Source organism: Phocoena sinus, chromosome 1 (genome assembly GCF_008692025.1).
Source record: "Phocoena sinus isolate mPhoSin1 chromosome 1, mPhoSin1.pri, whole genome shotgun sequence".
Lineage (NCBI taxonomy): Eukaryota > Metazoa > Chordata > Mammalia > Artiodactyla > Phocoenidae > Phocoena > Phocoena sinus.
The window spans coordinates 32,433,275-32,557,859 of NC_045763.1; the positions used below are offsets into that span (position 1 = coordinate 32,433,275).

The 124,585-nt window shown below is 45.4% G+C and overlaps 2 protein-coding genes across 3 annotated transcripts; both read right to left on the reverse strand.

Moving 5' to 3' along the window:
• Positions 1–34,389: 34,389 nt before the first annotated feature.
• On the reverse strand, positions 34,390–78,039 carry TRIT1 (tRNA isopentenyltransferase 1). Of its 2 annotated transcripts, none has more exons than XM_032641596.1 (11): positions 77,866–78,039; positions 51,876–52,016; positions 47,512–47,610; positions 46,670–46,815; positions 43,860–44,002; positions 41,721–41,832; positions 41,250–41,362; positions 40,919–40,996; positions 38,210–38,319; positions 37,772–37,889; positions 34,390–35,210 (listed from the first exon to the last, which is right to left on the reverse strand). In XM_032641596.1, exons 1-11 carry the CDS (start codon positions 78,037–78,039, stop codon positions 35,041–35,043), a joined length of 1,404 nt encoding a protein of 467 aa, XP_032497487.1. In that variant the 3' UTR covers positions 34,390–35,040. The 2 variants fall into 2 exon arrangements, with proteins under 2 accessions (XP_032497487.1, XP_032497498.1); XM_032641607.1 differs by having other exon boundaries at positions 47,512–47,603; positions 51,782–52,016; positions 77,866–78,008.
• A 10,600-nt stretch (positions 78,040–88,639) lies between these two features.
• MYCL (MYCL proto-oncogene, bHLH transcription factor) lies at positions 88,640–95,505 on the reverse strand. The gene is made up of 3 exons (XM_032622971.1): positions 95,298–95,505; positions 94,435–94,939; positions 88,640–91,465 (listed from the first exon to the last, which is right to left on the reverse strand). The coding sequence occupies exons 1-3, from the start codon at positions 95,376–95,378 to the stop codon at positions 90,867–90,869; spliced, it is 1,185 nt and encodes a 394-aa protein (XP_032478862.1). The 5' UTR covers positions 95,379–95,505; the 3' UTR covers positions 88,640–90,866.
• Positions 95,506–124,585: the final 29,080 nt, after the last annotated feature.

A 124,585-nucleotide genomic window follows, 5' to 3' on the forward strand; every position in this document is an offset into this window, starting at 1 on the left:
CCTCCATATTGGAGGTTAGAATGGTTAGAAATGCAGTTAAAAGTTATCAAGACGATGGGAATTCCCTGGCGGTCCAGTGGATAGGACTCGGAGCTTTCACTGCAGTGGCCCGGGTTCCATCCCTGCTTGGGGAACTAAGATCCCGCAAGCTGTGCAGCAAGTTATCAAGATGACAACAAACCCACAGACAACAAAAGAAAAAATAGATCAATTGGACTTTTGGACATTAACAAAATTTAAAACTCTTGTGCATCAAAGGACACTATCAATAGAGTAAAGGGATAAAAGGCAACCCACAGAATGTAAGAAAATATTTGCAAATCATATATCTGACAAGGAATTAATATCCAGAATACATAAAGAACTCCTAAAACTCAGCAACAATAAAACAAACAACCAATTTAGAAATGGGCAAGGAACTTAAATAGACATTTTTCCAAAGGAGATGTATAGATGGCCAATAAGCACATGAGAAGATGTTCAACATTACTAATCATTCGGGAAATGAAAATCAAAACCACAATGAGATACCACCTTACATCCATTAGAATGGCTATTATCAAAAAAACAGAAAGTAACAACTGTTGGTGAGGATGTGGAGAAACTGGAACCCTTGTGTATTGCCAGCAAGAATGTTAAATGGTGCAGCCAATGCAGAAGACAGTAAGGAAGTTTCTCAAAAAACTAAACATAGAAATACCATATGATCCAGCAGTTTCACTACTGGATATATATCCCCAAAATCGAAAGTCGTGAGCTGAATAAATATTTGTACACCAATGTTCACGTTATTCACAGTAACCAAAATGTGGAAACAATTCAAATGCCCATCAACAGATGAATAGACAAACTGTGGAGTATACATACAATAGACTATTATTCAGCCTTTAAAGGGAAGGAAATTCTTTTTTTTTTTAAGTGTAACAAAAATAAGTTAATGGTCAGTTTATAGCATTTCTATAGTTTAGTCTCAAAATTATAAAAGGAAAAGGTGAAAATATAGTAAGATAAATACATTAACTGACAGTATATTATATAGATGGTGTGGTCTGGCAATGAGATACACATGTTTAAGTTGTATGATGTTTGAAAACTTTGAATCATGTCAGGGTGTCTCTGTTGAGACAGAGACAGTATTATTATAGTGTAATGTATTATATTACATTATAATAACGATAATGTAAACATTATTATTTTTAATAGTAATGTTTACATTTTTTTATATCTTTATTGGATTATAATTGCTTTACGATGGTGTGTTAGTTTCTACTTTATAACAAAGTGAATCAGTTATACATATACATATGTTTCCATATCTCTTCCCTCTTGTGTGGGAAGGAAATCCTGACACATGCTACAACATGGACAAACCTTGAAGACCTTATGCTTAATTAAAGCTAGACACAAAAGGACAGATATTATGATTCCACTTATATGAGATATCTAGAGTAGTCAAACTCATAGAGACAGAAAGTAAAATAGTGGTTTCCAGGAGGTGGGGGAGAGGGGAGTTTTTCTGTTTTTTTTAAGTTAATTAACTAATTTATTTATTTATTTATATATTTTTGGCTGCGTTGGGTCTTCATTGCTGCACACAGGCTTTCTCTAGTTGCAGCGAGCAGGAGCTACTCTTTGTTGCAGTGTGTGGGCTTCTCATCACGGTGGCTTCTCTTGTTGCTGAGCACGGGCTCTAGGTGCGTGGGCTTCAGTAGTTGTGGCTCGCAGGCTCAGTAGTTGTGGCTCGTGGGCTCTAGAGCACAGGTTCAGTCGTTGTGGTACACGGGTTTAGTTGCTCCGCGGCATGAGGGGTCTTCCTGGGCCAGGGCTCGAACCCATGTCCCCTACATTGGCAGGCGGATTCTTAACCACTGTGCCACCAGGGAAGTCCCAGGAGTTATTTATTTTAATGGGTATGGAGTTTCACTGTGGGATGCTGAAAAAGTTCTGGAGATGGTTGGCAGTGATGGTTGGAAAACATTATGAATACCCTTAATGCCACTGAACCGTACACCTAAAAATGGTTTAAATGGTATCTTTTGGGACTTCCTTGGTGGCGCAGTGGTTGGGAATCCGTCTGCCAATGCAGGGGACACGGGTTCGAGCCCTGGCCCAGGAAGACCCCACATGCCGCGGAGCAACTAAACCCGTGTACCACAACGACTGAACCTGTGCTCTAGAGCCCACAAGCCACAACTACTGAGCCTGCGAGCCACAACTACTGAAGCCCATGCACCACAACTACTGAAGCCTGTGCACCTAGGGCCCGTGCTTCGCAACAAGAGAAGCCACAGAGATGAGAAGCCTGCGCACCGCAACGAAGAGTAACTCCCACTCGCCGCAACTAGGGAAAGCCTGTGTGCAGCAACGAAGACCCAACGCAGCCAAAAATAAATAAATGAACAAACTTTAAACAAAAAAGCAACCCCCAGGGGCTTCCCTGGTGGCGCAGTGGTTGGGAGTCCGCCTGCCGATGCAGGGGATGAGGGTTCGCGCCCCGGTGTGGGAAGATCCCACATGCCGTGGAGCGGCTGGGCCCGTGAGCCATGGCTGCTGAGCCTGCGCGTCCGGAGCCTGTGCTCCGCAACGGGAGAGGCCACAACAGTGAGAGGCCCGCGTACCCAAAAAAAAAAAAAAAAAAAAAAAAAAAGCAACCCCCAAAAAAATTAAAAAAAAAAAGATATCCAGTCCACTGAACCTTCCAATTTCTCCCTATCCATCAACTCTTATCTGCCTTTTATTTTGCTCTTTACCCAACTTAAGTTTCACATTCCACTGTTTTTTTCGGACTCACGTTCTATTGTTTTAATCACTTCCTGCAAACATCCTGAACACAATTGCCCTCAGTACTTACCTAACAAAACTCCAAACTCTAGATGAACATAACTGCCCATCTCCTTTGTGCCTGCATCCAGGCTGCTCAGTACTGCTGAAGAACACAAACAACTGGCCATATAAGTGACACTGTAAATTCATAGTCACCAGCCTCAAGGCTGCTAAACACTTCTATTATGTTTTGTTGCTTAGATACACTGTTCTCAGACTTCTGTCTTCCCTTCTACCCTGCTCATGCTCAGCAGATGACCTAATGTTCTACTTGACAGAGAAAATAGAAGCTATCATACAGCTGCCTTCTCCTCCCTTCCTTCCCTCCTATCCAAGGACTCCTTTTGTGCACAGAATTCCATCCTCCAGATTGCTGGGAACTTTGCACTATTCTTTGGAGGGAAGTGATATAGTGTGAAGGGAGAAGAATTAGGAGAGAGCTGCAGAGGTGCTTGTTTTAAGATGCAAATCTGGGGCTTCCCTGGTGGCTCAGCGGTTGAGAATCTGCCTGCCAATGCAGGGGACATGGGCTCGAGCCCTGATCTGGGAAGATCCCACGTGCCATGGAGCAACTGGGCCCGTGAGCCACAACTACTGAGCCTGCACGTCTGGAGCCTGTGCTCCGCAACGAGAGAGGCCGCGATAGTGAGAGGCCCGTGCACCGCGATGAAGAGTGGCTCCCGGACTTCCCTGGTGGCGCAGTGGTTGAGAGTCCGCCTGCCGATGCAGGGGACGCGGGTTCGTGCCCCGGTCCGGGAAGATCCCACATGCCACGGAGCAGCTGGGCTCGTGAGCCGTGGCCGCTGCGCCTGCGCGTCCGGAGCCTGTGCTCCGCGGCGGGAGAGGCTGCGGCAGTGAGAGGCCCGCATACCGCAAAAAAAAAAACAAAAAAAACAGTACGAAGAGTGGCTCCCGCTTGCCGCAACTAGAGAAAGCCCTCACACAGAAACGACGACCCAACACAGCCAAAAATAAATTAATTAATTAAAAAAATATACTTTATAAAATGCAAATCTGGGTATGTTCATTCCCAACAGGTAACCCTACAGCACCTTCCTATTGCTCTCAGGATTTAAAAAAAGTGCTTGACATGGCTCTCATCGATACATAGTTCACAAGAAAAGAGATGCAAGCAACCTTTAAATATATTGAAATATGCCAACTTCACTCATAATAAGAAAAGTACAAATTTAAATTACATTGAGCTAAAATTTCTCACCTATCAAAAGAACAAAAAAATCAAAAAGTTTATCAACACAGGCATGATGAGGCTGTGAGGAAATAGGTACTTGTACATTCCTGATGGGAGTACAAAAATAGTACGATCTCTACAGAGGGCAATTTGACAGTATCTATCAAAATTTCAAACACATTTACACTTAGACCCAGCAATCCCTCTTCTGAGAATTGATTTTATAGACATATCTCTGCGCCGAGAAATGACATATGTAAAAAGGTGATATTCAATATATTTAACAAGTGGATATGATCATTAAAATGTATACATGTATGTGTCTATATATGTATAACAATAATTTAAAAATAGTCCCTCTTATTGTCTAATTTATCTAAGCTATATCTTATATGACTGTCTAACAAGTGATACAAATTGTAGGTGCTAACCTGTTCATCAAATTCTTCTAGTGATTTCCAAATCATATATTGGTTTTTAGAAGTTGCGGGCGTATTGTTTGTATAATGCAGCTGTCACTAGCTAAGTGATATTCTTGTCTGAGCCATGATTTGACATTAAACTCTTCTAACGCTTTCTCCGCTAAATTGATCATCTGTAGGTGACGTGTCCTCTCAATCAATAGAGAATTTATTCTTAAAAGCAGTCATGGGCTTCCCTGGTGGCGCAGTGGTTGGGAGTCCGCCTGCTGATGCAGGGGACGTGGGTTCGTGCCCCGGTCCGGGAAGATCCCGCATGCTGCGGAGCGGCTGGGCCCATGAGCCATGGCGGCTGGGCCTGCGCGTCCGGAGCCTGTGCTCCGCAGTGGGAGAGGCCACAGTAGTGAGAGGCCCGCGTACTGCCAAAAAAAAAAAAAAAAGCAGTCATATTATTCATAGGGCTGAAACTTTTCTTCTGTTATAATTGCTCTTAGTTCTTCTGAAGTAACAGCAATTATATTCAAAGTCCTTCTAACAATTATAATACTGTGTGAGATTATTAAAAAAGGTTTCAGGGTTGTTGACTGGAGTCGGTAACATGAAAAGTCTTACATTTGTATATCAAATCATTGAAATTGTATAGAAAAATATATATACAGTGAATGAAATTGAGCGTCCCTTTAGAAATTTTACTACTGATATTCTCCAGTTTAGATGTGTGAGATTTGTATGTATCATACAGTATCTCTATTACCAATCAAATGATGAAGGTCATTAATTTGAATGTCATATTTAAATAGTTGGCTTAAGGTTGTTGATCGTTATTTACCTTCAACTCACATAACTTTGCAAGCATCCTTTGACCAAGTTTCAGGATTCAATAAGAAGTTAGGAGAATTTAAAGTTCATTGTATATTTTACTTCTGTTCAAATAACCACTTTGGCTTGCTACAACGAAACGTGCTGGGCCCTTGGCCCTGAGTTCCTCAGCTATGCTGCAACCCACTGCCTGTATAGGTTCCAAACTGGCCCCACTATATCACCACAAAGGTCTTGGAGGCATATGTTTGTATGTGGGGGAGAGTGAGCCATTAAAGTCTTTCCATTAAGGATGGGTTTGCTTTCTGGCTTCCCTATCATCCTCTGTAGTTATTGACAATTGCCCTCCCCTTGGGTCACATTCCGTTTGTTGGGTCCCTGGATAAAGAGGATAGTTCTAGGAACCGGGAGCATACACTGACTCCTGGTTCTATATAAGCAGTATGAGTCTTGTACCTTGTCAGAGACCATGCTCCAAAGACCATAATCAAAGACCCACCGGGAATTTCCTGGCATTCCAGTGGTTAGGACTCCACACTTCCACTGCAGGGGGGCTAGGATCCCACAAGCCGCATGGCGTAGCCAAAAAAAAAAAAAAAAATCAAAGACCCACCTTTTACTTTAGCCACCAAGTCACAGAGATGACACAAGTCCCAGGTCAACAGATCAGTCTAAGCTCTCTTGTGTGGTTGCAATGGGTACGATTGTATGCATGTATGGTTGTCCACACCTCCTGTTAGATTTGAATTAATGCCATAGTTTAAGCGGAACAATCCACCTACAGCACAAGAAAGGAAGCTCAAAGATTATCTGAAACAACCCCTACCGATCCCTCTGGGACTTAGTCATTTGGCTGAGTCAGGGATGCTGGGGTGCACGAATGAGGTCACTCCTGCAGCCTGGCCTCGCCCTGCTGATTGGGATTCTGCTGATGGTGTCTAACCCGAGTTTCTGATAGGATGGCCTATTCATGCGAAGATTTGAACCCATTTAAAAATGTGTAGGGCTGAGGGGTTGGATTGTTGAGAAAGGCAGCCACCATGGGCCCTGAGAGCCCCTGTCTATCCTTGCTGGGCTAAACCAAACTACCTGACACTGAGCAGTCTCTGCAGCTTTTCACAAAGATGATGGGACAGGTCAAGGAGACCACAGGAGACTGATGTACCCATTCACTCTCTGGAGGATGAGACTGGTTTGCTTCTCGCTTCAAAATGTTCTGGGCCCTTGCAGCCACTGTGGAAAATAGCACGGAGGCTTCTCAAAAAACTAAAAATAGAACTACCATATGAGCCCGCAATTCAATCCTGGGTATATATCTGAAGATAAACAAAAACACGAATTTGAAAAGATACATGCACCCCAATGTTATAGCAGCATTATTTACAATTGCCTAGATATGGAAACAACCTAAGTGTCCATCAACAGAGCAATGGATAAAGAAGATGTGGTACATATATACAATGGAATACTACTCAGCCATTAAAAAGAACAGAATTTTGCCATTTATAGCAACATGGATGAACTTGGAGGACATTATGCTAAGTGAAATAAGTCAGACAGAGGAAGACAAATACTGGGGGACTTCCCTGGCAGTCCAGTGGTTAGGGCTCCGTGCTTCCATTGCAGGGGGTGTGGGTTCGATGCCTGGTCAGAGAAGTAAGATCTACATGGCGTGGCCAAAAAAAAAAAAAAAAGAGAGAGAGGCAAATACTGTATGTTATCACTTATATGTGGAATCTAAAAAATACAACAAACTAGTGAATATAACAAAAAAGATGCAGACTCACAGATACAGAGAACAAACTAGTGATTACCAGTCGGGAGAGGGGTGAGGAGAGGGGCAAGATAGGGATTGGGGATTAAAGTATATAACTATTAGGTATAAAATAAGCTACAAGGATATATTGTACAAAATGGGGAATATAGCCAATGTTTTATAATAACTATAAATGGAGCATAACCTTTAAAAATTGAGAATCACTATATTGTACACCTGTAACTTATATAATATTGTACAACAACTACACTTCAATTAAAAAAAAAAAAAAAGCTCGAGGGACTTCCCTGGCAGTCCGGTGGTTAAGACTTCACCTTCCAGTGCAGGGGTCGCTGGTTCAATCCCTGGTCAGGGAGCTAGGATCCCACATGCCTTGCGGCCAAAAAAACAAAACATAAAACAGAAGCAATATTGTAACAAATTCAATAAAGACTTTAGAAATGGTCCACATCAAAAAAATCTTAAAAAAAAGGCTGGGCCCTTGGCTCTGGTTTCCTCCGGTGTAGCTGTGGCACAATCCATATTTCGTGTGCAGCCTCTATCCGGGTGCATCACGTCACCCACGTGGGACTTGGAGGCAAGGGAACGGGCACCATTATACTGATAGTCCTGCCATTGCTGTGCTATGAGTAATAGGTCGCCTTGCTCAGCCTCTGTGGAGTTGTGGCAGCGTTGTTACCTGCCGTCCTCTATGAGGTTAGAGTTCTTCCCTGACGGTCTTTTACTCTCTGTTTTGTATTTCCCATCCCTTTGTCTCTCTGTGCCTGATTCTGGGTACTTTTTTCTGACCAGTCTTCTAGCTCACTAACTGTCATCCACTGAGTTTTTACTTTGAGTCATTGTATCTTTCAACTTGATTCTCTGTATTCATTTCTTAGGGCTGCAGGAACAGAGGTCCACAAACTGGGTGGCTTAAAACAACAACAATGAATTCGCTCATAGTTCTAGAGGCTAAAAGTCTGAAATCAAGGTGTCAGCAGGGTTGGTTCCTTCTGGAGGCTCTGGGGGAGAATCTGGTCCACACCTCCATTCAGGTCATTGCCGGCTATCCTTGGTGTTCCTTGCCTTGTGGCTGCATCACTCCTATCTCTGCCTCCATCATCACATGGATTCTCTCCCTGTGTGTTTTCACATCATCTTTTTGTAAGGACACCAGTCATCTTGGATTAGGGACCCGTCCTACTCCTGTACGACCTCATCTAAACTTCTAATTGCATCTACACTGACCCTATTTCCAAATCAGGTCACATTCTGAGGTATTGGGGGTTAGGACTTCAACACATCTTTTGGGGGGGACACAATGCAACCCATATCACTTTCCTTATCGTTCTGTCTAGTTTCCAGTTCTCTGCTGAAATTCAAGCTTGCCTTTTATATCTTTGAATGTAGGAAGTTATTTAAAGGTCTGTCTATAGCTCCAATATCTGAAGCCTCTGAGAGTCAGTTTTTCTTATCTCTTGTTCTACTGGTCTTGTTCATGTTAACTCCTCATGTGCTTGTTGTGTGTTTGTGTGTGCACACATGCATGTGCTGGACAGTCACTGTATTTGGAAAATTCCTTGTAGGAATTTCAGGCTGAGGGTAGTATTAGCTTCCTCCAGAGAGTAAGTTCAGAGAGGACTTACTTTTTTGTTTTTGCCCAGCACCTGGAGAAATTTGCAATCCGGGATCGCCTTAGTACAATTTCAGGGATTGTGATGGTACAGAGTGGAGGTAAATTTTTTTTTTTTTTTTTTTTGGCTGCTCCCTGTGACATGCGGAATCTTAGTTCCCTGACCAGGAATCGAACCCGGGCCCCCTGCATTGGGAGCATGGAGTCTTACCCACTGGACCGCCAGGGAAGTCCCTGAGGTGCATTCTTTATGAATATCTATCTACTTCCCATTTGTCCTTACATACGCCCAGAGGTTAGCCTTTTAGTGTCCTAACTCAAAGGGAGGAGCGTTCACCACGGAGCCCTCCTTGATGGTCCTTGACTCCAAATCCTGTCCCTCTTACCCTGCAAATTTGTGGGAGTACTACTCAGCTTCTAAGTCTCCCCCTCAGGGGAAAAGCAGCCCCAAACGTAAGCTCACCTCCCTGAGCCTCTACACTCCCAAGAGTCTTGGCCCAGTCTTGGTAACTCTTCACTAACTTATTATCACTCCACTGCCTTTGTGCTAGTTATTGATTGCCAAATAACGAATAATTGCTAAACTTAGCAGCTTAAAATAATAAACATTTATTATCTTACACAGGTTCTGAGAGTCAGGATCCAGGATTGGCTTAGCTGAGTGGCTCTGGCTCAGGGTTTCTCATGAGGTTGCAGTAAAGCTGGTAGCCAGGGCTGCAGTCATCTGAAAGCTTGACTGGGGCTGGAGGACCCACTTCCAAATGGTGCACTCACACCTGGTGAGATGGTGCTGGTTGTTGACAGGAAGCCTCAGTTTCTTCACCTCGTAGACCTCTCCCTAGGGATGCTTGAGTGTCCTCATAACATGGCAGTCGACTTCTCCCAGAGTGAGAGCAGGAGGAGACCGCAATCTCTTTAATGGCCCAGCTGTTCACGGTCACTTACACTCTATTTTATTCATTAGAAACAAGCCACAAAGTCCAATCCACACTCAAAGGAGGGGGAATTGGGCTCTACCTCTTGAAAAGAGGCATGCCATCAATAATTGGACACATTTTAAACCCATTCACTTGTTAAGTAGAATGATTTTTAAATGATTCTACTTTGTCCAACTTTTGTCCAACTTTTCTATTCCTCAAAAACAGGATCGATTAGAATTACCCCATCCATAATAACCTGAAGCACAAGACTATCAATTTGCTTTTTTTTTTTTTTGGCGGTATGTGGGCCTCTCACTGTTGTGGCCTCTCCCGTTGCGGAGCACAGGCTCCGGACGCACAGGCTCAGCGGCCATGGCTCACGGGCCCAGCCGCTCTGCGGCATGTGGGATCTTCCTGGACCGGGGCACGAACCCGTGTCCCCTGCATCGGCAGGCGAACTCTCAACCACTGCGCCACCAGGGAAGCCCTATCAATTTGCTTTTTATTCTAGAAATGCAAATTATCTGTCTCATTTTGTTCTGATTCTTGCATGTTAATAAATACTCTAGGCTCTTCAGATTTGGACACAGCAATAAACGATATCCCAGGCTGTGATGGATTATTATTGTTCTTTCTTCTTTCTTCTTTCTCCCTGGAAAGGAAGATTCACATTTAAAATATTTAAAAGAGGGACTTTCCTGGTGATGCAGTGGTTAAGAATCCACCTGCCAATGCAGGAGACACAAGTTCGAGCCCTGGTCCGGGAAGATCACACATGCTGTGGAGTAATAAGCCCATGTGCCACAACTACTGAGCCTGAGTGCCACAACTACTGAAGCCCGCATGCCGCAAGTACTGAAGCCCGTGCAGCTACAGCCTGTGCTCCACAACAAGAGAAGCCACCACAGTGAGAAGCCCGCGCACCGCAACTAAGAGTAGCCCCTGCTTGACACAACTAGAGAAAGCCTGTACGCAGCAATGAAGACCCAATGCAACCAAAAAATAAATAAATAAATTTTTAAAAATATTTAAAAGAAATGTTAAGAAACATCCAACATTTCTTGTCTCTTCATTTTGGTGTTTGTTTTTAAAATTTTACTATAAATCTTAAATTTACAAATATCAAAGCAGTGCATTCATCCTGCTGAACAAGAATGAAAATGAACCAGTAGAAGCTCAGTGAAAACTAAAATATTTACAAGCAGTAGCAGCTAGATAATTAGAAGAGAATGATAAACCGGTGATGGTTCTAAAATACAGAGTGTTCTGTAAAGGCTTCTCAATACATCAACACAGTCACCCTGCAGCATGGGCTATAGTCCCAACTGGTCCTGGCATTTTTTTTTTTCTTTAAATTTTTATTAATTAATTAATTTATTTTTGGCTGCATTAGGTCTTCATTGCTGCACGTGGGCTTTCTCTAGTTGTGGTGAGCAGGGGCTATTCTATGTTGCTGTACGTGGGCTTCTCATTGAGGTGGCTTCTCTTGTTGCGGAGCACGGGCTCTAGGCACGCAGGCTTCAGTAGTTGTGGCATGCCGGCTCAGTAGTTGTGGCTCACGGGCTCTAGAGCACAGGCTCAGCAGTTGTGGCACACAGGCTTAGTTGCTCCACGGCATGTGGGATCTTCCCGGACCAGGGATTGACAGGCAGATTCTTAACCACTGTGCCACCAGGGAAATCCCAGTCCTGACATTTCTAATTGTCCGGAAGGCCCACTGGGCGAGTCCTGACATCCTACAACCATAGCTTGAACTAAAGAGTTATAGCAGAATTGTATTAAGTTATTGATTGTTACGGCTACAATTGTACTATTTACCAAACACTACAAAAGTATTTCAATATTTTAACAGCTGGTATAACCTTGCCCATGATACTCTTGCTTAATTATCAGCCCTGGGTAGGCAAGTTTATTCACTGCAGTACTGTTTGTGATAGCAAAAGTCTGGAAACAACCCAAGTGTAATTAAGGAAGGAGCTAGCTAATAAACTCTGCTACATCCCATCATGTACTAGAGAGCTCATAGAAGAAAGCTCTCTATGGACTAATTAAACTACAAAACACCTTTTCAAGTGAAAAAGGTAAGATACAGAGCATGGTATGCCCTCCTTTGAGTGAAACAGGGGTGTGAATGAATAAGAATGCGTATTTCTATTTGGTTGTATTTATTCACCTGAAAAGGATACATAAGAAACTAATAAAGTGGATTACTTACAGGGCATGGATGAGGTAAGTGAAGGAACGCAGACAGAGGTAGCAGGAAAGCCTTGTAAAGTGTATCGTTCTATATGTTGCTTCTTGGATGTTGTGAATATGTTACTTAACCAAAATATTAAATAGAATAAAAATGTGTTGAATTAATGAATGTTCCATATGACCCTAAGGAACTTCTTTTCCCTAATCGAAATCTCAGTTTCCCCACGTGGCCTGGAGGACCACTGAGGGCCTTCCCATCCCTGGTTCCCCTACTTTGCGTACAGGCTCTAGGACTCTGGTCTACTGCTCTGGCCCCAGGCCTGATAGAGGGTCAGAAGGGGTCTGCCTCATGTCAGGTGCCTCCCTCCTCTTAAGTCAGGCTCAGGGTTGTCAGCGCTTCAGTCCCAGTGCTGGTGCCTGGGGCCACTGAGCCAGAGAGACAGTTCTCCATTTGGTCCTCCAGTGGGATGGGGCCAGCAGGATCACACGGAGGGACCAACCAAGCTCTGTGCTTTACCTAGAAGCCGAGTCTGTGCTCACCTGCTCAGATGGTGCCCCTGCTGGGGTTGAGGGCCGTGGTGGGGTCTTGGCGCTCTCACCACATCGCATGCCTCTGTCCCCTCCCTGCCCACAAATGTGACTCCCTACTGCACTGATGTTGGAACCCTCCTTCCCAACTGTAGGCACCTGGCTTCTGTCTGGTGGCCACTGTGGGCTACGTGCTTCTGTATACTACCTCTTTGCATCCTCACAGCAGTTCAGTTTGGCAGATAAGGAAACTGAGACCTAGAGAGGGTTCGGGGCTACAGCAGAGGTGGGGAAGGGGGAAGCAAAGACAGTTGAAGTAACCTTTCAATGAACTCACTTAAGTGAAGGGATGCTGGGAGCTGGGTGTGGTCAGAAGACAGGGAGCAGAAAGGTACAGGGTGACTGAGGCTGCAGAGGCAGGCGGGGTCCCAGAGGGCTTGGCTGAGGGACTTGGACAGCCGTCCAAGATGGGGCATTGGCAGATGGAGCAGGGTTGAGGATTTTGGAGAAATCCAGATCATGAGGCCCGGTCTAAGAGGTACAGGGGATATAAGAGGAACCAGAACCAGCAGGGCTTGGTGACTGGTAGGACGTGGAGGTGGAAGAGAAGAAGGGGTAATGATAATGATGGGAAGGTATTGGGCACATCCTGTGTGTGACCCAGTAGCAAGTGTTTTATACTCACTGTTATACTTAATCCTCACAACATCCTGATGATGTTGGTACTACTATTATCCCCATTTAACAGATGGGGACTGGGGCTCCAAGGGATAGGATCCTTGGTGGAGGACACGTAGCTAGCGCCCAAGTCCTTGGGAGTTACTGTTTTCTGGCGGCCACTTCGCCCGGGTGCTAGGCTGCTAATGTCCACCAGGGGGCAGAGAGAAGCCAGGCATTCAGACTCAGGCTCCAAGTTTGCCTGAACTTCCTCTTGGCCTTTCTTTGTAGTGAGAGATCTTGGTGATCAGGGATCTGACCTCTGTTTCTCACTTTACAATAGGATAAACCAAGGCCAGGGAGGTATAGTGACCGACCCAGGTGGCATAGCCGATCAGAAGCAGAAGTGGGACCAGAGCCCAGGACTCCAGCCTCCCAGCAGCCATGACCTTGGCCCTAGACTCAGGTGACACTCAGCACCTGGTGGGGAGACGGGGTGGGCATGGATTCTGGACTGTGATCGGGGCTCCTCCCCTAGCTGTGAACTCCACAGACACCCGTGGCCCCATGCACAACCCACACTGCCCTACACACAGAAGGGATCCAGCTGCATCTCCTGAACAAGGCTCATCCTCACTAAGTCATTACCCAGCTCTTTGTAAAATGGGGAGAGCGCCTAGCTCACAGCAGTGCTGTGAGGATTCATGCAAAGCACTAACACAGAGGAAGTTCTCGAGAAGTGGTGGCTATATTATTGTTGCTGTTGCTGTTTTTATTATTAATAGGAAGTTGTCCAGCAGCCAAGGGAGATGGGCATCATTTAGGCCCGTTCTGTAGAAAAGGAGGTGAGGCTCAGGGAGTCCCACGGCAGCAAGGGGCGGGGTCCTGGCACCCCGGGCCCGGGCAGCCACACCTGCCCCAGGAGGTGCCTCTTCCTCTGGATGATTCTTTCACTCATTCATTTGTGCAGGACTCACCCCGAGCTGGCCCTGTCGTGGGTACAGGGTGCCATGCCCTGGGCCCTGTGGTGAATGATGGGGACTGAAAGGAGCAGAAACACGCTTGCAGGCCCTGAGCCTATGGGCTCCCTGGTCTGGGCACTGAGCAGTGAGCCCAAGGGCCAGAAAGCCAGGCCTGAGTGTGCCGGCTCCATGCCCCCCGTTGTCTGATCTTCCACACAGACTGACACATTGCAGGTCAGAGCATCTCCTGGGTAGCATTCTGCCCCCAGAAGAGCCTCGAGGCTACCAACAGAGCTGGGAGCTCCTCATTCAGGGGCTACTCCGGGGCCAGGGAGTGCTGCCTGGGAAGAAGTCTCCTCCCAACGGTGTTGGGGGCTTTTTCTAAGAGACCCCTCCTGAGTCCTTGCCCTGCTGTCTGGAGTTGGTTTGGGCCAGTGAAGAGGGACCACCTCTGAAATGGCCTCCTTTTGTCCAGCCCGGGGAATATCCAGGTCAGGGGGACAGGGTTTGGCCTGGGAATCAGGGGCCCAGGGTCATGGTTCGGGGATTATCCTCCCAGGCATCGTTGCTCCTGCATAAGACAACACAGCCTGGATCTGCGCACGCTCACATAAATGAGAAGCAGGCGGGGGTTGAAGGCCAGCTCCGCGCCCTGCTCCGCTTAGCACAGCTGGGGGCCCTGGAGGGAGGCTGTGTCCACCTGGAGTAAAGAACTTCCTTTCCCGAATCATCATTAAGCACCACACGGGCTGGCAGTGGCCCTGATGTCAGGGGTCACTAGAGCACGGTGGTGGGGTAAGCCTTGATGTCGGCCAGGGCTGGGAGCTGGGCCTGGGCCCTGTTTGAATGAAAGAGCTGCAGTGTGGTGGTCTCTTGCCCAGATTTGTGCTCCCGAAGTTTTGCTCACAAGAAGGAAGGAAGGAAGGAGAAGGAACAGGCTGGCCACCCCCTCAGGAGGCTGCACCTCCCCTTTGAGGAGCTTCTAGTGCGTTGCTCAAGATATGTCTAACACAGGGGCTTCCCTGGTGGCGCAGTGGTTGGGGGTCCGCCTGCCGATGCAGGGGACGCGGGTTCGTGCCCCGGTCCGGGAAGATCCCACATGCCGCGGAGCGGCTGGGCCCGTGAGCCATGGCCGCTGAGCCTGCGCGTCCGGAGCCTGTGCTCCGCAATGGGAGAGGCCACAGCAGTGAGAGGCCCGCGTACCACAAAAAAAAAAAAAAAAAGATATGTCTAACACGAACCATACCACTGCCCTCGGGGGTCCAGAGTCTTTTCCACTTTTCACTCTCCTGGGCCCCTAGTCCAGACTTACTCTCCCAGATGCCTGGTGGCATGTCCAAATCCCTCTGCAGGGCCATTGGTTCTTTACCACAGACTCACGTCTGTCCGGTCTGCTCCTCTGAGCAGCCATGGCTGTTGAGACGGACCTCCTGGCTGGGAGGAATGCCAGGCCCTAGAGCCGTGAAGCCACCTGCCCTGTGAAGACACCTTGAGGGGGGTGGGGGATGGCAGTAACAGGAGATCCAGGCAGCCCAGCAGAGCCCCTGGTTGGGAATGGGGTGAGATGAAGGCCTCCCTCTTGGACGCCCATCCCAGACAGTCAGGCAGGCGTTCCAGGCTGTGCATCGAGGCCTCCCCGTGGCCTCCTGAGGCCGTGTAAGGACCCGACCTGGCCTGGCCCGGAGGTCAGATTCCTCAGCCGAGGCGCTGCAGGCACAGGAGAGGCGGCCAGTGGAGGCGGGAGGACTCCTTTGTTCCAGGTATTTTCTCAACGGCGGGGCCGGGCTGCCTGCCAGGTGCCAGGGCGCGGCTCTGGCCCCCCTCGCGCACAAGCAGCTTTGCCGCCAAGCTCTGCGCCCGGCCCAGCAGCTCCTTCCCGCGCTTCCTCTGCCAGTCCCGGCAAAGCAAGAGGCAGGACCCGGGGTTGGGGGAGGGCGGACAGAGCGGGCCCCCCAGCCTCCTGTCAGGACTCACTCAGGGCTCCTCGTGGTGTTCGGCATTGAGAACTACTTTCTTCCGGGAGAATGGGTTAAAGATGTATAAAAATACAAACTTCGGCTCAAGAAAATATGATAAAACTGCAACGTTGGGCATGGGCTCTGTCTAGATGTGAATCCCAGCTCCATCACCTCGTAGCTGTGTGACCATGGCAGGTTACTTACCCTCTTTGTACCTCAGTTTCCTCATCTGAAAATGAGGGATGATAGTTGTACCTACCTCGGGGGAATGTTGAGGATCTAACAAGCTATTACATGTAAAGCTCTCAGAACAAAGTCTGGGGCAGGGTAGGAGTTGTAGAAGTGTTTGCTGAGAGTGTGATGGTGACATCAGTGAGGTTAACGTTAGCCCAGACTCTTGACTGCACAAAACAAAAACCGCTCCAGCAAGTTGAGTAAAAGAGGAATTTAATACAAGTCTTCTGCGGTGTCACACGGAACCCAAGGGTAGGGGGCAATCAGACCTCAAGGGAATGAGGATTCTGATTAAAACCATGGAGCAGACAGCAAGCTTCTCTCCCTCCCTGGGCCTCACTGTCCTAAACACATGGCCAAATGTGACCCGCTCTTGGTTCTCAGGGCAGGTGAGCAGCAGAAATGGACTGGCATCTCTGAATCCCAACAGCAAAATCAGGGGAGGGAGAACCCTCCCTGGGTTCTGCACGAAGAGCCCATCAGCTGTGGCTGAGGGCGCAGCCAGGCACCCAGTCCTAGTGCCCGGAGACAGCAGCATGGGCTGGACAGCTGTTCCCCAGAGCATCTAGCTGCCCCAGGGGTGCTCTGGAGTAGAGTTCAAAAAACTTGTGCACTAATCCTGGTGTTGCCTCGGGAAATCTCTACGTCTCTGGACCCGCTTCCTCTTCCATGGTCCTTTATCTCGGCACTTGGGTTGTATTATAATCTTGTGTTTGTGTATCTGTCTTCCTCACTAGGCTGTGATTTTCATTCATTCTTTCAACATAAATGTCTACCAAGCACCACCCATACGTTAGGGATACAGAGATGAATCCAACTCAGTGGTTGCTCCTTCCCAGGGGCTCCTTCCTCAGTGTGGCGTGGGGTGTCATCGTGTGAAACAGGTCAGCTTCAATGTCCAGTTCTGCCCAAGTTCAGGTGCTGCAGACTTTCCCACACCACTGATACTCAGCGTTAGGATCCCACCTTTTGTTTTGTGAGGCTTATAATGTCCCTAAGCTGTTGTGGAAAGTGGGTGTCCACAGGAAATGGCTCACTTGGGGCATGGCATGGGTGGGCATCACTCCTGCTGGGTGATTCAAGGGCAACAGCAGGTAGCTGACAAGAGAAGGACTTTACCTGCAAGTGATCGTGGCTCCTCAGCACAGGTGGTGGCCGTGCTGATGCAGGGGGCCATGAATGGTTACTGGTGTTGGCTTGGCTGTCATAGCACAACCTCGCCCAGCTGCCGGGCAGTCTCGACACTGACTCTGCTCCTCTCCACATCTTTGCTTCCATCTCAGACCACCCTGATCTCCAAGATCAACTCCTGTCCCCATTCTCCACCTGAGTGACCCCTAACCAGCCTTCCCTAGGCATCCTTCTATGCTCTTACCAGTCCACCACTGGGGACTGAAGAGCGGGTGGGTTATAAAGGTATAAACTTTACACCGTGCTTCCTTTAGGACCCCCTATTTGGGTTTCCATAAAGCCCACCACTTGGCTTTCAGTATTATTCACATTGTCCACATTGAAGCCTAGTTTGGAAGTTGAAAACCTAAGCATAGGTATTTTCTCCCCTTTCTCTTTGTATTGTACTCTTGCTATAAAAATACTGCTTTTTTTTTTTTTGCTAAAAATACTGCTTCTTGAAGGCAATGTGAATGACTCTGAGGGACTAGGCGGAAGGTCACATACAAGGATGTGTGGAAAAGAAAAGCACAAAGATTTATATTTCAAGATGTTTTCCTCCTACACACATCATCAAATAATTGTAAAAACAATATGATAGGGTCTCTAGTTCAGGTCTGCAGAGTTTCCAGAGTGCTGGCATGTGGTGGGAGGAGACAGCAGGGAGGCCTGTGCAGAGGAGGTGATACTGAGCTGAGCCTTGAAAGGATGAGTAAGAATTTCCAGGGACATAGGAGTGTCCGGAGAGCATTGCAGACAGCATCAGTGGGTCTGAAAGAACGTAGAATGATGGAAGGAAAGACTACTATGTACCAAGCACTGTTTTAATAAGAAGTACATTTAAAATATTAATTTAATCATCACAACCACCAGATTTTTTAAACGATGAAACTAAGGCACACAGTGGTTAAGTTATTGGCCCCAAAACTCATACATGGCAAGTGGTAGAGCTGGGATTCAAGCCTGAGACACTTGGCCACAGAAGCTCTATAACACAAACTATTCTGTATATGGAGGCATCGAAAGTGGCTTTGTGAAGGCGGGAGGGAGATTCGGCTGAAGGACTGAGGGGAGAGACCACAGAAGACCTTGTACAGCATCTTAGGAGCTCAGACTTTATCCTGAGAGTAAAGAGGGGTCTGTAAAAACTTAACCAAGAGAGAGGGGCATACAAGATGCAATTTCAACGATAATGGATCGGAGGGGGCAGGACCAGAGGCAGAGACCAATTAGGAAGTGGTATTATGAGTCTACATGAGAGATGACATGACCTGAAGAGCAGAGACAGAACAGATGGAACAGGAATGTTAAGTGGGTAGAATGGTGTGAAAGAGCCACAGCCTAATGACAGGAACCTGTGGATGTCACCTTATATGACAAAAAGGACTTTACAAATGGGATCAACTTAAGGACCCCCAGATGGGTAGATTATCTTGGGTCATGTGGGTGGGCCCTATGTAAATCACAAGGGTGCTTAAAAGAGGAAGACAGGAGATCAGAGTAGTAGGAGGAAGGCAATGGGAAAGGAAGGCAGAGACTGAAGTGATGCAGCTATAAGCCAAGGAATGTAGGCAGCCTCTCGAAGCTGAGACAAGAACAGACTTTCCCCTGGAGCCTCCAGAGGGAACCAGCCCTGCTACACCTTGATTCTACCCCTGTAATACTCATTTCTGACCTCCACTACTGTCAGATAGTAAAGTTGTGTTGTTTTGAGCCCTTAAATTTGTAGTTATCTGTTATATAAGCAATAGGAAACAAATACACATGGTTAAGACCCGATGACCATGTAGTTGTGCAAGAAGGAAAGGGAGGGGACACAGAAAGGGTTGAGGATGATGGCCAGGATTTGGGCTTGGGTGATGAGGCTGGTAGTGGGATCACTATAATCAGGATTGAGGACAGTGAGAAAGGGGCAGTTTGGGGACCGGTGGGAGGGTGGGACGTTCACTCTTGCACATATCAAGATTGAAATGCCCAGGTGAAGTGTCCAGGAGGAAGCTCTGGAGCCTATGACAGAGCTTGGACACCTGTGTGCACAGGCTCTGGTCTGAAACTGTTGGGAGACCCCTGTGGCCAGAGACATGGGTTTCCTTTTCTAGCTCATACCCTCTGATATGGGGTCAAAAGGCTCTCCTAAATGCAGCCGTTGAGCACCTAAGGCCCCGTCCTAGCACCCTCCTCATACCCCTCTTTGGACTGGGTGGCAGACTTAGTCCAGATGGCAAACAAACTTGACTCTTCCAAAGAGGTGCCCAGTATCACCTTTGGTGGCACAGGAAGCCTCACACCTGCCAGGGCCTTGCAGGGGGTGTGACCTTCACCCACAGGGCAAAGGTCCAGGTAGATGAGCTCTGCTGAGCCACTTCTGGGTGAGCTCTATGGGATCCCACTGGTTCATTGGAAGACGCAGTGTAGTGCATGAGCCAGTTTACCTCAGGTGTACCTGGGGACAGCACCAAGGTGTCTCTGACAGGGACAAAAACATCTCAGTGGAGTTTCCCACGGGTCAAACTGAACATTCAGACTCTGAATACAAAGTGCGTGGGGTGAAAGTCACATATGGTTAAAAAAACAGAAAACCAAAGCCTGCTCATCCTGCAAAACAAGTGGGAGCTGAGGCCTGAGAGCAGATGAGATCATTGAGATCATTCAGGGAGGGCTTGTGGCCCAAGAGGAGAAGAGGGCCAGGGAACCCAACTTCCACAGGGTGGGCAAAAGAAGACGGTGGGGGGGAAACCCTGACATCCTCAGCTTATATCCCCAGGGCTGACATCCAGTGGGAAGTCAACAGATGCTCAATGACTGGATTCATTTGTATTTTATCTTCTGTAGAATACAAAAAGGAAAGAAAGAGTATGTGGGGAAATATGTGTACTGATAAAAACAACACCACAAAAACCAAATGTACATTTATTTTCCAAATAATTGAATTAAGCATGTAAGTGTGAAACTGGATTCTACTCCGAAAGGGCTTAAACTATAAACAAGATGAATATAAAGTGATCTCAGGAAAATAATGGTCTTACTGGTGAATAAAATAACTGCAAATTCAGTTGCCTTAAGACAACATTATAGGCCCATAAAACTAGAAAAAAACAAAGATAGGTAACGAAGCCCCAAGTTGGTGAGGCTGTGGGAAACAAGGGCACCACCAGCCACAGGTGAGAGCAGCGTGGCCATCTGGACAGCAGCTATAATAGCGTGCATACCCTGGAACAGGGGTCCTTAAGTTGCACATAAAAGAAATCCAGTTAAGCAAAACTGGGGTTTTAATAAGGAAGCGGAGGTATCCAGAAACCCAAGGAAGCACCTGAGGCCTGGGCGGGGTCAGAAACCAGGAATCGGGAAGCCAGTAGGAACCTCTCTCTCCTCCTCATCTGGGACTCCTTTGCACATCTGCTTCTTCTCTCCTTCTCTGCAGATCTTTTTGCCATGCACCCATTCACACAACGAATATTTATTTTACGTATATGCCCAAACACCACATTTCTGCATTCAAGTGTACCCAGCAAAGACTGAGTCGCAATCTGAAATTCTCGGGAGGAGGAGTCTGATTGACTCAGCCTCGGGTCCTGCACTGCTCTGATCAGCTAGAACCCAGCGGGGCAGGGTATTTCTTATCTCCAAGTGGGTTGGAAATCTCTGATTCCTTTTTCCACAGGAAGACCTCCATGTAAATTAGTAGATGTGATTAGATAAACTGGGGAGGGGATGTCCCAAAGCAGAGAGACAGCTAACATTAACCATTAACCCACCTAGAACTTCTGAACTCCAGGCCCTGCTTCCGGACAGAACATCTTTTTCCTGCTTCCACATTCCAAATCCTTACAGTCCATTCTCCACATACATAGCAGCTAGATATATCTTTTTTTTTTTTTTTTCCGGTATGCGGGCCTCACTGTTGTGGTCTCTCCCGTTGTGGAGCACAGGCTCCAGACGCGCAGGCTCAGTGGCCATGGCTCACGGGCCCAGCCGCTCCGCGGCATGTGGGATCTTCCCAGACAGGGGCACAAACCCGTGTCCCCTGCATCGGCAGGCGGACTCTCAACCACTGTGCCACCAGGGAAGCCCTAGATTTATCTTTTAACATGCAGATCAGACTATATTCTTCCACTGCTAAAATCAAACAGACAAAACAACAAAAAACAAACCAAAAAAAAAAACCTCTCCAACTCCTTCCAGTGGCAATTAGGATAACATCCTTACTTACCATCACTCTAATTTTAATTTAGCACCTCCCCTCCACCCCGTTACCTCCCTGACTTTATCTCTTATAAATCTCCCCCTCCTTCACTCTGCTGTAACCCTCTGACCTTGCTTGTCCTCGAATAAGCCAAATTCATTCCCATCGTAGGGCCTTTGCATTTGCTCTTCCCTCCCCCCTATTTTCGTACAGCTGACTCCGTTATCATTCCAGACTCAGGTGACACCACCACCTCAGAGGCTCTTCCCCGACTGTCCCATTTAAACTAGTAACACCTACCTCAACACACGTAACTCCAGTTACCCTCTAACCTGTTTTTTAGTTTTTTCTTCACAGGACTTAATACCTGTTGAACTTCCCTTGTTTGTTTACTAGTATATTTTCTTTCTCTCCATATTAGAATGTAAAGTTCTATTTGAGCAGGGACCTAGATATTTTCCCAGCAGCAGAACTGAGTCTGGTACATAGGAGACACCACATAACACGGAAGGAAGCCCTGAGTAACTTGGTTTCAGTGTGGGACCACCAGGCACGGCACTTCGCTGCCAAGGCTTTGGAGCTGGCCGCCTGGCTCACCAGTCCCTCCCACCCCCCACCCCTGTGCTTCCTGTGTAAACTTGCACAAGTTGCTGTACTTATCATATGTAAAATGGGGAGGATAACAGTACCGCTCCCATGGTATTGTTTGAGGACTGAATGAGTTCACACATGTAAAAAAGGGTTTACAAAGTGCCTGCCACAGAGTAAGGCCTCAACGTGTTTTCACTTACTATTCATTATTAATCACTAGTCCATTCATTTTTGAATTCTTAAAATTCACCTTACATTGTTCCGCCCTCCATATCTCCAATTTTATCTTCTTTTCATAGCTTTATCGGGTGTCCTCCGGATTCTGAGAGACCATCTGAAGTTGGTTTTCCGTACTAAATCAACTGACGGTGTTCAACCTGGCCGTCACTGCTTCTACGCAGTTTTTAATGCAACAGCCACATTTTAAATCTCCCCCCTAATCCTTATCCTTCCAACAAATGATTCATATGTTGGATTGCTAGCTCTGCATTACTTATGTACATCTTTTTGAAGCCTATTGAAACATCCATCAGGCATTGCCTACATTTTCTTCTGTTCCTTGCGACAGGTCTTTTTCTGAGGTAGGCAGCTCCTCTGAATCTTCAGAGAAGTGATAAGCCACCCTCTTTGCAGCTGCAGAATATTTCTTACTTAGCCTTACGGAGGGAAGTCTGTATCCAGGGTAACCAACCATCCTGGTCTGCCCGGACCGAGGGGTTTCCCAGGACATGTCACTTTTTCGTGCCAACACCAGGAAAGTCCCAGACTAAACAGGACGAGTTGGCCACTCTACCTCCAGCTGTAGACGGTGTCAAGGAGGTGCTCTGTCACATTGGTATCGACGCTCCTCCAAATCTTTCACAAAAGGAGGAAACCATTTTCTAGTACTTAGAACTACTAGCCCTTCCAAGCAGCATTTAAACATGTGACAGTGTCTCGGAAATAAAGGAAAACACCATCAACTCCAAGCCTCCCACTGGCTCTCTCCGTCCTTTGGTAACTTAAAGATCAGACCACACTCACTATGGCCACTCTCTCTCCTCCTGTTTATTCCTCAAACTTCTGAGATATGGCTTCCACTTTCTAACCATCCACTGACACTTCCCTTGCCAGGGTTATCACTAAAATCCACTGAAATTTTTCTCATTCCTTATCGTATGTGGCCTCTCTACACGTTCTCCCCTGCTGCCCACTCCCTTCTCAAACTCTTTCAGTGATCCCAGCCTCCCGGTTTCTCCCCTCTCACTACTCCTCAGTTTCCGATGCAAGCTCCTCTTATGTAATTGTCCATGTTCCTCGAGTTCCGTTCTGGACCTTTTCTCTTCTCACTACACCCCCTGCTCCAGTGACCTCATCTCGCACAGCTTCAAATACCATGAGTGCTGATGACTTAGAGATCCCTATCTCCCAGAATTCTCTCCGGGCTCAACCTGAATATCCAGTTCCTTACTGTACCTCCCATTAGGATTCTCTGCAGACACTTCAATCTCAACAAGTCCTCAACTGAACTCATCTGATGCCTCTGGCCAATCCTCAGACATTCTCTTCCTCCAGTGCTCTCCATCTTGGCCAAAGGACCCACCATCAACCAACTGCTCAATTCTTGACCCCTTCTACTTCCTCACAATCACCAAGTCCTGTCAATTCTACCTGGTAAATACTAGAGCCATCCCCCCGGCCTCTATTGTCTCCAGGCTGTCTCCAGCCTATTAGAGTGATTTCTCCAGTACACACGTCTGAGGTTGCTCTCTTGGGGTTAATGGTTTACAGGGCCCTCTATGACCTGGTTCCTACAGACCTCTCCAGACTTTCTCCTAACACTTCCCTACCTGACTCACTCCTGTCACTTTTTCTGGTGTTTTCTTAGATGTCATTTCCTCAGAAAGTCTTCCCAGACTCCTCTGAACTGGGTCAGGTGCAATCATGAGTATTCATTCCCTGGACATCTCTATTATAGCATTTATCACACCCACTGAAATAGCCTGAGAGACTTGAACTTCTTTGAAGACAGGAACTGTCTTGTTCACTGATATACCTCTAGCACCTAAAATGGTGAAGAGCAAGCATAAGTCTGTCGAACAATTTAAACAGACATTCCTAATCATAAAGCTCTTATCTGTTTATTGGATTAGGCTCCCAAAGTTCTCGACTTGCCTTCGTGTTAATCCAGTTCAAGTTACTGTGAGCCTGAAGAAAAAAACAACTACTCTTTTGGAGTGCTCATTCAAAATAGCTAGAAGCAGCATCACACAATAGAAAGAACACAACTCGTAAACCAGGAGACCAGGGTTCCAGTCACAGCTCCACTGCTCTTTGTGCTGTTGTGGGTGACCACTTAGCCTCTCTGAGCTTCAACTTCTCCATCTGCGAAATAAAATGGCTACTCTAGATCAGTGATTTTCAAAGTGTGTTCCACAGGGGAGGAGACTGAATCAGAGGGTCCAGAGGCCCGTGACCCACCAAGACCCCAAGCCACTCTGTTCCTATCTATATTATATATTGGAATTCAGGTGAGGTTTTCCTTAGAGAAAGAAAAAAAAGGATCCAGAGCTAAAGCAAGTTTGAAAACTGAACCATATGATCACTGAATTCCCTGCTCTCTTTACATGCTGACATTTAAAACAAATGAAAGGCAGGAGTGTCATTATCAAGAAGGTAGTATCTAAAAAGCATGTGAGGACTCTGTGAACATCTGAAGAGGTGGGCTGGCACTTCCGTCTGCCATTAAGAACTCACTGGTTGTCATGCAACTTTACCTCAATATACAGATCTAGTAGGACGCAGAGACTTTTTTTTTTTTTTTTTTTTTGCGGTACACGGGCCTCTCACTGTTGTGGCCTCTCCCGTTGCGGAGCACAGGCTCCGGATGCGCAGGCTCAGCGGCCATGGCTCACGGACCCAGCCGCTCCGCGGCATGTGGGATCCTCCCGGACCGGGGCACGAACCCGTGTCCCCCGCATCGGCAGGCGGACTCCCAACCACTGCGCCACCAGGGAAGCCCAGAGACATTTTTGAATCCACAAATAACATCTATATAATCATCTTTATCCCTCAATCCCCTTGATAATAACCAGGAATCTCAGACCGAAAAGATACAGGCCTAAATGGTTCTCGTCCAAGTCTTGCTTTCAGATGGCTCATCACTCCAAATCTGGTGACTCAAAGGCTGACCCCAGCCTCACAGGTGAGATGCACTGTCCTGGGGGCCTTGCACAGAGAGGGCCTTCCTTTTGCATGAAAAGTACTCAGCAGTTAGTGTGTGTGTGCCACTGAGGACTGCAGTCAGAAGACTTGGGCTTCTCTCCTCATTTGCCACTTACTTGCTCTGTGTCACTGCTGTGGACACATACGGTTTGCTCTACTCAGCATCAATCCCATCCCCTCCTTCTTTCTGAAAACTGTTTTCTTCCCCCAGCCCCATTCTAATCCTAAGGTTCTAGAGTGAGTTGCCAAGTTCTCGGGTGACTAGTTCTCTTGATTAATCTGGGGTAGGGGGTGGACAACAGAATTCAGCTCTACTCAGAGTCCTTTCTTGGGATTTCTAAATTTTGGACTCGGGTCCACTTCTGATGTGAGGCGTGGAAGCTTCCAGCGATCAACTGGTTGGTGTGGAGGAAAGAGTGAAGTCAGCATACAGAGAAGAGAAAGGAGGGGCAGATGGTGTTGGTGGTGCGAGTCCCTGGTGGCAGTTGTTCCTGATGCCCAGAGGCACCTGACCTGCCCTCCAGGAGGGGCTTGGTTGTTCAACTGTCCATAGGTTCCATGAGCCAATAAATCCTTCTTTATACCTAAATTAGTTCAAATTGGATTTTAGTCCCTTAACAACTGACACCAACCCTACATTAAGTCACTTAAATAGTATCAGTCTGTTTCTTCATTTGTAGAAACTACTTCAAAGATTTTTGGCAAAGACTAATGAGATATGTAACTCTGTTAAAACCATACTGAGCTATAACTATGTAAGGAGTGACTATGACAGATGTCTGATGGTGAAGATAAATGCAAGTGCTAGCCCAGTGGTTTGGACATAGCATAAGACCACCCCTGCTGCTACAAAAGCAAGTGTCTTGGGCTTCCCTGGTGGCACAGTGGTTGAGAGTCCGCCTGCCGATGCAGGGAACACGGGTTCGTGCCCCTGTCTGGGAAGATCCCACATGCCGTGGAGCGGCTGGGCCCGTGAGCCATGGCCGTTGGGCCTGCGCGTCTGGAGCCTGTGCTCTGCAATAGGAGAGGCCACAGCGGTGAGAGGCCCGCGTACCGCAAAAAAACAAAAAAAAAACAAGTGTCTTGCTGACCAGAAGGCAGTTACTCCACAGTGGATACCCACTGCTTGTCTGTCCAGTTACCCTCCCTCCCAGCAACCCACACACCCTACCTCTGGAAATCACTCCACTTCCATTCCATCCACTTGGTTTCCATGGGAACTGCCCTATCCTTTTAAGACTCCATCCTAGTCTGGTTGATGGGCCTCAGGGTAAACGCCAGACCCAAGCTAAGCTAATGAATCCCTTTCCTGGGACTCTTTGTTTTTTTTTTTTTTAATTGTGGTAAAATACATGTAACATAAAATATACTATCTTAGCCATTTTTAAGTGAACAGTTCAGTGGTGTTAAGCACTTCATATTGTTCTGCAACCGATCTCCAGAGCTTTTCCATCTTGCAAAACTGAAACTCTATACCCATTAAACAACTCCCCACTTCCTTGCTCCAGGCCCTGGCAACCTCCATTCCACATTCTGTCTCTATGAATTTGACTACTTTAGATACTTCATATAAGTGGAAACATACAGTATTTGTTGTTGTTGTTGTTTTTATTTTTTAAAACATTTATTTATTTTTGGCTGCACTGGGTCTTTTTTGCTGCGCGCGGGCTTTCTCTAGTTGCGGGGGCAACTCTTCGTTGCGGTGTGCGGGCTTCTCATCGCGGTGGCTTCTCTTGTTGTGGCTCACGGGCTCTAGAATGCAGGTTCAGTAGTTGTGGCACACGGGCTTAGTTGCTCCGCGGCATGTGGGATCTTCCTGGACCAGGGCTCAAACTCGTGTCCCCTGCATTGGCAGGCGGATTCTTAACCACTGCGCCACCAGGGAAGCCCCAGTATTTGCTCTTTTTTTGACTGGTTTATGTCATCTAACATAATATCCTCAAGGCCTATCCATGTTGCAGCATGTGTCACAATTTCCTTCTTAATGCTGAATAACGTTCCATTGTATGTATCTACCACATTTTGTTTATCCATTCACCTGTCGATGGACACGTGGAGGTTATTTCAACCTTCTGGACTACTGTGAATAATGCTATGAACGTGGGTGTACAAAAATCTCTTCAAGACCCTGCTTTCAGTTCTTTTGGGTATATATCCAGAAATGGAATTACTGGATCCTATGGCAATTCTATTTTTCAGTTTTTTAGGAACCACCAGACTGTTATCCATAGCAGCTGTACCATTTTACATTCCCACCAACACAAGGGTTCCAATCTCTCCATATCCTCATCAACACTTGGGATTTTTTGTTTTTTGTTTTTAAATAGAATCCGTCCTAATGGGTGTGAGATACCCCGGCACTTTTGAACTTAGAACCAGAGAAAGCAGCAGCACAATCTCTCAGCTGTAAAAGCTGGAAGAGGTAAAGCTTCGGTGCTGTGGGCAGTCCTGTCTCCCACCAAAGAGAAAGCCTGTTTGCATGGCAGAAACAAGAGAGGGAGACTCCACAGCACCAGGGTAGGTGGTACTGGCTGTACCTGGGGCCTTGATCCTTTCCTGTGCTTGAATCTCATGAGGCACCTCAATAACCCTATCATAAGATCACCTTTTTGCTTAAGGTCATTTGAACCTGGCTTGTTTCATTTGTAACCGTAAGTCTTACCTAACAGAAACATCTTAGTAGGAGGGTTACTTCTTCAGGAATCTTTTCTTGCTTTTTCTTGTCTAGATTCCTTCTTATACATAGATTCCTTCTTATACATATACATTCCTTCTTATACATAGATTCCTTCTTATACATAGATGGGATATAAATAATTTGTACATCTGAAAACCCCTAAAGGAATGCCTTTAGAGAAGTACAGCTTAATGGTTACAGCACAGGTTTTAAGGCAGCCCAAACTGGCTTCATATCCCCCCTCAAGGAATGTTTAGGGACTTCCCTGGTGGTCCAGTGGGTAAGACTCTGTGCTCCCAATGCAGGGGGCCCGGGTTCAATCCCTGGTCAGGGAACTAGATCCTGCATGCATGCCCCAACTAAGATCCCGTGTGCCGCAACTGAGACCCAGCATAGCCTAAACAGATAAACACATAAATAAACAAATATTGAAAAAAAAAAAGGAAGAAAGAAATGTTTACCGAGTGCTTTTCAAGCAGCAGGCCCCTTGTAGGTGCCAGGGATAAAGCAGTTAACAGTGGACAAAAATTCCTGTCCTCACAGGACTTTCTCTCTAGTCCTCAGCAAATATTTGCATGTCTACTCTGTGCCAACCATCGTTAAGCTCTCTGTATACATATGCCTGTTTATAAAATGGGAATAATAAATTTCCTTGTCCATTTAAAGAAATCATTATAAGGTATGCATGTACTTAACACAAAATGCCTGACACACAGCAAAACACCCAATGAAGAGTAGCCATGTTTACATTTAGACATGGAGTCATGTCCTGTCTAAACCAGCCTTAGTATCTATTGGGTACCCACTGTGTGCCTCACATTTGCCTTAAGATAGGACTCACGTCATGGCAGGACTTACTCTCCAACGAGAGCATGAGATAGTTACAGGTGATATGTGCTGTAGCAGAGTAATGAGGAGGGAAAAGAATATGGTAGCTAAGAACACAGACTTTGGAGCCACCCACCTGGTTTCAAATCCCAGCGTGCCCTCCAGAAAATCACTTAACTCTTCTACTCTGTTTCTTCAACTGAAAAACAGAGCTAATAACAACAATGATGATGTAAGGACTAAATGAATTATATGTAAACTACTTAGAACATGCCTGGCACGTAGTACCATATGCTACTATTATGTAGTAAACTGCTATGGGAACACGTAGGAAGGAAAAACTAAACCTCTCTAAGGAGCCAAGGAAGCTTTGTCTAAGGAGAGGACATCAGATCTGGGCCTTGAAGGATATGCAGGAGTTCACTAAGTGAAGAGTAGGGGAAAGGGCATTTCAGGTGAATGAGACTGTTTGAGCAAATGAGCTAACTCATGAAGAAATCATATGCATTAAAAAACAACAACAGGGCTTCCCTGGTGGCGCAGTGGCTGAGAGTCCGCCTGCCGATGCAGGGGACACGGGTTCATGCCCCGGTCTGGGAAGATCCCACATGCCGCGGAGCGGCTAGGCCCGTGAGCCATGGCCGCTGAGCCTGCGCATCCGGAGTCTGTGCTCTGCAACGGGAGAGGCCACAACAGTGAGAGGCCCGCGTACCGCAAAAAAAAACAAAACAAAAAACAGTAACAACTAACAGCTGAAGCCTGGTTGGATGACAGATAAAGCCTGAGGCCCAATTTTTAGCCAGTAGCCCCATTTTTAGCCAGTAGCCCCGTGGACCACCAAACCAGTCAGTTTTGAGTCAGAGCTTGCCCTGATAACTTCTGGGAACTGACACCATACTATAAACCAACACTTTAGTAGCATTAACAATTTTTTCCCCAATGAAGCAAATAAATCCAATTTATACCAACCACTTACTAGGCACTGCAGTGCCAAACACTATGCTGCTTTCAGAAGGACCTCATTTAATCCTTACAATGTCCCCTGGAATGGAGGTAATAACTCCATTTTATATACGAGGAAATTCAGGCTGCTTGAACAACCTTCCCAGGGCCGCACAGACCGCATATTAAGACAGGAAAGCCTTCAGCTGCAGGTACAAATAGCAGTTTCTTTTTTCTTCCCCCACATCAAAAGAAGTCTGGAGGTAGATGGTTACAGCCCTTAGTTCAGGTATTCTGCAATACCACCAAAATACCTTCCATCTTTCCTTTCCACCATCTTTAGAGCATTAGCCATTGGCCCCAAGGCTCACTCAGTCTCATGTTCACTGTAACGATTTTTAATTCTCATCTTAAAATCTCAGCAGCCAAGATTTTGTCAAGCTTTACTTTTTGAAATATTTCAGGTCAGCTCATACAACTCACTAATTTCACAGATGGGGAAATAGAGAGATTTGCCCCTAGCGAGCTAGCAGAGCTAATTAGTTAAACCAGTGTTCTTTCCATGAGACTAATTTAGTGGAGACTCCAAGTTGCCCACCAAAATCTGTTCTCCCATTCTTTCTTGGCTTGACTACATTTCTCAGCCGCCTTTGCAGGTTAGGTGTGGCCACGTAACTAAGTTCTTGCCAAAATTAAGTGAGCAGAAGTATGTGTGCCACTGCAGGGTCCAGGCCTTAAGGCATCTGGCGTGCCTGCTCCACGCTTTGCCTCCTTCCCACTGGCTGGAACCAGAGATGAGCCAACTTTAACCAGGCAGGTGTTGACAATGCCCCCCAGAGGGTGGAGAGGCAACATGATACAGGGAATCTGTGTCCCTGAACGACCGCTTAGAGTGGAGCTGCCCCACTGACCTGGACCGCTCACTTCGGAAATGTTAACTCCCCTCAGAGTTGTTATGTGAGGAGGAAACAAACTTCTTTGTTCTTTAAGCCACTGTATTGTTGAGTCTCTTTGTTACAGCAGCTTAGCCTTTTACCCTAACTAATACAACCAGGCAGCGTCCTTTGTACGTATTCAAAATAGCTTTACCAATGACCCGTTAGCCATCTTTTCAGAAAACAGCCCTAACCACCCAAGTAGGTGATAATCAAATAATGAAATTCCTTCCTGTGGCTACTATCCCAAGATTTCTTCATCTTAGTTAAAAGCTATTTAACAATTAAAGCAGATTATTTATGCAGAAATCCACTTAGCTGTGAGGCTTTCACACAACTAATTCAACAAAGATTTGACTTTCTAGATGCTGGGGATATAGAGACAGGTTACTGCATTCATAAAAGCTTACTTTCTAGTGTTTTTTTTCTGTGTGTTTTTATTGTTGTTGTTTTAATGCTGTACTGTTTTTTTTTTGTTTTTTTTTTTTTTTTTTTTTGCGGTACGTGGGCCTGTCACTGTTGTGGCCTCTCCCGTTGCGGAGCACAGGCTCCAGACGCGTAGGCTCAGCGGCCATGGCTCACGGGCCCAGCCGCTCCGCGGCATGTGGGATCTTCCTGGACCGGGGCATGAACCCGTGTCCCCTGCACTGGCAGGCGGACTCTCAACTACTGCGCCACCAGGGAAGCCCCTGTACTGCTGTTTTAAGCAGAAAAATCTTCTTTGTAGAATGTGGGATTGAGGCTAAGAACATAAATAATTGCTGAGAATTACAAAGGCTCAAACCATGTACCTAGACTATAGATGAAATGTTCTTTTGCTGAGCCCTAAAAAACAAGCAAAGTATTTTAAAGACTAAGAATCCACCTCTCTTTCTGGAGTCAAAGTATTTCCTACCTACTTAAAACAGCATTGTCTGAACTACAAGAAGTGTCTAAAGTCTAGTCAAGATTTCTGCTTTATCTGTCAATTATCTCTCAATAAAACTGATGGGAAAAGGTTTTTACTGACAGAGGTAGATGGACCTAATAGCTTGCTGAGTGCTGGAATTAACCGCCAAAGCCATTTAGATAGCACCGCCATGGACTGGAGACTCTGGGTACCTGCGCTGAAAGGCTCTGCTTGTCTAGGGATTATCTGAGGCAAGATGGTACAAAATGGCATTCCTTATCCTCACTCCAGGCTGAACAAAATGCCCAAAGCTGGCCCCTTCCTGCTCTCAAATGAGATTTGGTATGAGATTGGGCAGTTGAGTGAGAGAGGAGACCTCAGGCTTGTTCTGGCTTTGTCACAACTTGCTCTGTGCCTGTGGAACATCCATGTTTTGGGCCTCAGTTTCCGCGTCCATACAAGAAGGTGCTAAGGAGCCTTTCATCTCTACATATAGGAAGATCATTAGACAGAGCTACTCCCTTCCCTACGTACAACAGCAAAGTCATTCAGAGGGCAGCAGGCAGACAGGGGACATCCACCTCAAGGCAGTGCCTCAGGCCAGGGCACCAAGGAGATTCCTAGTGAGGGTTCTGCCTTCCTCAGGCCCTCTGCTGCTGGTAAAGGAATTCCATCCCGCTGAGTCTAAGAACAGGGGTAGCAGGCACAACCACAGTGCCTTAAACTTAGTTAAATATTGGGCACTTTGATTCTTCTTTTTCAAGAAATCCCTGATTTCCAACTGCCAGAGAGATAGCAGTGAGTCAGTTCAACGAGAAGTTACTGCTCCAGGTATTTCAGATGGAAGGATTAAAGGTTTTTAAGGAAGGATTATTAAAACTAGTTTTTCCTGCTTCTCCACTGAAACTTTTTTTTAAGCTTTAAAACATATTTAGCAACTTGTGTGAAGAGCATTTCAGAGACTAATGTTCCTCCTTAAAACCAGCCACCTTAACACAGGGCTCAACAGCTTGAACTCTTAATTCTGTGGCCTCGCCTCAATCCCGGCTTTGCCACTTACTAGTTGGGTGCCTTTGCTGAGCCCGTTTCCCCATTGGTAAACATGTATAGAAACAGCGTCTCTTTCCCGGGGCTGTATGAGAAGCTAATGTATATGAACTGCTTGGTCCCCCTTGGCTCACAATAAGTATTCACCTCCACTTCCAGTGGGAAGATGCCGCTTCCCACCCCATTAGCTCCTGAAGTGGTTAATAAACTGATTGGGAAAATTACACATTTAATCTAAAGAATAAGATGACGTGGATTCAATGACAATTTCTTCTCTGACCAAAGAATACATTTATTCTTGAGATTCAAATCAGTTAACGTGGGTAAGTCTCAATAAAACTCAAGGGGGCCAGGATATCCCACAGACTGGGGGAGGAGAAACCACTGAAGTCAAGTTGAGAAGCCCAGCTTTCCAGACCACGGGGTACCACGTGCAGTCTTGGCTTCAGACTCCTGCCCCAGCATCCTGCTGTGTCACACCACGCACCTCGACACACACCTCCCCACCCCCCACACACCCCCACACACCAAGCACGGGCAGGACTGTGGATTACCTGCACTCACCGCGAGTGTCCTTTCTTTATAGCCCTTATTACAGCTGTAATTATTTGATCAATGTGGACTTTTTTGATCATTGAATTCCCAGAGTCCAGCACAGCACCTGGCACATAGTAAGTTCTAAAATACCTGCTGGCTGAATGAAAGGGCTGGCCATAGCTTAAGATTTCCTCAGAGGCTGGTTTTGGCCTAACCCTGGCATCTGAATGAAGTTCAGTATGCTTATGGCCTGTGCTCAACTGGGGGACCCTTGGGAGGGTGGTAAAGAACAGAAACGGGAGACCTACCAGAGGAGGCAGGGGAAACCCATGCACACCCAGGTACTGCCAACAGGTAAGGTAACGGATAAAGACAGTATGTGCTCTTTGTTATCTTTTGGGTAAGGGGAAGAAATAAGAATATATATTTGTATTTGTTCATATTTATTGATACTTAAAAAAACACTTGAGAGGTATGTAAAAAAACTAATAAGTGGTTATCTATGGGAGGAGAAGGGGATGGAGGTAGGAGTGAGATTTCTCAATGAATGTCTTTGTCTTTTTATATTATTTTTGAAAATTGAACTATGTAAAAAAATCTAGTGAAAAAATAAAACTTTTGCATAGCTAGCTCACATACATTCACAAAGAACTGCTTTTTCAGGTCCCGCAGAAATGCACCTTCTTCCATGATCCCTCCCCTCTTCCCTCCAAAGTGAAATTCTATACAGCTCTTACGGTCTTTGATAGTCTCTTACCTAAATTTGTTGTCTGTGTATATATAAGATATTTACAAGCTCCCTGAAAGCAAGAACCACATTTCATTGTATCTCTGTATCCCTCTAGCCTACTCTAGGGCCTCTCATATAGTAGATTCAGAACAAATAAAATACTGCTTGAGTGAGGAGTTACTGCTTAATGGGGTGCAGAGTTTCTGTTTGGGGTGATGAAAAAGTTTTGGTTGCACAACATAAACGCTGCTGAACTGCAAACTTAAAAATGTTTAATCTTATGTTATATTCATATATATATGTCTACTCACGTTGCTGGTAGCTCAGGTCACTCCAATAAGAGAGCTTCAACTGGAGATAACAAATCTCCTATAAAAAAAAAAGATCCTCTCCAGATGTTTTCCAGGAATATAGTAAGTGCTCAATAAACATGTGCTAAATAAACAAATAGATAGCATATTAAGAACATCGACTTTGAGAAAAAGCTCTCATGTTGAAAACAAAGCATACTGTATGTAAGTTAGACATGAACATAAACATCTTTTTAAGGACTAGAGAGGTTCTTGCAAACTTTTTCTTTATTTAACTTTCAATAAAAATATAGTCTCCTAACTCAATAGAAAGATAGCAGTGATTATCACACAGGAGGAGCTCAACAAATGTCAGTCTTCAGTTTTCAAGTTCCATGTCACAATCACCTCAGTCTGATTCTCTCCGTCTCCATGGAATTCCAAAAACTGGTTTGGTTCACTTAATTATCTCACTGGGGCTGATCCTTTACTGCCATTCACCCAAATCCAGAACTCTTGAATTGTGGCTCACAATGACTCAATCATCTTTACAAGTGTCTGGAAATTAGATATTTCCAGCCAGAGTCAAGGACATAAAACTTTTTTTTAAGGGATACAGTAAATCCCAGTATTCATCACCAAAAAGATCAAATGTAAAAAAGTGCAATCTGTGCCTCTTTCAAAAATAGAAACTTTAAGGTTAAAAGAAAAAAAAAAGCCCTTCCCAAACTCATTACCAGACCAGACATATCAGCCACACAGGAGCTAACAAGGCCTGCTGTTTCCATGACAGAGAACATGAGAGGTTAAAACCACACCACTAAAAAAAAAAAAAGAAAAGAAATAAATAAATAAAACCACACCACTGAATGAAAGAACTGGACCCCCGCCACGTTTGCAAAGGCCACTGGACAAGTCCCTTAAACGCTGGATTTCAGCTCTTCATCATTCTGCCCTAGGGATCCCTTTTCTTTAAGCTCTTTATCATGGTCTGGGGAAATACTCTGACTTTCTATGGTAGTGATGGCATCTGAGTCCAACCTTCTTCTTTTCTTCAGTTGGTGCAAGTGGGACTTGGATTTCATGTGTGCTAAGGCAAAACAAACAAAAAAAATTAGGATTTTCTACAACTAATCTTGGAAGCATACAAAATTAACTAAACAATCCTTTTCTTTAACAATAACAGGATCAACACATGTACTGGTACAGCTGCTTAGCATTTTTAAGAGAAGAATAAGTCATATGGCCAGCTAGCTAGCAAACTAGCTACCACATATCACGTATAACTGCTGGGGGCTTTATATCACTAAATCCACACAACAATCTTGCGGGACAGTATTATTCAGCTCATTTTATACAGGAAGAGACTGATTTCAGAGGTCTTACATTGTGTCCTAGGTCACACAGCAGGTAAGCTCTTCGGATTACCTATAGCTCAAAAAGCGAGTCAATTTTCCAGAACAGGGCTCCAGACTCAATTTTCCCATATAGGGCTGCCTGTTACAGATACATTTCAACTCACACATCTCAAAAGTTCCAAATCCAGGGCTTCCCTGGTGGCCCGGTGGTTAAGAATCCGCCTGCCAGTGCAGGGGACATGGGTTCGAGCCCTGGTCCGGGAAGATCCCACAGGCCGCGGAGCAACTAAGCCCATGCGCCACAACTGCTGAGCCTGCATGCCACAACTACTGAAGCCCGTGCGCCTAGAGCCCATACTCCACAACAAGAGAAGCAATGAGAAGCTTGCACACCGCAACGAAGAGCAGCCCCCGCTCGCCGCAACTAGAGAAAAGCCTGCACGCAGCAACGAAGACCCAACGCAGCCATAAATACATACATAAATAAATAAGCTACAAATCCAAATTCTTATCTGTATTGCAGGACAGGTGGTTCAGGCCTACAATACCCAGAGCCGCCCTTCCCTCTTCTTAACCAGCTCGCTCAGGTTGCCCCTCCTGATGTGACATCCCCATGCCTGGGTCAGATAAGCCATCTGAATGACTAACCCAGATACTCGCATTCTCCAGCACACAATGCACCAGAGAGATCACAGCAAGTATTCTTTTCTGATGATCCCTTTCAAGGATCCACAGAAGCAGTAAAGCTGAAAAGCTACTATTGGCTGATATCAATTTCTGACCTCTCACCCCAAAGACAGTTCTCAGCTTCTGACTAACTCACACAAGCTCCTTTTTACCATCCTGTTCTTTTTCAAGGAAATCTTATCTGGAAACACCTATAAAGATAGACAACGAGATTAAGTTCTTTTATACTTACTTAAAACATCATTTTTAGGGATTGGGAAGCAAAAGTAGGTAAGGAAGAGGTTAGAAGTCAAGGAAAAGTTTACTTGAGGAAAAAAGTCAGCTTTGTCTCCAGCTAGAGCCTACGGCAAAAAGTGGCCTTCTGGACTGACTCTCCATGGCAGCAGGAGATGGGAGAGCAAGGACTTGACAGATGGCACTATAGAAGGGCTTACACAAGCTACGCTCACAAAGGCTCACAAATGTTGCTTCTCTGTGGCAATCCCTGAAGGACATTCGACAAATCAAACCACTAAGTTTCCTTTAGAAAAAACAATCAGACACTCTCTTTCTCTTCCCCTTTCATCATTATGAACCAACGATAATTGAGGCTTCTTCTGCTGCTTGGGCAATCACAGCTATCCCCAGTCTCTGACAATGCAGTTCATTTTGCCAGCGTTAACAGTTAATAGAACTAATCGTTCTATTGGTTGGTATGGGGGAAAAAATCCACTTCTATGAGAATGCCATGCAAAGCAGTACTCTGAACGGGATTCCAGCCGCTGGGTAAAATACAAGCCCTGCTTGTGCCTAAAAGGAGTGAGCCTTCAACAAGTTTCTAAATACAATGTAAATTCAAGGCTTAGAGGCTAAGGCCCTTTTGAGCTTTGCTGGATTACTGCAGAAATCCAACAGGGGAGTGCAGTGTGACTCTATGGCAAAGACAGATCCAGGCTCTGAAACAGGGAACTAGAACCTCGGTGCAGGGCTGTTCCTGGGTTGGTCAGGAGCGCCTTATGAAGAAGACAGTACATACCCTTTGACCACCGTCTTTTGGCGTGTCTAACCGTCTTGCTTTCACACAGTTTCCCTTAACACTTTTCATCACAGTTTTTGCAACCAACACCATTTCAACGTATTACCTTAAAAGTTACTGGAGAGACACCACTTTTGAAGAATGTACTCAGGAGGAGTAACTGCACTTCCTGTTCCCTCCCAGCTGTTTCTGCTCCTTTGGCCTCTTGGGTGAGTTGCCTGGCTTCCCTTACAATCCTACCTCACCCCCACTGAGGTCTAAACATGAGACCAAGAAACTACTCAGGCAGGATCATGAAAGTCAAAGGAGCTCTGGCAAGTTAACTGCAGACCTCTCAGTAAAATATCTACTCTAGCTGAAGCTAGAGGGCATATGATCTTCCTTTGAAATTGAGAATACAGAGATAACTCTCCCGTTTGAGAAGGCCTCTCCATGAAATTTGAACAAAGGCTGTTAGAGGAATCTGGTCTTTTTTTTTTTTTTTTTTTTTTACAAACAAGCAGACTCCAGCATTCAACCTACCAAAGACCTTAAATTTTTCATGAAGTCAGTGTGATCCACCCTTACAGATTTCTCTATCCTAGACTCTACCTGCCCATTCACGGTCCCCAATGATGATTCGATCACAGAGGTCACACATGTGATAACTTCTCTTGTTCTCAGTTTCACTGCTTGGCATCTTTACTGGAGTAGCTGCAGGCTTGCGGCCCTGAAAAAAAAAAAAAAGGCAGGGATGGGGGAGAAGCATTTGATTCAAAGAGATTTGGATATTATACTCTGATATTAAGAGGAGTGAGATTTTCCCAAGATTCCTTTTTCTCATCCCAGAGAGCAGGTGGGCTGTGAAGAGATTTTAACAACAACCTTTCTGAAAGTGAAAGTAGAAATGCAGCCTCCAAGGATTTAAAAGCAGCCTTCTGCTCTATTCCACGGAAAAGAATGCTTGGTTCCCAGAATAGCAACAAAGGTGTCAGCAAAGGAAAGCTTTGTGAGAACCAGACAATAGACAGTACCATGATTAATAATCACCTGGATGAAACTTCGCACAATTTCAAGAGCAGGTTCAAGAACAGACTCTTCCCACTTCGAGACGTCAGACACTTCTAAGCCATATACTGGGGGAACACTGGGACCAGGTCCTAATGACGACAAAGAAAAGCTGTGAGAGGTCAGCCTCCAAGACCCAATCTATTCTGCTCCTAGGACTCCAAAATCCTCAAGGGAAACATATGGGGTCAAAGAAATAAACATTCTGACCATGCCATTCAATCTAACCAGAAACATGAACCAAACAGCTACACACAATCCAAGAAAGACCCAGAGGGTTGACTGGTCTGCAGCCAATAAGTCTAGCTGTATAATCCAGAGTCTCAGGTGTAGGATCTTCCAGATCAGTCAGGAAAACAATATAGAGTAACAGCTCTAGTGACCACTGTATGGGCTACAATATAAAGGTAGCACGTGACAGGAGGCAATTAGCGGCTTGAAGTGAGTGCCTGTTCTAAGGTCCATATCATCTTACAGTGATGTCACTCTGTGGCAAAAGAGTTCACAGCTTTCTTTAGTCTCAGGTTTGTATACATCCCTTCAGCAGTCTAGCATTCACGAAACTCATTAATACCATACTGATAATCGTGGGCTGGCAACAGCAGAGTATCAACCAGTGAGCTGCTGAATCTGAAAATTAGAAAAAAGCCTTGGAATTGAACTAGTTGAGCCCTGTTTCTAAGAAACAGATCTAGAGGAGTATTCAAGAAATACCCTTTGGTGAATACTTCTGAAGGGAGATAAGACTGGAGGTAGCCGGAAGTATAGCTATAAGCATTTCATCCATCTGAGCCAACTATGTTTAGTCTCTGCTTGTAGCTTCCCCAGTATGTGGATACACTAAATTGCCTTCCACATCCAGGTTAAGTCAGTTGCCTAAAGGCAAAGAGCATTGCCCCATGGACAAAAACATCAAAGTCCTCAGAATGCCAACGGCTGGCAGGTGCTGGCCTTTTGATAGTGCCAACCACAAATAAGATTCTTCATAAACTGGACTGGGCTGCACCTGCCACCACACGGAAAGGTGAGACTGGGAGGGTGCAGGCAGCATCCACAGCACACCTGGCCTTGGCTAAGCTCTGCACCTGTTTCCAGGCCACTCTATATTTTCCTTTCCCCTCTAAGTCCTTTGTTGGGCTTCTGTGCCCTGTCTAAGTACCTTTCAACAAGTTCTCGGCTCCCAGCTGCTATTTCTGGCTTGGGTCCAAGGCCAAGCTGGGGTGGGGAAGTCCCTCTGGCTTCTTGCCAGAACCTTACCCCAGCAGACCAGCCCTTGGCCAATCACACACGGCTCCTGATTTACAGGGCAGCTGTGCCTTTCACCCTAGCACCAGGACTGCGCCGGCATACACATGAATGAGGAACGGGCATACGATGCACTGTGCCATCAAGCCCTCATGACTCAGAGATGGGCGAGTTATTGTGGCTTTACCACAGGAAGAAGTTCCAAATCATTATCCCAAAAACCCATCTTTTGTTACAGACTAATTGTTAGCCCTGCGGAGAAGAGAAGCTGCATTAGAAATTTGTAGTAGGGAACTTTGTTTCAGCTGACACAAAGACTTCTATCTAAAAGGACATGCAGAGAAAGCAAGGTAAGTAGAAGAAAGTGTAAAAAGCCCCTTGGCGTGAGAACTACACTGGAGAGCCCTAGCAGAGGGTGAGAACCGAGAGAGAGATCCAAGGGTCAACAACATGGCCCAAGGTGTTTCTGTTCAGAGGCACTGAGAGGAGGGCGAGACCTCAGCTGTGCGTATCTGTAACTGAAAGCAGAAATCCAATGGCAAAAGGTAAACAGGGATGATTCAAAAGCACATTAAAAAAGGGCCCAAAAGATAAAACTAGGGTTTCACTTATGCTTAATCTCCTTTAAATTAATCTCCTTTTAGCTCATAACCACACAATTTCTTACCCGAGACCCAATACTAATGCTGTCCAGCTAAAGTTATAACTAAAGGAAATAAGAAGCATGGTGTGAAGCTGAGCATGGACTTCAGAGTCTGGCCCGCATTCAGTACTCTACTGCTTATTAGCTAGGGAAATTTTGGCAAGTTATTTAACTTCTCTAAGCCTCTATTTACTTATCTGCAAAAAGAAAAGAATACCACCCACCTTGAAGGCTCAGTAACATATGTATGACACCAAATTTAGTGCTAAGGATGCAGTACAGGGTCCAATGAATGAGAATTTCGTTCCCTTTTCCTTAAAAGTGCTGTTCAACTGAAGTTAAAGAGTTGCAGCAGCCTGAAGCACTACGTATCTGAACACAGAAGTGATGCTGGGAGAATTGGTGAAAGTTTTGTCTTTTTATACTACTTATCTGGCCCCCAAACCATTTTAATTAGGAAAGCCTCCCTACGGAAATCTGACTGTTCTTCAGGTACAAAATCTGAAGCTAAAAACAACCCTGAGCACCAACTCCGCTAAGAAGGTATTGCTATTTTGTTCTTCCCTGTCTGCAGCCAGCACTCACGTGCTCAAGGCTTAAGGCAGATTCTTCCTGGGGAAGAACTGTTTTCTGAGGCATCACAGGAAAACACCCCTGGACAATCACTTATGCAAAACCTCCCAGGTCAGGTCCCAAATCTTAGAACAGATCCAGAAACTAAAGTTCACTTTCTGGGTGAGCTGAGAACATCTATGTTCCACTGAAAGCAGACCTAAGGCATAAGGAAAAACAAGGACACTTACTGCTCAAAAAACGGTTTTTAATCCATCGGTTTTGCTTCCGGGCATATCTCTTAGTCACTTGTTTCAGAGCCTCAATACCTGAAAGACAAGGTAGATATAAGAACCTCTATCTAACCATTTCTCACTCTGCTGAAAGGAAGGCCCATCCAGTCCAGCATTAGAGAAAACTAGCCACGTCAGCACACTGGTGGATACTTGGTAGGTGAAAATCTCAATTCTGAGCTGAAGGCCGTTTGGGTCTCTTTTAGCCTCAGCTCCTTCTCAGGCCATAGCAGCAGGACACTCTGTCACCCAAGGATGTCCAAGGCTAGGTTAGATGGAGAATTCACACCTTTCTTTAGGAGCTGGTTTCTAGTCTCTGGTGTGCATTTTCCCTCAGTGATCAGGTACTCGTGAAATTCCTTGAAGCCAATTGATTGGAAGATACCATGTTGATAGTCCTGGCTGGGAATAGGAGAGCATCAGCAGATGAGCCATTGAATCTGAAAGCTAGCAGGGCACTGGAGATGATCTAGCTGAGCCATTTCATCTCATAGATGAGGAAACTGAGATCCTTAGCAGTTACTACCTCTCTGAAATCCTTCCTCCACCTTCCCCCACCAGCTCCCAGGTTACTTCCCTTGAAAATTAACTTCTGGGAATGTCTGAGATTAGAAAATTGCGACTGTAACAAGTACACCAAACCTCCTTCCGATGATGAAGGGTAGCAAACAATAGATCCAAAGCCAGTATTATATGTTTACGGTCTTTTGACCGTAAGCAAGGGGTGGAGAGTAGGTGAAAGTAATAGCCAAATTCTCACCTGTTTTCCACAATTTTCTTCTCATTATAGCGTCTGTGAAAATCTCTTAGTTCATCCAAGAGCCCAGCGGCGAGCATGTTATCCACCCTCTTATCCAAGCGCTCATCTAGAACTTGAATCAAATTAACCCATCAACCAGCAAGCCTGCCGAAGGTGTGTACTATACATGATGAATGCATAGGCTGCCACAAAGAAGAGAATTTGTTCAAATGGAAGAAAAGGTTCAGAGTCCAAAGATTACACAATAATTCATAATTATAGTTAGTCACACTTAAAACTCTGCAATTCCAGTAAAAACAGCCAGAATGAGGCATGTCTTCTTATGTAAAGAGCACACAATTACAGCTACTAGGAACAACAAATATTTTATTCTTGTATAGAATGTATATCCGTTGTTTATTTTAGAGGCAGCTGAGAGCCCCGTTTTACTCTTACTTTTTTCCATTATATGTGTTACTCTAACTTTATGCTATTTCATATTTAAGAACTCTCAGATGACACCTTAAATAGGAATGAAAAACTTGAAACCAAAGCCATCCTAAGTATATCCTGAACTACTGAGCCAGACAAAGGAGCAAAGAGTGAGAGGCGATAATCATTCCAATGTGGTGGTCAAACACAGCTTTATTATGAATCAGATACCACTGTTCGATGCTGCACTGCAACACGTTTTCATTTACAAAATGTTCATTATTAAAACATTACCTTCTTCTCTAACCTTATAATTTAAGTTTGAGATAATATAATTTGAGATTAATTTAACAAATACCCACCATTTCAATTACGCTCTTCTACATCTCTGCCATTGCTATTTCTTGGCTTACGATGATAATAACCTTTTTTTCTACCTTCCTAGAAAGTTTGCAATTACTGAGGACTCACCATGTGCCAGGCACATTCTGAGCACTTCGCATGTATTATTAATTCATCTAATCCTCAACGAAGCTATGAGATATGTATTATTATTATCATCCCCATTTTATAGAAGAGAAAATTGGGACACAGAAAGGTAAACCAACTTGCCTTAAAACTCACATAGCCAGAGACGATGGAGCAGGAATTTGAATCCAGACAGTCTGGCTCAGAGACATGTTCTTAATCACTAAACTATACCACCTGTTCCCATAACGATCTCATTTTTCTAGACCTAGCTCATAAGTTACCTTTACAAATTGGTCCCCAGAAAATGCTCATCATCCCTTCTCTGTGGCCCCACAGCACCTTCTAGCCCAGCGTTTAGCACAACAGAGTATCTACCTCGTTATTTGTTGCCCGACTAGACCGGAAGCTCCTTAAGGGCAGGTACTGTCTACATTCATCTCTGAAATCCAAGTACTATGTAGAACACTTGGCACTTCATTGAATGCTTGCTGTTATATTTGTTGCATAAAGAAGTTACTATTATCACAGGGCATTAGCAAGAAACCAAAAAGAAATACTATCAGTTAGCTAGCTAACCATCATTCCCACTTCTCAGGCCTACTGATTCCAAAATAATCAGTGAACCAGGCCTTTAGCCAATCCAGAGAGTCAGACCTCCTTCCACAGGAGACTTCCTTCTCTTTCTCCTTTGGATTTTCTCTGGATGGCAGTCTCTTTCCCATCCCATCTTATCTCATCCTCAGCTTATACTAATCTTTTTTTTTTTTTTTTTCCGGTACGCGGGCCTCTTACTGTTGTGGCCTCTCCCGTTGCGGAGCACAGGCTCCGGACGTGCAGGCTCAGCAGCCACGGCTCACGGGCCCAGCCGCTCTGCGGCACGTGGGATCTTCCCGGACCGGGGCACGAACCCGTGTCCCCTGCATCGGCAGGCGGACTCTCAACCACTGCGCCACCAGGGAAGCCCTATACCAATCTTATACTCAACTCATGTTATACTAATGCCAGGGCTACCTTTACCTGCTTTCCAGAAAGATAATGGCACTGTGTCTTACTAAGTCAATGAATAATGATCATGATAAAATGAATAGCTAACACTTGTTTAGTGCTTATTATGAGCCACTCATAGTTCTAAAGCATTTTTTTTCAAAACAACTTTTTATTGAAGTATAGTTGATTTACTCTAAAGATTTTATATACAGTAATGTATTACTATAAGCTCTGTCTCAGATTAACTCTAGGACACCAAAGGACTTTTACCTGTCTGTTCAGCATGAAGCCAGAGGATGCACGGGTTAGGGAACTTCAGAGGGCCTCCAAGGGGACCACCACCTTCCTCTGCATGTTGACGATGAAGAAATTCACTATGAGAGATTCCTGTTTCTTCAAAGACTTGCAAGCTCCTAAGTCATTTGAAAGGGGAGGGTGGGCACACCCACAACAACCATTAGGAAATATTAATTCTCAAGTGAAACAGGGGAGAGGCTATTTATTATAGAATACCTCACTGTCATTTTCACTGCATAAGCCCCTGAACACATGAAGGTCTGGGGTTACTGCAAACCTATAGCTACTCAGAAAAGGGTTCTAAAGAAAACTTTAGGTAAAGAAAGAAATAAAACTATTCTAAACATATATAAAATTTTCTGAAATCAGTTAAACAGGTTCAGAAACAACAGGTTTCTACTACACAAAGAGAACAGGACATATTCACTTTCAGGTAAGCAGTGAAAGCTTGTCTGGGACACTTTGCTGTAAGCCAACAAGTCTAGTCTCGCTGGAATGCCTTTCCCACAGTACAAAAGTATGCTGTATATCCAGCTCATCAACTTTCTTTTTAAATATGTCTAAAATTAATGAAAAATGCTTCTGACTAATTCAGTGCTCTACTAGCACAAAGATCACTGAAGAAAGAACTACACACTTATTCTTAAGCCACTATCCACTCTGTCAGCATCTATTATGTCATGCAGCACTAGGTAATTTAACCCTCAAATCTATACTCTACCACTCTGGGTGATTGCAACTTATCGGCTTGAAAGTGATCTTTCCCTTCCTGATCCAATTCTACTTCCTGAAACCCTAACACAAGAGTAGAGACCCCTCGTCTTTCCCTATCACTGGTCACTCAGAGAGGACCTAAGAGGGAAAAATGTAATAGATATCTTACTTATCTGGAGGCTAGAATACAGCCTCAAACTAAAAGAAAGATGAAAGAAGTCCTCCAATCTTCTTTTAGAGACTCTAGAGCTCTTGCTTAGAACCTACTGTTCTCACGAAAACACATTCTCAACGCATTACTAGTTTAGAAGTCGCAAAATAAGGAGAAATGATAAGAACTGATTAATAAAAGGAGCAGATAGTAACAACCAAGCTCTAGACTCATACCATAAAACGATACAAAAATGAATGTTCATCAGAGTGTCCCTGAGTTTTCCAAAAAGTTTTTGGAAGATTTCTATTTAAATGTTTAAAAATAAAGTGTTTGGATACTGGAAAGTATAAACTTCATTTATCTAGAATATGTATTATCAACAGGGTGACATTGCCCTCAAGGGAGCAAAAAAACCTTAGATATTACAATGATGTGTGGCGCTCTCCCAAAATCTTATTCTTCAGTATTAAAATTTCATGGAGGGGAGGGAGGGAAGCACAATTAGGAAAAAAATTTCTAAAAAGGCTTCAGGGGCAGGGGGGATAATAGAAAAGGATTAAGAAACACCGATCTAGAATACTCATTTGAGTGTAATACTTCATAACCCCTGTCAATACCAAATGTTGCTATAAATATCTAATGTGTATAACCATCTATATAGTAGGTCCTCTACTCTGCCAGATAAGGTATCGCTTCCGGCACTACAGAAAAGTACACCTCAGTGGTGATCACTTTGTAATGTACAGAAATATCAAATCACTATGCTGTGCACTAGGATTCAACATAGTGTTCTAGATCAATTATACTTCAAAACAAACAAACTCATAGAAAAAGAAATCAGATGTGTGGTTACCAGAGGCTGGGGGTGGGGGAAGGGGGAACTGGATGAAGGCAATCAAAAGGTACAAACTCCCAGTTACAAGATAAATAAGTTACTAGGTATGTAATGTACAACATGATAAATATAACTAACACTGCTGTATACTATACATGAAAGTTAAGAGTGAGGCCTGAGAGTTCTCATAACAAGAAAAAATCTTTTTCTTTTATTTTGTGTCTATGTAATAAGTACACTAAACTTATTGTGGTAATAATTTAATGATATACATAAGGAAAATCATTATGCTGTACACCTTAAACTTACACAGTGCTGTACGTCAATTATATCTCAATAAAACTGGAAGGAAAAAATAGATAAAATGACTGATAAAACGAAGATGCAGTCAGAAGTGAACAGAATATGGAGCCAATGAAGATGCATATTTACGGAGGAAAAAATAAACCATCTAATCTTAGGAAGGAAGGGAGAGAGGGAGGGACGGAAGGAAGGGAAGGAGGGAGGAAGGAAGGAAGGAAGAAAGAAAAGTATACCTAACACACGAGGCTGCAATTTCAAAGCAACCTAACAAAACATGGTTAATGAACTAATAAGGTCATCTCTCTCTTCCCTTCAAGAAAGTCTCCATGTGTAAAGGTGAACTGATCTATAAGACAGTTTATAAAACCTGTCTCCCACTGGGCAAGCTGCTGGGGCAGAACTCAGCATTGCACAATCAATTATGAAACCTAAATCACAATGTCAGCTGACTGCATGCCAGAAAAAATGTATATGAAAACTGTTATAAAAGCAAAGATCAAATAGAAAATGAAGCAAGATTACATAGGCCCTAGGGAAAAACTGTATTGTATTATGCATTTTAAATGTAACAACAACAAAGTAGGGTGCAACTATTTATTGAGGGAGTTGGACTGAGGCAATAACTCTTGGCCTCCTAACCTCCTAACCTGCTGAGCTAAAACACATCAATCTCCACTAACTGCTACTACCAAACCTATCTCACCCAGGCACACTTAACAACTGACTGCCCTCTAACGCTAAAGGGGCTTGGCGTCAGTTGGCTCCCAGCTTTCTTACCTGGCCACTTTGCGCTTGTCATGTGGGTGCAGCTTGGCAGCCATTTCTGGGTCCACCTGGCTTAGGCGTTTGTGGAGCGCATGGCCATCCTCCTTTTCAAGCTCAACTTTCTGGTCAATCACTTTCTCAGTGCCCATCTCCCAGGGCTATTAAATGAAGGTTTAGTAGTAAATTTAATTCAACAAACACTGAAACACTGTATGTGCCAGGCACTTTACTAAGTGTTCAGGAACACAGAATGGAGATGAATCAGAAGATCTTGCCATATAGTGAGAGACAGATCATAAACAGAAAATTCCAATACACCATGGTAGTGCTGTGAGGCCACAGTAAACAAAGAGGAAAGAGGACTAGGTGTCTAGGGAAGTATTCAGGGAGTACAAGCTACCCAGGCTAACACATCTATATTAACACATCCAGGAGTCTAGTCTTCTCAACAAGTATAACCAAAGAGTGGACCAGAATTTCCAGCACGTTATAGTTTGCAAAGTCCCACCCTATGCAATAGCATCTCTGTAAGAATGGTTAGTGTCAGATATCTCCCTGACATATAGATTGTTTCAGCCAGGAAATGCTGAATCAGACTAATGTACTGTTAACTTACATGGAGATGCTAATTAACCCACAGAGGAGCACTGCCCCCACAGCCCCTGTCCTTAGGCCAGCCTGGAGAAGCACACTTCACATATGGAGGGGGCATTTGCTTCAGAATATTAAGTAGGAAAGTTAGTACAGTTGCTGAGTATAAGAAACACGCGAAAGTCAACTTTCCTCCCATTAAAATTAGCCGGCAAGAAAGAAGAACCCATTTCCTCATTGAATTACGAGTGAACTAAACATACCTTAGCATTGACAAGAACTTTCCAGAGCAGAGCCTCAATGTAATAATTGGTTCCTCCCACGACAATAGGAATTTTATCTCGGGCAAATATATCTTCAATGTGAATGTTAAGAAAGACATCAAAATATTAATATCAAGAAGAAAATCTGACTCACTTGGAAGTAGGGTATTAGTAAGAAACCACATTCGTCATATTTTTGATACTAGTCTTCACTGTTTCTCATGAGTTCTCAGAATCATTTCCTATCAGTTCTGGAGGGACTTGCATAAACCAGAGACAGGTGCATGATGGTAATTCCTTCCAATTCGAGAACTTTCTAGGCCCTGCTGCTAAAACTCAAAGCTTGCTTAGTATTCAAAATTAGCTTAACAAGCACAAGCCTAAGGACTCTCACAGAATTAAGTGTCAACTGCTCAGGAAGCCACCAAGATGATGTCCACTGTGTGACTTTGCCTTCTAAGGCAAATGACAAGCTGGTTTCTCTAAGCCGTAGTTCTTAGACTCAGTCTTCACCATTTTGTAGTAGTAGTGTACATTTCAGCCACTTGAGACTCTACCAGATGAACTGGGAAGCACAGGCTATGAAGACAAACAGATTTCAATTACCAGCTCCAACACTCAGCAAGTCATTCAACTTGTCTGAGCTTCAGTTTTCTCACCTGTAAAATCCTCATGAGTTTTTTTTTTAATTAATTAATTTATTTTTGGCTGTGTTGGGTCTCCATTACTGCATGTGGGCTTTCTCTAGTTGTGGTGATGGGGGGCTACTCTTCGTTGTGTTGCACGGGCTTCTCATTGCAGTGGCTTCTCTTGTTGTGGAGCACGGGCTGTAGGCTCATGGGCTTCAGTAGTTGTGGCTCACGGGCTCTAGAGCGCAGGCTCAGTAGCTGTGGCGCACGGCTCCGCGGCACATGGGATCTTCCCAGACCAGGGCTTGAACCCGTGTCGCCTGCATTGGCAGGTGGATTCTTAACCACTGCATCACCACAGAAGCCCCTCATGAGTTCTTATGAGCATTACACGTGACAGTGCAAATAAAATCCCTAAGACAATGCCTGAAATATTTTTTTCAACTGAGTAAGCACTCAATTTAGTCATTATTGTTTTTACACCACTGCTACTTGGAATTTTTCTCTTTAGAATCTCTGTTGAACAGATAATTATCTGCTTTAAGAAGGGCTTTCCTTCTGAGAATAACTGATAAAGAGACTTTCAACCCAGATAAAGACTCATTTACACACTTCTTCCCCTTGCCAGCCAGTCTGTGGGCACAGAGATAGATGACCTCTTTTCTGACAGAAGCCCTCTATAAGAGGTTGGGGTAGGGTGGGGAGAAAGATGTTACTAATCAAGGAGCATAAGGAAGAAACGTGTCTATTTGTTTTTTAAAAAGAGAAACAAATTCTATATCCCTTCCTATAAATTAAGTATAAGAAACATACAATTACACAGTAATTGTAATAAAACTTCAAATGTATAATCTGACTAACAAAGGGAAAGGAAGCAAGGAAAATAAAAGGGGAAGGGGAAATGGTGAGATACCAGAAGGGAGAGATGGAAAAGAGGGAGGGAGATGGGATAGGAGTTATTTGGTGGGAAAAGGTTTAACATGTTTGCCCAAGCCATGAAACAACTGTGATCCTAAGCAAAACCTTTCTCTCTGGGCCTCAGTATCTACTACCCTCACCTGTCAAATCAAGAAGGTTGATCGAATACTTCTTAAGGTACTTTCAGTTCTGACACTCTTGATTCTAGGTTCTTACTTAAATTCACAAATCTCCAATCCTCTAAGTGATCTGATTAAGTCATCCCCTGTTGCTGCTGCCCTTTAACTCTTTTAATTAGCTCTCCACTTTCCATCAGTCCTTTCTGAACAACTGACCTGTCTTACAGCAACAATGTTCATTTGGTGATATGTTTTTTTTTTTTTTTGTGGTACGTGGGCCTCTCACTGTTGTGGCCTCTCCCGTTGCGGAGCACAGGCTCCGTACGCACAGGCCCAGCGGCCATGGCTCACGGGCCTAGCCGCTCCGCGGCATGTGGGATCTTCCCGGACCGGGGCACGAACCCGCGTCCCCTGCATCGGCAGGCGGACTCTCAACCACTGCACCACCAAGGAAGCCTGGAGATATGTTTTAATGTGCAAAGGGCTTTCACATACATTACTTCATCTGACACAAGTGCCTTATAAAGCAGGTAGGGCAAGAATTATTATCTGCGTTTTAATCTCTGCCCACTTGATAGGCAAAAAAATATTATCTCATTATTTTGATTTGCATGGCCTCGATTAACGGCAATGGTAAACTCTTTTTCATGTTTATCACCATTTATATTTCTTCCTTTGTGAATCACTACTCATGCTCTTTTAGTATTTTTTGAGTTCTTCATATATTAAGTATACTAATGTTACAGATATTTTTCCCCTGGTTTATAGCCTGTTTTTGTTGTTGTTTTCAAATTTTTTATTTTTTGGCCGCATCTCGTCTGTTTTTTAATTTTGTTTCTAGTGAGCTGGGTTATTTTTAATTATAAAATATTCAGTACATACAAAAGAATATATGCAGCATATGTAAATAATAAAGCCTAAAAATAAAACAAATACTCATGAACCCAATGTAAGAAAGTGAACATTATCAACTCTTTTGAAGCTTCCTATGTAGTAATTCCCATCACAACCCCTTACTGCCCCTCTCTGAGGGAACCACTGTCTTGAATTGTTTTGTGTATTGTTCGTTTTTCATCATTCCCTTGCTTTTCTTTACATTATTACTGATGTATATAAAACCCTAAACAACATATTGGTTAACTTTGCTTGCTTTTTAACTTTTATAATAAATGGTATGACCATCTATGTATCCTTCTATAATCTCCCGCATTTCATGTTGTTTCTGAGATTCTTCCCCATTGACTGATGCGTGTAACTGCAACTTATTCATTTTCACTGCTGAAAAAGTACTTATATGAACAAAGCACATTTTATGCATTCTTCTGTAAGTAGGAATCTGGGTATTTATATGTTTTTGCTGTTAAGAGCAATAATGTTAAAATTAGATCTACCACCTATCTCCTGGTATACTTGTGGCAAGGCTTCTCTAGGGTAGATACCTAGGAATTGAAATGGTTGAAATACTTTCTTGCCAGTACGAATTCTTAATTCTAACATATCCAAATCTAGCTATTTTCCTCAAAAAAACCCAAAAAACAAAAAAAACTATTATGGCATACATGGTAGTGATGGCTGCAAAACAATGTGAATATATTTAAGACTACTGAACTATATACACTTATAAATGGTTAAGATGGTAAGTTTTATGTATATTTTAACACAATAAAAAGGAAAAATTGAATTAAAAAATCCTTAAAAAAAAAAAAAAGACTAGATCTACAAAGTCCTTCCCTACTCTAAAATCACATAACTACTCAATTATATGTTATCCCATTTGTTTCAGTTTCGTTTAAAAAAAATACATATTTACTTAACTCTGAAATCCATCTGGAATTTATGTCCATATAATAAGGAACTGATTTTTTTTTCCCAAAAATAATTAACCGTCCCAGGAATAATTATTAACTACTACATTCTTTCTCCACTGCTTTGAAATGCCACCTTGATCGTAAGCTAAATATATACATCCATTTGAATTTGTATCTGACTTTTCTAATCTGTCCCATAAATTTGTCTAGTATTATGTAAGTTCCATGCTATTATAACTATTATGAATTTTCAATATGTTTTAATATGTAGCAGTCCAGATATTAAAGGCAGTTTAGACATTAAAATATAAGGGCAGCCCCCCAACGCTTATGTTATTCTTTTTTCCAAAATTTCCTGGTGTTACCCAGAACTATTTTTTCCTAATCCCTTTGGAATTCTAACTATAATTCCATTATATTTATAAATTAATTTCTTATCCCCATTTAAAGGTGGGAAAGTGAAGCTCAGTGGGGTAAACGCTTTACCCAATTAAATTTTTGTGGTCAGACGGGGCAGTTCTAAAACTAGGACATGGATTTTCTGGCTCCTAAATCAGTGTTCTCTCCACTAAAACAGCACCTCTCAAATTTTAATATGCATGTGAATCACCTGCGACTCTATTTAAATGCAGGTTCTGATTCGGTAGGTCTAGAATGAGGCCCAGATTCAGCACTTCTATAAGCTCCCAAGTGATGCTGATGCTGCAGTCTAAGGACAAGACTCGGAGTAGCAAGAACACTGTATCTTTTCAATCCGAATAGCTCTCATGGGGACGCTACTATTGATCTTGGGTACCTCTGCTTAGGAGAATTGTCACTAGGAAGAAAACTTTCTCGGCTTGGGCTGCCTTGCAGCCACCAAGCCTAGTTGCTGTCTTTCCTAAGGATATCAGAGCAGTTGCTTTGTTCCTGAAGTCCACCACTGTGTAATTTGTCACAAGAGGATCCACAAAGCTGATCATGTGGTGCTGGCACATTCTCTGCTCCTGGGCAGAAACCTTGTTGGTGATGATGTCTAGGCCTTCATAAACCTAGGGGAAAGAAAATTAGCATGAGAAAGTCATCTATCTCCATAAGATGCACACTTGATGGGCAGAAATGGTGATCTATTCCTCCCTGCAGCCAAACACTTGACTGACCCAAAGCACCAGAGGAAATGTGTTCTAACCAGAGCACAGCCAGATCCACATAACCCAAGACAAAGGAAACAAAAGAAAACAGAACATTGGCTTTCTTAACAAATAGTGGCTATTAACTCAGACTTAAAGATAAAAAGTATATGTAAATCGGTGCCCAAATAAGAACTAACTCTGCAAGATTAACTGGAGGTTCTTTGGCCTGAACTTCAAGCATTTAGAAGCGGGCAGGTTGTTACTACTTATCACAAGTCTCCAGAAAGGTAACATTTTGCATTGCTCATAGTTCTACTTCAAATGCTTAGATATTTTTTGGATTTAAATGCTCTGAAAGGTTTTTAGAATTTGTAAAAGATTGGCTCCATTTGTGGAGAAGTGGCCTATCTACAAAGATATATATATAAAACACACACGTACACACTTTGAAGTCAGAACCCCTAATACTGCTGAACTGTAGTAGAACAGTGTGCCAAATTACTGCTTCAGGAGGTCAGCAAATACAGTCTAAATACTCAAAGGCAATATCCTGTCTGTAAGCTCTTGATCTGCCAATTAAACTAAAAAGTTCAAGTGTACTTTTTCTAAATGCAAGGTCTCGGATGGAGAACAGATCTGAAAATACTAGTTTGAAAATAGGGATGAATGCTTTGAGATTAAACGTTCTCTCTGTAATCACTGATTCTACAGGGAGCACTGAATGAACAAATAGTAAGTTCCACAGAGCCCACAGAGATGTTAAGAACATTTTTATCTCACACTTCCCTTTACTTATATGGGTGTCAAATAAGTACAGTACAGTATAATGGTTAGGAGGAAGGACCCTGGTGCCAGGCTGCCTCAGATCAATTCCTAGCTCTGCCACTTACTAGTTATTTGTACTTGGAGTAGTCAGTTACTAACCCCTGCGTGCCTTAATACCTCATCAGTAAAATGAGGATAATAATATCTATCTCATATGGTTGTTGTGTACGTTAATACAGGTAAAGAACTTAGTTTTTGCCTGGCAGATGGTAAATACTATATAAGAGTCACTATATTACTACCCATATTACTACCATCAATACTATCACAACAACACAAGAAGAATGGGAAATAATTTTCGTGTCACTATCGCTCTGAGGCCTCTGTGCTCCTAGGTACTGAGGTTACTGACTCAACAAGGATATAAGCTATCTTCAAGCAAAAAGAAAATTGTTAATTAGTTAGACAGCACACAAGAATCGAAAAAACAGGTGGATATATGTATATGTATAACTGATTCAGTTTGCTGTACACCTGAAACACATTGTAAATCTATACTGCAATAAAAATTTTTTAAAAAGAAACAAAAGAAACCTTATAGTACAACTTTCTTTGAAATAAATAAATCAACAAAACAGCCCTCTTAAAAAAAAAACAAAACCAAAAAACAAAAGAAAACAACACACAGAAAATATATGAATAGAGCCATAGAGAAAGAACTAGCTTTGCCTTTAACTAACTCATTTATCTGTGCCTGACAAGAGAACTGCATTCTTATACCTGAATATTGATGGAATCTTAAATCATAGGGTGTTCTTTTCCCTGTATCTTGAACAAGACTTCCTTCAAACATTAGACCACAGTATACAGTAGGGTATACTGTATACTGTGGTCTTCTGTGCAAATTAAGAAAACTAAAGGAGGGAAAAAGAATTAATAATTGTGTGTGCCTCTCCTTCTTTTCCCACAGCCTTCAGTTGGCTCTATTGAAGCTTAGATTCCAAATGATCCAATGTTAAAGAATCAAGCAACAACTTGATTTTGCCAAAAGAGGACTTCTGACCTCTGTAAATAGATTCTCATTTTTAACACTGAGATAAACGTTAAGAAAATGTATAGTTGCAAATGTATAATTACCAGCCCCCACCTCCAAAAAAGCCAAAATGTAAACATCTCCACCAGCACATTCTATCAGATATGTAGATAAATTTGAAGATATATTTTCATCCTGTGTTCTGCCTTTAGGTGTATTTTCTAGAGCCCCTTAAAATGGCCAGTTTTAACAGATAAACACATAAATATAAATCAAACAGAGGGGACTTCCCTGGTGGCGCAGTGGTTAAGAATCTGCCTGTCAATGCAGGGGACATGGCTTCGAGCCCTGGTCCAGGAAGATCCCACATGCCGCGGAGCAACTAAGCCCGTGTGCCACAACTACGGAGCCTGCGCTCTAGAGCCCGTGAGCCACAACTACTGAGCCCACATGCCACAACTACTGAAGCCCACGCACCTAGAGCCCATGCTCTGCAACGAAGAGAAGCCACCACAATGAGAAGCCCGAGCACCACAACAAAGAGTAGCCCTCTGCTCGCAGCAACTCAAGCAGCAACAAAGACCCAACACAGCCAAAAATAAGTAAATAAATTTATTAAAAGAATAATAATAAATCAAACAGAAGGTAATCCTAGAACTAAGCTCACCTTATTTGCTGAAGGAAGTAGCCTAATGTACTGTTTATGGTATATATACAAATGTCAATGAATATCAGGAAGAAGAGCATTAATGGTTTAAAAAAAAACAGAGCTCTTGCTGGTAGAGTGAACAAACTAAAACTTGTAAATGAATCTTGGTTAACAATGTAAACTGTCATCTCTGAGTGACCTGTTAACCCTTTGTTTCCTGTACCATCAGATTAAAAGAAACTGAGCATAAAGATATAGGTGATACAAACTAGGTATCTGATGATAAAAGAATTATTGTTAACTTTTAGGTATAATATGCTTTTATGGTTATGTTAAAAAAAGAGTTCTTGGGGCTTCCCTGGTGGCGCAGTGGTTGAGAGTCCGCCTGCCGATGCAGGGGACACGGGTTCGTGCCCCGGTCTGGGAGGATCCCGCGTGCCGCGGAGCGGCTGGGCCCGTGAGCCATGGCCGCTGAGCCTGCGCGTCCGGAGCCTGTCCTCCGCAACGGGAGAGGCCACAACAGTGAGAGGCCCGCGTAACGCAAAAAAAAAAAAAAAAAAAAAAAAAAAAGAGTTCTTAACTTTGAGGTATACAGTATTTTGAAGTACATACAAATGAAAGTATATGATGTCTTTTTTAAAAAAAAGAAATCAGGGGACTTCCCTGGCAGTCCAGTGGTTAAGACTTCACCTTCCAATGCAGGGGGAGTGGGTTTGATCCCTGGTCGGGGAGCTAAGATCCCACATGCCTCAAGGCCAGAAAACCAAAACGTAAAACAGAAGCTATATTGTAACAAATTCAATAAAGACTTTAAAAATGGTCCACATCAAAAAAATCTTTAAAAAAATAAATTTTAAGAAAGAAAAAAGAAATAGGAGCTGCACAGGTAAAGGATTAGTGGTTGCCAGAGGTGGGGACATGGGGTGGGCAAACAGACGAAGGCAGTCAGAAAGCACAAACTTCCAGTTATAAAATAAATAAGTCACAAGGCTACAATGTACAGCATGGTTAATAATACCTCTATTGCATATTTGAAAGTTGCTAAGAGTAAATCTGAAATTTCATCCCAAGGAAAAAATAATTCTGTAACTATGAGTGGTGATGGATGTTAACTATACTTATCATGGTGATCATTTCACAATATATACAGATGTCAAATCATTTTGTTGTACACCTGAAACTAATATAATGTTGTATGTCAACATTTATACCTCAATTAAAAAAATATTAGAGGTAATTCAAGGCTATGTCTATAATGATGTTGCTTCACTCTTTTCCAATATAATATGACTTCTTTTGACAGGTACTGATATGCTGTTATAGTTGTGTTTACAAATGACGAGGCAGCTTGTGATCATAGTAACTGTGTATTTTAAAATTTTACTCATAAATTGTTAACAAGCAAGAAGGCAAGGGTAGATGAAGGCATATGTAAAGTATATCTATACCTGCACTGTACAAGAGCAAGAATGATGCTGAGAAAATATTTGTTAATAACGACACAAGAGGTATGGCTCAATGAATCAAATACACAGCTATGATGCAAGTAAAATTCACAATACACTACTTATATTATAACATTGTTTTATGCTTTATTTTGCTTTAACAGAAAAAAAGAAAGTTTATATATTATAAATCAACTATACTTCAATTTAAAAATTAATTCGTTTTAAGTTTATGATGACTGGGGTCTGCGTTCCAATAGTGGGGGAGGAAGGACAGATTATAATTGGAACAAGATTAGACAAGTGTTCATAATTATTGAGGCTAGGTGACAGATATATGGGAGTTCAACTACTATTCGCTCTATTTTTTTATATATTGGGAAATTTCCATAACAAAAGGAGTCTAAAAATTCTTGGAAGCACTTCACACCTATTAGGATGGCTATTATTAAAAAAACAAAACAAAACAGAAAATAACAGATGTTGGTGAGGATGTAGAGAAATTGGAATTCCTGTGCACTGTTGGTGGGAATGTAAAATGATGCAGCTATGGAAAACAGTATGGCGGTTCCTCAAAAAATGAGAAGTAGAATTACCATATGATTCAGCAATTCCACTTCTCGGTATGTACTCAAGAGAACTGAAAGCAGGGAGTTGAACAGATATATATATACACCCATGTTTATAGCAGCATTTTTCACAACAGCCAAAAGGTAGAAGCAACCCAAGTGTCCATAAGAGATAAATGGATAAACAAATGTGTTCTATACTTACAATGGAAGATTATTCAGCCTTAAAAAGCAAGGAAATTCTGACATGGATGAACTTGCTATGACATGGATGAACCCCAAAGACATTATGCTAAGTGAAGTAAGCCAGTCATAAAAGGACAAATATTATGATTCCCCTTATATGACACACATAGAATAGTCAAATTTTGAAACAGAAAGTAGAGTGGTGGTTGCCAGGGGCTGGGGCAGAGAGGAATGGTAGCTTAGTGTATAATGGGTACAGAATTTCAGTCTGGGAAGAGGAAAAAAGTTCTGGAGATGGAGAATGATAATGGTTGCAGAACATCCTGAATGTGCTTGCCACTGAAATGGTTGGCAAAATGGTAAGTTTTATATATTATGTACATTTTTCCATAACTTTAAAAAGACTTGATGATAGGTTTTAGATACAATGAGAAACCAGTGAAAATTAGCAAAATAAAATAAAAATGTCAAAGATTTGTTGAATTTTTCAATTCTTTTGAATATATACCCAGAAGTAGAATTGCTGAATCATATGGTATTTTTCAAAATTATTGCGAGGGCTGGTAGTGCCCTACTTCTTGAACTGAGTTGTGGTTACACAGGTATTTTCACTTTTTGATAATTTATTGAACTGTGCAGTTATGAATTATGTGTTTTATGGTGCACATTATTTATCAATTAAAATGATACTGCTAAAAAAAATCATACTGCTAGGCCAAAAAGCAAAAACAGAGCAATATTTTATATATTTGCATTAAGGATAAATATCTAAACAAACCTAGAAACCAATCAGCTTTATAAATGTCACATTTGGTCCATATTCTTATTGTAAATGCCACAATTGGGCTTATAATTTTATTACCTGTCTAGAAAGCATCATTCCACGAGAACAGGTTTGTAGCTGACTGCCTGACATTTTGTCTATTTTCCATCTTTAATTATAGTTTCAGTGTGACTCTACCTATAGCATAGTCAGCTCCAGGTGCTAGAAAAACTAAAAGGATCTGTGTTATCTTTTAAAGGCAGCACTTCACTCTGTTCCATTTCCCGTTCTCCCAGAGGACACCTGTGATCTGTGTACATAGAAATGACTAGATAAAATGCTTCTCTGCACAAATCATATTTCGACAATACTAAGGGAACTCTGGCCTCTTTGTAAGACTTGATAACTGAAATACGCTGAGAAATTGCAGGTTTAACCTACTTAGCCAATTATCAACAAAACTGGCTTATCTCAGCAAACATTTACTGAGAGTCTACTGTGTGCCAGGTACTCTGCAAGACATTAGGAATGCAAAGACTTAGAAAGAGTCCTTGTCCTCAAGGAGTCCAGCTAGCTAGAGACACAAATATACTATAAGGAGATAAGTGATATAAAGTTTATAAGAGAGAGATTAAAGATTGACTTACAATCTTCTCTAAATATCATGATCATTAAACATTTAATGTTCTAGGTATTTAACTGGGTACTATAGGGAAATAATGCCTCTTTGTCTCACCTCTATTGAGAGTTTATTTTCAGACTGAAAAAATTCTGAAAAAAGGCTACAAGGCCGAAACAACCCAAACTCTCCAAACCAACAGAGCTCAAGTGCCCAGAGGAGCTAATGAAGGTGAGGGAAATCTACAACAGAGACCTAGAGGAAAACCAGCAGAATCTAGAGCTGTGGTTGTTTGTAAGCCGGAAGTGAATTAGTCCATCAGGGGATGCTTGGTAACGCCTAGAAACATTTTTGTTGTCACAATTTGGGGGTGGGGATGCTACTGGCGTCTAGTCGGTAGAGGCCAGGGATGCTGCTAAACATCCTACGATACACAAGACAACCCCCTGCCCCCACAACAAAGAATTATCCAGCCCCAAATGTCAAGAGTCTCAAAGTTGAGAAACCCTGATCCAAAGAAATTTCACCTCGGAGAAACAGCCCAAAAATCTGTACAGCCAAAGGTCCCACTCCTTGAAGCTCCAACCTTTGGGGTTGGCATGCTGTAGGATGGCCCTAATGAGTGTGCTAACCAGCAGAGACACTGGGCAGATCCTGGAGCTCTGTCCAAGTGCTGGCTGGCTATGATGCACCAACACAGCTGTCTACAAGCAAAAGGAAAAGCTACCCCCCACTAGTTTGGTTCCATCCTCTCAAGTTATCTTCCCCCTTTTGACTTCATTTACTTCCTAATCCAAATTAGATGCTGACGCCCTTCAATCCCTTTCTTGCTTCTAGGGATTACACCTGCCTTGAAAACCACAATCTTGGATTATGCATCAATATAACTATCCATCCACCTTCTCTGCTGGCTGCCCACCACTGCTCCATGGATATCTCCCTCACTGAGATCACTAACGAACCCTGACTGTCAAGTATAACATTCTTCTGCTAAGCTCTCAAAACATGTAATGGAAATACAACAATCTGATACTCCTGAGCTCTCCTTCATAAATCATACTCCTTTGGGGACTTCTCTGGTAGTCCAGTGGTTAAGAGTCCTCATTCCAATGCAGGGGATGCAGGTTCAATTCCTGGTCAGGGAACTAAGATCTCACATGCCATGAGGCAACTAAGCCCATGCGCTGCAACTACTGAGCCACAGCCACAACTGGAGAGAAGCCCATGCGCCACAACGAAAGATCCTGCATGCCACAATGAACATCCCGCATGCCGCAACTAAGACCCAATGCAGCCAAATAAATAAATAAAATAAAATTCTAAATAAGTAAATAAATCATTCTCCTTTGGGACTTCAAATGGCACCATCTTCTCCAGGTTTTCTTCCTATCTCACTGGACCTTCCTCAGTTTACTTTACTGAGGCCAGCCACTGATCTATTAGCAACGTCTGTCATGGGAACAATATGGAGAAATGGCAGCCTTTATGTCATCTACCTGCCATTTCTGTACTATAAACTTTCTCTGGGTGACCCCCATGGCTTCTACAACCATTTTTTGTGCTGATAACTCCCGAAATCCTATCTGCAATCTAGTTCTCTCTCATGATGCTAGAACTGTACATTTAACTGCCTAGTGGACATTTCCATCATCTATGACAGGTATATAATATAGTGATGAAGCGGTTAACAGTAAGGACTCTAGAGTCTGCTTGCCATGATTTAAATCCTGGCTTCACAACTTACTAGCTATGTAACCTTGGGCAAGACAGTAACCTCTCTGTGCCTCATAATCCTTACTTATAAAGTAAGGATAATCTTAAATCTACCTCAAAGGATTATTGTAAAAATTAAATAAATGATACAGCAAAGCATATGGAATAGGCCTGCCCTATAGGAAGCAGCAATAAATGTTAGGTAGCTATCATCATCATCATCACCCCAAACAGGCACGTGAAACCTGCTATGTCCAAACTGACCTCCTTATCTTCTAACCCATACTTGAGTGAACCACCTCGACACTCAAACCGAAAATCTTTAAGTGATCCTAGTATCTCTGTCTCTCTCCCCTCACATTTCCAATCTGTCTCAACTTCTATTCACACAAGTTCCTAAAATTATCTCAAAGCTTATCACCATTACATCTCCCACTGCCATTACATCAATTGAAGGCTTCATGATTTCACAGCTGAACTGTTCCATCAGCTTCCTCATTGATCTTCCTTCCTTTAGCGTATAACCGTTCCAATTTAGTCCACACTGCAGCCGGTGATCTTTCTAAAATGAAAATATGGCTTCACGCAGCCCCAAACTCTTTAGCACCACCTCTAACGAAAGCCTGCCTTGAGATCTCTCCCCAATCCTCCCCCATCCATGCTTGTCCTCCATGTTTCCACAATACCCTGTATTTACCTCTATCACAGAATTTCTTGTACCTGTGAAGTATTTTGATCTCCCCAACTAGACTACAAGTTCTGAGGGAAGACTGTATTTTATCTCTAGTCTCAGCACCTGGTACAGTGTCTAATAAATGGAATATACTAAGTTAGTACTCTGTGCCAGAGGTACAGAGTGCCAGATCTTATGCTAAGAGTTTCACACCCTATGAAATTATGTTGCCTCATTTCACCAGTGAGGAAATAGAAACGTAGACACATTAGGTAACCTGCCTGGAGTCACACAGCTAGTTAGCGGCAGAGACAAACTTTGAATCCATGTCTTCTAACTTCACAATCAGTGCTCTTTTCCCATTATGTTGCTAATCTCTGCGCTGTACAGATCAGCTTTGTGACTTTGGAAAGTCAGTTTTCATTTCTGGAACCTCAAGTTCCTCATATCTAGCATCCCGTCCGGTTCTAATAACCTGAAGCTTCAGGAAAAGTTTTGGCATAGGAGGATAAAAGGAAATTTTTTTTTTTTTAAGATGTTGACACTCGCCAGAAAGTTGATTTTCCTTTTTGATTAAAGGAATTTGAATTTGGTTATTCAACTGAAGAGATGTTGAAGAGTAGAGAAAAAGTCAGTCTCTTGTCTAACTTTTCTTTAATAAAGGGATATCTTTTTAAAAAATTTACACTTCACTACATTGGAAACAATGGATTAGCTGAAGGAATATCATGGCAGGCAACTACTCCTTTTAGCTTTGTTTAGCAGAGATTCAACTGCAGACACGGTGAATAAACAGCCAGGTTAAGATGCCCAGGAAGCAGGAGAACGAGTACCTTGACCTGTTCAGTCAGTCTGGTAAAAGGAGTGGTTTGGAATTTATAGTGCCAATCATGACTTTTATTTTCTTATGGCTATCTCTCTTCAAAGGAAAAGGGATTAGAATCACATAAAGCTAGGCTTATCAAATTAAGAAGTGCACACAGGGCTTCCCTGGTGGCACAGTGGTCCGCCTGCCAATGCAGGGGACACAGGTTCGATCCCTGGTCCAGGAAGATCCCACATGCCACGGAGCAACTAAGCCCATGCACCACAACTACTGAGCCTGCGCTCTAGAGCCCGTGAGCCACAACTACTGAAGCCCGCGCGCCTAGAGCCCGTGCTCTGCAACAAAGAGAAGCCACCGCAATGAGAAGCCTGCATACTGCAACGAACAGTAGCCCCTGCTCGCCACAACTAGAGAAAGCCCACGCATGGCAACAAAGAGACAATGCAGCCAAAAGTAAAATAAAATAAAATAAATAAGAAAAAAGAAGTGCACACAGCGAGTTCCCTGGTGGCCTAGTGGTTAGGATTCTGGGCTTTCACTGAAGTGACCTGGGTTCAATTCCTGCTCAAGGAACTGAGATCCCACAAGCCTCACAGCACAGCCAAAAAAAAAAGTGCATACATAATGTTTGTGATGTATTCTTCCAGAGCTTCAATTACTTGGTGGCAACAAGAATTTGAAACATTTGTACGTCTGAATAAATATAGACAGATAAGAACAGAGAATGCAAAATTAGCACGTACTTGTAAGTTAAAATGAGAAACTTTGCAATGCGGAGTCTATGCTGTGGCTGCTTAGAAGTCCACCTGCAGGGGTTCTCTGGTGGTCCAGAGGTAAAGAATCCACCTTCCAATGCAGGGGACAGAGGTTCACTCCTTGGTTAGGGAACTAACATCCCACATACCGCGGGCAAACTAAGCCCACACACCACAACTACAGGGCCCACGCGCCCTGGAGCCTGTGCGCCACAACTAGAGAGAATAAACCCGCAAGCCACTACTAGAGAGAAGCCCGAGCACTGCCAACGAAGAGACCGCGTGCTGCAACGAAAAGATCCCGCGTGCCACAACTAAGACCCGACGCAGCCAAAAATAAATATAAAATTTTAAAAAAAGAAAAGCAAAACGTTAAAAAAAAAAAGTCCACCTGCAAACACTGATGAAGCATGGATATTAGGAAATTCAGAGATAACGTAACCAGTCTTATCACCTAAATTTTATGTTGAGAATACTGAGGCTCAGAGAGCTCCCCTGGCCATATAGTTGATGGTAGTGGAGGCAGGACTAAAGCCTAGATGCTCTGCCTATAACCCAAGCTGTTTCTGCTGCCTCTTATCAGTAGAAGTTTTATCGTCATTTGACTCTGGTCTGTTTGCTTCCTTGAAGTAATGAATTCCTACTTAGGCGGAATTAAATTCAAGAAGCTGAGGAGAATACAGCTACCATACTCTTGAGAACCTTGAAGGGGTTCAGTGTAAGTGTGACAGAAAGCTAGAAATACGCACACAGACAATGCCATGTGACTATAATGCTGAGACAGAAACAAAAGGGCTACTTTGAGAAAAAAACAAAGTTAATGATAAAGTTTCTATTTTGTGGCCATCTTTACAGCCTCAAGATTGGCCCACTTTTGATGGTTTGAGTGATATTTTCTCTTAGGATAGCTATGATAGAGTATAACAGCTGAGATGCTCCATTATTTGGAGGTATATGTCTAAGTTAGGGAGAGGAGTATAGCATAATAGAACCAGAAAATCCAGGTTCAAATCTGGCTCTATAGCCCAGTTAGCCTTCATCTGTCAGGTTATTTAAGTATCTAACTTTCCTTTGCCTCAAGTTTGCCTCTGTAAAATGGGGATAATAACAGCATCTATACTCCTCACTGGGTCATTCTGAGGATTAGAGTTAATACACGTAAAATATTTGGAACTGTGCCAGGCAGATGGTAAGCAGTACACAAATGCTTGATATTACCTATATTTAATTGCTGGTGGTTAAAAAACATTTTCCTTGGCTCTTTGAGATAAGTTCCCTGACTAGGGTTCGAAAGGAGAGAAACAAAAAATACCGGAGCTGAAAGGAGCTTTAGACACTGAGACAAACAGACACTGTATGGCCCACAAAGCCTAAAATATTTACTATCTGGACTTTAATGAGTCTGCCGATCCCTGATCTAATCCAATCAGTTTCCCCTCCCTAACATATCCAAAGAGGAAATTAAAGCCCAGAGAGGGGGGGCTTCCCTGGTGGCGCAGCGGTTGAGAATCCACCTGCCAATGCAGGGGACACGGGTTCGAGCCCTGGTCTGGGAAGATCCCACATGCCACGGAGCAACTAAGCCCATGCGCCACGACTACTGAGCCTGTGCTCTAGAGCCTGTGAGCCACAACTACTGACCCCATGTGCCACAACTACATAAGCCCATGCGCCTACAGCCCGTGCTTCACAACGAGAGAAGCCACTACAATCAGAAGCCCGCGCACTACAACGAAGAGTAGCCCTCGCTCTCCACAATTTAGAGAAAGCCCGTGCGCAACGAACACCCAACACAGCCAAAAATAAATTAAAAAAAAAAAAAAAAGGGCCCAGAGAGGGGTAGTAACTTTCCAAAGTTATATATACAGTGAGTTAGTAGCAAAGCTGGGACTAAAACCCAGTTTTCCCAGTAAATAAAACTGCCTACCAGGCTAAATAAGTGGGCTAAATGAAAACCTTAAAGACTGACTATAAATTAGGAGAGAATACTGGCACCTGAAGAGTTAGGCAAATCACCTAATCGGAATCAACAGGTATTTATTGAATACTATAAGCCTAGGCATCAGGATTTTTTTAATGCTCTCTAGGTGATTCCAATGTGCAGCTGAAGGTAAAAACCATTGTTACAAGTATCGTACTAGGTAGAAAGACGTTAAAAAAAAACAGAGAGAGCAAGCTAGGAAACTGGGTAGCTAACCAAAGGTATCCAGACCTAAGTAAGCCTGGACAATGCAGGATCCCATGCTTAATCTGCATCTACCTGCATAAATGTGTAGGAGACCCCAAGGGGAGAGCAACATGCACAGTGAAGGCAAGGAGGCTCAGGATATATCTTCATTCACACTAGAGAATCAACAATACCTTTTATTCACATCTGTAAATTCCAACAGTTCAATGGATTTTAAACTTCAGATGTCAACTCTTTCTAAAAGAATACTAAAACTAACTTGTACTCCTAAAAAGTGTATAAGAATATACAAATTAAAAACCTTTTTTGGGCTTCCCTGGTGGCGCAGTGGTTGAGAGTCCGCCTGCCGATGCAGGGGACACGGGTTCGTGCCCCGGTCCGGGAAGATCCCACATGCCGCAGAGCGGCTAGGCCCATGAGCCATGGCCGCTGGGCCTGTGCGTACGGAGCCTGTGCTCCGCAACGGGAGAGGCCACAACAGTGAGAGGCCCGCATACCTCAAAAAAAAAAAAAAAAAACCTTTTTTTTTTTTGGAAGAACCTAGGGGCAGGACAGGAATAAAGATGCATATGTAGAGAATGGACTTGAGGACATGGGGAGGGGGAAGGGTAAGCTGGGACAAAGTGAGAGAGTGGCATGGACATATATACACTACCAAATGTAAAACAGATAGCTAGTGGGAAGCAGCCACATAGCACACAGATATCAGCTTGGTTCTTTGTGTCCACCTAGAGGGGTGGGATAGGGAGGGTGGGAGGGAGACGCAAGAGGGAGGAGATATGGGGATATATGTATATGTATAGCTGATTCACTTTGTTATACAGCAGAAACTAACACACCACTGTAAAGCAATTATACTCCAATAAAGATGTTAAAAAAATAAAAACCTTAATATGGCAAAAAAAATTCATAAAAGTCAAAAGACAAATGACCAACTGAAAAAATATTTCCAACTCATGAGACTGGACAAAGGGTTAAAACTCATAATACACAAAATGCTCTTACAAATTGATAAACACAAAAATGAAAAACATTATAAAGAAGTAGGCATAATAGGTATTGAACAGGAAATTCAAAAAAGAAAAATACAAATGGCCAATGCACCCTTAAAGAGACAATTTACCTCAGAAATGAAATTTAAATAAAATCCATTTCTTGTCTACTAGACTGACAACAATGAAAAGACTGATAACACACAGAATTGCAAGGGTACAGGGAAATAGACATACTACCGGTACAAACTTTTTTGAAAGCAGTCTGGCAATATGTATCAAAATGTAATGTGTGCAGCTCAAACAAAAAGAGAAGGGACCCAATTTAAAAACAAGCAAAGGACCTGAATAGACATTTCTCCAAAGAAGATACATAAACGGCCAACAAACACATGAAAAGATGCCCATTAGTCACTAGGGAAATGTAAATCCAAACCACAATGAGATACCACTTTCACACCCACTAGGATAGCTATAACTTTTTTTTTTTTTTAGGTAAATAAGTGTTGGAGAAGATGTGGAGAAACTGGTGTCCTCATACATTGATGGTGGGAATGTAAAATGATGTAGCCGTTGTGTAAAACAGTTTGGCAATTTCTCAAAAAGTTAAACACAAAATTACCAACCATATGACGCAGCAATTCCACTCCTAGGTATATACCCCAAAATAATTTAAAACACATACTCAAATACATTACACATATGTCCATAGCAGCACTATTCACAACAGCCTAAAGGTGCTAATGTCCATCAAGAGATGGACAAACTGTGATCAATACATACAATGGAATATTATTCAAGCATGGAATGAAGCACCAATACACGCTACAACCAATGTAAGTGAAAGAAGACAGCCATAAAAGGTCACATATTGTATGATCCCATTTCTATGAAATATCCAGAACAGGTTAAATCAATAGAAACTAAAAGCAGACTTGTGGCTGTCAGGGGCTGGGGGGGAGGGGAAACTCAAAATAGTGGCTTAATGAGTACAGGGTTTTCTTTTGTGGTGATGGAAACGTTTTGGAACTAGATAGAGGTAGTAGTTGTTGTACAACACTGTGAACGTACTAAGTGCCAATGAATTGTTCTTTTCTAGTTTTTCTTTTGGCTACACGGCACAGCATTTGGGATCTTAGTTCCCCAACCAGGGATTGAACCTGTGCCCCCTGTCCAGGGAAGTCCCTGAATTCTTCATTTTAAAATGGTTAATGTTATGTGAATTTAACCTCAATAAGAAAAATAATATAAAGTAAGCATATACTCTTGGGACTTCCCTGGCAGTCCAGTAGTTAAGACTTTGCCTTCCAGTGCAGGAGGTGCGGGTTTGATCCCTGGTCAGGGAGCTAAAATCCCACATGCCTAAAGGCCAGAAAACCAAAACATAAAACAGAAGCTATATTGAAACAAATTCAATAAAGACTTTAAAAATGGTCCACATCAAACAAACAAAAAAATCTTAAAAAAAAAAAAGTATATACTCTAATAAAGCTCTTAGAAAACTGGAAGAATAAGAAAGTAACATGTACATCCTCTCATCCAGCAATCCCATTCCAGAAATTTACCCTGAAGAGAGAATCACACAAATGCAGAGATGTTTGTGCAAAGATGTTCATCTCAGCATCATTTATTAAAGCAAAAAAAAAAAAAAAAAAAACCAGAAAACTAAACCTACTAAATGTCCTTCAGCAGAAACCTGGTTAAGTAAATTATGATACACCTATAAAATGGAATACTACACAGAGATTAAAAACAATAATGTAGAAAGTCAGACAGCTTACACTATCAAATTTCAAGACTTATTATAAAGCTACAGTAACTAAAGACAATGCAATACCGGCAAAAGAACGGACACACAGATCAATGCAACAGATGAGAGGCACCAGAAGTAGACCCACACAAATACAGTCAACTGGTCTTTGACAAAGGTGCAAAGGCAATTCAATGGAGAAAGGACAGTCTTTCAAAATCAGAGCTGGTACAACTGGACATTCATACGTATCTTACACCTTTTATAAAAATTCACTCAAAACAGATCACAGGCCTAAATGTAAAATGAAAAGCTATAAAACTCATATACAGGGCTTCCCTGGTGGCGCAGTGGTTGAGAGTCTGCCTGCCGATGCAGGGGACACAGGTTCGTGCCCCGGTCCGGGAAGATCCCACATGCTGCAGAGCGGCTGGGCCCGTGAGCCATGGCCGCTGAGCCTGCGCGTCCGGAGCCTGTGCTCTGCAGCGGGAGAGGCCGCAACAGTGAGAGGCCCGCGTACCGCAAAAAAAAAAAAAAAAAAAAAACAAATGCTGGAAAGAATACAAAGAAACAAATTCTCATTCGCTGCTGGTAGGAATGCAAAATGGTACAGTCATTTTGGAAAATTGTTTAGTAGTTTCCTATAAAGTTAAACCAGTCCTGTAAAGTTAAACCACTAACTATGTTTATAATAGCTTTCTTTACAACTACTAAAAACTTGACACTCAGATGGCCTTTCACAGGTCAATGAACATATTACGTACAATGGAATAATACTCGACAACAAAGAGAAATGGACTCATGCAACAACACTGAAGAATTTAAATGTATTTTGCTAAGTGAAAAGAGTCAGACCCCAAAAGCTGCATGTTGAATGACTCCATGTATGTGACCTTCTGGAAAAGGCAAAACTATAGGGACAGAAAACAGATCAGTGGTTGCCAAAAATTGGTGTAGGTAGAGGAGTTGACTACAAAGAGGCCACATAAGGCAATTTTTAGAGTGATGGAAGCATTCAGTATGGTACTGTAATGGTGCATATCTGACTCTCTCCATTTGTAAAAACCCACAGAACTGTGCACAACAATGAATGCACTCTACTGTACGCAAATTAAAAAAAATAATAGCCAGAATGTCTGAAGAACCAGGACAGAACGCAGACTTCAATAACTGAATCTAATTATATTACAAGTGTATGACATAACCTCACTGGAGGGGGGGTGGGGAGGAGCTGACCTAAGTAACTTTGTAAAACAATGTTATGACTAGATACTATATGGCTAAAATGAACAAAAAGAACTGAACACAAACATCATACTGTAGTTGGTAAATTTGTCCTCACAGTATTAACTACTTAAACTACTTTACAGGTTGTACAAATAAAATATTTGTAGACAAGGAGAGCCAGGTTCCTTACTCTGAGAAAGAAGTCACAAATAAGCAAGAAGGGAAGATTAATATAAACCCTGTGATGGAGCAGAGTCAGAGATATCAGTATAAATTCATGTTTATTTTAATATACATACAGATAGATACAGAAATATAGATATTTGTGTATATGTGAATTAGTGTATATACATATGTTTCCTAGCAACAAGCACACTTAGCACCCAGCTCTTGGTATCTAAATACCATTCACCAAAAAAAGGAGCCAAGGGGACTTCCCTGGTGGCACAGTGGTTAAGAATCTGCCTTCCAGGGCTTCCTTGGTGGCACAGTGGTTAAGAATCCGCCTGCCAATGCAGGGGACACAGGTTCAAGCCCTGGTCCTGGAAGATCCCACATGCCGCGGAGCAACTAAGCCCATGCGCCACAACTACTGAGCCTGTGCTCTGCAGCCCACGATCCACAACTACTGAAGCCCGTGTGCCACAACTACTGAAGCCTGTGTGCTTAGGGCCTGTGCTCCATAACAAGAGAAGCCACCACAATGAGAAGCCCGTGCATCGCAATGAAGAGTAGCACCCGCTTGCCGCAACTAGAGAAAGCCCGCATGCATCGCAATGAAGAGTAGCACCCGCTTGCCGAAACTAGAGAAAGCCCGCACACAGCAACAAAGATCAAACACAGCCAAAAATAAATAAGTAAATTTAAAAAATAAGAATAAAAAGGAACCAGGGCTCCTTGGAGAAATGGATGATTCTAGGACTGGAGCAGGACAAATGTAAGTTGAAAGCATCTTGTAGTGCCAGAAAGGAAGTGCTAAACAAACAAATATGGGGCACGCCAAAGGACACAAGAGTCAACATGAAAGAGCACCCAATAACCAAGTTGAAATAATTTGAGCAATAAAATAAATAACTTAGCACTGGATTATAACCCAAGAAATAAAATACATATCCCTACTGATGTAAGTAAATAGGGGAGAGAGGACAAATCTCTGCAAAAGAATTTCAATTAATAAAAGTAGAAGGACTTCCCTGGTGGCGCAGTGCTTAAGAATCCGCCTGCCAATACAAGGGACACGGGTTTGATCCCTGGTCCAGGAAGATCCCACATGCCATGGAGCAACTAAGCCCATGCGCCACAACTACTGATCCTGTGCTCTAGAGGACATGAACCACAACTACTGAGCCCTCGTGCTGCAACTACTGAAGCCCGTGCGCCTAGTGTCTGTGCTCTGCAACAAGAGAAGCCACCGTAATGAGAAGCCTGCACACTGCAACGAAGAGTAGCCCCCACTCACCGCAACTAGAGAAAAGCCCGCGTGCAGCAATGAAGACCCAACGGAGGGACTTCCCTGGTGGCGCAGTGGTTAAGAATCTGCCTGCCAATGCAGGGGACACAGGTTCGAGCCCTGGTCCGGGAAGATCCCACATGCCGCGGAGCAACTAAGCCTGTGTGCCACAACTACTGAGCCTGCGTTCTAGAGCCCGCAAGCCACAACTACCGAGCCCGCGTGCTACAACTACTGAAGCCCTCGCGCCTAGAGCCCATGCTCCGCAACAAGAGAAGCCACCTCAATAAGAAGCCCACGCACCGCAACGAAGAGTAGCCCCCCGCTCGCCACAACTAGAGAAAGCCCGCGTGCAGCAATGAAGACCCAACACAGCCAAAAATAAAAAGATAATAAATAAATTTATTTTTAAAGAAAGACCCAGCACAGCCAAATAAATAAATAAAGACCCCAAACATACACATAATTTAAAATAAAATAGAAGTAGGAGGAATGAAGGAAATTACCACAATAATTATAGCAGGAAAGATTCATTGATAAATGTTAAAATTAGGAGGTGAAACTTTAAGGAAAAACAAGATATCTGCATTGCCTCAAGCAACTCCCCTGAAATATTAATTACTGTGGTGCTTTTAACATATGCCCACAAATTCTTTGATAGTCCTCCCTTCAGGATGTGGAGTTTAAATCCCCTCCGGTTCAATGTGGGATGGACTTAGCAACTCATTTCCAACAAAGAGAGTATAGAAAGGAAAAATAGGGATTTCCCCAGCGGTCCAGTGGTTAAGACTCCGAGCTTCCACTGCATGGGGCGCAGGTTCGATCCCTGGTCAGGGAACTAAGATCCCACATGTCACACGATACAGCCAAAAATAAATAAATAAATTTTTAAAAGTGAAAAGAAAAAGATTTAACTTTACAGTAGAGGAAGCTGGCAGACAAAACCTAAACCAAATGATCAAGGTTAACATCACTAGTTGATGTTAAATCATGCTGACATTATACCCTGATATGATGCAATGAGAAAGGTACTTCACCTCTGTGGTACGCCTTCTCAAAATCCATAATCATGTGAAACCATTAGACAAACCCAAACTGAGAGACAATCCACAAAACAGCTGACCAGTACACTTCAAAAAGTAGCAAAGTCATGAAAGACAAGGAAAGACCAAGAAATCTGTCACAGATTGGAGACAAGCAGACATGAGGACTAAATGTAATATGGTATCCTACATTGGATCCTGAAACAGAAAAGGGACATCAGTAGAAAAACTGGTAAAATCCAAATGAAGCCTCCAGTTTAGTTAAGAGTATTGTGCCTGTGTCCATCTCTCGGTGTTGATAAATGTGCCATGATGATACATTAATTTTAGAAGAAGCTGGGTGAAGAATATACAAGAACTCTCTGTACTATCTTTGAAACTCTTGTGTAAATCTTATAATTACTTCAAAATTTAAAAACTAACAGTAATGTAGAACAGGGTTCCTCAACCTCAGTACAATATATTGATATTTTGGGCCAGACAATTCTCTGTTGGGAGGAGCTGGTTTATGCATAGCAGGATGTTCTGCAGCATTCCTGGCCTCTACCCACTAGACGCCAGGAACCCACCTTTCCATTTGTTACAACCAAAAACGTCTCCAGAGATTGCCAAGTGTCCCCCGGGGGGGCAAAATTACCCCAGATAGAGACCGAGATGAGGGTTCAAGAAAGTAATTTTTGGGGCTTCCCTGGTGGCGCAGTGGTTGAGAGTCCGCCTGCCGATGCAGGGGACACGGGTTCGTGCCCTGGTCCGGGAAGATCCCACATGCCGAGGAGCGGCTGGGCCCGTGAACCATAGCGGCTGAGCCTGCGCGTCCGGAGCCTGTGCTCCGCAGCGGGAGAGGCCACAACAGTGAGAGGCCCGCGAACCGCAAAAAAAAAGAAAGTAATTTTTGGTAGGGGTGAGATAATAATAGGGCCTACCTAATAAGGTTGTGGTGAGGATATTAAATGAGATAATATATGGCAAACTTCTAGAACACTGCCTGACATATATTTTATTATTGTTATTATTTTCAGTATTATTATTATTCATGGTACAGTGGTAAGAGCTTGAACTCTGGCTGACACAATGAGGAAGGAGCAGCGGTGAAGTTCCAGCTCAGAAGTAGGGCCCCAAAGGTAAGCAAAGAGACAAACAGGACCCTGGTCTGATTCAAACTTATCTAAAGAATCCAACAAACTATACAGGAAACCACAACCAGTTCAGTTAAGCCATACTAGAGTATATGCAAGCACATAGGTGAATTCCTATATACCCAAATAACTTAACACCCCTCAAACATACATTCCTTCTTGAAGAGGAGCTGTTTCAACACCCTGCCCCAGGCACTGAAACATCAGGGCAGCACCTCATCCTCACAAATCTGAAACTGCAAGTCCCATTTGTGCTCTCCTATGGTTTCCCATTTAGCTAGTAGTCACTTCTCTTTCCTTACATAACATGGGAGGTTTGACTCTAAAGTTCTTCCCACAGCTGCAAAAAAACTGAATATATATGTACAACCCACCCAAGCTTAATACTGTAGCCAAAGGAAAACCAAATTCACTCACAACGGATCTGAACACAGGGACCTAGAAATTTATATTTTTTTAGATGAGTCAAAACTTTTGAGATCTCCTCTGGCCTACTCTCAAGCTCAGTCCTGTAAAACACTGCCTCTGTAAGTTGTGGAAAGTAGCCTCTGGATAGCCCTCATTTCTCCTAGTTAACAGATGTTTCTAGCTTTCATATTCATGTCCTAGTAAGCCACTGTGATCCACTATCCCATCTCTACTTTCATATCTCTCCCCCATGCAACCCAGATCTCCCTTGAGCACTAGCAAACAGTCCTTTGGTAAAAAAACACTGCTCCTAAATTATGTTCCAAAGCAGACAAAGAATGCAGAACTCCACATTTATTAGATGACACATAGCCTGCTTACTAGTCAGACTGCCAAAAATAATTTGCTTCCCCTCTTGTAGGTTTAGGCAAACACAAGGGAACTGTGCTCCTACGTATGACTACTGCTTCTCCACAGGACTTGAAGAACTAAGGCATTAGAGATACTTCCTCTCTATAAACCCAAGTAGAACACTCTGTTCATTTTCTCTTGGCATATAGTTGGTAGTCTGTATTTCCAGGCAGCCATTGTACATCTTTTGGCAAGTGCCTTCAAATTTCTCAGTACAATGTTTCATCCAGTCACTGAAGGCAATGCATTGTACCTTAAATTTACATGCCAAGGAAAAGACTCAGACTGAAAAGAAGACCTTCAGTATCATCTTCCTGCAATATATCAGACACTACACACGAGTTAGAAGACCCAGATCCAATTCCCAGGTGCGCAAGTGTCTTGCAGTGTGATCTCTAGTCTGCTCTTTAATCTTTCTGCACCTCAGTTTTTCCATCCTGGAAAACAGGGATTGTATTACCTGTCCCTCCTTGAATTTAGACTCTTACTGCTAGCTGAGAATATTTATGCTTCTACAACTTGTGAAACTGGGGTTTGGAAAACTCAGAAAATTAAGCACAAAATGTTTCTCACTTTTGTCAGACCTACCATGAAAAATCCACAGTTGAGCCCAGCAGAAGTCCCTAAGCAAGTAATCCCTCAGAAAGTTAGTTCTGACTTCCCACTCAACAGACCACTGACACAAGAATGAGAAGTGAGAGGCCAGGCAGGACCTCAGGTGCTACATGGCTAAAAAAGCAAGTCATTGTCTATTATGTTCCCTGACAGTATTATCACCCTAGACACACTACCCTTAACACTCCATTGTGGTTTTATCTCAAGGAAGCTACCTCAATACTTAGAGCACTTACTTCTTCAATGTTTACAAAAAAACAAGCACTTTCCCTGGATGGGAAGTGCCCTGCTGGTATTGCCTTGGGATGACCCTACAGTTAAGGTAGGACAAAGGGATATCAAAAGAAGTATGAGGTGCAAAAGAAGTTAAGATTTAAGGCAGTGTTTTACAATCCTTTCTGAGTTACCGGTACAATTCTGAAATACAAAACTCTGGGCAGCATTCCAAAAGAGATTATTAAAATTCAAATACTGGTTTTTAGAAAGATCAATTTGGAAACTTGAAAAACCTTTCTAATTATCCACTTTCCATTAGGTCCCCCTTTAGTCTGCGTGGCTGTCACAACAAGGAAGTTTACTGCTCCGTCTAGGCTCTCCACAAGGCCTAGTTTCCCTCTGTTCCACTAAACACTGCCTTTGGTATCTTCGAATTATTGACATTAAATTATATCTCAGCTGAAGTAAGTTTCAGGCCCCTAGCAATGTATCACATGGCCAACACTCAGCTCGAGAGATATCACTATGAATTCACACTAAGATCCACGATATGAATCCTAAAATACATTTTATACCCTGATCAAAATGTAGCACACTCCTGTGAAGGATCAGTGTCATACAAGTTAAGAAATACTCTCTAATAATTGAATCCCACAGCTCCTGCCTCATTTAAAGGGATAACTTTGTGTATAGATAAGGCAGGCACTGAGCGTGGAAAGTAGAGACCTATGTCCAACTCCAGGTCTGCTACTTACTGTAAGACCTTGTACCTGTTTCCTTAACTGTGAAGTGATAATAATGTCTACCTTACAAGGTTATTGTGAGGATAAAAAAGCATATGTAAGCATTTTATAAACAGTGCTATTCAAATTTAAGTTATTATTCTGCCTGTGGATTTAACTAAAGCTGAAAAAGTTCTTTTAAGAAGCTGGTTAGGGACTTCCCTGGTGGCGCAGTGGTTAAGACTGCCTGCCAATGCAGGGGACATGGGTTCAAGCTCTGGTCCGGGAAGATCCCACATGCCACGGGGCAACTAAGCCCGAGCACCGCAACTACTGAAGCCCGTACGCCTAGAGCCCGTGCTCCGCAACAAAGAGTAGCCCCCGCTCTCTCCAACTAGAGAAAGCCTGTGTGCAGCAACAAAGACCCAACACAGCCAAAAATAAATAAATTAATTAATTAAAAAAAAAAAAAGAAGCTGGTTAACTCCAACATTAAGAATGTCATTTGTTCACATGCTTACAAAAATTTTCTGAGTCAACCTCAAGTCACTGAAAAGCATTATCTCCTTCCATTGGCTAAAGAGCAAGCAGAGTAGCACTACCCTACGAGGGGCATGGTAAGCAAGGGGAGAAATGAAGAACTGCGTATACCCACAGTGAATGGGGCAGAGATACTTCATTTCATTATTTGAACTGAAAAGTAAACATCAAAGGTCAAAGTTTTCCAACGGGTCTGAGAGGAATATATCCACGTTATGAATATTAAACACAACCTACTGCCAGTTCAGAAAGCTCAATTATCTTTAAAGTGTTTTTCACGCATTAATTAATCCTCACGGCATCCCAAGGATGAAAGAAATTTAATTTTCATATTCTAGTTATTTATAACAACAGGAAGAATCTAAATGGATCGTGATGTGCCATTTTGATAAGATAGGTCAACAAATGTTTCATCAAATGTTAAGGATCTACCATATCATCAGCACTATATAAGGCACAAAGTATCTAACTGATGTGGCCTATTTCACATCGAGCAAGACCTCTAGCAAGCTCAACCTTATGGTACACAGCTATGCGTAAAGAAACATTTCTGAATAACGGATAACAGCAATTACAGAGCTATAACCAATCCTTATTGCCAGAAGCCGCTAATTTACTTAAAAACATTTGTAAAATTAAGATGTTTTATTGAGAACGCTTTCCTGACAAGGACTATGTGTGGTACATGAGGAAGAGGCAGAAACAGGGAGCAACAGTGTGTTGTGTTGTTTTAAATAGGATTGTCAGAGGCCTCAATAAGATGACATCTAAGTAAAGACCTGAACAAAGAGAGGAAGCAAGCCACGTGCTTATGTAGGGGAAGACATTCCACCAGGCAGAGGGAACCTCTGAGTGTAAGAGTCCTAACATGGGATCATACCTGCTGCATTCTTCACACACCCACTAGACTTTCCCCATGGATGTCCTGCTGCAACCTCCACTGTGCCCCGCCAGATCTTCCTGACTTCCAGGCTCACCATACTCTCCCAGGCACACAAACCTGAAACACACTGTTAGCACTGCTCTCTTCTTTCCACAATCAGTAACCAACTCATACTGTAACATGATACTACCTTCAAAATGTTACATCTTTCTCTTCCATTCATTCCCACTAACATACCAGCCCCAAATTACAAAACATTAAGACTGCAATGGACCTTAGATATTATCAGTGAAACGCCATCTTACCGAAGCCCGTATTACCCAAGTCTCGGAAGTATCAAGCCAAAGATCTATTATTACTACATTCTTGGATTTTTTTTTTTGGTTGCCCCTCCCACCCACCCCCAAATTCAACTCATCAGCATACTGCTCACAAATGAATGCTTCTTACACAGTCTCCATCATGTTACTCATCCCCCATTCCACACTATCTACAATACCTGTTAAATAGTCTCCTTTCACTGTCCTACATGCACACTAAGTTCACTTCACCTTCTAAATCTTCATTCACATTCCTTCCTTTGATACGATGCCTTTTCTTCTTTATCTATCTGAAACTCACCTATCCTTCAAGTCCCTTTTCACAGAGCTTTCCACGACTATATCAGCTTTCACTGATTTCTCTCTTCTCAGAAATTCTATGGTTCATCATAAGATCTACCACGGTAGTCTCCCTCCTCCCCACCTCCCATCCCCACCCCTTGCAAAGCATCATCAATAACTCACTTCAAACACGTATTAACTTGCTTTGTTTCATGTTTACCTGGACTAAAACTCCTTGAAGACAGGGATTGCAGTTTTGTCTCTCCAAAAGGGCCTTGCAGAAAATAGCACCTAATCATATTTTTAGCACTTACTGTGTGCCTGATATTGTATTAAGTGCTTTACATATTTAATCTCGTTTAACCATCACATTGATATTATTCTTCCTCTTTTACAGAAGAAACAAAGACATGAAGAGGTCAGGCTAAGGTTGCATATCTTAGAAAAGGCAAGGCTGGGATTTGAGCTGAAGTCCGCCTCTCAAAGCCGCCTCTCAAAGCCAGCACAAAGCAGAGGTTGTGAACAAAGGTTTGTTGAATTATCCTAATCATCTGATGTGTGTTGATGGTCGTGTCATCCCACATGAATTAATGAGGGTGGAAACCATGCCCAGAGTTTACGGGGTACAGTGGGGAGAAGGACTGCCCCTTCCTGCTGAACACCCATCAGGTGCTAGGTTCAGCACCGGGCATTTCACCGAGCATCTCATTTACACCGTGAAAACTCTTAACTTGTAATTCCTCCATCGGAGATTTACCCCAAATGTCACCCATCCTCAATCGGAGCACAAATGCTCCCAGGTGTGATGTGCACACACTCCTTCTGGGCCTCCCTGTGGCTCCAGGAAGAGGGCAAAGCCTGCTGATTCCCATCAGACGGTAAGTTAAAAATCTCAGCATCATAAAGCATTTGCCAAGTGCCTGGACTTTTTCAGGACAGGCCACCCTGCTCTTCTTTCTAACACACATGTTCTCACTTATTAAGCACCAGAGCCCTGTGAAGTAGGCGGCATTTTCTCCACTTCTCAGATAACTAACGTCCCCCAAAACCGACGCTGTTTAGGTCACGTGGCCGATGGCAGATGAGGGAAGAGAATCCAGGTCTCCTGACTATCCACCCTGCTTCATTCCCTCAGCAGACACTCGTAGATGGTAAATGATTTATCCTGGTGTCGCTGGGAACTCTAAATAGCAACAGCTCTGGAATAATTTTCCTTCAAAAGGTATATAATGGACACCTATAGGTCAACCTTATATGTTCAAATACCATCTCCACGTATTCCCTTAGTGACACAGAGATAGTCGTTTCACCTCCCTAGGTGAATTCCCTCATCGGTAAATGGAGATAATGACAGTACCTACACCAAACAGTAATATCCTGAGAAGTAAATGAGATGATGGCAGTGAAACACCTGGCACGATGTCCGGCATATAGTGGGCGCCTAGGAATTATGGGGCCCTTTCCCGGCCCCCTCCGCCCCACAAGCCTCGGGGTTCACCCACTACCATTAAGCAACAGGGTATCCACTCAGCCAGAGGCCCACGCACGGCCTCCGGTTTACCAGGCTGGGGACAGCCGCACTGTCATACCTGCATGGAGTCAGCGCTGACGATCTCGCCACCGAGCCGCTGGCCTAGCTGTAACGCCAGCGTGGATTTGCCGGTGCCCGTGGCCCCGAGAATTACTACAAGAGGCAGTGTCCGTTTTAGGCCCCGGAGCCCAGGGCCCGCAGACACAGCTCGTGCAGCCGCCACCGCCGCCATCTTAAAGAAGTCTACGCTTGCGCAGGAGCAGCTGTCCCCATGGCAACCGTCAGTGCGCCTGCGCGGACCTCGGGCTCTGAAGGGAGGGTGCGGAGGGAGGAAGGAGGTGAGGGACCCAGGTCCCCAGGCTCAGAAGCTCCTGCTGTGACTGCCGTCAACTAGCTGCTGATGTGAGAACCTCAACTACCTCCTCTCTTAAGTGGGACATGGCAGTCGTATCTAAAATAGATCTATCCGTATTATTCTCTCTTTCACGGCACCCAGTTCTTTTTCTTCATAGAGCTAATGACAATATGAAATTATATATTGACCTCTTGTCCATTGTCTGACTTTCTCTCCAGACTGTTAGTTCTATAAAGGCAACAGATTCTGCCTAGGTCACTACTGTATCTCCAGTACAGTACCTGATACCGAACAGACACCCAATAATTGTTAGTAGAGGGGAGAATGGCTTGCATATCTAGTGCTACAGCCAGTGAGCTCAGAGGTGTGGTGTTCTCCAGGATCAGATCTACCCAGTTCTCAGGCAAGGGCGGCTGCTCTAATGTTTTCATCCAACAACTCAAACTGAGACACAATCATAAGGCAGAACAAGATTTTTCATCTATTTGGCGAAAGGATGCAAGAGATGGGGTGAAAACAGATAAAGAACAAGCAAGTAAACAACCCACAACATACAAAGAGAAAAAATAAGGAAGGCAGAAAGGATAAAATAGTAGCAACCCTCAGATTAAAGTGGGGGTGGGGAAAACTAGGTCCAGAGAGGACCAAAATTCTGGGGACTACACAACCTTTAAGAAAGGGCTATGGGAGATTTCCCCGCGGTCCAGTGTGTAAGACTCCACACTTCCACTGCAGGGGGCATGGGTTGGATCCCTGGTTGGGGAACTAAGATCCTGCATGCGGTGTGTGGCCAAAAAAAAAAGAAAAGAAAAAAAACTTTGGAACCAGATGAACATGGGTTCAAATCCCCACTGTGCCACTTTCAGCTGAGTGACTTCACACAATTCGCTTAGCCTCAGTTTTCTCATCCTTAAGTACCTCTCAGGACTGCCATAAGGAGAAAATGGAAGTAATCCCTGAAAGGTGCCTGCTACAACGCCCTGGCACATAATCACCACCATTTGTTAAACATTTTGTATTATAATAGTAACACCCCATCTGCCTTACTAAAGAGGTTAGAGCAGCAGCCTAAGGGCAGAGGAATTTTCAGTAATGTGTGAAAGTACCTAAATACCTATTCTACTAACCCTTTGTTAGCCAGTTTAAGAGTCTTTTTTTTTTTTTTTTTTTTTTTTTTGCGGTACGCGGGCCTCTTACTGTTGTGGCCTCTCCCGTTGCGGAGCACAGGCTTCGGACGCGCTGGCTCAGCAGCCATGGCTCACGGGCCCAGCCGCTCCGCGGCATGTGGGATCCTCCCAGACCAGGGCACGAACCCATGTCCCCTGCATCGGCAGGCGGACCCTCAACCACTGCGCCACCAGGGAAGCCCAGTTTAAGAGTCTTAATTGCTTTCTGCCTGAGATTACTACCTGGCTCTGCCTAGCTCACAGGTCATATCACCCTTGGGTCAGAGGAATCACCCCTGGATGGTTAGAGAATTTGATAGGCCTGCCCTGAATGACTGCCAATAAATACATTTCTCAATCACTTGGATCACCCCTGGCATAATGGCCATTCTTGCAGACCCAGCCTAAACCTTGTAGTCACATGTATCCCAGGGTCCTTGTACCTCCTTTTCTCAATCCAGCCTGCTTTGATCAAAAGCCTAGTTCTCTCCAATTTGTGGTACCCGCCTGGGGCTGGTTTTAAAATCAAGATGTGTGGCCACATATTGGCAGACACTCTCACATGATGGTTGTTAACTGTAGAGCCTTTGCCTGCAGATTTTCCGAGGGTACGGTTACCTTGACAACAAGCAGAAAGAAGGCAGGCCGGAGAAATGATGCAAATAAAGCAAAAGGGAGGCTAATTTCATGATGACGATCTGACCATGACAGAGGAGGCTCACTCACAGATGGGAAAGTACTGTCCAAGTCATGACCAGGTGACTGTTATGAGAGAGAGAGAGAGAGAGAGAGAGAGAGAAGGGGGGTGGTGGTGGTGGAATTTACCACTGAGAGACCAGAAGAGGGAGAGGCTGGTTACCAAGGCAACTGGGGAGCAAGGAATGAAAAATTGGGGCTTCACCACAGCCGCAGAAAATTGCTTCTAGCCAAGCAACACAGGACTGTTGCTATAGAAACAAAGAGAACAGGGATCCTGTAGACCATGGGGAGAATTATCACTGAAATACTGAGCAGGAAAGATTCCTAAATCAGAATGGAGCCTGTGGTCCAAAACAAATGAGGAGAAGTGAGAAAAAAAAATCATACCATTTCCATTCATTGTAATTCTGCCAACCCCACCAAAGGAGAATGGGAACATATTTTTTAATACCTTTAGGCTATTTTATTTGTACCTGTCTCCCTAATGATCTTCTGAACTCTAAATTACACTAAGAATAGTTCCTGAAAGATAATCTGTAACTTGAAATCCTAATTAGAGAGATTAAGTTCAAGGGAAAATTGGGAAATTGAAGTCTATGATCAAGAGTTAATAAGTATTTATAAAAAACAACATAAAACCCTCTAATGGGCAGCTTTGCAGGGTAATAAGGAGACAAAAGGCGGCAAAAGGGAGTCAGAAAAGCTATTTGTGGTCATGCCCAGGTATTAGCCCTGACCCCTCTCTGCCTTGTATGAGGCCAGATGGGAAATAGCTTATTCTGAAAGATAGCTCAACAGGAAAGGGAGTCTCTCATTCAAAGTGTATGTGTATATCTAGAGGTGAGGATGCAGAAGCCCATCTCAACACACTCCACTGCTTACAGATTATTTGGGGTTAAAAAAAATCTAGTTTACAAGGCAAAAATGCTGGGATATGTTCAGTCTGGAAGAGGATGTCTAAAATGCAGGAATGAGGTACTAGGGAGACTCAAATTACTTGGAGGGTAATAATTCTTGCCTGCCCTTCTGAAAGTCCACAGTCAGCCACCTAATTGTTACCGCTGGTGTGGGTGTGCTGTACCCTAGGGCAGATGGGTAGTCAGGATGGGCAACCTCTAGGTTGCCTCACATTCTTTAGGAAATTGAGAGCAGTATATGGGGTGGAATGGGCATGGGAACATGGCAGAAAAGGAGAAAGGAAGAAGTGCAGAAAGTTAGAAGGGAAATCTAGGTGATGACCCAATTAAAAAAATTTTTACAAAAAGAAAGAAATATAGGGAGAAGGTAAAGGTGAAGCCATTAAGAGTGGAAGGGTCATTCAAAATGGAACATCCAGGAAGTTTGAACTTTTTGGAATTCTACAGGATGCTGCGACATGGAAAGGAGGAGGTATATGCCATGGAAGGCCTGAAGCATCTGTTCCCAAGGTAAGAGAAGAAAGTTGGGTCAAAGATAAACACTAGCTTTTTGGTACAATCCAAAGTGCTGAGAATTCCCTGGCAGTACAGTGGTTGGGACTCTGTGCTTCCACTGCTGGGGTCCCGGGTTCAATCCCTCATCAGGGAATTAAGATACTGCAAGCCGCACAGCCAAAAAAAAATTATTTTTAAATTACAAATTAAGGGCTTCCCTGGTGGCACAGTGGTTGAGAGTCCGCCTGCCAATGCAGGGGACATGGGTTTGTGACCCGGTCCGGGAGGATCCCACATGCCACGGGAGCAGCTGGGCCCGTGAGCCATGGCCGCTGAGCCTGCGCGTCTGGAGCCTGTGCTCCGCAACGGGAAAGGCCACAGCAGTGAGAGGCCCACGTACCGCAAAAAAAAAAAAAAAAAATCACAAATTAAAACAAAAAAGCAAAGCGCCTTTGCAGCCTGACCCCCATCCTAATTAGACACCCCAAATAAAAAATGTTTCATGCAGGAGTATTTCATGATGAACATGGTGCCTGTATTTTTTTCCTAGGACTACCATAACAAATTACCACAGACTGGGTGGCTTAAAAAACAGAAATGTATTCTCTCACAGTTCTGGAGTCTAGAAGCCCAAAATCAGTGCATTGGTAGGGCCACACTCCCATGCTTCCCCTCTAGGGGAGAATCCTTCCCTGCCTCTTCTAGCTTCTGGTGGTTGCTGGGAATCCTTGACATTCCTTGGTTCGTGGCAGAATGACTCCAATCCTGCCTATCTCACGTGACCATCTTCTCTGTTGTATGTGTGTCTCTGTCGGAGAATTTCCCTCTCTCTCTCTCTCTTTTTTAAAATAAACTTATTTATTTGTTTGTTTCTTTAATTTTTGGCTGTGTTAGGTCATCGTTGCTGCATGCGGGCTTTCTCTCGTTGCAGCGAGCGGGGGCTACTCTTTGTTGCAGTGCGCAGTCTTCTCATTGCGGTGGCTTTTCTTGTTGCGAAGCATGGGCTCTAGGCACGCAGGCTTCAGTAGGTGTGGCACGTGGGCTCAGTAGTTGTGGTGCACGGGCTCAGTTGCTCTGCGGCATGTGGGATCTTCCCAGGCCAGGGCTCAAACCTGTGTTCCTTGCACTGGCAGGTGGATTCTTAACCACTGCACCACTAAGGAAGCCCGAAAATTTCCCTCTCTTAAGGACACCAGTCACTGGATTAGAGCCCACCCTAATCCAGTATGACCTCATCTTAACTTGATTATATCTGCAAAGACCGTATTTCCAAATAAGGTCACATTCACAGTTTCTGGATAGTCATGAATTTAGTGGGGGACAATATACAACCCAGTACAGTGCCTGTGAGTAATCACAACACCTTCTATTGGTCTGGTGAATGGCTGTTTCCATTACTGTTGCCATTGGTGATTGGCCAATTCAAATCTAGGAGCATCGGAATGGCTCAAAACAAGTGAGGGGAAGAAGAGAGTAGAGCTCACCATAAACCATGGAGTTACCACGGTTTCTGTAACTCCTAAAGCTGAGTTATAGAGTTTGCTCCAGAGCACACCAGAATGTTCTCAAAGAGAGCTCACTTCCTGCCTTCTCAGATCTCCAAGACAGCCTACACACGCACAGGGATCCCCGAAGGCTGCAAAATCAGAGTGGGGAGGTGCAAAAGGGGAAAAGATGCAGAGCCATCAGAGGTCCTTTCCGGTTCTAATCTCATGGCTCCTTCAATCCCTCTCCTCTACTTCTCTGGCCCTTTCTCTTTCTTGTGGCTTTGGCACTGTGGGCCTTCATCATCTTCATATATTGATGAGTCTCAAATCTGTATCTTCATTTCAACCCCCTTTCTAAAACTTTAATGTCACATTTCCAAGTTCCTGTTGGGTGCTCTATTTTGAATGACCCCATTACCTCAATCTCATTGTGTCCCAAACCACAATCAGTTTCTTTCCCTGACTTCCCTATTTCAAAGCATCACAGAGGATGTTTGTGGCAAAAAGATCCTCTTAGAAATCCAGTGCAACCCCTCTTGTTTTGTAAAAATGAGACCACCTGGCCTGCAAATCAAACCAGATTCCTCCCCCTTCCCCAGATTCCACACAACCTTCCCAATCCTCTCTTCCGCATAGCTATTCCCTTAGCTTAGAACACCTTCTTCCTCTTCACCTAGCCAAATACTCCTGGAACTCGTATTTCCAGTTAAAGTCACAGTATCTCCAACAAGAACTTTCTTGACGACCCCAAAATGCTCTCTTTCCCTTCTGAGGCTTGCAGCTCTTGTCTGAGACACATGTTGCTTTACTTTGTGATCATGTTTGCATACTCATAAACTCACATAAGGAACCATCACTTCATATATCATTGCTCTTACTATGTGGGCACTATTCTGAGCACTTTATTTTATTTTAATTAATTAATTTATTTACCTATATTTGGCTGTGTTGGGTCTTTGTTGCTGTGCGTGGGCTTTCTCTACTTGCAGCAAGCGGGGGCTACTCTTCCTTACGGTGTGCGGGCTTCTCATTGTGGTGGCTTCTCTTGTGGAGCATGGGCTCTAGGAACACAGGCTTCAGTAATTGTGGCTTGAGAGCTCTGGAGCGCAGGCTCAGTAGTTGTGGCGCATGGGCTTTGTTGCTCCACAGCATGTGGGATCTTCCCAGACCAGGGATCAAACCTGTGTCCCCTGCACTGGCAGGTGGATTCTTAACCACTGCGCCACCACGGAAGTCCTAAGCACTTTCAATATAGTAACTTATTTAATCTTTGCCACAGTCCTATGAGGTAGATGTTAATATTATATCCATTTTAGAGAAGAAGGAAACTTCTAGGACTCAAGGGGGTTGAGTGATATTCCCAAACATCACATAGGGTAGTAACCCCAAGTCCCTGTTCTTAACCATTTTACTATGCCATCTATACCACCTTCTGTAAATATTTTTGTATCTCCACAGGACATGGCTCCAACCCCTTGTTCCAATGTTTTTCTAAGTGTGACCTCAGGAAATCCACCTCCCTGCTTGCTTGTGAGCAATGTAGATTCCTGGTCCTGACCTACTACATCAGGGTCTTGGGGATGCATAGATTCTTAAGGTCCACTCAGGTTCGAGGATCATTGCCTTAACCAAAATAGGCCTTAGAGGATTTAATGACTGAATGGAGTCATTGACTCCAGTGCAGTTTGAAGACACTGCAGTGCCCAGTGAGGACAAATGGAGGGCCCTTATGTGCAACAGCATCACAGACTCACAGCTCCTGCCTGCCATGGGTCATGAGATGCTGTGGACCAGTCACAGGCTCAGGTCTTTGCCCTCCTTTCTCCTCTGTTCATCTCAGTCTCCCAAAATCCTGTCTGCTCCTTCCCTGATGATTTATTGCCCCTTGAGACATTAATACGTCCATTTCAGATTACTTTAATCACTCCTTCTGGGAAGATTTCTTCTTTTACCAATCCCTTCTATCACCTTCCAAATATGACTGATCTGTGTGGCTTGTTAGATGGTTTAAATAATACTAATCATTTACTGAGCACTTAATATTGTTCACAACAACCCAAAGAAGCAGGTACTATGAGTTATACCTGTTTTACAGATGTGGAAACTGGGACTGGGAGATGTTAATAATTTGTCCGAGCTCACAAAGCTGGAAAATACAGAGGCTGATTTGGAATGGAGCTCTGCTGGGTGTGGGAGGCTACTTAACCATACCGCTTCCCACAAGTTTAGAGGCAATCCAACACTTACTTCCTGGGCACCGACTGGACCCCAGCACTGAGTCTTATTGTTTAATAACTCACCTGATTAGAGACTTTAAGAACATATTTAGATTTGCTCACCAAAAGAATGGTAATCGTAATACAGTTGATCCCTTTGGCAGCAGTTCTAAATAAAGACATTAAGAAGAGCTGTCCACTGGGCTTAAAGTAGAAATGCCCACACCCCAACGGAACCTTAGCTGACACATTTACAGACCTCCCCTTTACCTTCCCCAGTCACCCAGTCATCAGTCACCTCCCAATTGGTTATCTTATCCTTAGAATCCTCTTTCACACTCCCTATCACCTTCCAGATCAACAAAGCCATCCCCATCATCCCCTTCTCCTTCTAATGTGCATATTCTGAAATATCCTGACCCCAGGGGGCACTTAAGACAAATTCGACACTTTTGAGATAGTTCAACCGGTCTCAGTTCCCCAAAATAGCTGCCAATAGGGGCAGGAGTTAAGCACTTGGTTTAGCCTTTGATTGTCTAACAGAGAGGATGGCCTTTCTTTTCCACTCCACGTGTGGCTTCTCAGCTGTCCTTTATTGTCTACATCCACAACCCCGAGCTGTGTACTTAGTCCCTTAGGTGTACTATTCAGGGGAAAACCTAATTTGTAGAAATTGTTCTCCGAAATCCAGGAATAATCTCATGGCTATTTTCAGACAAAGATAGAGGTAGGAGCCCGCAGAAGTGAGCTAGGAAGGAGCTTAAAATAATTCACATACCAGAAACACCCTCCCTTCCCCCCAGGAGATGGCTTTATTCCCACTCCTTTCTCAACAGTCAGACTCACAGGAGCTGAAGCTTAGAGGCAGACAGTTGGTACTAGCTGCCTGGGCTCAGACAAATGACTTAAATGTCTTTGAGCTTCAGTTTGCTCACCTGTGAAGCGGGGCTGACACCACCCTGATCTCCAGGTTATTGTGAGAATTAAGGTATGTAAAACAACATCAGCATCAGCGTTAGGGCCTGTACCTAGGAGTCCCTAAGATTTTATTGAGGACTCATGAATTCTTTTAAGGTCTAGTAAAGCGAGAGAAGCCCTACAAACTAGTGTCTTGACAAGTGGAAGGATGAACGCACTGGGAACAGAGTGACTATAACTAAAAGAGGGAAATGGAGTTTTTAAAAAAAATTTATTTATTATTTATTTTTGGCTGCGCTGGGTCTTCATTGCCGCACGCGGGCTTTCTCTCGTTGCGGCGAGTGGGGGCTACTCTTCGTTGCGGTGCACGGGCTTCTCATTGCGGTGGCTTCTCTTGTGCAGAGCACGGGCTCTAGGTGCGTGGGCTTCAGTAGTTGTGGCTCGTGGGCTCTAGAGCGCAGACTCTGTAGTGGCGCACGGGCTTAGTTGCTCCGCGGCATGTGGGATCTTCCTGGACTAGGGCTCGAACCCGTGTCTCCTGCATTGGCAGGCAGATTGTTAACCACTGCGCCACCAGGGAAGTCCTGGGAATGGAGTTTTAAGAAAAGAATCCCAGTAATCCAAGTCTGTTTTTATCAAACAGCTATTTATGCCCTGGGTTTGGGGACATAGGGGCAGTGGGGGTGGAGTGGGAAGTTTACCTGACAGGAGACTGGGTTTGGGATTAGGATTCTGTTCTGTGACCTTGAGCAAGAAACCTGTCTGGGGGAATTCCCTGGTGGTCCAGTGGTTAGGACTCTGTGCTTCCACTGCAAGAGGTGTGGGTTCAATCCTTGGTCGGGCAACTAAGATCCCGAAAGCCCGCACAGTGCAGCCAAAAAAAAAAAAAAAAAAAAAACCTGTCTGGGCTCCAGTACCAAGCGGCAGACATTGCTTATTTACCAGGCTGTGATGAGGGTCACTTTGTAAATGTGAGGAATTTACATCAATAGTAGCTTTTGGACTCAACTCAGGCTTCGCAGGAGTGCAGGTGGGCGATACCGACCCAGGTCTCAGCTGTAAAGCAGGATTACATGAGACAAGGTGGCCTTCTCCCACCATGATGCTCATGCCTCTCTGAACAGCAACTGTTTTCCTTTCACAGTCCCAGAAGGCGCCTCTCTGGGGCAAGACGAATCTACCCAGCCCACAAAGGCATCAGAGTGGCTGGTCATGGAACATTTGCTCCACTTCATCCCAATAAGTGGCAGGCACAGTGGCCCCAAGGAGAGACAATGCCAGCAAGCAGTTAAGTGATGAAATTCCTTACTTCCTCCACACACCCCATGCTAACAAAACAAGCTGATCATTATTATGCAGTGGTTCACACCTCTGGCTCTGCAGATAGGCAGAGCTGGTTTCAAATCCCTTGGACTCATTTACTTACTAGCCGTGTAATACTGGACAGTTAGGTTTCACTCTTAGAACCTCAGTTCCCTCTTCTTTTTTTTTTTTTTTTTTTTTTTTTGCGGTACGCGGGCCTCCCGCTGTTGTGGCCTCTCCCGTTGCGGAGCAGCAGGCTCAGCGGCCATGGCTCACGGGCGCAGCCGCTCCGCGGCATGTGGGATCTTCCCGAATCGGGGCACGAACCCTTGTCCCCTGCATCGGCAGGCGGACTCTCAACCACTGCGCCACCAGGGAAGCCCCTCAGTTCCCTCTTCTATAGGCCTTGGCCTGTGCTTGGTGTGGTATAATGTGTAGGAAGGAGCAGGGTGCTTAGACACAGGCAGTGCTCCATCAGGAATGGCTATTAATAAATTCTCCCCTCTTGCATTTACGGCAAGTTTCTGAGGACTATGGGAGGTAAAGGGAGCCTTCATTTTCCTTTATTAATCAAGGGAGAAAGAAAAAAAAAATCACATCACCAATTCTCATAGAATTTTTAATAATCTTTTTTTCTTTTTTTGCAGTACGCGGGCCTCTCACTGTTGTGGCCTCTCCCACGCAGGCTCAGCGGCCATGGCTCACGGGCCCAGCTGCTCCGCGGCATGTGGGATCTTCCTGGACCGGGGCACGAACTCGTGTCCCCTGCGTCGGCAGGCGGACTCTCAACCACTGCACCACCAGGGAAGCCCCCTCATAGAATCTTAAAAAAGACATCCTGCAAGCGACTTCCCTGGTGGTCCAGTGGTTAGGACTTTGCGCTTCCATTGCAGGGACCACAGGTTCGATCCCTGGTCAGGGAACTAAGATCCTGCAAGCCGTGGGGCATGGCAAAAAAAAAAAAAGTCATTAAAAAGACGTCCTGCAAATACCACTAAGGTAAGAACAGTACCACCCTAAAGGATTTAAGGGTTTATAGTTTAGAAAGTGGTTTAAAGTCTATACTTTGGGAATTCCCTGATGGTACAGTGGTTAAGACTCTGCACGCTCACTGCTAAGGGCCTGGGTTCTATCCCTGGTCGGGGAACTAAGATCCCACAAGCCGCGTGGCCAAAAACAAGAAAAAAGAAAAAAAACAAGTTTATCCTTCATTTAATGCCTGCCAACCCCTTGTGAAGTAGCATTTATCCCCACTTTACAAGTAAGGAAACTAGGGCTTTTAGCTTTTAGGTAAAGCTAAAAGCACAGGACGAGTAAATGGTGGAACCCTGGGATTTCAAGCCTTCTAAAATACAAATTCAGCACACTGCAATTCACAAGGGTGCTTACCGAGTACTGAACCTACATTGTTTAGACGTGTCTGAAATGGCATTTCAGGAACCCAAAGTGGAGTGACCAGGTTAGCAACATGGTTAGAGATCACTCGTGGCTACCCTGAAACAATTTTCCTTGGTTCCGGGGGATGCGGTGGGCATAAGCTCTGCCCCCACTCCGACATGTTTGAGAAATCTTTTATTAGAAGATGTTTCAGAAGGCAACATTTTCAAATCAGGCAATCAGTAATCACAACTAAATACAAAATTTCAGGTAAACCTGCCTTTTAAAATAAATCAGACTCTTGCAACAGGAGAATTGCCCCAGAGCTTTTTTCTTGTACAAAAACAATTAACACCACTTTGCAAAAGGCATACAAAAATACAGTATTAAAAAAAAAGAAGACTGCTCCCGGCATAATACCCAACAGCAGCTCATAAAATACAAGCTATTCAGGTGAGACATCAGTAACCTACATCTCAACTGTTCTCCAAAGAGTTCTAGAAGTCAGTTGGCTCCCAAAAACCATGCTCCAGAAGGTAGGGAGGCTTTTTCCTAACTTCCACTGGGGTTCTCTGAGGCCAGGAAGGAACCTCAGGAACAGACCCTCATGCATAATAGGTTTGGAAGTAGCAGCTGGCTTCCCAGAGCCACGTGTAGCGCTCTACCATCCTCCCTTCCCCTACTTTCAAACCCCCATCCAGTAGGCACCTGCTGCCCTGGGCAGAGTTCTGGAGGGGCTGGTCTTTCTTCCAGGCTAGGCTTTGGGGCTGCTGAGGTTGCCCACATGACACCTGTTGGGGTGGGTGCCTTTCTCAGAATGGAGGCTGCGCCTGGAATCCACTTGGAGAGGCTCAGTCCAGCTGGGGTAAAATCCATCGTGGTCCACTAAGCAGAGCTCCTGGAAGCCCCTTAAAAACCCACCAGGAAGCTAGTCTGCCTTCCAGAGCACTGGATGCATCCCAGCAGCTCTCCCAGTAAGAACTGCAGTAAGGCCCAGATTCTGGGAAAAGGATCTGACTCATGTCAAGCTGGCAGGAGGCCAAGGGTGGCTGCAGAGCCAGCAAGCTCCTTGGAGTTGCATGAGAAGGACAGGTTTGCATGGTCCTAGTAGAACTTCAAACTTACCAGTCAGGGATTGAGACGAGAGGGAGGAGGGAAAGAGGAAGCAGTACAGTTCTCCCTCCTCAGGTGCCTGACATCTGCTTTGAGAAAATGCTAAGATGGAAAACACCTGGGCAGGGAACAGGTTTACAGCCAGGACTCCAAGCCTTCCCCAGGCCACAGTGTGGGACACTTTGCCCTGTGTCCTGGGGAAATATTTCTGACCTGTGGGAAAGGGGGTGCCTTAGAGCCCATTGCATAACAAAGGCAGAAGGAAACAAAAAATTCCCTGGTGAGGACTGAATGGTCTCTGCCCTCAGAGGAAAGGACCCAGGGGGCTTTTAGACAAAGAATCTAGAGCCCAAGTTCTTTAAATGTTCTCAAGGTCACAGCCTGGAGAGTGGTGGGAGGAGGGGTGTCATTTAACATCAGAATATATATATTAAAGGTGTCCAACTCCTCAGCTACTGTAAAGTGTCTGACAGTGAGGTAATGGTCCCTGCTGATTAAGTCTGCGAGCTCATCTTCACCCAAGACAGCTTGTATGTCTCCTGGAAAAAGGAGCCTCAGGGAGAGTGTCCAGGCCCAGCTGTCCCAGCGTCACCCCAGAGACACCAGTGGGAGCATCCTTTCCCAGCCTAAAGCTCATCGGGAGTGTGAGATTTCATGCAGGCTGGAGCCCCCCGACAACGTCCACCACCTGTTGCATAGCATCTGTCGGGCTTTTCTTCGGAGCTAGTGAGCTAGGCAGACCCCAAGGCTCCTCAGTCAGCTGTCTGCCTGAGAAGCCAAAGGCGTCAGAGAAGCCACAGCGCTCCCATGAGTCAGGGCAGAGGGAGAGTTGGGCTGCAAGGTTTCCAAGAATGCAAGCCCTTCTTGCGTGTGCTCCGGCTGCAACGCATTCTGGGATCTACTGTCCAGGCTGTCCCACTGGAACCAAAATGTGCAAATTCCTATGGGGGATAGGAGAGGTTAAACGATAAGTTCGGGTCTTTGTTAAGACAGAGGAGTCGGGCTTTTGGTCAGCTAGTAGCCACTGAGGTACGCAATTCTTTTCTGCAGTTGCTGCTGCCGACACCGGAGCTGCCTTTTCTCTGTAGCCATCCTCTTCTCAGCCCCCACTAGGGCTTGCAAGTATTCCAAGGCCTTGCTCAGGATCACTACTTTGGGGGCCTTGGAGCAGCTGGCCAGGGTGGGCACCTGGTCCCTCAGGGCCAAGAACCTGGAACGGAGGTCATTCCGTCTTTTGCGCTCCAGGAAGTTGTGGTTCTTCCTCTTGGTCACGTCCTCAGTGTCAGAACTGACAGGTTTGGGGTGGCAGGACTGGGGAGGCTCTCTTTCTACAGGCGGGGGGCTCACAATTTCTTCATCTGCCTCATCTTCCTTTTCCTCTGGTACATCTCTCTCCAGACCCTCTTCTTGGGGCCCTCGCCCTGGAGCCTCTCCTTGGGAGCAGCTTTCTGGAGGAAAACGGGCGGCATAGTTGTGCTGTTGTTGATGGATGGAGATGTGGAAGTGTTTCATGCAGGGGTCCAAAGGGTCTGCTCGCACTGTGATGGTGACCGGCTTCCGGACACCCAGGGACTGTCTCTTCTCCACGGTCACAACGTCGATTTCTTCACCCTCTGTCCAAGAAGAGAGATCAACAGAAGAAACACACCCCATGAGAAACACATACTCAGACCCTATCTTGGAGTTTGGGAAAGGAGGTGACATTTTCCCAATTTAGATATAAACAAATTCAAGGGAGGAGAAAGACAGCTGATTCATCCGTAATGAGGCTAAGGGCAGTGTGAAGGAAAGGAGGTGAAATAAGCAAGGAGGAAAATATTCTCCAATTTCTCTTTGCACAGCAAGGCTTAGATAAGAACAAAAGGCAGACCCAAGCCAACAGCCCCCGGTCTGCACAGGCTCTCCCCTCCCCCACTGAGGGGATGGAGAAAAAGAGCTATCAGCCTGGGACAAAGTTTAGCTCTAAAGATCTTCCCCAGTCGGGCTCTTTCATGCCCCATCAGAATTGTAAATGAGGGGTCTGTGGGCAGAGCTGCCCTTTGTTCCAACCCAGCACAGCCTGCACTTGGGAATTGTTACTTTTCACAAGTTATAAATCCTATTATTCCCCCACCTCTCTATTCTGCCGCCCCTTTCAGCTGAAAAGTCGGAGAAGGGAGGGCTACAACCCATCCCTCCTCACCCAGAGGGAAGGGAAAGGGTTTGCCTTAGCAGCATTTTGCTCCTGGGTTCAATGGGTTTCTAGAGTCATCCATCATTTATAGGTTGCCTGCCCCACCCCCTTCCCTGACCAGAAGAGGGTTGGATTTGTAATCACAGGTCTGCAAAAGCTGCAGGAACTTCACAAAGGTACAAGCGACCATTTCCAAGCTACCGATGCCAGGGCAGGAACTGAGCAGCCTGGGAATGTTCTGACACAAGGGCCAAAACACTAGCAACACCTGGACATGCCCCCATCATTCCCTTGCTCCAAGGTCTTTTAGGTGACCCCAACCAGGAGAGGGACAATTTGGGGAGAACCTTGCTGCTCCACACGTTTTCCAGCGCCCGCATAGAAGGCCACCTTAATGCATTTCAGCCTGACAACAGAAGAGCTCAGTTCTCGGCCTCTTTTGCATATCAGGATGCTTGAGCCCCTTTGTCAGGAAGGCTTCCATTGTGTGGACAATCGCATTATTTCTCCATTAATAAAACCTGACCGTTCAGCCCTCCTGGCCCCAAGGCCTGTGATTGGCTGGCTAAGCGGTGTTTTGAAGGCTGTCTTACCCAGCCCCTGGCCCCTATTGGCTGAGCTTTGCCATCAGTCACTCTTCCCACCCCCCCCCCTCATTGTTTGCAATCTGTTGCATTTTGTTCTGGGCCATGTGGCCTATGGGTGAACCAGGAGCTTGCAAATAGGTTCAGGTTAAAGGGCAGGTTAGAAAATGAATCAGGAGGCTTCCCCACATCCCAAACCTTTAATATTTCAGGGTTAAACCTCACAGCTGCGGAAGGTTCTGCCTAAGGAGGAAATAAGGTACAACACGATTCTCCTTTCCGGAGAGTAGTGCCTAACTCTACCCAGACAAGGAAGTGTCCTCGGCTGGACAATCGGGTCATACTCCATGTGCAAAGGGAGAAACTGAGACCCAGTTCAGCCAAATCCACACATCACCTTTGTAATGTTCTGGATCTCAAACTAAGACCTCCAGACTCCCAAAACAATGGTCTTTCCATTCTACCACTCCATCAGCCTTTGTAGAGATACATCTTTATTGGTTTCTTGATCTCAAAGTTCCCATTCCAGCCATTAAACAAACAGAAGGTCTTGGTGTAGAAAGCAAGCAGGTTAAAAATGACCTTAACACAGTAGACCGAAAAAATTGACTTTTAATTGTTCTTGTTATCCTTATTTTTACCTTCAAGTGTATGACAACCTCCATACCCATTCCCCAGTTCCCTCTAAATGGTCATGTAAGTTATTCTTAAAAGCTACAGTGAGGTTTCCGTCCTGATTTTCCCGATGCGAGCCTCAGGTTGCACCCTATAAAACACCCTCGCCAATATTTCTCATGGGCACTTCTGAGAAGAGGTTAGGCTAAGAACAACATAGTCTGGTGGCACAGGATGCAGCAGGCTGTCCTCAGGGAGGTTTACACTTGCCTTCAAGGATAGGGAAGGGGAACCTGGAGCTCTGTATCTGTGACCCCAGCACCAAGCCCAGAGCTTAGCACAAAGTAGGGGCCAGCTAACATTTGTTGAATACAAATGAAGCAGTTGAAAGCCCTCAGATGAATTGGGCGGGACCTAGAGGAACACCTTCCCACATCAGGCCAGAGCAAAAAGGCAAGATGTACCACTTCTCAGATAAGCTACCACGAAGTTCCTCTAAACCTCAGAGAAGTGCCTGGTTGGGATGGAGGATTGAGCAAAAGAGGCTGGCTGGATGGCAGGAAGCTGGGGTTCACTTCTGGTGATTTCCTATTTCTAAGCCTGTTTCCATCTGTTAATGGGGAGTGGGCATTCCTCCGCTACCTGTCTCATGGGTGATGGTGTGGATGCAAACATGGTAAGGGGTAGCGAAGCAAGAGAAGCCATTATTGTCTTTCAAAAGTAAACCAGGCAGGAGACCAGGTTTTCGAAAGGATGAAGGCTTTGGCTTTGCACAAAGACTCCTCATCTTCTTCTCTCCTCAGGGGAGTGAGTTTCCCAGAGAAAGAGACAGGAAAAAAAAAAAAAAAATCCAAGCCTGGAGTGACACTTAAGGGACCCTTTTCAGCCTTAGGAGGACAGAAATCCCCTACGGTCCAATCCCTGTATTGTCCTCCTAAGCGCCAAGCCCCAGCCTGTCTCCCAGTCTCCCTTGTCCCCTGGGGCTCCAATCATCATCAAAGGGACGCTGGCTCCCACGCCACTTCTTCAAACTGTTTACTAACACACCCACGTGCCAGACAGACACCGCTGGGGGCTACACCGGCAGCTTCAGCCACAGGAAGGGGGAGGTGGCGGAAGGGCTTGCGCAGACCCACTGCCTGACCTCAGCGGCAGAGGTTTGGCCACCCATGAGGTGCCCCCCTCTTTGATGGCCCAGGGTGGTCCTTACCCGAGTCGCTTGGGCTCTCGGACCCCGAGCAGGCCTGGGTCTTGGGCTCGCCCAGCGGACAGGGGGCAGCGGGCGCCGGGTTGCCGGCTTCGAGGCTGGGAGCGCAGTCCAGGGCGGCGGGCGCCTTGGGCGGGTTCCCCCGGGGCGCGCCAGCAGCGAGCCGGTCGCTCACCGCTCTCTCCAGCCGTTCCCGGGCCGAGAAGCCGCTCCACATGCAGTCACGGCGGATGATGGAGGCGTAATTCCTGCCCCAAGCTTTCGAGTGACCCCGGGATTCTGCCTCGTCCCCGGCGCCCCCTCCGGGCCACGGCTCTGGAGGACCAATTCCGGGGGCCGGGTCCCCGGCGCCGGGACCGGAGCCCCAGGGCGGCGACGTGGGGGGCGACGGCACCAGCTCGAATTTCTTCCAGATGTCCTCGCTGGGCGCCGTGGAGCGGTAGAAATCCTCCCCGCAGTCATAGTCGTAGAAATAGTGCTGGTACGAGTCGAAGTCCATGTCCGCTCCCTGCGGGAGGGAAGGGGGACGTGCTGACCCGGGTGCAGGCCCGGGGAGGGAGGCGTCCCCCCGTCCCCCAGCACAGCTGGCTGCCAGGCTCTCGTCCCTCTCCAATCGCTCGGCTTGGAGCCCGCGCCCTTCCCTCGCGACCCGGCAGCCCGGCCGCGGGTCAGCGTGCCCAGGAAAGCCGGTCACAGCGCGCGGACTAGGGTGCAGGGAGCGAGTTCAAAGCAAACTTTGCCAGCGCCGCCCGGAGCGCAGCTCCCAGGGCCCGGCCGGGCCGGGCGGGGGCGCGCTGTGCCCAGAAGGCAGCCTGCAGCCCGTCCCCCGGGACCCGAGCCCGTTCCCCGGCCGCCCGCAGCCTCACCTCGCTCCCGCCGCCGACCGCCTGGAGCGGACCGGCTCCCCGCCGGCTCGGGGCAGCCCGGCAGCCCGCACACATGCACATGCGCGCCACCGAGCGCGCGGACCGCACTCAGGAGCTCGCCCCCCCCCCGCGCGCTCCCGCCCTCGCTCGCGCACGGCGACCCGGACGCTCCCGGGAGCGGCGCGGGAGCGCGAGATGCAGGCGCATTGTTTCCCGGCTGCCTTATATCTCGTCGCGCGCCCGGGGCTCAGGGACCGGGGGCGGGCCCTACGGGACAAGCCCCGCCCCTCCCCCGCCCGTCCCGGTCGACAGGTGGGGGCGGTAGAGTCCCAGCCCCACCCTTCCAAGCTACCCTCTCAGACTCTATTCTATTCCCTGTACCCCTCGAAATGAATTGCACACTGGGGAGCGCAGAGCAGGCGGCGAGCTGATGTAGCCCGGCGGTCGCCTGGTGGGGACGTGACTCTTTAGCGAGGCCCGGGTGGTCCCCTAGAGACCGAACGAGAACCGCGCTCCTTGCAGATTCTGGGCTGGGGAAGAGAACTACTCCCCGCCCCACGAGCCTGCTTCCTCGGGCTCGCCCCTCTTGGTTCTGGTGCGTCTGGCCCGCGGGCAACAAGGTAGTTGGGGGCAGCCGCACCTCCACCGCGCCACCTGGTGGCCCTCAGCCCTGAACTGGGACTGGTCCCCGGCACCCGCGTCATCACCTTTTGGCCCGTTTCATCAGCTCGGTGTACCTAAACCTCAGCGAAGCAAGGTGGTGAAGATTCCGGATTTTGAAGCCTGTAACTTAACCTCTCTGAACCTTGGTCTCATCTGTAAATTGAAGGGACGGTAATACCTCACAGGATTGTTGTGAGGGTTTAAGAAGATAGACTATCTAGGGAAGGGATTAGGCCAGGAGAGGCAAGTAGAACAAACTTAGCCCCTGGTATGGGTGGTAAGGAGAATTTTTCCCCAGGACCAGGCCAGGGCTGAGATTCCCCTCCCTAATACCACACACAAAACACTCTGTAGCAGCTGTACTAGTAGAGGAAAGAATGGAGATTTGGAGTCTGGAAACCTCCTTCAAGCCCTTGCTTTGCTACTTGCTAGCTGTAGAGTTAAGTCCTTTGAAGCCTCTGTTTACTTATCTGTAAAATGGGAACTTTGCTTGCAGCTGCATCTCTAGCCAAGATGATGGACATAAGCCTTGTGTCCTCTTCTATGCAGACTTCCTTCAGTAGAAGAGGAAAAGCTAAACTATAGGGGCATTCTATTTAGACCAAGGAAAGTAACTTGGGGTAGCAGCCAATACATCATCGAGAATGCTCTAACTGGCATTCAAGGTCTGGTCTACAAGCAGCAGCCTGATTACCTGCTGTCTTTCTCTCCCACCCCTGTAGTCTAAGAAACCAAACTACTCACTGTTGAAATCCCAGCAGAGGGTTGTGAGATGTGCAAGCAGTTCAATGTGTTTGGAGCGTGGGACACCAGGTGTGAGTTGATGTATGGGTTGAGAGAAAAGGGAAGGAAGATGACACCCTTAGTTTTGCATATGTTAGCTCCAAGATGCACACCTCTGAAGGCAGCAACTAGCTCTTACTAGCTTTGCAACCTCAGTACATAGAACAGCTTCTGGCTGAACTTACTGAGTGACTCAGCCAACCAGATTTTAGTGAGCCAGCCTGTGTGCCCTGCTTTGTGCTGAATGGAAGGTACAGATCAGAGAGGTTCCAGGTTTGGTTGCAGCCCTGAGGCAGAGGGGTTGGGAACTGCCTTTGGGGACTTGTTCTCTGGTCCACAGATGTCTGAAATGGTTGCCGTACCAGTCTGAGTTCTTGGTTACAAATGACAGATACATTTAAGCAGAAAATCATTTTACTGGAAAGATTTGGGGCAGAGAATCCATGGGAGGCTGGGAATATATGCTAGAGAAGTGGGTCTTCTTTCTCTATCTAGATGAGATTCCTTACTCAACAGCCCCTCCCCATGGTTCATTGTAGTAGGTGATATCTGGGGACAACCAGGAGGTGGCCTCACCTCAAGAACTAGAATAAAGTGAATTAAGTTGTCTTCTGAGAGTTAAACTGCTCCTTCACTTTGCATACTTTGTCTTCCTCACCAAACTGTAAGCTCAATGAGGGCAAGGACAAACGTCAGTCTTGTTGACCACTGTAATTCCAGAGCTTAGAACAGAGCCTGGCACAGCGTGGGTGCTTTGTAAATGCATTGCCTGTTTGGACACAAGCCTCTAATGCTTTAAAGTAGAAATGTGTGGATGAATTGGGAGATTGGGATTGACATATATACACTATTGATATTAAGTCTAAAATAGATAACTAATGAGAACCTACTGTATAGCACAGGGAACTCTACTCAACGCTTTGTGGTGACCTAAATGGGAAGGAAATCCAAAAAAGAGGGGATATATGTATACGTATAGCTGTTTCATTTTGCTGTACAGTAGAAACTAACACAACATTGTAAAGCAATTATACTCCAATAAAAATTTTTTAAAAAGAGGAAAAAAAAATAAAGTAGAGATGTGTCAGTCTATCTGCTGGAGACAGAATCACTGTCAGGCCCAGTCCAGACTGTAACCTGAAAAAAGGTATTAATGCAGCTAAAGAGAAGAAGGTGCCAGTCAGGAGGGGTCTGGACAGTCAACAAAGCAGAGACCAAGAAGGGTTGTCAAGGCATTCACCAGAGTGTCCATCCTAGCACTGTCTGGGGACAAAGATGCTGGTCCAGGAGATGGAAGCATCATCCTTTGAAACCACCCAATTCATCCCCCACTTCACTTGTGCTCTGGATCACCAAGAGACCTGCTGAAAAACCCACTCTGTTCCCCATGTAGATCCGCCCACAGGGAGAGAATGCACTCATCAGTGAACAAGATGATCCAGTCTGCTTCAAAGCCCTGCTTCCTCTTAAAACTTAATGAATTGGCATCTGATTTGAAGTATCAGTCTCATGGGCCTGGTTAATGTGTGTCTGTTCTGCAGAGACGCTGCTGCTTTTAGGGCTAATAGCTCTGCTTTCTGAGTGATGTCTGGACCCAGGATGGTGATGAATTCACGAAGGTAACAAACGCTACTCTGGGGACATTCTGCAATTTTTAATTTCCTTTATTATTATTTTTTCTTTTATTTTTTAAAGAAGATGTTGGGGGTAAGAGTTTCATTAATTAATTAATTTATTTTTGCTGTGTTGGGTCTTCTTTTCTGTGCGAGGGCTATCTTTTGTTGTGGCAAGCAGGGGCCACTCTTCATCGCGGTGCGCGGGCCTCTCACTATCGCGGCCCCTCTTGTTGCGGAGCACAGGCTCCAGAAGCGCAGGCTCAGTAGTTGTGGCTCACGGGCCTAGTTGCTCCGCGGCATGTGGGGCTCCCAGACCAGGGCTCGAACCCGTGTCCCCTGCATTAGCAGGCAGATTCTCAACCACTGCACCACCAGGGAAGCCCATCCTTTATTTTTCTTAAAACATATTTTGAATCAAAATAATACATGTACATAATTTTTCAAAATCAACTAAATGTATGACAAGGTTAAAAAAAAAGGCAGCCTTCTCCCCTACCCTCACCACCCCTGATTCCCACTCCCCGAAGGCAACTACTGGTTTAGCTGTTTTTTTTGTTTTTTTTTTTTTTGCGGTACGGGGGCCTCTCACTGTTGTGGCCTGACCCGCACAGGCTCCGGACGCGCAGGCTCAGCGGCCATGGCTCACGGGCCCATGCGCTCCGCGGCATGTGGGATCTTCCCGGACCGGGGCACGAACCCGTGTCCCCTGCATCGGCAGGCAGACTCTCAACCACTGCGCCACCAGGGAAGCCCAGTTTAACTGTTTTTTGTCCCTGATATTTCCTTCCACATTTTGACCAATACAGATAATCTATTTTAAAAATTGGAGGGTGGGGTGACATAAAAACAACATAAATTTATTTCTCACAGCTATTGGCTGGGAAGTCCAATAGGAATTTTAAAATTTCTATTGACCTTTTTAAAATTAATATTTATTTATTTATTTATTTGGCTGTGTCGAGTCTTAGTCGCAGCACGTGGGATCTTTTTTGTTGCAGCGCCGGGCTTCTCTCTAGTTGTGTTATGCGGGTTTTCTCTTCTCTAGCTGTGGTGCACAGGCTCCAGAGCACATGGGCTCTCTAGTTTGCAGCATGTGGGCTCTCTAGTTGAGGCGTGCGAGCTCAGTAGTTATGGCGCGAGGGCCTAGTTACCCCGTGGCATGCGGGATTTTAGTTCCCCGACCAGGGATCGAGCCCCTGTTCCCTGCATTGGACGGTGGATTCTTTGCCACTGTCCCCCTATTGACATTTAAAATAGAAGGAGAAGTAGTTCTTATATTTCCCTTCCCACCATACATACTTTTTTTTTTTCATACATACTTTTTTAAAAAATATTTATTTATTTATTTTTGGCTGCATTGGGTCTTCATTGCTGCGCACGGGCTTTCTCTAGTTGCAGCAAGCAGGGGCTACTCTTTGTTGTGGCTTCTCATTGCGGTGGCTTCTCTTGTTGTGGAGCACGGGCTCTAGGTGCGCGAGCTTCAGTAGTTGTGGCACGCAGGCTCAGTAGTTGTGGCGCACGGGCTTAGTTGCTCTGCAGCATGTGGGATCTTCCCGGACCAGGGCTTGCACCCGTGTCCCCTGCATTGGCAGGAAGATTCTTAACTACTGCGCCACTAGGGAAGCCCCCACCATACATACTTGGTCTTCCCTTATTCTCTCAATAGATTTATAGTTCAATTATGAAATAAATATTCAATATCTATAATATTTTGACTATATGAGTCAAATATTAGAGTATCAGAGTACTATGGAGTACTCTGACTACATTTCCTCTCTTAAAAATTTTTTTTTCAGAGTTAAGTTTTATTTTATTTTTTCCTTTTTGGCTTAGATTTCAATGTAGATATTTCTTTCTATGGATATATTTAATCTATGTATATGAATTTAACCCTAGACATTCCCACCAGAGCTACAAAGACCACTTCATATGGTCAAACGTGACAGTTAATCAATCTATCAGCTCCATTTCTTTCTTGGAAACATCCCTTTTGGAGCTTTTTGTTTTTCTGTTACAATTTGAACTTAATGATCTCTAGGCCTGCTTCACAACTGTCATTTTGCAACTTCCCTTCACCATCATCCTGGAAATTCCCTTTGCTTCTCTCCTGTGTTGGCTCTCCTGTTTTCTGAAGCTCATTGCTTCTTCTTTCTTGATTTACTTCCTCACACTGGTGGCACATATACTTTAGCAGCTGCCTGAGAAAGGGTACTTGGGAAGTAAAATTTTTGAGGCCTTGTATTTCTGAAATTGTCTTTATACCCTCACCTTTTGTTGATAGTTTGGCTGGGTATAGAATACTAGATGAGAAATAATTTTCCCTAAGAAATTTAAAAGTATTGCTTTCCTGTTTCTTAGCAACCAGTATTGCTATTGAGAAAACTGATATCATTTGATCTACAAACCTTTGTATGTGACCAGTTTCTTTTTCTGGAAGATTTTAGGATGTGCTCTTTGTCTCTGGAATTCTGACTTTTTTTTCACTGCTGTGCTTTGGTGTGGGTCTGTTGTATAATAAATAATTTGACTGGACCTTGTCGCCTGTCTTTAGGAGGTAGCCTCTAAATTCTTGGAATTTCCAGAGTGATAGGACTGTCTTTGTTATTAGGGCCCTGATAGTTTATGCTCATGAGGTTACTCATGGTGGTCCCCTGGATAGTTTAAGATGACTCAGGATAAGGGTTGGTCAAACAAGAAAGGCCAACCTTGTGATTAGGGGTTTAGAGCTTTAAGCCATGTGACACTGTCTGACCTCTAGAAATGGGAAGGGGGCTGGAGATTGAGTTCAATCATGCAGACAATGATTCAATCCACTATGCCTATGTAATGAAACTCCAATAAAAACTGGACACTGAAGCTCAGGTAAGCTTTCCTGGTTAACAGTACTCTGCATCCATGTGCTGGGAGGGTGATGTGTTCTGACTCCACAGCAAGGGGACACTGGAAGCTTCACATTTGGGACCCTCAAACCTTGTCCTATGTGTCTTCTTTTGGCTGGTCCTGATTTGTATCTTTTTTTACCCTAATAAATCTGTAACCATAAGTATAGCATTTTCCTGAAGTCTGTGAATTGTCCTAGTGTATTATCAAACCTCGGGGGGGGCTTCCCTGGTGGTGCAGTGGTTGAGAGTCCGCCTGCTGATGCAGGGGACACGGGTTCTTGCCCCGGTCCGGGAAGATCCCACATGCCGCAGAGCGGCTGGGCCCGTGAGCCATGGCCGCTGAGCCTGCGCGTCTGGAGCCTGTGCTCCGCAACGGGAGAGGCCACAACAGTGAGAGGCCCGTTTACTGCAAAAAAAAAAAAACCTCAGGGGATAGTGGAAACTCCCTGAATTTGTAGTCAGTTGGTCAGAAATGTGGGTGGTTTGGGAACCTCTAAACTTGCAGCTGGTGTCTGAAGTGAGGGAAGTCCTTTGGAGGACTATGCCCTTAACCTGTGAAACTTGGCCTACTCTGGATAGCTAGTGTCAGAATTGCATTGCAGGATCTTTTTGCATTATGAACCTTCAAATCTGAAAAAATAATTACACTCTGCAATAATTTTCTTGAAAAATTTCCCCACTCCATTCATTTTCTTTTCTTCTCTCTTTCTGAAACTCCTGCTATCCTTTTCTTATCTTTTCTTCAATTTCAATCTCTCTGTGTGTGTGGTTTCGTTTTGGTTTTTGTTTGTTTTTGACTTTCCAGGAGATTTCCTCAACTTCCAACCTATAGATTTAATTTTTGGACTACTATATTTAAAAAAAAATTTTAGAGCTCTTTTTTTTTGGTTTCTCAAATGTTCCCTTTTTGTGGTTTCTTTTTTTTTCCATGGACACAATTTCCCCCTCTCTTTTCCCTCTGAGGCTATTAATAATAGTTTTTATATTAATTATAAATTTTGAAGTTTTCTTCTGCTCCCTGTTTTCCCTATTCCTTGGAATCTGTCTCCCCAACCCCGCACTTGCTTTGCTCTTTTCTTTTTTTTGTTAGAGGCTTTCATCAAATGTCTGGTGATCCTTGCTGTCAGCTTTTACTTATATTAAAGAGTGAAGTATTACAAGCTGATTGAAAGCTCTATGTGTGTGTGGTGGGGACCGGGCGGGCGGTGGTCTTTTAGCTATGGAGCTTCACTAAAGGGTGAGTAAGCAGATATCTGGCAGTTTTACCAGGAACTCTTCATCTGTCTGTATCAGTGGGTTTTGAAATTTCCATGTAGAGAAGTCCTCTAATCTTCTACCAGGGGCAAGGTAATAAGCCTGCTTGACAGTGTTCTGGGAACCAAGAGGGGAAAAGGGGTGAGAGGGTCTTATAGTTCAGCAAATCTCCCCTCATTACAGTACAGTCTGTCACTCCTATTCTCAGCTGTGCCTGGTGTTCCCAAGTCCAGAGCCTCTCAATTCAAACTCCTGACAAGCTGGAAGAGGGCAGTCACTTGGCTGCAGAGGTTGAAGGAGGAGATTTAGGAGTCTAACTCCTTATGCTTCCATGCAGGCCTCCCCTTTTCAGCCCCATCCTACAACCTGCCTTCAAATGTATCCAGCGCCTCCTGTTCCTGAGCTGTTTTTGTGTTCTGATGCAGTTATAGACTTGTTTCTTGTTGGCACTTCTCTCTCTTCCTCACTCCCTGGATAAGGAGCTGTATTTCAGCTTCCTCTGGCCTTTTGCTAAGGCAGCCAGCCCTTATCCATCTGGTTTCCAGCTTCACATCTCTCAATTGCTGTTATCTCCCCTACTCTTTCTTTCTTTTTAAAAATTAAAGTAGGGAATTCCCTGGTGGTCCTGTGGTTAGGACTCTATGCTTCCACTGCAGGGGGCATGGGTTCGATCCCTGGTCAGGGAACTAAGATCCCACATGCTGTGCAGCGTGGCCAAAATAAATGAATAAAGAAGTAAATAAAAAATTAAAGTAAAATTTACATAACATCAAGTTCACCATTTTAACCATTTAAAGTGTACAATTCGGTGGTTTCACAAGGTGGTACAACTGTCACATCTAATTCCAGAACATTTTCATCACTCCTCCCCCAAAACTGGTATCCATTAAACAGTCATTCCCTGCCCTCCTACACCCTGGCAACCTTTAATCTGCTTTCTGTCTCGGTGGATTTGCCTTTTCTGGACATTTCATATAAGTGGAATTATACAATATGTGACTCTTTGCATCTGGCTTCTTTTGCCAAGCACTGTGTTTTCAAGGTTCATCCACGTTGCAGCGTATATCAGGATTTCACTCTTTTTCGTGGCTGAATAATATTTCATTGTATAGATATGTCACATTTTGTTCATCATCAGTTGATGGACATTTGGATTGTTTCCACTTTTTGGCCATTATGAATAATGTTGCTATCAACATTCATGTACATGTTCTCGTTTGAATATATGACTTTGATTCTTTTGGGTATATACTTAGTAGTAGAATTGCTGTGTCAGGTGGCAACTCTATGTTTAACTTTTTTCTTTTTTAAATAACCTTTTATTTTTTAATTTATATTTATTTATTTACTTATTTGGCTGCACGCCTGGGATCTTAGTTCCCAGACCAGGAATCAAACCCACGCCCCCTGCTGTGGAAACACGGAGTCTTAACAACTAAGCCGCCAGGGAAGTCCCCTATGTTGAACTTTTTGAGGAACCGCCAAACTTTTTGAGGAATGCCAAACTGTTTTCCACTGTGGCTGCACTATTTTATATTCCCTCCAGTAATGTATAAGGGTTCTGATTTTTCCACATTCTTGCCAACACTTATTTTCAGTTTTTATTACTGTTATTTTTATTGCCATCTTAGTGGATGTAAGGTGGTATCTCACTGTGGTTTTTTTGGCGAGGACGCGCCTTGAGGCTTGCAGGATCTTAGTTCCCCGACCAGGGATCAAACCCAGGCCATGGCAGGGAAAGTGCCAAGTCCTAACCATTGGACTGCCAGGGAATTCCCCTCGTGGTTTTGATTCACATTTCTCTAAGAATTAATAATATTGAGCATCTTTTCATGTTTATTGGCCATTAGTATATCTTCTTTGGAGACTATCTCTTCAAATCCTTTGCCCATCTTTTAATTGAATTGTTTGTCTTTTTGTCATTGTCTGGTTACTAGACCCTTATCAGATACATGATTTGCAAATATTTATTTCCATCCTGTGGATTGCCTCTTCACTTTTTTCATAGTGTCCTTTAATTCACAAAAGTTTTTAATTTCAATGAAATCCAGTGAATCTACTTTCTCTTTTGTTGCTTGTGGTTTGGAGCATCATATCTAAGAATTCATTACCAAATCATGCAGATTTATCCCAATGTTTTCTTCCTAGAGTTTTATAGTTTTAGCTTTTATATTTAGGTCTTTGATCCACTGGAGTTAAATTTTGTATATGGTGTGAAGCATGGGTCCAATTTCTCCCGTTCCTTTCTTTCCTTCCTTCTTTCTTTCTTTCTTTCTTCCTTCCTTCCTTTCTTCTTTCTTTCTCTCTCTCTTTCTTTCTTCCTTCTTTCTTTCCTTCTTTCCTTCATGCAACCATCACCACAATTTCCAGAACATTTTCATCACCCCCAAAAGAAACGCCACACCCATTAAGCAGTCATTCCCTTCCCTTGTGAGTTTATACTTTTTTCCTAATCCATTTACTGTCACTTTAGTGGAATTTCAGGAATCAGTGGAGATAAACCCATGTGATCAATCCTCATGTTCCGCCAGAAATCTGCTCTCCCTTTCAAACTTCAACAATTCTCACTTTCATTAGGCAGATGCCTGAGCCAGGTGGTCTGAGAGGGCTTACTGGAGGAGGGAAATTTCATCTGAGCCTTAAAGGTGTTTAGGATTCCAGTGGAAGTTAAGGAGATGAAGGTGGGAGAAGATGAGAAGGGAGAGTTAGGGAAGAGAAAGGGGGAAGGAGGGGAGATGAAGGACTCTGGCGTCAACACCAGAAAAATTTAATCAGATTAAAATCTGGTTTCTTATCCCAAGTCTGTGGCTCTGCTTGAGTTTCACTGAAAAGCAATCCTTTCCTTAGAACCCTAAGAAATGTGGCCTTGCCTTGAGTGCAGTGAGAAGGGAGTTCTGGAGTCTTTGCACCTCACTCTGCAGCCAACCTGGGGAAGGGGCCAGGTGTAGAGAGACAGGGACAGCTTTCAAGAACGGAGATGGGTAGGCTAAATATAAAACTTCTCTGTTTGCAAGCTGTGTCACACTGAGTCAGCTTGTACTGCCTCTCAGTTTTCTCATCTGTAAAGTGGTTATCCTTATCTAGTAGCATTATTGGAGAATTAAATAATACTGTTGGCAAGGCATTTGGCACAGTGCCTGGCCCAGAGGAGAATTTCAAAAATGTCAGTTTTCTTTTCTTTCTTTCTTTGGAGATTCAAGGTAAACAATATAGGTGGGGTCTCAATCGAGGCCTTGACTGTATGGTGAAGGAGCTTGAACTGAAGCTGAAAGCAATGGAGAATTATTGGAGGTTTGTGAGTGGAGGAGTGACACAGATATATCTGTGCTTTGGAAAGATCACTTCTGGAAGAAGAGAGTCTAAGCATAATGCAGGAGAGGGAGCCCCAGCTCTGCATCTAATTGACTCCTTCTTCTCATATGTGCCCGACACATATGAATGGTCCTCGTCAGTGTTTCACTAGTGGACTATGAGTTATGTGAAAACTTAAGCCCTGATACAAACAAGGCACTCACAAATTTGCCTTTTTTAGAGGTAGACTTGATGGGAGTGGGGGGAGCTGATGTAGCCAGCCTGAGCTATCACATGGGGGATGAGATGGAATTTTTGAGCAGCTCTGGAGATCATGATCATGGCTGTCGCCCAGGGGCCCTCCACGACTGCCCCTCAGAGAGATGGAATACCACGTGTCTCGTGCCTGAGGATAATTGTGAAACGATATGAACTCTCCTTAAGAAACTTTGTCCGTGGCGGATGACAAAACCTCATCCACACCCTGCTCTGGGTTCTGACCTCTGGGCACAGGTGGAGCCAGGGAATCACCTGGAATCACTCTTCTGTCCACTAGAGGGAAACCCAGGCTAGAGAGACGGTGACTCCTGTGCGTAGGAGACCTGAGGCAGCAGAAGGAGCTGCCACCCTTGGGGCCTGAGTGACCTAGGCCCAGTGCTGTGCTGGAGTTGTTGCCTTTTCAGGAATCGTGGGAACAGTTGTTACATGTGGTCATTAAAAATTAAATTATATAAATTTACATTTAAATAAATATGAAAAACAAAGATAGTAGAGACTCCAAACTCACCATTCCCCAGTTGTTTTACTGTATTTTACTATTATCTACTATACCTGTTATGGTGGAAGTATTATAGCACGGTGTGCTACTGTCCAACTCCCAACTAGAAAGTTTTCCCCCATCAGAAGGGTGCTTCCCTCAGGAAGCACCCACCTGGGTCTGTCTTCCCAGGCCTGGCTCCAGTCCCTGGCCCCAAACGTTGGATCAGCTACACAGAACACTGTACAAGAACAAGCAAGACACTGGTGTCAGACAGATCAGGGCTCCGCCATCCCCCCACTGCCTGATCTGAGAAAGGCACTTAACCAATCTGCTCTTCAGTCTCCTAACTTGACAAATAGTGGTAGGAATACTCATCATGCATGACCATTGTGAAGATTAAACGAGATCATCCGTGCAGAGCTCTCGGCTGGGCCTTCCCATCACCTAGGAAGGTGTTCTCATGACGTAGAAGCTATTATTATCATACTTGTGGAGGGGTGGGGTAGGTGCCGAATTTAAATTGGCTCTGAGTCCTGGACCACCCTGACACTCGGTGTGTCAGGGAAGGGGCGTGGGACGGGAAGGACCAGGAGGCAACAAATCCGTCGTGGCACCGCTGGCTGACCTGCCCCAAGCACACAGCCAGGAAGTGAACCCACCCCGACTCCAGGGTTGGGGCTCGGGGGGCGGAGGGAGGCAGCCGGACGTCTCAGGCCCGGCGGTTGTGCGCAGGAAGCGGTGGCCGGGGCTGTCCCGGAGCCTCAAAGCGGCGGAAGGGAGGGAGCAGCCGGCACCTGCATTGTGCAAGGCTCGCTCCCGCTGAGTCGCCGCGGACCCCCAGGAGCGCGTTCTTGGCGTTCGCTGGTGGGGCGGGGCCCGCGACGTTCAGGCAGGTAGTTACTGGGCAGGGAAGACTCGATCTGCCTTCCTTCATGCCTTCACTCATTCACATACCCATCAGTTATTAAGGTGCGGCAGGCACAGGTCCATGATCCCAAGGACCTTCACAGTTGGTGGCTCTGTGGTCAGATGGCTGGGTTGGAATCTTGGCTCCACCACTCCGCTGTGTAACTTGGGCAAATGACTTAACCTCTCTGGACCTCAGTGGGTGGAATGTTGGATTAAATGAGCGGACGTAGCTCCACTACTTCATGGAGTGTTGGATTAAATGAATTCCGTGTGAAGCACTTGGAATCATGGCTGCAATCAGTCAGCATTAAGTGTTGGATCTTTTCAAAAAATAATTTTTATTATTGCAAAAGATCATTTCAAGAGTGGCGTGGAGGATGCACTAGAGGGGCCAAAAGTTGCACACTGGAGGCCTGAACAGTGGTTTCAAAGATTTTGAAAACTGATTGCCAACCTTTGAAAATTGTGAAACTTCATCTAAAACTCAGATTTGGGCTTCTTTTTAAAAGATTGATGGTCTGGGAAGCTTGTGTTTCATAACCTGCTATTGGCTATTGTGCTAGAGGCAGTCTCTTTATTTATAGTGTGTTTTCCTATGTCTTTTGCAAAATGCTGTTAATTGTTTTACTAGAAAAAAAAATTAAAAACGCTTGGGCAATTCCCCTGTTGCAAGGGTCTGCAAGGCAAATTTATTTTGAAAGCCAGATATTATATTTAAGCTGTGGTTATTGGTTGCCTTGGTTTTAAAATGTTGCCTTCTGGGACATCTCCTTAAAAAAAAGAAAAAGATTTCTTAAACATGTCAGAATGGGGCAGTTCATGTCATTTGCGTCCCCTGAACCAAGAAAAGATCTGAAGTCCTTTGCGTTTTCACAGCTGGGCTAGAGGCCAGAAGTTAGTGATTAAGTGGAAGGTGTGGAGACCTTACCAGGAAGTGAAGTGGAGATGGAGCGAAAGAGCAGACAGGTGTCAGGAATTTCGAAAGTAGAATTGACAGCATGTGGGGAATGGGGGAGAAAGAGGAGACAGGTTGACTCTTGGGTTTCTGGCCTGAGGGAATGGGTGGAAGGTAGACCCATTCACTGACCTGAGGGTCCAGAGGAGGGAAATAAGTTTGTATTTAGCCATGTGCAGTCTGAGAGTCTGCGTCAGTCATGAGATCAGTGAGGTATCTCAGATCTGGTGCTCAAAAGAGAGAGCCAGCACTAAGACACACCGTTGGTGAGACAGGAGGCCTGGTTAAATCACCCCAGGGGGGGACTTCCCTGGTAGCGCAGTGGTTAAGAATCCATCTGCCAATGCAGGGGACACGGGTTCAATCCCTGGTCTGGGAAGATCCCATTTGCCATGGAGCAACTAAGCCCATGCACCACAACTACTGAGCCTGTGTGCTGCAACTACTGAAGCCCACGAGCCTAGAGCCCGTGCTCTGCAACAAGAGAAGCCACTGCAACGAGAAGCCCATGCACCGCAACGAAGAGTAGCCCCTGCTCGCCACAACTAGAGAAAGCCTGCACACAGCAACCAAGACCCAACACGGCCAAAAAAAAAAAAAAAAAAAGTCACCCCAGGGATGTGTGGGAAGAACAGAAGGCCCAGGATGGATCCTGAGGACCTGTTTACATTAAGGGATGAAGGAACTGGAAGATGTAAAAGGAGGAGGAGAGGAGCCTGCAAGACTTTGCGGGGTCCAGAATCTCTTCCTTTTACATCCCCTGCCTTGCCAGGGGGACTTATCCTCCACCTGCAGCACTGGCCCTCTCCCCAGTATCTCACCGCAGAGGTGGACTAAAGAATAGTTAAGGGGCTTCCCTGGTGGCGCAGTGGTTGAGAATCTGCCTGCCAATGCAGGGGACACGGGCTCGAGCCCTGGTCTGGGAAGATCCCACATGCCGTGGAGCAACTAGGCCCGTGAGCCACAACTACTGAGCCTGCGCTTCTGGAGCCTGTGTTCCTCAACAAGAAAGGCTGCAATAGTGAGGGGCCCACGCACCGCGATGAAGAGTGGCCCCCGCTTGCTGCAACTAGAGAAAACCCTTGCACAGAAACGAAGACCCAACACAGCAAAAATAAAAAAATAAAAAAGAATATTTAAGGAGGAGGGGTTCTGACCAGAGCCTGATGTAGCCTGAATGGTAAGATGGGGGCAAGACCCCAGTCAAGTTCAGAACACCTAAGTGCCCTTCAGAAGCTGCTTCTTGCCCCCCAGGGTCACTTGGTGGGCCTCTGGAACACTATTGGGAAGGGGAGCTCAGAGGAAGAGCCCAGCTGGGCCCCTCTGGCTGCAGAGTGAGCAAACAGGGCACCCAGGACATTCTCAGCTGTGGGGAAGTTGGGAGTCCAGAGGTACCTGGAGCTGCCACATGGTAGGATAACAGGTCAGGTGAGGGAACCCCAACCCTTGTGACCAAAAGGTATTGCGACTGTTATTGGTAGAGGCCAGTGATCTTACTTGGAAGCCAGAGATCCGGGCTGGGGCAGGGCTGAGCTTTGAAACATGCATTGACTCTTACCATGGGCCAGGCACCACCATGCATGTTTTATCTGATCGTCATAAAAAGTCTATGCAGGAAATGCAATCTTCTCCATTCTACAGAAGAAGAAATTGAGGTGCAGAGAACATAAATAGCATGCCAAGGACATTCAGCTGGTGAGAGGCAGAGTTGGGAGGACAAGGCTGGAGCTCAGGCTCCATCCCTACGGTTTCTCCTGGGGTGGCCCCACTTCTGTGATGGCTTCTCAGTCTCCCTGACACTTGGGCTCTACCTTGGGTATCCTCCTAGGCTTCATCCTCGCCCTCACACTCAATCAAAAAATAATTACTAAATCCTGTCAATCCTACCCCTCTACAGACCTTGTATCTGTCCGCTTCCCTCCAGTCCTTGAGTCACTCCTCCAGTTTGGGCCTTGTGATCTCTTGCATCGGTCTTTCCATCAGCCTCTCCCTTGGTCTCCCTGACTTCCAGTTCTCCCACCTCCACCCCAGTCCCTCCTCCACGTGAGCAGCTGGCGGTCTCTCCTAAAACCCAAGTCTGGCCACGTCATTGTCCTTAACACCTGCCAACGATATCCCATTGCCCTCTGGATAAAGTGCAAATTCCATAGCAGGTAACCAGGCCCTCTGGGCTCTCATGCTCACTGCTCCCCCGGCCTGCTCCAGCCAAACAGGATCTACTTCACCCTCCTCTGAACAGACCCTGGGCTGGGCTTTCTTGACTCTGGACCGTTGCACCCATTGCCTACTTGGCCTACCACAATCTCCTTCATCCATCTCTGCCGACTGAAGTTCTGGCCATCGTCAAAGGCCCAGCTTCGTGGAGGGCCCCTTTGCCAGAACCAAGTTACCTTGGATTAAAATTCCTGGTGTTCCTGACTCTCTCTCCCCTACTGGGTAGCATGAGCTCCTTCCAGCGTGTCTCTCCCTTTGCACCTAGCACAGTACCTGACGTACTGGGGAGGTTCTGTAAGCATGAGCTGGGACTCCCTTAGCCTCCATCCCCCAATCCCACTATCCTGGCTCTGGCTACAGGTTCAGTCCTTGATATGGCCTGGATTCACTCCAGCAACAGCAGCTCCAGGTCCAGCTCCTGGCTCAGTCCCAACACTGATTCTAGCTCTGACCTGCTTCAAGCTGTAGCTCCACCTCCTGGCCTAGCACCAGCTTTGGCTCTATATCCAGGACAAGTATAGGCTTAGCCTATAGCATTGGGTCCAGACTCATAATCCAGCCAACTGTTTCCTACCTTCCCAGTCTCCAGCTCCACTTTCCTGGACTGAGGTTTCCTGCCTCAGTATTCCCCAGTTAGAAGGAGGGAGAGAGCATGGGAAGAGACTAAACAGAGCCCTATACAGCCTGCTCACTTCTGGGGTTACCCCTGCCCTCAAGCCACATTGCTGCAGTATCCCAGCTCAACGTCAGGGCCCTGACAAGTGCTATGGGGACAAACAGTCCCAGGTTCAAAGCATGAGCCTGCCATTTACTGGCTGTGATCCTTGGCGCCCCAATTCTCTTGCCTATAAAATGGGACAACAGTGGATGTGAGAATGGCAGGAGACAAGGCTGTGGAGTCCTGTGGAGTCCAAGGCATGGCACCTAGAGGAGAGTAGATGTCAATAACCGTGAAGGCCTTTCCTCTTCACCCTTCCCCAGGTCCTTTGGGTCAGTTCCTGCAGGTGTCCTTCACATTCCAGTGCCCATTGCATAAGGGTTTTCCTGCCACTATGACATTGGTAGGCCTGGCACAGCCTTGTTTCTAGGGGACAGAGCCAAGGCACCCTACTGGAATACTGGAGCCCCTGCCCAGAACTACATGTCCCTGACGTCAGGTGCAAACACGAGTCCATAGAGTAATAGGGGAAAGGCCAGTCTTCCTTCTTTGTTGGGGGCTGAGTATATATATTTCAGGTGGGGAAGTAGGGTACCTCCTTCTCCCCTCTGATTGCCTCACTGAGTCTCTGTCCCATCAAAGCTCAAAAGGCAAGGGTTCCTATGGATAAGGGAACTTGGGGACCCTGTCGCCCAGACCCAGGAACCGCCATCAGTGGGGGTCTGGGTGTGATGTGCCGGTGTGTGCCTGTGTAGGTATGGCATGGTGTGTGGTGGGTATAGGCATGTTAGACTATCGTGTGTGGTGCGTATATGTCTGCAGGTAATGTGTGTCTATAAATGATGGGGGTAGTTGGAGGGCTGTGCCTATACGTAGCATGTGTGTGATGTGTATGTGACTTTTGTGTGTGGATAACTGTATATGTGGAGATAGGTATGTGGTCCAAGCAATGTGTGTATGTGGTATGTCTGTATGTGATGTGGGACAGGGTGAGAGTGTGAGCTGGAGAGCTCTGTTAGGCAGTGGGCAGTGGGGAGGTGTTGGCATATCTGGAATTCCCCGCTGAATTCTCTGAGGTGACCCGGGCCAGGGTCATTGTCCCCTTGCTGAAAGAGCAGAGAAGGGCAGTATGCGTGAGTCAAGGGGGTTGGGTCTCTTCTCCAGAGAACCAGACACTCCATGCCCAGCTGACTGCCCTGCCCTGACATCTACAAACAGCCTGGGGAAATAAATATAACCTTTGGAAGGCCTGGTGATGTGTCTGGGGAGGATGCTACAGCTGGTAGCTCATGTGAGCACTGCCCTGCCTTTGACCAGCGGTCGAGGCTGCTGAGGCCAGTGGCCTTGCTGCCACTAACAGGCCCTAGATGATTATCTCGAACTGCATCCCAGCTCCAGAGCTTCCAGAGCCTCCCTGCTAAGCAGAGTTAGCCCAAGTGCAAATCGGCATCTCTTGGAACTCTAGGCCGGAGAAGGAAAGTTTAGGGACTTCTAAGTCCAAGCCATATTCGGGCAGCTGATCTCTGGAGGAACCTAATTTTAACTCAGGCTGGTTCCTCCCTGCCCTTTCTCTAGGTGTGCCTCTTTCCTCAGAACGGGCCATGCCTCCCCTCTCAGAATCATTCCTTAGATAATGTGATCTTGTGTCTTCCCTCACTCCATGCTGGAGACACCCTGAATCACTTGCATTTCCAAAAATGCACTCCGCAGCCCACTGCCTAAAACACCCTACCCTGCCTGTCTGACTCCGACTCATCCCTCACAATTCAGGTTAAGCGTCAGGATGCTTTCTGAAGTTGAAGCTACTAGTTGTCCCCTAATATCCGTTACCCTGCTTGCCCTTAGTCATAGAACACTGCTCTTTAGCTGGGCACAAAGTTTGCCTGGCGTAAAAGCTCTATTTCCCAGAATTCCTTGTAGCTAGGTGTGGCTCTGTGACTAAGTGCTAGTCAGCTTGTGAGCAGAAGGATTTTGTGCAACCTCCAGGAACTGTTTCTAAAGGGAGAGCGTGCTGCTTTCACGCCTTCCTCCTTGGGACTGACTGGAATGCAGCCGTGATGACCAGAGCTTGAGCAGACATCCTGGACAACGAGATGGAAGCATTGTGTTAAGGATGGCGGAAGACGGTAGAGCAATAAAACAGAAAGCACTGGGTTTCTGATGGTCATGGATCCACCAGACTAGCTCTGGACTAGTTATTTCCAGACTTCTAACTGGTTGTAATGACTGTGATTTGGGGTTTTCTGTCACCTCCAGCCAAATCCAAGCCTAACTGATACACTTCCCTTGGATCGGCTATCTCTCTTGTCCCCTCAGCTCTGTCTGCCAACACCCTCCATTCTAATTGCCTAGTTCTATTTGCTCAGCAGATTGTGAACTCACGAGGGCAGGGTCCATGTCATCTACCAAGCACAGTGTCTAACAAATCAAAAAAAGTTAGCTTTTATTAACAACCGTGTGAAGTACACATTGAGGCATCCAGATTTGGGTGGAGCCGTGATTGAGGAGTTATTAGTATATTAGTATAGAATATAATACAGTCTATTAACATAAATATGGTCACTGAAGTGGTGGGAGAGGATGGGGTAAATAGAAAAGAGGGTTAAAGGAAGAGGTCCTTTAAGGTCATGCTGAGGGGGAAATGCCCTAGAATGAGGCTGAGAAAAAAGCCTGAGAGCTGGCAAGGATTAAGCAAAGGGCTCTGGAGCAGGTGAGCTCAGGGTTTCCTCCAGCAGCTTGCAGTAGGTTGGCATAGAAGCAGAGAAAGCAATCAGTTGTGTTTGACCCAGGATGAGGACAGGGGAATGTGTCTGCAAAAGAAATGCCAGCCCGGTGGAGGAAAGACAAAGTAAAACTAGGAAGGGATGCTAGGTTGGGAGAAGATGGGGGTGTGTCAAGCGATGGGAGGTCCTGATGGGGTTGAAAAATAGGTGGCATGGACATGCAGACATGAGAGACCTGAAGAGAATTTGACATTTTTTCAGGGTGTAACCATGCCTAGGATAAAAACACGGTCACCAAATTGTGTATGTGTTTTTTTTTTTTTTTTGGTTCTGCAGGACCCCAGCCTCCCTCAAAGTCCTCCTGGGAGCTCTGGGCATCCCAGGGGCTTCTCACACATGCCCAGAGAATTCACTTATGAGGCTCTCTCCTCTTTTTCCCTTTCTGCTTAGGATCTCAGTGGAACCATTGACTCTTGTCAATGCCAATGGCCAGTGAAAGCACTGCTGCTGGCGAAGCCCAAAGGGGGGCTGATGTGACTGCTGGTGCCCACCTGGCTCTGCACTGAGGCCATCCCTGCCCAAAGCTAAGGGCCCTAGTGTTAAGAGAAGCAGTGGTCAATGGCTCAGAGTTCTAGAGTCCAGGACATCTGAGTTTCCATCCTGGCTCTGCCACTAGCTCTGTGACCTTGAGCAAGTTAACTAACTTCTCTGTGCTTATCTGCAGAGGAGAGGATATTAAAGAACTTACTTCACGGGGATGTGGTGAAAGTGAGAAATTCACTGAAACCACTTGGTACAGTGCCTGGCGTAGAGTGAGTGGTTAACAAATGTTGGATATTATGATTTTTGTTATTATAGCCCTTCTTGCATTCATTAACTCATTTAACAAAAAGCTCTCGGCATTCCCCCACATGTGCTCTGTGCTTCAGCCAAAATGGATTTCCTAGCACTTAGCATCTTGCCTCACCCCTCTGTGGCTTCATACATGCTGTTTGCTCTGTCTGGATGGTCCTTCACTCCTCGTCTGCCTGGCAAACTTGCCCTTCGAGCCCCAGCTAATGCCTGTTATCCTCAAGGGACTTTACAGACTGGATCAGATGCCTCCTCTGGGCTCGCACGTGACCAGGGCAGTCTCGTTGCACAACTCTGGAGGGACCCATCATATAGACCCCCAGACTTGTGCAACATGGCAATCCTGCCCATATTTCTCCTCCGTTTCCTTCTATCATAATTTTTTAAAATCAAATCCTTACTGTAATGATTTATTTACCTGTTGGTTTCTCCCTCTAGACTCTGAACTCCTTGAGGACTCTGCCTGACACAGAGTCAGGGCTCAGTGAATGCTCACCTGAATGAAGGGCTCTTGGTCTCATCCTTGCATCCTGGGGCTCCTGAAGACTGGGAAGACACAATGAACAAACATGAAACATGTTAAGAACTGAGCATGCCCAGGAGGTTCACAACCCTGTGTGTTTTAGGTCGAGGCTTTTTTAAGACAAACAGAGCTGTAAGGGAGGATTCAGTGGTCACAGTGGGGGACTGGAGCTGAGATGTACAGAATGAGTATGTACTTGGGAAACCCAATGCTCCACACTTCTGGAATGCTTCCCTCTGGGACAGGAAGAATTCAAGCCCTCCATTCCCCATGATTTTCATCTGGTCCAAAGTGAAGGAAGTAATCATTTCAAAGCTCTTAATGGGACTTCCCTGGTGGTGCAGTGGTTAAGAATCTGCCTGCCAATGCAGGGGCAAGGGTTTGAGCCCTGGTCTGGGAAGATCCCACATGCCGCAGAGCAGCTAAGCCTGTGCACCACAACTACTGAGCCTATACTCTAGACCCCACGAGCCACAACTACTGAGCCCACACGCCACAACTACTGAAGCCTGTGCGCCTAGAGCCTGTGCTCTGCAACAAGAGAAGCCACCACAATGAGAAGCCCGCACACTGCAACCAAGAGTAACCCCCACTCGCTGCAACTAGAGAAAGCCCACACGCAGCAACGAAGACCCAACGCAGCCAAAAATAAATATTTATTATTTTTTTTAAAAAAGCTCGTACAAGGACATTAGATACCCAAGAGGAACTATCACAGGTTAATGCTCTTTGCAGGCTTGTTTTTATACATGGTAGGCTGGGGCATAGCCTGAAACAAGAGGATGTGCTCAGAGGATCTGCCATTGCTCTAAAAGATAATTCGAGTTATCCCCACTATGGGCAGGGACCCAATTATAGGGCTCTTAGGAAAGTGTTTTTCTTCCTCAATATGGATTTAGACTATACTGTTGCTGAGAATAAACACTTGTATTTTATAGGCGTATGTGTGTATGTGTGTTTTTGATCTGCATTTAACCACTCTATCCCCACCCCGCCATCCCCACTCACCCAAAAGGCCAAATCTGAACAATGAGGAGGAGGCATAGCTTGTTACTTCTCATTGGTGGAAAGACTTTAAAGGGACAGGACACTGAGAATCAAAACTGCCAAGCCCACCCTAGGCTGTCTGGTGAAGGCTATTTCCTGTACCTCTGCACGCTCTTGCTGTGAAATTCGTCTAGACTGAACAAGTCAGACTTTGGCGAGTGTTCTGCTGAGTGTTTCTTATCCTGTTGATTTGATCCCATGTGGCTTAGGGGGTGAGGTTTCCTGCACAGAGCCTAATGGGGACTTTGCCCAATGAAGAACTGGAAAGGTGGTCTCTTTCCGTGGGTGTGAGGGAAGGAAGATCTGAGACAGGAGAATAAAGTTAGGAACTGAGTGTACTCATGAGGGGACATCCTGTTAACAGGTTTTGGTTGTTTTTCCCCTCGGGCAGTCATGTGTCATGTACAATTTTCAATGATTTTTCCCAGTTGTATTTCCCTACAGGAATTCCTGCTCCTTCAGTGAATTCTGTCACCAGCACATAGGCCTTGCATTCATGGCAGCGTCGTGGAGTGAGCATGTCCAGCATTGGGGCTGGGGAGGAGTCCTGCTGGGCAAAAGGCTCCAGAGCAGATGGGGGAGGAAGGGGAATAAAATGTGGAGAGGTCCATTGTAAGGGAGAAAGCAGTCAGGGTAAGGGGATGGACCTGAGCAAAGGCTTCGGTGAGCCCTGGAAACTACCTCTTCTGGGGCCCAAGAGCTCCAAACCCTACTCCTGGCTGGAACAGAGGGTGGGGTGACATCTCGGGGGAAGGAAAGGAAAGGTAGGGGTAGGAACCCCTTGCTCTCACCCCATGGTTGCCATGAGCTGCGCCTGTGCTTCCTCACTACACTCTGCTCTGTGGGAAGGTCCTTGATAACAAGCAGAATAGATCCTGCCCACCTGAGGACACCTCCACCTGTCACCTGCCCTACCCTTCACTTATTCTTCCTGGTGACCAGGGAAGTCTTTGGCACCTCAAGGAAGGTTACTACCACCTTCACTTTGGCCTTCTCCTCTGGGAAGAGGAAGTAAAGCTTGAAAATCTCCAGGAAGAGAAGTGGGGCAAAGGGAGAAGCTCAAGAATTTGCTACTCTCCCTTCTGTAACCCCTTCCTCCCACCCAATGTAAGCCCAGAGCCTTGAATTCAGAGGACAGAGATCACAGCTTACTACCTAAGGTTTCAGCCCACCCCAGCCCCAAAGTACAGCTCAGAGCCTTGAACCCAGAGGCCAAACAAGCCCATCCCTGGTCCAAAGTCCAGCCCAGAACCCAGACCACAGAGCCCAGAGCACAACCTGTCCCAAAGGCTAGCCAGAGCCCAAGATCAGAGCTCAGAACTTAGAGCTGGACCCTCAGCCTACAACCCAGGTCACAGCCTAGAACCCAGAGCCAGAGGACCCAAAGCTCAGAGTCCAGAATTCAGGTCAAAACAAAGCCCAAAATCTAGAGCCCAGAGCAGCCTAGAGTCCAGCTCAGAACCTGCCCCAAAGCCTAGAACCCAGCACAGACTCATCTTAGTTCCAGAACTCAGAGTCTAACCTACTAGTTAGGGTGGCCTAGAACCCCACACTCAGCCCAGAGCCTAGCAGATCTTTGACGCTCCTCCTAGAGGCAGCCCCAAAGGCAGAGATCAAGACTGCAAGCCGAGGTGGAAGAATTCCAGATCTCAACCCTACTCCTGGCAGGAGGGAGCAAGGAGCTGGTGTTTGTGTGTGTGGCGGGGGGAGTGTTCTGTGGTCCTCCCAGTCCTGGTCTGGAGGGTCCATCTTGGGGACTCAGATACCAGGCAAAACAGGGCTTTCTCTGCAAGGGCTGGCCCTCAGAATCCCAATGGGATGGGAAACAGAGTCCCTCCACTGATGACTTGCTTTGTGACCTTGAGCAAGTTCCTTCCTTTCTCTGGTCTCACTTCTACCAGAAAGGAAATTAGGAAGCGCTTTATGTAGACCCATAGTCCCAGAAACATGGAGGAAGGGGCTATTACAGCCCCTTCACTCATTTAGTCTTTCACTCATCAAACATTTATTGAAGACTTCCCTGGTGGCGCAGTGGTTAAGAATCTGCCTGCCGATGCATGGGACACAGGTTCGAGTCCTGGTCCAGGAAGATCCCACATGCCGCAGAGCAACTAAGCCCGTGCGCCACAACTACTGAGACTACGCTCTAGAGCCCGCGAGCCACAACCACTGAAGCCCGTGCGCCTAGAGCCCGTGCTCCGTAACAAGAGAAGCCACCACAACGAAAAGCCCGCGTGCCACAACGAAGACCCAACGCAGCCAAAAATAAATAAATTTATTTTTTTAAATGTTAATTTCTTTCCTCTGATCCCTCTGATTGGCAGGATGTCTTTGATTAATAGACAGTGGAAAAACACTTTCTGATCTGGGTTTAAAACTTAAAGGTTGAGAGTCTTAAATTAAAAAAAAAAAAGGATACTTGGGGGAGCTGTAAAGGTGGCCTTGTCAGTACTTTCACTGAGACTATTCGGTGTCCACCCAGCAACACAGAGATGAATAAAGCATGGATGATCTTATCCTCTGAGAAAGTAACATCTAATCATAGAGACAAGTGTAAGCAGACTAAGTTATGGAATGATGTGACAAAGCCCTTATAGAGATCTGTCTGAGTACACATTTGAAAACATCAGCTTCTGTCTGGGGGGTAGAAGTCTGCGAAGGCTTCACAGGAGGTGGTACTGCAACCAAACCCTGAAGAATGAGTAAGAGTTCCTGAGACAGGGATGAACATGCCAGCCACAGGGAACACCACAGACATGGAAGTGTGTTGGAGGATGGTGGGTGCAGGAATACTGAACAGCTTGGATTGGCTGGGCATTTTCTGGCTGGGGATCTGGTAATCCCTGAGGCTGAGAAGATGGAGAGAGGCCTTGTATCCTCATCCTGAAGACACTGGGGAGCCATTAAAAGGATTAAATGCAGAGGAGTAAAATGACCACATCTGTACTTTATAAAGATGACACTGTCACTGGCCATCCTCAGACCCTCATCTCATCTCTCCTGGACTGTTGCAGCAATGCCCTAACTGGTCCCCTCTGAGCCAATCTCCAACAACAGATGAATTTTTTTTTTTTTTTTTTTTAGTTTGGGCTCGCCACATGGCTTGCAGGGTCCTAATTCCCCGACCAGGGATCAAACCGGGCCCTCAGCCCCACAGCAGTAGAAGCACGGAGCCCTAACTACTGGACTGCCAGGGAATCCCCCAACAGATGAATTTTCAAAAAACAAATATGACCTTTTCATCCCCCCATTTATTGATTGATTGATTTTTGATTTATTTATTTTTGGCTGCATTGGGTCTTCATTGCTGCACGCGGGCTTTCTCGAGTTGCGGTGCGTGGGGGACTACTCTTCCTGGTGGTGCACGGGCTTCTCATTGTGGTGGCTTCTCTTGTTGTGGAGCCCGTGCCCCTGCATTGGCCAGGGAATTCTTAACCACTGCACCACCAGGGAAGTCCCAAAGTTAACATTTGTTGAGAGCCAACTGTAAGGTTTGTTTTGTACACATACATTGTCTCACCTGATCTTATAACATGACGATCTGATAAATTACAGATCAGATAAATGAGACTTAGAGAACTTAACTGACCTCCCCAAAGTCACAGAGCTGGCTAGAGACAGAACTAGATTCAAATCCTGTTGAGCCTGACTCCAGGCCACACTCTCTAAGGGCCCCAGCTATGCTTATCTCTTGCACCTAATCACCGTGAGATCACAGGGTTACGTGTCTGAAGGTAGCCACCAAAAGCTGGAGGTCTCTGCATGTCAGTGGAAGTGGAAGCAGCCACTGCATGGTGTTGGGCTGTCCAGAGTGCTTTTTGTATAGATAGGTAAAGGGAGGCCCAGATGGGAGGCGGGACCTCAGGCAGGTTCTGCTTCTGCCACGTTGGTCTGAGTCCAACAATCACTTACTCTGAAAGAGTCTACCGGCTCTCAGAGGGTCAAGGCCAGCAGACCGAGGCACAGCTGCTATGCAGGAATATGGAATGAGCATAAAGAGAAGGAAGGCAGAGGCCTGGCCAGCCTGTAAGAGAGCAGTATCACTCAGGCTTCAGTCCCCACCCCTTCTTCTGAGGCCAGGCTTTGGGCTTCTGCCCAGAGAGCACCTCACCTGATCTTGTACCCCGGAGCCTACCAGGCAGGTTGGTCCAGCCACTGGGTCTCCCTCAGAGCTGTGCCACGGCGTGGCTTTCTGAGCCAAGGCTGACCTACCCAGCTTCTTCCACACTATCATTCTCATGTCACCTCAGCAGTCAGAGTCTTCCTGGGAAGTAGGGCTGTCTCTCTCTTCTGGAGAGGACCTTGAACCTGGGGGAGTCAAGGATGAGAAGATGCAGAGGCACTAGGTAGGGAAGGGGGCACCAAGTATCCCAAGGAGTCTCTGGGCACTCTCCATGTCCCTCAGCCCCAACTGAGGCTCAGAAATTAGACCCATCACCCAGCTCAGTCCTGAAGCCCAGATAGGAGGCTTCCCCATGGAGTGATCAGCTTTGAGTTGGGGGATCAGCCTCGAGGCCTCTCCTGTCTCTCTATTGCCCAACCAACATCCAGGCAGGAACTGGTCACCCTCAGATGACTTCAAGGGCCCTCAGCTACTTCCTTCTCAAAGAGCCTCTCTTGGGACCCTCAAGAGTCCCTCCTTCTTACTTTCTGCCCTTCCATCTCCCTGCAGGGCAAACAAAAGGGCTAGGTGGGGGAATAGCCTCAGACAATAGCTTGCCCAGCCCTAAGCTCTTCAACCTGGCCATTCCCTGGCCTCAGGCCTCAGACCACCACCACTTAGGGTATAAACTCACTAGTGGCTCTTGAGATAAGTATGTTTTAAGGCATGGGCTGGGCTCCTTTTCTCCAGAAGTCAGGGTGGTAGATCTGCCAGTTAGGGACTAAAGAGATCTTACCATTGGATAATGGTCTGCAAGCAAACTGTCCCACTTGGCAACACTGGCATCTGACAACACCTTCACTTAGCAACAATCTCCTAGCACCAGCACCCCAACGGCTCTACCTGGTAATCCTGCCCTGGAAGAATCCCACAGGGCTAGAAATACCACCTTGAATCACCAGATATAAATCTAGCCCCTAGTCATTTACATCAAATTTTCTCCCCTCTGACTTAAGTGGCCTTACTCTGTGTGGCTTTGCCCAGGATACTACTACTGATGATGATGGTGGTGATGATGTTACTGATGGCGATAAAACTTTTTAAATGCTTACTATAGGCCAAGCGCTGTTCTAAGGACCCTACTTAACCCTCATGATAACACTGTGAGATACACAGAATTATTATCCCCGTTTGACAGGTGAGGAAAGTGAGGCTCAGGAGATTTTGTAATTTGCCCAAGAGTAAATTGTATGGTAGAGATAGGCTATGAAGGCAGGTGACCTGTCCTTGGAATCTTTGCACTTAATTCTGCTGCTCTGTCTCCCAAGAAGATCAGGGGACCCGGTGGCCTTCCCCAAAGGCCTTCAGGGGAGTACGCTAGGATATGATGAAGCCCACCAGGCTGGGAATAGTGCCCTGTGAGGGCATAGACAGGTGGAGAGCTACAAGGGGATCTCTGAAATGCATTTGTCCTTGACTGTGAGGCTGGGCTAGATCCAGAAAAGGTCAAGGTTGGCTGCAAGGATAGTACCCCTCAGAGAGGGGAGTTGCCTTTCTGTTCCTAAGGGAGAAGCCCTTGTCCTCACTGCTATCCTAGATGAAAAGAATGTTGCTATGAAGAAGGGCCCAGGTCTCTGCTCCAGGCTCCTGAGGCTAATGGAGCTGATAAGGTTGCTCTCTGCCCACCTTGGACGGGAACCTAAGCAAAGCCTCTTGGGCCCCAGGCCTGGTGGTGTGGGGGAAAGGGGGTAGGAACAAGAGTAGCCGAGAGGGCCATGGAGACACATTGTCAAGACTGTGTGTAGCCAGAGGACAACATCTCTAAGTGACGAGTTCACAGCCAAGCTCATGGTCTGAAAAAGAGGCCTGACTCTGGGTGTATAAAACTGGTCGCTGCTTTCCCTCTCTTAGCCTCAGGTTCATGGTCTATAAAGTGGGGGTAATAAAAACTACCCTCCCCAGTTATGTTGTGAGTCAATGAGATGGTATATACCTAAAGCACTTAGCACAGTGCTTGCCCAGCAATAATTGGGAGCTGTTGTATTAGCAGGGCCCTGATTCGGTCAGTGGTGAACGAGTGTCTCTAGTGATGTGTTATGGGGCTCTGTCTTGACCAGCAGGCTGGATGGTATAGTTGAAGTTGCCTGGAGCAGCCTGGATCTAAACTTAGGGAGAGAAAACAGGGGGCAATAGAACCAGCATTCAAAACAATTTCGACAGGTTGGAATAAGCAAGATGACACTGTTGTTCTGTGAGCTTCAAGAAGGGGGAGACACTACACAAAGCAGAGGATGAGGGAGAGACCTGACTTGACCCCAGCTCCAGTGAAAAGGATCTGAATGATTTAGTTGACCACAACCTGATGGGAGCTAGTCATGGGAGAGAAAGGCTCCAAAGCCCAGCAGTCTTAGGCTGCATTAACAATGTGTCGTGTCCAGACTGGGGAAAATAATAGGCCTATTGTGTTGGCTTGGTCAGGCCATATCTGGAATCTTATATGCTATGCTGGCAGACTGGAATTGGGCCAGGAGGGGGGACCAGCCCAGCCTCGGCTCCCAGGCACTTGTGCTAAGCACTTCCCCTGCATTTTCTTGTTTCATATCCAAGACAGCTCTATTAGGTAGTCACTTAATATCTCCACCTTATACACAGGGAGGTTAACTGAGCTGCCCAGGATCAACCACACAGCTGGTAAACGGAGGAGCATGGGGCTTTTCTGAATGGGCTACCCTTATGCTTGTACCTGAGGGAGGCTGAGCAGGCATCACTGAACACATCTGAGTCAGGCCCCCGCTAGTCAATGGGGATATGGCCGTGGAAAAGATGTGGTTCCTACCTTCCCAGAGCTCACGGGTTGGCAGGGGTCTAAATCACTTGTGTGGTAGTGTGATCCCATCGGACTGAGGTTGTTAGTGCTGGAAGGGATCGTACAGTCCCTCAGCCAACTCAAGCCCAGAGAGGGGAAGAGACAGAACAGTGTCACACTGCTCATGGCAGAACCGTGGGGGCCAGTTCAGGCCCTTTTCACAGTATTCAGCTGCCTCATCTTGGCTCCCTTAGGCTCAGCAGTGGCCAAAATCTGTGTGCCAAGATGAGGATCTGCTAGGGCAGATGAGGAAGCTTGGTGTGGCCATCCTGGGGCAGCCAGACCTCATCTCTCCTGCTGGCAATCAGATTTTATGAAAGAAAAAAGGAAACTGACACTGAGCAACCACAGGCACAGGAGTGAGTAGCCTTTGAGCATCCCAGCAACCACTTCACTAGTCAGTCTCAACTGGCCCCCTCCCAGCCTCTTGAGTGCCTGGGAAGCCAGGGCTGATGGTGACATAAGGGGCCCAGAGGTGGTAGAAGACTTTTCTGGCATCTGGGTCTAGCCTCCCATCTTCTTTCTTTTTTTTTTTTTTTTTTTTTTTTATGCGTTACGCGGGCCTCTCACTGTTGTGGCCTCTCCCGCTGCGGAGGACAGGCTCCGGACGCGCAGGCTCAGCGGCCATGGCTCACGGGCCCAGCCGCTCCGCGGCATGTGGGATCCTCCCAGACCGGGGCACGAACCCGTGTCCCCTGCATCGGCAGGCGGACTCTCAACCACTGCGCCACCAGGGAAGCCCCTTCTTTCTTTTTTATAAATTTATTTATTTTTGGCTGCGTTGGGTCTTTGTTGCCGCATGTGAGCTTTGTCTAGTTGTGGCGAGTGGGGGCTACTCTTTGTTTCAGTGCATGGGCTCTAGGCACGCGGGCTTCAGTAGTTGTGGCACGCGGGCTCAGTAGTTGTGGCTCGAAGGCTCTAGAGCGCAGGCTCAGCAGTTGTGGCACACGGGCTTAGTTGCTCCACAGCATGTGGCATCTTCCCCGAGCAGGGATCGAACCTGTGTCCCCTGCATTGGCAGGCGGATTCTTAACCACTGTGCCACCAGGGAAGTCCCCATCTTCTTTCAAGGACCAGATTATTCAGCACTCTTTCAAACCTTTCCTTGATTGTTTCAACCCAGAGCTTTGTATCTCCCAGGGCTTCTTTTTGGCCGTGCCACGCAGCTTGTGGGATCCCAGTTCCCCGAT

Excerpts from the sequence above, each read along its gene's own strand:
- TRIT1 (XM_032641596.1), bottom strand. The coding sequence starts at position 78,039 with ATGGCGGCGGTGGCGGCTGCACGAGCTGTGTCTGCGGGCCCTGGGCTC. Across the intron at positions 41,363-41,720 it reads AAGAAAATTGTGGAAAACAG|CCAGGACTATCAACATGGTA; the intron begins GTGAGAATTTGG and ends TCCTATTCCCAG. Across the intron at positions 38,320-40,918 it reads TAAAAACCGTTTTTTGAGCA|GACCTGGTCCCAGTGTTCCC; the intron begins GTAAGTGTCCTT and ends TGTCGTCATTAG.
- MYCL (XM_032622971.1), bottom strand. The coding sequence starts at position 95,378 with ATGTGCATGTGTGCGGGCTGCCGGGCTGCCCCGAGCCGGCGGGGAGCC. Across the intron at positions 94,940-95,297 it reads CGGTCGGCGGCGGGAGCGAG|GGAGCGGACATGGACTTCGA; the intron begins GTGAGGCTGCGG and ends TCCCTCCCGCAG. Across the intron at positions 91,466-94,434 it reads CGAGAGCCCAAGCGACTCGG|AGGGTGAAGAAATCGACGTT; the intron begins GTAAGGACCACC and ends CTTCTTGGACAG.